Below are 144,179 nucleotides of genomic sequence, written 5' to 3'. Positions count from 1 at the left end.
GCCATTTCGTTCCTGTTGGAGATAGAGCTTAGCAGTAAAGACCAAAAAGATTCTTTGGGAAGAGACGAATCCAATGATACCCAGTTTTACCTTCTCAGGTCAGTCATTGACCTTCCAGGTCAGGTCAAACTAAAAAATGTTGCTGTTTTGGGTCACCGTTGGATATCAAGTGCGCTGCTTATCAAATACCGATGACGATGCTGTTTTCTGGTGCCAAGCCAGCTAGAACCTCTTTGTCACACTACCCGACCAGAATTTTGCTGCTGAGGTCATTTCAGGTCAAGTTAGGTCAAGGTCAATTATATGTGTTTGTATGTCTGTGTGTGTCTGTGTGCATAATGATGTGTGCACTAGAGCACTTCATGGGCCGGATAAATCCGTTATCCACGGATAAATCCGTGGACCGGATAGGATTGGATCCCAAATTTGGAAAAATAGAACGGATCTGGGCGGGCCGGATTTGGGAATTGAATGTTGAACACGGATCAGAACGGATAAAATTGTAGCATTCAATATTCATGTTAAGAATTAGGTAACTTAACTTGTTAGGCACTGCAGCAGAAGTATTAATTGATTTACATGAGATTTATAAGCATACCTTTGTGAGCCATGATAGTCTGTAAGGTATATGGCAGCACCAACCAAATTTTTAAATATAGATGGTCACAACATAAAATCTGCAGACTCAGCCATGTTCCTAACCGAGGAAGCGAGAACAACCGCCATGGCATCATATCCACCATGGCTCGCTGGTTCCTGAATAAGATACGAATCATGTAAAAAAAAATGTGTTAATAACTCACTTGTCCTGAGAACAGTCCCCATATAATATGTATAAAAACGATAATGCGTTCTCGAATTTTTCAATCTTCCAGACAGCAACAAACACTGCGCAAGGTTAGAAACACATGCGCAATAACAGATGCTTTTAACCAGCCGAATAAAACGCTGCAAAAAAAAGTTTTAAACTTGGCGCAATGCCTCGTGGATGATTTTTTTAGAAATATAAACGATCCAAGACGATATTAAATTCTGATGTTATCAACATTTTCAGTGTAAATGACGCCAAAAAATATTTTCTGATCAGAAATTCAACTTAAAGGGTAAACGAATCAATATTACGTCATCAGCTCGCCTATTTCATAAAGAGAGAGCGGATCTTAAAAAAATCAATCCTTGCTTGCTTTTTTGCGCCACTATCGTCAATTTTGTCTGTGTATTGTGTTGTGTCGTCTTGTTGATACGACAAAATGCCGGTTTAACTTATCTTCCTTTCATTTTAGGACCAGTCAGGCTCAAGGCTATTTAATACCTACCTTTTCAGCTGGGTTTTCAGTGTCAAATTCTTTGTAGAGTGTGTCAGACCACATTCCAAGGCTAGTTTCCAAACAATGTGTTTTGAGGTGTTTTGATTCTGCCTTTTCCCATATAGAATGTTGCCTATGTCATGAAACTTTATTTATTTATTGTATTATACTTATTATTACCTACCATTTGACTTACTAATTGATTGTGGTTTTGCTATATGAATAAGTACTCTTCCTTTTATAGACCACAGTAGATTCTTAACAATTCTAATGATAGCCAACCTTGTGAAATGCTGAGGTCCATGTCAATGTGTTACCCCTATCCTTAGCAATGCAGCTTTTACCACAAAATGTATTTTGCAGTGGCTAAGATTGCTGTTATTACAATTTGATAGCTTCCTAGTGTCCAACGTTTGGATCTTATGGCGATATGCTGATAGTCTCACAACCGGTTTGTAATGAAACGGATTATTATGGATATTTTTTGGATGTATGGCTGAGATACGGGCCATGGGCGGGCCGGATTTTGAAATTCAAAGAAACACGGATAATGGGCGGATCTGGATATGACTTGCCGGATATGGGCCGGGCCGGATCCTGAAAAGCCTATCCGTGAAGTGCTCTAGTGTGCACCGATTGTTTTTGGGTCCATATTACATGAAATCATGATCTGAGAAGCTTTTACCAAAAATGCAGTCAAAAAAATTCGCAAAAAGTAAATTCAGCTCGCCTAAAACGCAATTATCTTAGATGACCTAGGTTGACCTTGACCCTGACCTTGACCCCTGTACATCGTCGAACAACATGTTCCATGATAGGTGGGAGGTAAGACTGGCAAAAAAGGCCGAAATCAGGGTGTCAAAAGCTCACAAGGCCCATGGCAAACGCAAGATGTTGAGAATTGGCCATTTGGGTCATGACATGACCTGAAAAACAAGGTCATATCTCCGAAACCAAAAATCACAGAAACTTGAAATTTTCAGTGGACATCAAGAAAGGATAGAGGAGCAGCTATACGAAAAATCAGCCTTCTAGCTCTAAAAATGTTGAGTGCAGAGCAGAAAGACTACCTGGGGGGGGGGGGGTGGCAACCACCCCCCCCCCATGTGCGGGCGAGGGTTAAGTCGGGATAGACAGGGCACACCGAGTGGGCTTGCCGGAGTTCAGCCCGCTCGGGCCCAGAGTAATCTCCATTATATAAATGGATTCACTGCTCGGGCTTAAATCGGGCTAACGCCAATCGTCGCTCAACTAGGGCTAAACTACGGCTATCCGGAGCTCGCAGAGCGGGCATACCTCCGGCAGAGCATGGGCTTTAGTCGGCGTTTTTGTGTCATACGCCGACTTTAGCCCAAGCCCTAGCCGACTTTAGCCCGACTTAAAATCTCGGGCAATCCGCACTTGAGCCTGCTTGGGCCCGGAACAAAATTGCTGGCTGGGTAATGGTGGCCGTGCTGTCAATTCATTTGTTTAGTGTCCCTGACTGTTTAACCAATGCATAGAGATCTTATATATATAAGATGCACATAAGATCTCTATGAACCAATAGACACCTCGGGCTAGTAAATAGGTAATGTTCTGTATGAATATTATATCTCACCATTCACTGATCCTTGCACCATGCATTTGGCATTGTCATGTTTGCTACAGTTTCACATAAAATTGAAATTGGTTTCTTTATTGAAGTTGTCTCCAAGACTTTTCATTCCATGAACCACCCATGTGAACTACTATAACAACTTTATAGTTGTGTACAACATTACAAGTCAGCATAGATAATTGAAAGGTGTATATAGGAAATGTGAAGAGAAGGAGCAGTTTACCCCAAGGGGCATTCCACGATAGATCGTACCAGGCCCGTCACCCTCATCTCTCAGATTTGAATGAAAATTGGTACAAGGGGTAATCATAGGCTCCAAAAACACCTGCAAAAATATCAGACTTCTCAGATGAAAACTTTTGAGTTACATTGCATAATATTTTCTCAACTTCAGATTGTAAGGGTGAGTTTGATGAGCTATAACTCAAAAACGAGCTAAGCAAGCAACAAACGGTAAACAGCTTTGAACTAACGATGAATCTAAGACTACGTTTCCATGGGCATCACTGATCCGGATCAGTAAAAATGGATTAGCTAATCCAGTATAGTAAGACAATATATGAAAATGAAAATAAGGGATTAACTGATTATATAAGCCTAATCCACTAGGATTCATATCATGTTACGAAGAGTTCGAGAAATATAATACGATTTAAATTTGCTGATCCCGATCAGTGATGCCCATGGAAACGGGGTCTAAGATTAATACAGTATTTTTAAAATTGGAAAGAAAAGCTTTACATATTGAAAAAAGGCGTAGTATTTTTTTTAAATTGTCTATAATGGCCATTGGGACCAAAATTTTTGCCATTTTTATTTCTTCAAAATAAACCTAAGGTCTTTTGATTAACGATTAATGACCTTACCCTCGTAGTTTGAAAAAAGTTAGATCAAAACACTTGTTTATTAATAATTTCGAGCACAGCTCTTCATCAGAATACAACTAGCTAAAAAATGTAAAAATAGCAACTAGCTAAAACATTTTTAGCTAGTTGTATTCTGATGAAGAGCTGTGCTCGAAATTATTAATAAACAAGTGCTTTGATCTAACTTTTTTCAAACTACGAGGGTAAGGTCATTAATCGTCAATCAAAATGCTTTAATATGATCCTCGCACAAGCACTGAGAAACTTAAACCTAAGGTCCTTTAAAATCGACATGCAAAAAATTAGAAAGGTGTTCTTTCTATAAGATCCTCATTTAAAGGTAGTGTGCCACCTTTAAAAGATTTCCCATTTTATTTTTCCTAGGATAAGAAGCATCTGTTTTTACCTAATATCGCAAAGAAAATCAAAAATGGGTCTAAAATAGTGCTTTTCTCGCCTAAAAGTTTATCGGTTTTTCGATATGTATAACAACTGTAGTGGGCTGACCTGCAAACAGGCGTCGGCAGCAATCGCGAATGCGGCGCACATGTGACAATAAGCAAAGGTCATTATAGAGTTACGACGTACGGGAATGAGTTATCAGCTGTCTAATCGTAGACAACACAATGTCGAAATTAAACTGTAAGCCTGTCTTGGTATTGTTTCTTTAATTTGGCTATCGAACATTAATTTATGGTTTGAAATATTATTTTATGTAAAATAATTGATATGAAACAGCCGTCTCTAGTTATGACCCCATCTCACCACATGAAAGTGGCAGAAATGACAATGATCAGCTGACGCATTTTTCTTGGCCGAAGTCAGAGCGCGCGGCCCGACGCACCACCACCGCGCCCAAAGCCAGGGCCCCGGTAACGTGAGGTAGCCGAGTCGGGGCAGCGTGCGCTGACCCAAGCCGGGGCCGCGGCTTTGGGCGCGGTCTACCGCATCCCCGGGCAGCCCCGGGCTATCACATGACACCGGGAGGACGCGCGGCCCTGGCTTGGGTCAGCGCACGCTGCCCCGACTCGGCTACCTCACGTTACCGGGGCCCTGGCTTTGGGCGCGGTCTACCGCACCACCTAACAGGCGTGTTCGAAACCGCAGGAGATGATGATGAACGGCTTTATCGAAACTTGATTGGATGAGCCTGTCGGTAATAGCGATTTCAGTGTGTGCATTTATTGTTCACAGTGGTGTGAAATGTGGTTGGGGTACGACCGACAACCCGTCGGGGCGAATTTCGCACTGGGGTACTCAAAATTTGAAGAATTTAAGACGTTTCCATGAGTTTTGAAGGTATGGGTAAGTTCTAAAAATCCGGTTCTCCTTATCTGGGCCATTAACTCCATACGGTCCAGGAAAGCTGGCACACTACCTTTAAATGTATACAAAATGGTTTTCCGGGGGGTCGGTACGACCCCAGCTCGCCGTTTCGCCTCTAATGGAGCTAGAACCTTGCGAAAAAAACGAGCATGTGCGCCGTTACAAGATGCATCGAATAATACCTTATTTCAAGGTCTCGGGTTGATTGGTGAACCCTGAGGTCATTTCAAGTGACCCAAATTATGGGTCCGGTTTTTGATAGATAACTTCGCAACAAATGATCGTAGAGCCGCGATTTTAGCATCTTTGTGTTTGCCTAGCTCCGGCGCGTCGAATGGTATACTGTTTGTTATGGTGAGGTCAGCTTAAGTCGCTGACCTCGGGTCAGCACACTGCCGTGTATTTGGCTCCGCTCCCCGACCGGGCGGCCCAGCCGGCAGCCAGCCCCCGGGCATCACGTGACCGCCCGAGTCCGCGGCAAAGCCAACCAGGGCCTTGTTTCATAAAAGGAATTACTTACGGCGTTCCGTCAATTATGCCAGATTTGGCGTATTTGATGCCAATTCGGTTTCATAAAGCCGGAGACCGGAGTAATTCACGCCATCAAAATTACGGAGCTTCATTTACGGCAAATGCTCGAATCCGGACCAATTGATGCCATTTGGGTTTCATAAAACGACGTGATTAACGCCAAATATTTTATCAAGTTCTTGATATCAGTGGTGTAAACTACGCACAAAAATGTTGTGTGAATTTGAATTAATGTGAAGATTCGAAGCTAATTTTTAATATAATTTATAATCATGAGCCCGGTGAAGAAGAAAGAATAGCCAAAATGAGAAAAAGAAACTGCAAATCTTCTGTACCAGTCGCTTTTTGTGGCAGCTATCGGAATTTTGTTTATTCGCCGCGCCGCGCCACTTTCGTAGTAAGGCACTTCTGCTTAGCTGGCTTTCTGCTGTTTTCAATATACATATTGATTTAATAAAGGATCGTCAATATCAATTTTGTTTTTTCATAAATAATTTTAAGATTAAAATTCAACATAATTGTTTTATAATTTATCGTAAAAATAAGTGTTGACACGAAATTGTAATTTGTAGGACGCTTGATAAATTACGGCAACTACGCAAATGTGCTTAGTTACGGAGGTAAACAATGCCAGTTGTGGCTTTGTGAAACCGCTTCATTTGCGCTCCGTAGTTTGAAAGGGTGTGAATTACGGAAAGGTGTAAGTTACGGCAGAGTTTTATGAAACGAGGCCCAGCTCGGCGCTGGACAAACAGGGCCGCTACAGAGATGGTTAACAGTCGGATCAGGCCACGAAGCTGGGTGAATGAGATCATATTGCACATCATTCGATTTGCAAGGTCTTCCCGAGTCCATTGGTAGCTTTCCCGTCTCTCTAGCTCAATTTGATCGAGAGTTATTGACGAAAAACTCTTATGACCCTAGTGACGTACGAATGACGTCACGCAAGGTCAACAATGCAAAAGTGAGGCAAAAATGACTTCAATTGAACTTTCAGTAACCAGTGATGTCATCAGGCAGCTTTACCACACCATTTGTAGGCTCTCTTCCGAAATCACAATTCGAGACCATTACGGTGACGCAAAATAAGTACATTTATAGAAAGAACACCTTCCTAAATTTTTGCATACTACTTAAAAATGACCCGAAAATGTTTTTAAGTAAATAAAAATTCAAAAAAATTTGGTCCCAAAGGGATAAAAATGCAAATGAAAGGAAACTCGAGGTGTTATATATCAAAAATAGTATATATTTCAAAATTTTAAAAATGCATATTATTCTTTGTTTCAATGCAAGTTCAATGCCGTATAGCATATGGCATTTGGATTATCCGTCTAATGCGTGGTTCACACCGGATCTGTAATGACGCCGTAACCGTTACGGCCGTAATGAGCTAGAGATTTCTCAAGATTCCCCAAGCATTGTGACTTTTGTAGACGAAGTTGAAATGTGGCAACCAGTCGCCGTAAACTGGCAGCGTCCACCGTACTCGTTACGGAACGTAAAAGAAGTTAGGAAAATTGAACTTTTCGGCTCGACCGGCCGCCGTAATGACTTTTATCGACATGTAGCTCCAAAACGGTTTGACTGTTTGATGAGCGGTCTTCTTTGGGGAGGGGCTGCATCCTTTCTACCCTGAACTGTGCTATTGATATCACTCATGAGTGCCCGTTACAGCACGTGCCACGTGCGCCGAGAGAGGTTCCACAAGAGCTCGTCATACCATAACTCGGGAACGGCTGAATGGAAAAGGTTCAATATTTGTTTGTTGTTTTGGCTGGGTGCACACTACACATCCCGTGACCTTAGGACGATTTCGAATTGCCTCAGCGCGTGCGCACGTGCGCACCCCCTTTTCACATCTCGGGATTGGCTGTGCCAATCGCGCCCCTATTTGGTATGCTGAATGACATCATGTTTATATGCAAATTGCACAGGTTGACAAAAGCATTGATCAGCACGTGCGCACGTGCGTGCCCCTTTTTCATATCTGAGGATCGGCTGGGCCGATCGCGTTCATATTTGGTGTGCTGAATGACACCATGTACATGTGAAGATTGAACAGATCGGCAAAGGCATTGGTCTGCACGTGCGCGCGTGCGTACCCCTTTTTGGCATCTTGGGATCGGCTGGGCCGATAGCGCTCATATTAAGTATGCTGAATGACACCAAGTTTATTTGCAGATTGTACAGGTCAGCAAAAGCATTGATCTGCACGTGCGCACGTGCGCACCCCTTTTTCATGTCTGGGGATCGGCTGGGCCGAAAGTGCTTATATCAAATATGCTGAATGATAACATGCTTATATGTAGAATTCACAAGTCGGCAAAGGTATTGATCGGCACGTGCGCACGTGCGCACCCCTTTTTCATATCTCGGGATCGGCTGGGCCGATAGCGCTCACATTTGGACTTTGGTATGCTGAAAGGCACCACGCATATAAAGTATGCAGATTGCAAAGGTCAGCAAAAGTATTGGTCGGCACATGCGCACGTGCCCACCCCTTCCCACATGTTTCGATTGATTGGGCTGGTCTGGGTAGCGGGTAGCGGTCTGCTCGTGTGCAAGTGCGGACCTTTCTACTTGAAAAAATCGTATCAACTCGCCGACTGATTTTAGGCATTATTTCATGTAGGTATGCCTTCAGTATGTCACAACCTACTTTGTATCTCTTGAGTGACGTACATAAAATTCATGTTCCGTAATTACATTTCACTCGTTTATTTAAAGATAACATTTCCTTCGTAGGCCTAGCCTAGCCCTAATCATGTATGGTATGTTACAGGTCAAGTTCAAAGTCCACAAAATAAATTCCAATACGTAGATTCTCGTGCCACGTCTTTCATGCAGTTCTGAGTCAACTTCGCTGCCCATATTGCCCCTGCTAGACTTGATGCTTGGACGGACACTGCACCGCCTCTTCGCAAGCCAATTGAGCAAACTGCACGATGCGTACGTTGATCTTGCCCATGGATAGCAGCGATTCACGAGTGTAGAAAATGAACTTCAGCGTTGACCAGCATAGGCATGTTTTCTTGTTTATGCCAAAAAAGGATAAAAGATTCTCTGTATAGTATCATGCCCACAATTGTAGTTAATTAACAATGATATGCCTCCACACAATTATAAACCACTATGCAAAAGTGATAGGAATAAATTTAAAAAGAAGACAGCAAAACCAATTAAAATTCTGACGCACCGATATTAAGAAACAGCTCTTAGCTTTAGCCCATTTTTCGATTGTTTATAAGTAAAATAGTTTTGGCGCACTTGATTCGAAGGACGGCGCTCAACATGGCAATTCCCGGTGCACACCGAATCCGTAACGAATACGGCGTTACGTCGCCAAAAAATCGAACTACGCATGCGCGTTGCATTGTGCCCTCCACTTTCAAGATATTATTTAATCGCCGACGTATTCATTACGGCACGTAACGGTCATTACGGATCCGGTGTGAACCACGCATTAGAGTTACAGCCCGCCAAACTTGGGGCTGCAACGCAAGATCCAAAACATGTTATACACTATAACTCAAAAACCACTCATCTGATAAGCCTGAAATTGTTACAGGAGGATTCAGAGCCCCTGATTACCCCTTAGACCAATTATTGTTAAAATCCGAGAGATGAGGGTGTCAAATTGAAAAAAACTGGTACGATCTATCGTGGAATGCCCCACCTTTCTTTCACTGTTCGTAAAACTGGTGCAGCATCGTGATCTTCGCCCAAATGACTCGCTTCACGAATAGGACCCCCCAATTCCCAGTGCTCTGGAGCCGCCCCTGGTAAAGTTATGAACTTGAAATTTTCAGGGAATGTGCCCAATTTAGTTTTAGGAAAAGTCAGAAAATTTCAGCATCGTAGCTTCAGCGGTTTCGGAGATATTCCCGAAAAACCTGAGGGGTGGATAAAAACAACCCCCCCTGCCACTAATAGGGGTCGGAAATGACCCATGGCAAACTGTCGGCGAGGATGAGTACAACATAATCTATATTACTATTTGAGGTGACGTAGTTTCTGTCTATTATGAAGGTCGCGATATGGTGCTACGTAGCGCGGGTTACAGGTCACACCGTTGCACCTACCGCGCTGAAGTTTGCGCAACTCATAGAACAAGGATGGACAACGTGCCTTTGATGGGTCTCAGCTCGATCAGATCGATAGCGAACGCGTGGCGCGTGCCCAAAAAGTGCAAATTCGCGTCATAGACTTTACATGTATTAAACGGCTGGCAAAAACGGGCGAAAACAGCCAAATTTGCCCGACATGGGTCCGGTCCCCGTGCAATATCTCTGTAACCGTGGGCCCGACCGGTACGGGGAAAACAGCATCGTGTAGAGAATCGAACGGGCTATCGAATGGTGTGCGGTGCAGGGGTTGGCACGCGCCACGTGCACCGGGGAGGACACTTTCTTTTGAAAAATGGACGTTTTGGACGGATTTTGGAATTTGTATTAATTTCAGGTGATCGTCAGACGGAATGAGTTGAAACAGCGCCTATTACCAATAAAAATGTACCGTCTCTCATGGAAAAATTGTGAAAAGCTAATTGATCAAAAACAATGTGGAAAAAAATCGCTGAATTAAATGGTATTTGTTCAAAATGTGCCACTAAATAATTACACGGATTTTGCTGCTTAACCTGATACGTTTGACAATTGAAAATGCTATCATTGGAAAGAGCATTCAATTCTCTCCAAGATCCAATCATCACGTTTGCATGACAAGCAACAGTATTCTTAAAAATATAAATGTTTCAAACCTCTGCAATACGATTTTTAGTGAAAATTATCTACGCCTTTAATTTGTCATAAAACTACGCGCCTAAATTATAAAGCACATTTGACAGATTCTGAAGTGGAAAGCATGCTTATCAGACACGGGCACCTCGATGCGGTGGATATTTTTTCCACAAACCAAAACGTTTAGCCGTCAAAAAGCAATCGACCGAAATGGATAGCTAACCCAACCGACACAAGAACAAACGAACACCCACCGATCGAAAAATACCCCTTTTCGCGTTGCGGAGCACGCGGGTCACCCTAGTGATCATCTAATAAAAACGGTGGCTAAAATTTTTAAAGGACAAAACCATGCGAGACTAACAGCGTTTTGAACGACCCTCGTACGGCATCAGACTCATGCTCCGGAAAGCAGCTTAAAATGAAGTCATAACTATTGAAAACTGACAAGAAGCTCACAGACAGAGGTTACCCAGTTTCACAAATTGCAGGTCATCGTAAAATAAAGACAAAGTATCATTTTAAATTGTTTATTATATCTATAACGCTAAATTTTGGGGGAAAATAACACGAAAATCGTCAATGCCAAGGACAACTGACCCTTTAAAAGTGTCAATTAATGTAAATTTTTATCTTACGAAGTTTCAAGAGGCAGATCTGGAGCGAATAGCTTTCTTTTAGACACAAAATCCCGACAAAACCGCACGATGGACAGGTTTTGGCCGTTTACAAAGCAGAACTTCTCCTGAGGCTCCTGAGGAAAACACTCCGCAACCCAGTGAAGATCTTGTCATGGGGAATGATGAGCGTTTGGGATTTGCAAAATTTGCACAACGTGTCTAAGAAACAGATGGCCGACACATTCTTCTACGATATGCTGCGAAAAATTTGCCCCTGGCACTTTCCATTTGTTCAGGAATGGGGTTGTTTTGAAAAGGAAAATGGTGCTTGGGAGGTCGGCGCCAGTCATTCATGAAGGAGTTAGCGCCAGAGAAGACCTACAAAATACTCACGGATCGTGTCGATGCAAGCTGTCGGCTTTCAGGGAGAAGCGGATGTTGCCGGGGAGCTCGTCAAACCTAAATCCGACGCAGAAACTGCAGGGGATTTCCCTACAAGAGCTTGAAAGCTGGTAACCTTTTATCAGCCTCCGGCAGCTGACGGAGCGACGAAAATCGGTATGGACAAATATTTTTGGAGATACAGCAAATAGTTTGATTTCCAACCTTCCGAATCAGTTGTCAAAGCATGCATATTTGTCTAGTGTGCACACAGACACCAAAACCTTAGATTTTTGACCGGTTCTTATATGCTTTATGGGCATGGGAAATGTGTGAGCGAACTTTTGAGACACCCTGTATGTACGTTTGGGTGTTGGACAGGTGAGCTGGGATGAACGACAAGAGCTGAGTCAGAATACACTGCAAGAACCAAGAGAGCTTATCCAGAGGATCCCCACAGGCCACCACTATAGGTCGTAGGGGGTTACCGGCTTTATGCGTCTTAGGAAGGCCGCATAAAGCCGGTATTTGGAATTTGGACTTACGGCTTAGATAGACTCAATCATTTTTTTAACCTTATGAATAGTCACAACCCGGCCATCCAATTTACTATGGAGCACACACAATTTGATGGCAAACTGGCCTTTTTAGATACCTTGCTAAATGCTAACAGTTGACTCCTCCGGCACGTACTGTACAGAACTTTATTTCAAGCCTATATGGCCGCTCCAATCATCCTCAACTACACCTCCGCGCACCCTATGTCGACTAAAAGGGCCGTCCTCAATTCAGAAATCCAACGGGTCATGCGTATCTCTTCTGACCAGGTGACGTTAGGACGCATTCTCAACACTATCAGGACACTATTCAGACAAAATGGCTACCCAGAACAAGTTATACAGCGGACCATTAGGACTAACCGGTATAAATTCAACACTCACACTCACACTCACACTCAAACTCAGTCTCGGAAAAGAAAGCGTGACACGCCACAGCAAAACGCGCAGATATACATGCGGCTACCATACGTCAATGAGACAATTGTTCGACGCGTTAATGGCATCCTCCATGGCTCAACGGCCCCGATTAAGCCCGTCTGGATTAACAACAATTCGCTACAAAAAAGACTTATTTCTTCAGCCCTCGCCAGACCTCCTTGCCCATCAGGCAACAAACATTGTCATACCTGTTCTAACGGACTGCAAAACAAATGTCACACCAAAAAAACACCATTTATAAAATCACTTGCAAAGTATGTGAAGCAGATCATGAACGTTTGCTATGTAGGTAAATGTACCAGACCCATTCGATACAGGCTCAATGAACATCTGAGTGACGCTCGATTACGCAAGCTGGATACACCACTGGGTGAGCACATCCTACATAGTCATACACACATCTTTCCAACAGTGACATCAACAACTCATTCCGTATAGACATTCTAGACGTAGGCAAGGACTGTGCCGAGGTTAAAATCAAGGAGTCGATTCATATCAGAGACTCTAGACCGAGTTTCAACACCATGCGTAGCTCCTGGCCTCTTACACACTGATTCATTGACTCACCTTTCGGTTCTTTCGTATGCGTATGTGTGTTCATTTTCACACTTATTCGCAGATTGGTTTTTGTCTTATTCTTGTTGTACGCATGTTTAACTAAACTTCAATTAATGCGATGTGCTTTTGAAGAAAGCCTTGTCGGCCATTGTGCACGTGTATTGTGATTTACATGATTGATGTTGAATCAGTGCAAGGCCCTAAAACATAAGGTTGGACGAAGTTTCCTCCCAACAAGGTACTAGAATTTGTCGTGATATTTCGTCCTTGCAGTTGTTTCTTTACAAATATAGAGCAAACAAGCATGTTCTCTAATAGTATGAAAATTTGAAAGGAAATAATAAGTCACTTTATATTTGATTCACAAAAAGCCATTTCGAAATCAAATTCAGTGTAGTTTTGAACAAACTCTAGTCGACTTATCCAGTATCTACTTAATTTTCCAGATGCGTGGTTCAGACAAACACGTTGCTATGGGCGGTTGCCAAGGACGCTATCTCGTATTTGCAGATAGTTTTGTTGTTATGAAATAGGGTAAAACAAGCTCTTTGGATATTTTCCTGTATTTCGGGGCTCATCTAATTTATCTAGCTTTGGCATAATATTTTTACTTTATCATATCATGGTTCCAGACACAGGTGGTTAATTTCAGCGCGTAAAGAAATAAGAATAAAGACTTATTATGTTATACAGAATGCAAGTCGCCAGTCCCTGGTGGTAAAGTGAATGATACACAGAGATATCTGTTTTTATCCCGGTAGAAGCATCCTTGTGATCTAAGTGTGATCGATCATAAATTGTCTGAGAATCAGAAGTTGAGCTATAAGTCAAGAACCACGAAACAACCAGCTTATAGCTGGTGGAAGAGCCGCCACTCAGAAGCTTTCAGAAAACCGTGAACGGTTGAGACAGCCGACAGGTTGAGAAATCAAGAGACCTGAGGCGCCAGAGAACCAGAGAATGCCTGGGAACTTTAAGGAGCCGCTGGCTACCAGATCTTGACTAGAAACCAGAAGCCATGAAATGACCATTTCACGATCTAAGATGCAGATTCTGGTGCCTGAAAATCGTGTGAACACACTTGACATTCCAACAGCAGCTCATTTCGGTACCGTTATAAGTCCAGGGTTGCGCAGTCGATGGATTTTCGGTGACTCTGACTCCGACTCCGACTCCGGCTTCCAAAAACCAACTCCGACTCCGACTGCGGGCATACATTACCTATCGACTCCAGCCGACTCTATTTCCGACTTCGACTCCGCAACCCTGCCAGGTCTGCGGAGTCGATTGATTTTCGGTGACTCCGACTGACTCCGGCTCTGGTTTCCAAAATCGACTCCGACTCCGACCCCGGTCAGAAGTCAGAACTGTGGCTATAAATAACATGTCTGTGAATAAAAGCAGTTTCGGGTGCAGCCACCCCCTTTTGCTTTTCACACTCAAAAGCTCGTCCAAAACAGGAAGATGAACAGGAACTCAGCTTAAACATCGGTCTTGGAAAGGTTACCGAACGTCATATTTTTCCGCGAACAGACGAAGACCACGAATTTGAGCAATGACATGTCGATTAACCCGCGCCCGGCTGGGGGTCCTGGATTTCCACGCCCTGCTGGGGGGGGGGGGTGTTTGAACACCCCCCCCCGTAATGCATATCAGTCGATCTGCATCGTTGGGCTGAACACAGCTAATGTATTTTTGTTGCTGTTTAATCAAGAATCATATCTCTGTCAAAGGTTACGGTAAAACAAAAAACTGCTGGAGACCATTCTTGACCTGAAACGACCTTAGGGACATAAAGAGGGGTCACGGGTGCAATGCTGCGCCTCTTGGGGCACCATATGCGATGAGATCGATGCGTGGCGACTGGCGTACACCTCGCTGTTTCTGCCTTTGAACAATTTTTGTCTGCTTTATCTGCTAAAAACACATTAAACACATTATCGAGCGTAGAAGCATGACTCTTTTGTTACGTACAAGCTTTGTTCAGTTTGTCTGTAAGCACCATCAAATATTGCAAGCTTCAAGGGGTCAATGCCCTGGGGCTGTGACGTCACGCTGGGGATCGTGACGTCAGCCGTGGGGTTGCCAGTCTAGTATGAACTAGACTTCGACCCCCCCTGAATCAGTGTTCCAAAAATACTTAGAATCTGATGATGCCTTAGCGGCAAAAGCTCATTCTGTATTTCGATCTTTTCAATTGCTAAAATAATACCTACATTTGTGCCATGTTAATGATCAATTTCTTTCCCATCTCACTTACAGTAATCATGGCAAAAAACACCATCCATTACATTATTTGTTGAAGAGTTTAGAAAGAGGTTCAGATATTAAAGTGACCATCCCACCTTAACATTAGTTTTGAGTTGAGATAGCCAAATTGGTGGCGATGGCCTGAAAATACCGGTTTGGGCACTCACAACTTCGAAAAATGCTTTAACCCTCGCCGGCACAGGGGGTTGATGCAACCCCCCCCTACGGTTTTTCGCGAATAACTCGCGTAAAAAGCGGCCGATCGCGACGAAACTTTCAGTACCTTCGCATTGATCAATTTTACACCTACCCTGAAAATTTCATGACCCTGACCCAAATGACCTTTGACCTGTGACCTCTTATCCGAGACCATGTTAGGCCGGAATCGCGATTCGGCGTATGTCGGCTCGCATTAGCCGCGCGTTTGCAAGCTTTTCGTGGTTTCAAACGTTCAAACATGTTATTTGATGTTGCTCCCATACATTAGGGTGGGTGTCAAGGTCACCTGAAGGTCAGGTCAGGTCATTGACCTTTGGTGAGCTCGGGTGACCTCGGTTTACTTTTTCGAGTTTCACATGTTTCTAGGCTAGTTTTTGGAGCTGAATTCGAATTAAGCAACCATTTGAACATTTACGAAGTAGTTTTGGTGCCTTCGTAACATGTTACGTAGCTGTCACAGGCGGTTGACACGTATTACTAATACCCGTCACAGCCCCTACCGGTTGACCTGACCTGACCTGACCCGACCTGGTCTAAATGCTTAAAGACATCATCTGTGATCAAAACTAACACGATATTCGTGATTAGCACCCCGGAAAACCACATAGCAGCTACACTTTACGACTTTCTAACAGGTCCCGATTTTCCCGGCTTCCGGGTCATTGACCTGACCTGGAAGGTCACCCGATGACCCAGGACCTTAAAATTGGGTATCATCGGCTTCCTCCCGTGACGGGCAACACGCTCGTATTTCCGCGAAGCTTTAGCTCGATCAGGCAAACGCGAGGGGGGGGGGGGGGTCGTACCAACTTGTACCGTCGAAGGACGCAAAATGGCCTGTGCCGGCGAGGGTTAATTCGGAGATATGGAATTTCAAACTTGCAGTTTTCGGATTCTAAGGGGCCCCTTAGGTATACCCGCTTAGAATTTGTGACGTCAGCGGAGATCTAACGATTTTTAAATCTTTTACTAACACGTTTGGTAGCACGCGGTGGTATATGCTGCTTTGCGCGCAACAAATGCCGCACTTTCAAATATGTAAAGCCGCTAGGAACAGCGGATATCCCAAAAAGTAAACAAAAGTAAAAGTCTAATATCTTGAAAACCGGTGAATATTTTTCGATGAAATTTGGTGGATATTAGCTTTCGCTCTTTCTGAACCGAGCGACATCACTTTGTGAAGGTGGGAGGGTCCCTTTAATAGTGCACATAGTTTTAGTAATTTTGCGGGAATCTGGTCTCCAGCCTAGAAGATTTATTAACCCATTATTGCCGGAATTTTTATTTTTTGATTCTTTAGTTGTCCTTAACAATGTTAGCCACACGGGTCCCAGTAAGAAAACTGTGCAAGCTTAAAAAATGTTCCATCGGTTCTCAAGTTATAAGCATGGGTCATAAATGACCCAACCGGCATTAGCATAGTCACAAATAAGGAGTTATCACGAAAAGCGATTCAGCTAGATACCTTATTGTGTATACTGTATAGCGGTCTCAGCCAAACAATATTAAGAGGCACTGCATTGTGGAAAAATGCGCCCAAAGTTCACACTCATGCGTGATTACTCAATGGGCTCAGCAAGGCCCGAAAGTATAGCTCAATTTCATTGTCTTGTCCTGTTGGTTTTAATCTTGCGAGGTCTTAACCCTCGCCCGCACATGCCATTTTCCCATCCTAGAACGCACATGGGGGGGGGGGTTGCCACCCCCCCCCCCCCGCGCCATTTCGTTCCTGTTGGAGATAGAGCTTAGCGGTAAAGACCAAAAATATTCTTTGGGAAGAGACGAATCTAATGATACCCAGTTTTACCTTCTCAGGTCAGTCATTGACCTTCCAGGTCAGGTCAAACTAAAAAATGTTGCTGTTTTGGGTCACCGTTGGATATCAAGTGCGCTGCTTATCAAATACCGATGACGATGCTGTTTTCTGGTGCCAAGCCAGCTAGAACCTCTTTGTCACACTACCCGACCAGAATTTTGCTGCTGAGGTCATTTCAGGTCAAGTTAGGTCAAGGTCAATTATATGTGTTTGTATGTCTGTGTGTGTCTGTGTGTATACTGATGTGTGCACCGATTGCTTTTAGGTCCATATTACATGAAATCATGATCTGAGAAGCTTTTACCAAAAATGCAGTCAAAAAACTTCACAAAAAGTAAATTCGGCTTGCCTAAAACGCAATTATCTTAGATGATCTAGGTTGACCTTGACCCTGACCTTGACCCCTGTACATCGTCGAACAACATGTTCCATGATAGGTGGGAGGTAAGACTGGCAAAAAAGGCCGAAATCAGGGTGTCAAAAGCTCACAAGGCCCATGGCAAACGCAAGATGTTGAGAATTGGCCATTTGGGTCATGACATGACCTGAAAAACAAGGTCATATCTCCGAAACCAAAAATCACAGAAACTTGAAATTTTCAGTGGACATCAAGAAAGGATAGAGGAGCAGCTATACGAAAAATCAGCCTTCTAGCTCCAAAAATGTTGAGTGCAGAGCAGAAAGTCTACCTGGGGGGGGGGGGGTGGTGGCAACCCCCCCCCCATGTGCGAGCGAGGGTTAAAGTTGCATATCGTCTGAAAGGCACCTTTATTAGGAATGGAATGGCAAAAAGAAAGTATGCCACAACCTTACTAAGGTCACACAAATGCCCTGTACAAAAACCCCTTACAGACACCATATTGAAGGAATGGTATTCTAAATAAATGTAGGAAATCAACAATGTTCTCCACACTTTTCCACTCCGAAATATATCCTATCGAATTCGCCACTTTCTTCTGCACAAGACAACGCCTAGTTTGGCTGCCGAAACTTGCCTGAACACGGAATATTCACGTTAGAGTATCTTAACCATCGCCCATGTAGGGGGGGTTGGTGCAACCCCCCCCCCCCTGAGGCTTTTCGAAAATAGTGCAAAAACGGCGGCGCGCAGCGCCGCCAAATTTTGGGTACCTTATGGGGCAAACCTTGCGCATCTTTTGATAAAAAAATTTGACCGGGTCATGTCAGGTCACGGCGTTATGACGTCACAAAGGGAACAGCCTCCGGCCGGATTTTCACAAACTGAGTGCCAACGCCCGAGGTTTCCTGCCGATGGTACGGACATCGGTTGATGGATCGTGATGAAACTTCCCATGCATGTTGGGGCAAGTATTGGCTATCATATGGTATAAGAAACTTGACCGGGTCAGGTCAGGTCACGGAGCTATGACGTCACAAGAGGAACAGCGTCCGGTACTATTTTTGAAAAGCGCCCGAACCACTATTTTGCTAATTCTTGTCACCTCAATGGGAATATGCAGCAATATTAGCTTATATAGGGAGCAAATGGACCTCCCAAATCCAAAAATACAATCAGATTTCAAAAATTTAAATTGTGATTTTTCGAATTTCTGCCGCCGACTGTGACCTTGCCGACTTCCGGCGCTCCCAAAGCGCCATTTTTAGAGCTAGGGAAACGAAATACATACCAAACGATATAAAATTGATCAAGGAACACGATAGTGAAGGTTTCAAGTCGATATCTTCCACCGTTTTGCCGCAATCGCCGCCGAAAGTTGAAAAAAGTCTATTTTTCCGAAAATTTGACATTTGACCGGTCAAAAGTAGGTCAAATGTTGACCTAGGACCAAAAAATATACCACCAATCGCGAGATCTCGGCGAGAGCAATCCGTTGGTCTTTTCCGCTAAGCTCTACGACGCTCCGTTTTCAAACGCCAAGGGGGGGTCACACCAACCCCCCCCCCCCCCTGCATGGGCGAAGGTGGCAGATCGCCGTTTACGGGCGAGGGTTAAAACACCCCACTCGAGGAGCGCTAGGGCAAACAGCACGATATAGGTATGTTCCGGACATAGGCGAATAATTTTACTTCGTGATTTATATGATGCATATTTTCTGAGACACATTCATTAGGAATAGGATGACAAGCGTAAATTATACATACCGTAACCTTATTAACCATCGCACTTGTGGGGAGGGGGAGGGGGAAAGGGTCGGATAAAACCCCATGGTTTTCCGCAAATCACTCGCGCAAAAAGCGGCCGATCGCGCCGAAACTTTCGGTACCCTCGAGATCATCAATTTTACATCTAACCTAAAAATTTCATGACTCTGACCCAACTGACCTTTGACCTGTGGCATATTTCTCGAGACCATGTTTGGCCGGAATCGCGATTCGGCGTATGCCAGCTCACATTATCCGCGGTTTCCAGTCTTTTTGTGGTTTTAAACGTTCAAATATGTGAAATGATGTTGGTGCCATGCATAATGGTGGGAGTCAAGGTCACGTAAAGGTCAAGTCAAGGTCATTGACCTTTTGATGACCTTGGTTCACTTTTTCGAGTTTTACTTGTTTCTAGGGTAGTTTTTGGTGCTGATTTCGATTTTAGCAGCCATTTGAATATTTACGAAGTAGTTCTAGTGCCTTCGTTCCATGTTACGAAGCTATCAGTAGTAGGTGACACTTCTATGGATGGCCGGCAGGACGCCTACTAATTGATCTAACCTGACCTGACCCGACCTGGCCTAAATGCATAAAGACATCGTCTGTGATCAAAACTAACATGAAATTCGTGATCAGCACCCCAAAATACCCCGTAACACCCTAACTTTGCGAAGTTTCAAGAGGTCTCGATTTCCCAACTTTAGTTGGGTCATTAAACTGACTTGGAAAGTCAGCTTATGACCTTGGACTTTGAAATTGGATATATTCGTCCTAATTTCGTCATAGGCAGCACGCTTGACTTTTCCGCGAAGCTCTAGCTTGATCAGGGGCCAAACGGCTGAGCGGGGGGTCCAATTGAACCCCCTTTACTATGTTGATTATGCACATTTACAGGTAAAATTATCACCAGAGCCCTGTTCAAGTGCTCTGCGGCCGCCGCGGCTCCCGCGGCCGGGAGGCGGAGCCTAATTTCGGTTAGGTTGAACACCCTCGCGGCTGCGGCCGCTGCGGCCAGCGACGAGAATGGCACGGTTGTTTTGAAAGGAGATGCTGATCAAAATTGTGTGCGTAATTGCTTCATAATGGCTTTATTACTTCAATAAGTACCTTTTTAAAGCAATTATTCCTTAACAACATAATAAAATCAACCGAAACAAAGAACGAAATCCGCAATGTTTTGTCTCACGCGCGCAGTTTATGTCGAAGTTTCCCTGCGGTCGCTCCCGAGCGACCGCGGGAGCCGCAGGAAGAGCTACGCATTACCCAGAATGCTGCTCTCGCCTGATTGGCCGCCTGCTAAGCTCCGCCTTTTTGGCCGCGGGAGCCGCGGCGGCCGCAGACACTTGAACAGGGCCCAGGACACACCAGCCAACATCTGTGCACAATCTGGCTACAATTCTACCTATGGTTTGCCCTCTACGAATAAATACGTGCTAGATCGGAAAAATCCCCACTGTGCAGCGCGGGGGGAGGGGCTCGTCTCGGTCTCGGTGGTTGGCGTGGGCTGGCGAGTGGTGTGGGGCGTGTTGGTGGACCATGGGGGCTGGGCGTGTGTGTGTGGTCACTTGCTGCATTGCACATTTTGCGTCGCTTAACAATTGCATTCCTGTTTTTGCTAAGCACAATGCACGGAAGACCCAGCGAATATAATTTACTTGTGCATTGTGCAAAACATGATTTAGCACGGTATCGAGGCAACCATAGGTCTTGTGCCACATATATGCATGATATTTAGGCAATACGCTTATGAAAATGGTAGATTGATCGGATTGATCCTGGATGTCAATTCGTATGCTAAATGTTGACATGTATTAAACGAACGAATGAATGAAGTGACACCCAATCAATCGACAATCGACATGTAGATATAAATCCGTATAAATGGCTCGCAACCACTAAAATCAAACCAGATCCTAACTCGGAAAAGTAGCCGGTGCCCCGATGAGGCTCGAACCGGGACTCTACGTTGAAAGTTTTGCCAATGATCCATCATCATTCCACCAAGCTAGAGCGACCGGCACCCGAAACCACAAAAACATTCATTGACTTTGCTGCCGACCTCCCGGCCCCGCCGCCCGCCCGGCCAGACTTTGCCCCGGCCGTGGCCACCATCCGGTGTAGCTCAGCGTAGGAGTGCTAGACTGTCAAACTGACCGGTAGTGAGAGGCCCGGTTCGAGACGCTTCGCGTGCTGGATGTTTATTTCTGTGTCCGAGGCTATGCGATTAGTCCACTTTTCAGAAAAAAATTATTTGGTGACGGGTCTGTTTTCTTTCTTTGCTGCAATTCATGAGGAGACCGTATGGACCCTTACCTGTCCTTCCGCACCCCACTTGAGAGATGGGTGTTTGAACCCCCTGGGTTTTGTGAATATCTCTAAAGCGAATTTTTGGAGGGTGGATTACGATCGGTTCTATGCGACAAGTGACCACACACACCCAGCCCCAGGTCCGCTCACTCCCTCCCCACATCACCCCCGCCCCACACCACACTCCAGCCCGCCTCATCCACCGAGCCGAGCCAAATAGACAGACCTGACCCTTACCCCCCCCCCCCTCCCCCCAGCCGGTGTAACGCAGCGTCCGGTCAAATCGCTCTACGAGGCGACCCGAGGCGGTGTCATACAGTGTGGGTAGGCTGTGCCGCTTCACTCTCGGGTCATGCGGCACAGCCTACCGGTACCAGGCGGCTGCTGCCAATGCTGAGCCATAGGAACCCGGTGGATAAAGAGTAGGGGACCATCAACCTGTACCCGACTGTACCGGTAGACTGTGCCGCTTCACTTACTTGTCAAGCGGCACAGCCTACCCACACCGTATGACACCGGTCTGGGTCGGTGTCTGGAAGGTGATGTGGGCCGCCTGTGACGTCAGCGCAGCGGTGAGGGCCGAGCCCGGAGGCATGGCTCGGGTCGGCGCGGCGCGGCGGCTGGCGAGGGCTGGGGAGTGAGGCGGGGTGGAAGCATGGACCATCGCGCGGCTTGGCGAGCGTAGTTAACTTTCGCGTCTCCATTTGCCAATTATTCTACCTATCAATTGACCGTCAAGCTGCCAGACGTGAGATCCGACCCGACGATCCGGACAGTCGGACGCGCTGGATCGCAGCAAAGCAGCGCGCCGCCGAGGTTGAGGGACGGGTCTCCAGAGAGCAGTTCCACGAGTTTGTGGGAACGACACTGAATCGCCCAGCAAGCCTCGGAAGGGTTTCCAAGATTCTGAAAAAGTGGGAAGGAGCGACCGACGATGAGCACCGAGATGGCCAGGCGATGATGGACGACGACAAAAAGCTTCTGGTTACGGACAAGCAGAAAGCTAACGCCTTCGTTAAGACATACGCACAAGTCTCGCGTCATGTCAGAAACAAGAAGGTCGACCTCACCGCAAAGCGCAAGTTGTCTCAACCGGCGGCACGGTTATGTGAGTGCCGAGACCGGCGAACAGAGATGTGCGCGCCCTTCTCCCTGGCTGAGCTCAACGCCCAGATCGTGGAAACCAAGCTGAAGAAAACACCGGGCCCTGACGGTATCTCCAACGAGATGCTCCGCCACCTCGGCCCGATCGCCAAGAAAGAACTCCTCAGAACCTTTAACAGTTCGTGGAGCTCCGGAGAGGTCCCGAAAGAGTGGCGCGTCGCGACGGTGATACCGATTCCGAAAGCCGGCAAGGACAAGAGGCTCTTGGGCAGCTACAGGCCGATAGCACTCACCAGCAACCTGAGCAAGCTGTTGGAGCGCATGATCTTGGCCCGACTTACCTACTTCGCGGAAAGCCGAGGGTTGCTCCCTCCAGAACAGACGGGTTTCCGAGCGGGGCGGTCGGTGGAGGACAACATCGGCCGCCTCGTCCAAGAGGTGCAGGACGGATGGCAGCGACCGGCGGTCGATCGAAGAACGGCGGCGAGGAGGCCTGATGGAAGCGTGGCACAGAAATACGTCCTCGTGGCCTTTGACTTTGCCCGAGCGTATGATGTAGTGGACCACCGCCTCCTTCGGCTCAGCCTGACCGAACAGGGACTGCCGCTGTGTCTTGTCCGCTGGGTGTGGCAGTGGCTGAGAGACCGAAGGACGAGAGTGGAGGTTCGCGGGGATCTCTCCGGTGAGCGGGTCTTCCGCGCCGGACTACCCCAGGGCAGCGTGCTGTCGCCCAGCTTGTTTGTGTTATGGGCGGCGCCGCTGGTGGAGGTCATCAAGAAGATCCCCGCATGCACACCCTACATGTATGCGGATGACACGGCGGTGCTCTGCGCGGGCAACACCATTGAAGTGGCGAGGGAGAGGGCCCAGAGGGCAGCCGACGCGCTAACAAGGTGGGCGCGCGAATCCAAGATGAGAGTCTCCGGCGAGAAGACCCAACTTCTGGTTCTCTCGCAGCAAGCCAAGGACGCCAAGGACTGCCGCATCAAGGTAGCCGGTAGCACGGTCGAGGCGCGGGAGACTCTCCACCTTCTGGGCGTCACATTGGACAGACTCCTGCACTTCGGGCCGCACTGCCGTCGTCTACGAAGAAAGACAAGACCAAGAATCAACCAACTCAGACAGCTCACCGGAAGGTCGTGGGGGCTCGGCGAGAGGCTCCTCCGGACGGTAGCTAACGGATACGTCCGCGGCGCCATAGAACACGCGGCGGCGGCGTGGCTGCCTGCGGCTGCGACAACGCATCTCGGCGTCTTGGAAGTGGAGATGTTGGCGGCGGCACGCACCATCACCGGCTGTCCGATCTCCACCCCGAGACACGCTGTGAGAGCAGAGGCGGGCGTCGTGCCGATGGCGGCGAGGAGGGATGCGCTGGCAGCACGCCTGCTGGCGAAAGCGCACTCTCTACCGCCGGAGGATCCGCTGCACGCCGTAGCAGTAGCGGCCCCCGTGCCGCGTCTCAAGTCCGTGACCGGATGGAGAGACCGCGGGAGAGCGGTGTGGGACCGCGCGGGCGTGGAGTTGCCCGTCGAAGCTCGCCTAGCCACGAGACCGCCCCCGTGGACAGCGACGGAAAACGTGTCGATCCGCCTGGACGTCGGCCCGCTCCCGGTCGGAGCGACCGCGTCGATGAGGAGAAGCGCTGCGGAGGCGTGCTTGGGAGCGCTCCCCCAGTGTGCGACGTGGGCTTGGACCGACGGGTCGGCGACCGGCGGAGTGACGGATGGCGGCGCCGGGGTCCTCATCGAGCACCCAGACGGAACGACTGAAGTTCTGCGAGAGGCGGCGGGGAAAATATGCTCTAGCTACCGGGCTGAGATGGTGGCGCTGAAGACGGCAGTACAACATCTCCTGGAGCACCCACCCCTCGAGCAGGATATAATCATATGCTCCGACTCACAGGCGTCACTTGCGACGCTGAGGGGAGGACCAGCGGCCCAGACGTCCCCTCTAGGTGCCGCCATCTGGGAGCACATGGCGGCACTGGTGGCTGATGGGGACCGAAGAGTCCACCTCCAATGGGTGCCGTCCCACTGCGAGCTGGAAGGAAATGAGCGGGTGGACGCCATCGCCAAGGAAGCCGCCGCCCTCCCACAGCAGGGAGTCCCGGTCGACGTCCGCACAGTGTACCGTGCGGCGTCCCGGATCGCCAGAAAGGAGGCGACCAACAACTGGCCGGACGGCTGGTATAGGCGGCTGATGGACGGCCACCTACCCGCACCGCTACCCAGCACTACACCACGCGAGGTGGCGGTTGATGTGCACCAACTGCGCGCTGGTCACTGGTCGGGATCTGCGCAGTACCTGCATCGGATCGGCAGGAACCCCGGCCGGGACTGCGCACAGTGTAACTCGCTGGCGTGCCGGGCGGCCGGCTGCCGCTGCTGTGGCGAGGGGGAGGCGGACACGCCAGAACACATCCTGCTACGCTGCCCGGCACTGATGCGACTACGCCTACGACATCTAGGCAACATATACCCGAGTGAGGAGGAGGTCCGAGGCAGCGGCGTGGTGGCGGCCCTGGGGGCCGCCGCCAGGTACCTCCAGAGCCGAGAGGCTACGTAGCGACCGCTACGTGGGGAGTCAACAACAACAACAACACCTATCAATTGCGCTAAAGCATTTGTTAAAATGTCCTATGCCCAAGACAGCGCCTATCATTTACTTGCTATGCGACTATGCGTATTACGACGCACTTAAGCATGGCAATGGGACAGCCGATAGAACTTATGTCACACGTGCATCGAGAGCTATATTTTGTATGACATATTAGTATTAAGGCCTTAATTGAGCAGATTGGTGTCTATTGTTTCGCACGGCAATGGTCTAGAGACGTGGAAACTAGGGGTTATGGGTATAGTGCGGCAGCCAACACACCAATTTAAAGCGATTATTACGGAGCGAGCGAAGCGAGCGGAGTCTCATACTGAATTAAGGGAAAATCCTGAGTATGAGCGGCCGGCCGGCCGGCCGTGGGGACGCTCTTCAAAAGCTAATATCTTAGGAACGGGACATCCGATTGACAAGCGGTCTTCTTTACTGAATGTCACTTGGACGTAAAAGTTATGTGGTGTGATGGCCACCATGTGTTCTTGCCAACCACCGCACGTGGCGCGTGGTAAAGTTGGACATTCTTTAAGAACCCCCAAAATTGCAACCTCAATAACGGCACAACGGCTGGGCCGATTGAATTGAAACTCGGTACACAGTTAGGTCTCCATCAGATAATTCATCTGCATGTGTTAAGGTTGGGGTGCTACAGCACCCCAGATCTCGAGAACGGCTGGGCCGATTGCGCTCAAATTTGGTACACGGTTGGGGACCAGTTAGTAGGGTGCCGTGCAAAAGTCAGTTTGGACCCCGCTTGCACGTGCGCACGTGCAGTGTGCTGCTTCCAGATCTAGAGAACGGCTAGGCCAATTGCGCTGAAATTTGGCACATCGCTTAAGACCGGTTAGTAGGGTGCAGTGCACAAGTTAGTTGGAGGTACCCCCTCGCAATTTCGCACGTGCAAGGCCCATCCTCTCGCTCGCTCCGTTGGTCGCCCAAAAGGCGTTTTACTGGTTACTGTTGCTCAAATATGTGGTCGCAGCCGCCAATAGCAAACCGTTCCAACTAGGAGCCAAAAAGGCGGACGCTCAGGAGGGTTCGAACCGGGCTTCCCCACCGGTCAGCTTACGATACGAACGTCCATCCACTGAGCTACCGAGAATGGTCCCCAGCAGCACAAAACAAAATGACATTCACCCGCTGACCGCCAATGACAGTTTTGTGACATTTGATCCCGTTTGACCGCGGCGGGGTGGTCGCTGGTTTCGGTAGCTCAGTGGATGCACGGTAGAGTCGTAGGGTGACCGGTTGGAGAAGCCCGGTTTGAACCGTCCCAGGTGCGCGAATTATTTGCTCCTAGTTAGACCGGTTTGCTATTGGTGGCTGCGATCACACATTAGAGGAACAGTGAGATTCGCTTAAAGTTCGGGCGTTGGCTGCCGCGCTATCCAAAAACTGCAGTTCCCACGTCTCTGGACGATTGCTGTGCAAAATAGTAGACACCAATGAGCTCAATCAAGGCCTTAATACTTATCTGTTATAAACAATGCAGCTCCGCAACTCGATGCACGTGTGATATAAATTCTATCAGCTGTCCCAATGCTACGTTAAAGTGTGTCGCAATGCACATGGCAAGTATGATGATAGGCGCTGTCTTGAGCATAGGATATTTTAACAAATGCTTTAGCGCAATTAATAGGTAGAATAATTGGAGCCTTGAGACGCGAAAGTTAACTACACTCGCTCAGCCGCGCGATGGTCCGTGCTCCCACCCCACCTCACTCCCCAGCCCTCGCCAGCCGCCGTGCCGCGCCGACCCGAGCCATGCCTCCGGGCTCGGCCCTCACCGCTGCGCTGACGTCACAGGCGGCCCACATCGCCTTCCAGCCACCGACCCAGACCGGTGTCATACGGTGTGGGTAGGCTGTGCCGCTTGACAAGTAAGTGAAGCGGCACAGTCTACCGGTACCAGGCGGCTGCTGCCAATGCTGAGCCATAGGAACCCGGTGGATAAAGAGTTGTAGAACATCAATCTGCCCACGAGTGTACCCCTGACAGGCCCGTGCGTGGTGCCCCTCGGCCGGCCGAGTCGCCGGCCCGCCCCGCGTCACGGCCCCGCACGACCGGTTCGCTCATGATATCCCAATATCGCAACACTAGGCCTGTGGTGCCACTGTCAGGCCTGTGGTGTCCCTGATAGTTCGGTGGTGCCCCCGGGTCCCAAGGGAAGTCATGAATGACCCATATGACCCCCCCCCCTCCTTTGGATCCACCACTGTGATCTGATCACAACCCCCAGAAATAAATAATCGTATAATCATCAATCGCTTCCCTAGTATTCAGCATACGAGAAAATTGACATTATTGCCGGCTGGGTCATTTATGACCCAAGGATAATTATCGAGGGAAAAAAAGTTATCCGATGGCGACATGAAGGGCAAAAATATACATCATGCCTTTTTTCAGACAAATTTAGATGCCAGGTGGACGATCATTCAACAGATAGTAAAGTACAAACATAATATAACGTTACTTTTGGGGGCGGCGCGCCATTGCCAGTGACCGGCGGCTGTGCAGTCCCGTCGTCTTTGGCTCCAGAAACTTCAGTGGACGAGCTCACACGAGTTTTATGCGGCTCCGACGCTCGTCGCTGAAGGCTGAACCCACAAATCCAACAAAACACACGCACAAGTTCCTCAAAGTGCCACTTGCCTCCATTGAGGAAAAATGTTAAGATATTGCTTTTGGGTCATATATGACCCAAGCGGCATAAATGGGCTAACATCAATGAAGAGAGTTGAGTACGTTAAGAACCTCCCTTTCGGTCACTTGGACCCCCGCTAGGCAAGGGATATGTAAATTGGGCATGTCAATTTGTGGTATTGGTTTGTCCTGTACGTCTAAGGTCGTCTGGGTCGAGAAATGGTCGTTAAATATGTCCGCTTTTTCAAGATCGTCAGTAACTGGTGTTCCGTCCTGTCTCATTAGTGGTGGTATGTTGTTATGTATTTTTAGCCCGATAAGGTTGTTAAGAATTTTGTGATATGTCGAGGAGTCTTTTCTGTTTTCTAGGAGTTTTGTAAATTGTAGCTGAATATGCCGGTTTTTAAATTTTATGTTCATTGCTGTGACTAAATTTCTTTGTTGCCTCCATCGCTGCCAGTTATAAGGGATGTTACGCTTTTTTAGCGATATGGAAAAGTCTGTCACGCCTACGAATTTGGCTTTTTAGTTCCGTATTGATCCCAAAGGTTTGTCGTTGCTTTTATGTGATATTGTACGAGTTGGAATTGAGGCTTTGGCAGCTGTCATGAGGGCTTCAGTGAAGTTGTCCGTCGCGTTGTCCAAGTCACAGTCGAGCAGTCCATCCCAGTCGATGTCTAATAGTAGTCTTGTAAGCTTGTCCGCGTCCATTTGCTTATAGTCCCAAATTTGCGTTGTGTGTCTTGAGATGGAGGGGGCAGCGATCTTAAATGTGGCAAAAATGGGCAAGTCGTCAATTTTTTAGAAACTTGGAAGTACACCACTGTTGATTATGGTTTGATTGTTTGATACTACTAGGAGATCTCTAAGATTTGCACTTTGCAGTATTATTTACTTCTGAATAGCGTGTTGGCTCTTTAATTAATTGCTTCATATTACACATCCAAAATAAGTCTCTGAGAAGAATTTCATAGGGGGATGTCGTGCCGTGAATTCTTTCAAATTTTTGTTCGAGATAAGTGTTACCAGATCGAGTGAATGTATCATGGTCGTGCAGAAGTCACGAGAAATTGCCAAGATTCAGTTCAAGATTTTGGACAATGCGGAACGATAATAACAAATCGAATATAGCCATTTGATTGTTCGTGGTATTGGCAGTCTAATGGCGTTTACGGCATGTATGTATGTCTTCTGTGATTTTATATGATTTTTTGAACATATGTTGTTTTTGGTCGAAAACTCAGAAATCATGACGTCACTAAAACCTCGATAACTCTAAAACTTTCCGACCGATATTTTTTAACTTTGACACAATATACTTCAATCAATTCCTTACAGGTAGCCAAATTTTTGTCTCGCCTGCGGCGCGCCGTTTTTATGCTATAGCGCGGCGAAAAAGTGGGGGCGTTTAACGCCCCCCCCCCCCCCCCCAGCAACTCGCGGGTTAATAGGGCTATCGAATGCGCTTTTCCGCGGCGCTGTAGCGCTATTGGTTCCCGAGTTATGCGTTGGCTTCTTAGAAATTGTCGATATTCGACCTGGAAATCGGCGAAATTTTGCCTTCAATGACCTCTGGTGACCTGACCTTTGACCTGATAAAAAAGTGCCCGAAGTGATTTCGTCATTATTTTTGGCGCTCTTTCGAACGCCGCCTTCTGCGTATCGCTACGTGGCCCAGGAGCCGAGTTAGAAGGGGGAGGGGGTGTTTAAACATCCCCCCCCAGCAGGGCGTGGAAATCCAGGACCCCCAGCCGGGCGGCGTATTCGCTAACTGTATTACACGAATCCCGCCGCGGCGAAGTGGTTAGAGTATCGAACTGGTGGCACGGAGGTTGGTGGTTCGAATCCACAAGTCAGAGCATAAATTAAGAACAAGCAAAAAATGCTGATGATTTTCATTTGAAATTGTTTTAACGGACTTTCACTGGGTAGTGGGTAAAGGTTATTATTGGTCCCGGTACTCCGACTTGTATTGAAAAGTCTTCGATGGGGCACACATAGGTTTAAAACAGACAAAAATCAGGTAGCCATTGTTCGCAGCACATCAATCAAATTTCTAAATATCCAGCACGTGATGCACAACTTGCCTATTCTCATATGTAAAACACAGCCAATAGGTACACTTCCTCTTCCAAAGAAAAACTACTGTTTTAGAGCACTGTCCCATATGGGGCTAAGCGAGAATTTACCCACGCCCTGGTAAATTTTCAAGCCCCCTTTTTCAAAGGCTATCAGACGCCGTTTGAATTTTGACGATCGGTCCAGTAGTGAGGGGTGCTCTGGAGAGCCCCCCTCAGTCACTCGCGTTATGGAAAAGACCCCAGTCATGCGCGGGTTAATAAGTCAACCCGCGCCGTGCTGGACGGGGGGGGGGGAGGGGCGTTTTCACGCCGCCTCCTCAGGTTTTTCGCAAGAATTTAAAAAACGACGAGGCGCAGCGCCGCCGTTTTTGGTAGGGGAGACCCGGGAGGTATGGGCCCCCTGGAGGTATGGGCCATCGCAGTTTTGAAGAAGTGTTGCGTATTTTTACACATTTGACAGCGTAAACTGGTAGCAGCCATTCCGTTATACAACCCACGTGATTTTCAAAATCTTCCTCAGTCTTCTTTGGCAATGAGCGGTGATAAAGCGTTTTTGCCCTCTTCGAGTAAAATACTGTAACTACATACAGAAAATTTGTGATAAATTTGAACCAGACTCGTTTTATGATGTCAGAGGAATGCTAACATAAAGTTTAAAGCATGCAAATTAAGACTGGATAGACAATTGGAAGCCTTCTTGCAAGATTATGTGCTAAGATGCTATGCAAATTTTGGCGTCCTAACCGGGAGGTTCGGGCCACCCACCCCCGTCGATGCAAAATCAATAAAAAGATGCTTTCATTGACTGTCATCTTCAATAAGTTTTAGTTTTGTCGCGCAAGGTTGAAAATTTAACTTCAAATTTCATTCGAACAGAAAAATATTATTTATTTTATTTCATGGCGCATGATTGAGTTTACCAAAATACAAATGTGTCTAAGAAACCTCCATGAAGTAAGCTGCTGGCCGCTTATGCGGTTCCTGGGCTCTAAGAGATATCAGGGTAGGTACCAGCTACGAGTATTGTTCTCATTGTCGAGAAAAGAATAGGAAACATGGCACCGGCCCATACCTCCCGGGCCATGGCCCATGCCTCCCGGTGTATTTTGATGGATCGAAAAAGCACATTATTTATTGAAAGTTATCTCGAGACAAAAGAGTTGATCCCAGATGCTTAATATCAGGCACACTTTGCAGGCGAAAGGCAATTTCACGTGCACAGAGTGAAAAACCGGGTCTAGCCACTGCCCACTGCACAGTGATGCAAATGGGGTTCACGGGTGGACATAAATACCCAAAAGTCAAGTTTACGAAATCGAGTTAATTGCGATATGGCCGAGTAGACAAATGTTTGGGGCATCTGAAATCACATGGTTTTTATGTTTTTGTCAAAACCGGCCTCGTGTATAATCGTCAGAAGTCGTGACATTTTCTAGGTCGTAAAATGACGGTCAGACACTCGCAAGTTCAAACGCCGCTGGTTTGCGTTCATTTCGTACAAATTGAAAAAAATTATGCATGAGAATGATCCCCAAAGCCTTCTGCTTCTAATGCCGGGTCACAAAAAGCCGTATCTCATTCGCTTTGGCGGTAATCTGACTATTTATCATCATGTTGCAATCGTAGTTTTTTACTAAGAAAAAAATGCTTTCGTTTCACCTACAGCACTTAACACAGTGTGTGCCCGTTAGTCCACCATACCATAGCCTTCCCTAATCATTTCTGAGTCGCATCGTGAAAGAATTAAGGTGCTAGCACAGGGCTGACCGGCGCTACAGAGGTTTTTGTCCGGGCGGTCGGGTGCCGCAGTGGGCGCGCAGTGGGCGGGTGGGTGCCGCCGCGCGGCGTCCTCCGGGCGGCGCGGCGCGGCGGCGCGGCCGCCCGGGCCGCCCGCTGCGCCGCGGCACCCGACTGCGCCGGACGAAAACTGCTGTAGCGCCGGTCAGCCCTGTGCTAGCGCCTTAATTCTTTCACTATGCGACTCAGAAATGATTAGGGAATGCTATGATATGGTGCACTAGCGGGCACACACTGTGTGAAGTGCTGTAGGTGAATTGAAAGCAAATATTTTTGGTAAAAGACTGCGGTTGCGACATGATTACAAATAGTTAGCTCACCGCCAAACCAAAATAGATACGGCTTTTTATGACGTGGCATTAGAAGCAGCAGGTTTCGGGGATCATTTTCATGTATAATTTTTGCAGTTTGTATGACATGAACGCACGCTAGCGGCATTTGAATTTCAAGTACCTGACAGTCATTTTACGACATCGAAAATGTCTCGACTTCTGACAATCATATACACGAGGCCGGTTTTGTCAAAAACATTAAAATCATACTTTTTCAGACACCCCAAACATTTGCCTGACTCACCATATTACGATTTATTCGATTAAGTGAACTTGAATATTGAGCCTGTTTCGTATTTATGGCCACTCGTGAACCCCATTTGCATCACTGTGCACTGGAAGAAAATTGCCTTTTTACAAAACCGGCCCATACCTCCCGGGTTTCCCCTACACCTGTTTTTACATCTTTTCCGCCCATGTTGTGAAAATTTCAGACCCGGGTCGTTTAAGGTCAGGTCACCAGGTCACGTCAAAAGACCTTACCTCAGGAAAAGTTAAAAGGCTGGCTGTAGCTACACTGACAGAACGGTCGCTTTGAAACTTTCAGCGAGTGATAAGAGTAACAATAGGTAGGGTGAAGTCGTTTAAGAGTACGCACTTTGTGGATTTTTTGCTCTCATTTGTTAAATATTTGAAAGAAAGAAATCGCAAATATAGAATATCAAAGTTCATTGAATTCGCCATAAACCCATGAGGCAACGATCCTTCAGCGTAAATGGAAGTTGTCTAAAACTGACGTTTTCAGAACCGCTGCTGTTGCGTACTCTTACCACATGGGGTGTCGTAAGAGTACCTCGCACACCATGCGGTTGGAGTACGCAAGCATATAAACACACACCTATAGGCAGCTTTTAGGGGAGAGCGGGGCCAGTTGAAACACGGGGTCAGATGAAACATGGCTTTATTTTCAACAGTATGCAACATATGGCGTTGCCGACACCACTGCGCATCCGCGCTCGACCACTGCCTTTGTCAACGGCGTCTGGGCGGCAAACGGACGGTAATTTTGATTTGACACTTGTTTTTGTGTTTTTGAGGGACGTTTGGGAGGAATCGTTCTTATGAATATTTTGTGATATCTCATATACCTTTGCTTGCTGAAAGAAGAACTCCTGGCTCCGGAATAACACCTTATTTGGCCCTTCATTCAGCATGATGCCGTCCCTCCAGCTCGTTTGACATGTGCTTTACGGCGCGTGCGAGATGGCGGGAGCGGATGGGGTCAATTGAAACGCTTCTCTGAGGGTCAGTTGAAACAGGGCCACAGGCCGTTTCAATTGACCCCGGTGACCTTTGCAATGGTTATTGTTCAGGGGCTGTAAACATTAAAGGAAAAAGTCCACCTTTGAAATGAGCTTTTAAACTGAAATAGCAGTTTAATAGAGCTCATTTTTTGACCCCTTTTTCTCCAGCCTTTTGCTTGAAAGCACACTATAGCCTGAGATATTTCTCATTTTTCTCATCCGCCCATTTTACCATAGTCTATGTACTTTATGTCACCTATTATGAGGAACTTTGCACTTTTAGCTTTCCAACGACCTATTGAATGTAGCATTTGGAAAAGTAAACCGGACAAAATATCTTCTTAAGAAAGTGGCCTTAAAGAGGAAAACATCCCATTGTTAAGGATAGGTGCAATTGACCCCATGGGCTGGTTCAATTGACCCTCGCATCGGGGTCATTTGAAACGGGCGTAGAGCTGTTTTATAAGCATGCGTTTGGCAGCAAAATATGTTTGAAACATAATTTTACATATCTTAAAATAAAGCCAAAAGAGCATATTTTTTCAGGGCATTGTGCATTTTTCGATATGACAACTAGATCTCGCTGTGCATGTCAATATACAAAAAGTGGTTCAATTGGCCCCGCTCTCCCCTACTGTCCAAATGCCTAACATCAAACTCAGAAGACATTTAATTTAATTCTAGTATCAAAAAAGAAAAACATAAAATAAATTTTGCATATCTATAAATCAAGAAATAATCAAGTCATGTGACTCTAAAAATGTACAATCAAAAGGGAAAATAAATCGTATTTAGGAGAATTTCGGGTACGCATCTGCCTCACAGTGCTCCATTGATGACATACCTACAAAAAAACGTCATTGAGCGATATATCAATAATTTGATATTTCTGTATATTCGATATAATGTATAATGCTGCGTACTCTTACCCTCATGAACAGTGCGTACTCTTACCCTCCATGCAATTCGCGCACAAAACAACCCCGAAACATTGTGCAAAACTTCACAAACAGAATATTGCACTGCACAGTATTTCCCCAGAAAACCTCTCAAGTTTCCCACAGTAATCACAAAAATGTACCTTATCTCAACTGCCAAGTATCAAAATTATTGTACCATACCATAATAATATCATAACGCTCCAAAATAATATTCATCGCCTTAAACTCAACAGCGTCGCCGCACAACGCCCACGTTCCGTAGGTGACAAACACGCACTGGCGGCTTCATGTCACTTCATGAACTCGACAAACCCGCGTTGCTAGGCAACCGAAACAGCTGATGCGTACTCTTATCGCCCGCGTCCTCTTACCCAGGGGTAGCCAGTAACAGTTGGTAGCATTAGGCCAAATGGGCGCTCAAAAACTACTACCCCATAGGGTTTGCATGTTAAATCGACCTTTTTCAAGCAAGCCCCACACGTAAGCTAAAAGATAAGTTGCCAATATTATTGTGGGGAAAGGTAGCCTAAAGCTTCCTCTACAACCTTTTTATCTAGCGTTTTTCGATGCGGAGGCCATAACAGGTCCAAAAAGCATTGGGCGCTGCCCGAGGTACCAAAAGCCCCTCCATGAGGGCACTAGTTCCTGCGCATGCGCACATTGCGTCAACCCTGTACTAGCGTAAGTTAGCGATACTGCTCACGGACTCAATCAGCCAATGAGCGTCCCCGATTGTATTAAAAGATGTCGCTAGCATTACGTAAATCCTGCTTGCGAACACATTTTAAGAATGAAACAGCTGCGCCATTTCCGCCTTCTAAAGATTCCTTCCATCTTAGTATCAACTAAAGGCTTTTCAACTGACTTTATTCTAAGTTTTAAACTATGGTTAGTATGTTATATCTGGTTCATATAATTTAAAAATAACTGCTTTATGAATTTGGCTTTACTCGTCATAATGGAATAATCTATTTATTCCATATTCAAAAAATATATCACCTTTCATGTAACTCATCCAGGTAAAATGGGCGCCTTCCGCGTCGTTGGTGTACCCGTTGTTCTATATACCCTGCTCTTACCCGCCCTTACCCTATGTGTAAAATGCATATCTCGGAATTTTGATATCTGTGACCTAAGGTCAGGTCAATTTTTCGACCTCTCCATTGTACCTAAGTCAATGGCAGAAAATTCAAATGCGCCTCTTTTGGACGAATGTCGTTTTAAACACTCTCAAACATCGGTTTATAGGTAAACATGACACAATGAATCGCAAAATTGCATCCGTGACTCCCTGTATACCCCTGAGGTCAGCCCAGGTCATGAAAGGTCAACAGCAGTTTTTTTACTATAACTTTTGATAAAGACGTGCTAGAGTGGTGAAAACACGTCATAAGTGTTCAGCTTCACGATACAGATCGACTGATATGTAGCACGACCCTTTCCGGTCAGGTCATGACCTTGATTTCAAAATTACCTTTAAGGTCATTTTATAGTTTATTCAATGCGTCTCGACGAAAGGAACACGATACCGATAAAAGCAATGTCGTAGCTTTCTTGATTCAAAAGTTATTCACGAAAAAAAACATTTTTTTTTCGTAAAAACTGCGATTTTTTAGATGTTGCCGAGGCTGAACCATTGACTAGGATTTTTTAGCTGTTGCCGAGGCGGAACTATTGACTGGAGGTAAAATCTGAGAACAATACTCAGAAAGGCCTGTGAAAGAGCTATCGCATGCGCTTTCCGCGGGGCTGTAGCTCTATTGGTTCCCGAGTTATGCGTCGGGTGTTTCGAAAATTGTTGAAATAGACAAAATTTGACCTTTGATGACCTCTGGTAACCTGAGCTTTGACCTGACCTAAAAATGACCGAAGTATTCCCGTCATTGCTTATGACGCTCTTTCGAATGCCGCTTACTGCGTGTCGCTATATGGCCCAGGAGCCGAATTAGAGGGGGGGGGGGTCGTGAAAACGCCCCCGCCCAGCACGACACGGAAAAATTAGACCCCAGCACGGCGCGGGTTAACACTAATCTGAATCAAATGCATTTCAACATTTCAACGTAATTACCTCCTATGCTCTGTTGGCTTCACGGAGCTTCAAAGCTTTCAACGAGAAGTGAACGAACAAAATAACTAGCAGCAATACATTTATTGAGCTCTACATCGACATACGTGAGCCTTAACCCGACATATTCTAGTATCGTCTTGAAGGCTTAATACGTTCACTCATATACTTTTCCAACCCGTCCGCAATGAGGAAACGCCCTTATAGCGAAATAAAAAGGCAATAAACATGACAAAATCATTTTCAAGTAAAAAAAAGCTAAGCGAGTAGACCAGTTTCAAAGTTGACGCGGCACTACTACTGTACCTATGTCCAGGACAGGATAGGATAGCAGTATCAAGGAACAATAGACACTGGCGGGTATACCTCTGTACCTAAAATTTTGAGTTTATCCCATTATATAAGCGGTCCCCGGACCGCGCGATTACACTGAGCCCTGGGTAACAAACACAGCACGCGGTGGCCACGCTCGGTCAGCTGCGGCCCGCCCGGCGCTGCACCTGCCCTGTTGCGGGCCGCCCGGCCGTGACGGCGTGCCCTCCGACCGCCGGGCCGCCGGCTGCAGGGACGCCGCGGCTCCGACCGCCGGGCCGCCGGCTGCAGGGACGCCGCGGCTCCGACCGGCCGCCGGTGCCATCGTAGAACGGCTCACCACCGCCGGCAGCACTGCGCTCAGCAGCCATCGTTAGCCGGCACGGCGGCAGGGCGAGCTGCAGGCAGCGCCGGCCAGTGTCGGCGTCAGTCGGCGCCGGCCACCTCCGTCAGCGGCCCCGACAGGTAGCCGCCCAGCGCCTCGGCTTTGGCCCGCAGCATGCCCAGCGGCACGGTGCGCGCGCCGAACACGCACAGTAGCAGAGACGTCACCGGACAGACGCACATGCGGCCCTCCTGCCGGGACAGCGGACAGCGGGACAGTGTCAGCGGTACAGCGGGACTGCGGGACAGTGACAGCGGGACTGCAGAACAGTGTCGGGGGACAGTGACAGCGGGACTGCAGAACAGTGACAGCGGGACTGCGGAACAGTGGGACAGCGGGACAGTGTCAGCGGTACAGCGACAACGGGCCATTGCCAAAGACCGCGAAAGACCGAGACAGCGATTTTCTACCTGGTCGACCACAAATCCCATTAAGCACTCGTTTTGTTACCTATATACAATCTCCGAAGCGACCTAGCACAAAATCTCACAATTTTCTCAGAGCGGCATGCGACATAAAAGCGAAAACAGCAACGGAAGGGTGAATATTAGAGACATGGACCTTTCCAATACAGTAGAATCCGCTTAATAAATCCGCCTTGGTGACGACATTTTGGATTTATTGACCCGCGCCGGGCCGGTGCTTCGAGACTTCCGTGCCGGGCCGGGGGTCTGTATCTGAACCCCTCCCCCTTCTAACTCGGCTCCTGGGCCACATAGCGACACGCGGTAAGCGGCAATCGAAAGACCGTCCAAAATAAGACCAAAACACTTCGGACATTTTTTGGGTCAGGTCAAATGTCAGGTCACCAGAGGTCACCAAAGGTAAAATGTTGGCTATTTCGACATTTTGGAAACTGGGGCATTCCACGATAGATCGTAAGTACCAGACCCGTCACCCTCATCTCTCAGATTTTAATGAAAATCGGTTCTAGGGTAAGCATAGGCCCCAAACACGCCTGGCAAAATATCAGACTTCTCAGATCAAAACTTTTTTAGTTATATTGCATTACATTTTGTTAACTTCGGTTTGTAACGGTGAGTTTGATGGCCTATAACTCAAGAACGGGTTAAGCAGCCAACAAACGGTAAACAACACTTAGCTTGCGATGAATCAAAAATTAATACTACTTTTAAAAATTCCAAAGACAAATTTTCATTGTTGAACAAAAACCTTAATCTTTTTTCATTTGCCTCTAATGACTTTTGGTACCAAAATTTTCACATTTTTATTTATTCAAAATAAACTTCATGCCATTACAAATCGACATGCAAAAAATTAGAAGGGTTTTCTTTTTATAAGTTCCTCATTTTCCCCAAACAAAATGGGTTTCGGAGGGGTTGATACGACCCCAGCACGCCGTTTCGCTTCTAATAGAGCTAGAACCTAGCGGAAAAAACGAGCGTGTATGCCGTTACAAGTCGCAGCGATTGATACCCAATTTTAAGGTCTCAGGTTAACCGGTAGCGTCTGAGGTCAGGTCAAGTGACTGAAGTTAAGGGTTCGGTTTTTAGTAAATAACTTCGCAAGTAATGGCCGCAGAGCCGCGATTTTGCATCATTGTGTTCGCCTAGCTCAGGTGCGTCGAATGGTATACTTTTTGTTAGGGTGAGATCAACTTAAGTAGTTGACCTCGGGTCAAGGTCAGGTCAGAGCCCCTCAGGTCACGAAGCTGGGCAAATGGTATCATATGGCATATCACATTCGATTCGGAAGGTCTTCCCGAGCCCATTGGTGGCTTTCCCGACTCACTAGCTCAATTTGATCGGGAGTTATTGACGAAAAACTCGTACGACCCTAATAACGTCATAATTGACGTCACGCAAGGTTAACAATGCGAAAGTAAGGCATTGGACTTTGCAAGGAGTGCTTGAAATCACGATAAGATGTACGTGAGATAATTTTAGATCATTCTCGGCGCCAAAATAACAATTGTTTATATTTCCCCATTGACTTATAACAGTGATGTCACCGTGACATCAGGTCGGTGACGTGACATTGTCACGTCACCGACCTGACCTCATGTGACCTTAAAAAAAAATTCCAGATATGCAAGTTGTGAGACCTCTTGAGGACACCATGTATGCGTCCTGTAACTTTCATCTCAGACAGCTATGGTCATTGGCGTCCAAAACAATGTCAGAACCAAACAGACTTTTTCACTCTCGCGCTTACGGGAAAGAGGGTTGGATGAGCCCTCTTTTCATTTTTTTCAGATGACTCAGACTTCAATTGAAATTTCAGTAACCCGTGATGTCACTAGGCAGCTTTACCACGCCATTTGTAAGCTCCCCTCCCGAAATCACTATTCGAAACCGATATCGTGACGTAAAATAAATGCATTTATAGAAAGAACACATTCCTAATTTTTTGCATACTTCTTAACAATGACCCAAATATTTTTTTTTAAAGAAATAATAATTCAAAAAAAAAGTTGGTCACAAAGTCCAAAAAATACAAATGAAAGAAAACTCGATATGTTATATGTCAGAAATAACGTATTTTTCGAAATTTCAGAAATACATATTAATCTCTGTTTCATTGCAAGTTCAATGTTATATAACATTTGGCATTTGAATAATCCGTCTCAGAGTTACAGGCCGCCAAACTTAACGCTGCAAAGCAAGATCCAAAAAAGATATTATACATCATAACTCAAAAAATACTTATCTGATAAGCGTGAAACTGTTACAAGAGGGTGATTCAGAGCCCCTGATTACCCCTGAGACCAATTCTCGTCAAATTCCGAGAGATGAGGGTGTCAAATTGGAAAAAAGTGGTACGATCTCAAAGTCAAAGTCATTTATTAGAGACACGTCCACGATGTGGTTATTATGTGTCCAGTCAATGGAACATAATACAGCATTAAAATTGACACCCACCGCTCAGGTACACATATATGCATTTTATCATGACACGTAAGCTGCGAATAGCTGAGGATGAATGCGATGAAGGGTAAAAAGTTGAGAAGTTTAGAGTGCTGCACAGATAAAGTTAAAAGCGTGGAAATATATAAAAGTGATTCACTGACGAGGGGCACGCGACAAAGCTCTGGTAAAGGCAGCGCGGCTAGGCGCTTGTCTTGTTTGTGAATCCAATTTGTTCCATGCACTGTCTGTTCTATCTGATCTATCGTGGAATGCCCCAACTGCCAACGGCTAACTCGGGAACCGAGGGAGCTACAGCGCCGCGGAAAAGCGCATTCGATAGCTCTTTTAACGCTCTTTCGCCATCACGTCCTCAGATTTGACCTCAGGTCAACAGTTATGCCTCCAGAGGGCAAAAACTCTAAAAATAGCCGTTTTTACAAGAAGCGTTTTTTTTCGGCAATAACTGTTGACTCAAAAGAGCCACGACATTACTTTTGCCAGCATCGCGTTCCTCTCGTCGAGACGCTTCGAATGAACTGGAATTTGACCTTGATAGGTCAACTTGAAAATTTAACCTCAGGTCAAGGTCATGACCATTGACCTGACCGTAAAAGGTCATGTTGCATATATGCATATATCACCTCCTGTGAATAACCACTAGTGTGTGTGTCTGACCGCTAGGGCCCCTCTGACTCCTCAGTAGAGAGGAGGCCCTCTGTGGGTAGGAGGCCCTCTGTAGAGAGGAGGCCCCTTAGAGAGGAGACCCCCTGTAGAGAGGAAGCCCCCAGTAGAGAGGAGGCCCTCTGCAAAAAGGAGGCCCTCTGTAAAAAGGAGGCCCTCTGTAGAGAGCAGGCCCTCTGTAGAGAGCAGGCCCCCTGTAAAGAGGGAACCGTCTGAAATCAGAAGGCTTTTGAAGAGAGGAGGCCCTTTGTAGAGAAGAAATCCTCTGTACAGTAGAAAGGAGGTCCTCTGTAGGTAGGACGCCCTCTGTAGAGTGGAGGCACTCTGATGAGAGGAGGCCCTTTGCAGAGATGAGGTCCTCTGTATAGAGGAGGTCCTGTGTAGAGACGAGACTCTTTGAAGAGAGGAGGCCCTATATAGATAGGAAGCCCTCTGTAGAGAGGAGGCCCCTGTAGAGATTAGAGAGGAGGCCCTCTGTAGAAGAGGCTGCCCTCTGTAAAGGAGGCCTTCTGAAGAGAAAAGAGACCCTCAGCAGAGAGAAGACCCTCTGTAGATAAGAGACAATTTGTAGAGAGGAGGCCCTCTGTAGGTAAGAGGCCCTCTGTGGGCAGGAGGCCCCCGGTAGTCAAAGACAGCGTCGTATATTAAATAGAGTGGAGGCCCACTGTAAGCAAATTACCTTCTGGCTTCTGGTCCCTGCTACTCTCTAATGATCGAACTGAGAACTCAGGAAACTGTAAAGAATAGACTCCCAACCGCGTCGCCGACCACTGTAGGAAGGGACAGGCTGAAACAGACTGTTTCCGCGTTCAGGAAATCGCATGCGAGAGCCTATTCAAATACATTGTAATTCTCGCATCAATCGCTTGCGGGAGGTGCGTGCGATTGATGCGAGCGTGCTTCCATGTATTTGAATAGGCTCTCGCATCCGATTTCCTGACTGCGGAAAGAGTCTGTTTCAGGCTAAAGGAGGAGGTCCTCTGTAAACTGAAGGCCCTATGTAGACAAATAAGTTGTATAAATGCGCTCAGACAAATCATGCCGGGTGCCGTCAACGGTTTTGTGGTCAATGGTTTTGCCTGCAGTGGGCAAAAACTGCAAAAACAGCCGATATTTTCGGAAACCACTTTTCGGCAATAACCTTTGTCTAAAAAATTTGCACGAACTTTCTTTTACCAGTATCGTGTTCCTCTCGTCACGACGCGTCGAATAAACTATCGCTTGAACTTGAAAGGTCACCTTGAAAATTTGACCTCCTGACCGATAAGGGCTAAGTTCCATATCAGTCGATCCGTATCGTCGAGTCAAACACAACTAAGGTGTTTTCATCGCTCTAGCATGCCTATATCAAAAGTTATTCGCGAAAAACAGTCAGATACCATTGGTGACATGATATGACCTCAGGCATATACAGGGTGTCTCAAAAGTTCGTTGACACATTTCCCATGTCAATAAATCATACAAGAACCGGCCAAAAATCTAAGGTTTTGGTGTCTGTGTATACACTAGACAAATATGCCTGCTTTGACAACTGATTCGGAAGGTTGGAAACCAAACCCTTTGCTGTATCTCCAAAAATATTTATCTATTTTCGTCGCTCCGTCAGCTGCCGGAGGCTGATAAAAGGTTATCAGCTTTCAAGCTCTTGTAGGGGAATCCCCTGCAGTTTCTGCGTCGGATTTAGGTTTGACGAGCTCTCCAGCAACATCCTCTTCTCCCTGAAAGCCGACAGTTTGCATCGACACCATCCGTGAGTATTTTGTAGGTCTTCTCTGGCGCTAACTCCTTCATGAATGACCGGCGCCGACCTCCCAAGCACCATTTTCCTTTTCAAAACAACCCCATTCCTGAACAAATGGGAAGTGCCAGGGGCAACCTTTTCGCAGCATATCGTAGCAGAATGTGTCGGCCATCTATTTCTTAGACACATTTTGCAAATTTTGCAAAACCCAAACGCTCGTCATTCCCCATGCCAAGAACTTCGCTGGTTTCCGGAGTGTTCTCAGGAGAGGTTCTGCTTTGTAAAGGGCCAAGACCTGTCCATCGTGCGGTTTTGTCCGGATTTTGTGTGTAAAAGAAAGCTATTTGCTCCAGATCTGCCTCTTGAAACTTCGTAAGATAAAACTTAACATAAATTGACACTTTTGGAGGGTCACTTGTCCTCGGCATTGACGATTTTCGTGTTATTTTCCCCCAAAATTTAGCGTTATAGATATTATAAACAATTTTAAATGATATTTTGTCTTTATTTTATTATGACCTGCAATTTTTGAAACTGGATAACCTCTGTCTATGAGCTTCTAGTCAGTTTTCAATAGTTAGGACTGCATTTTCAGCTGCTTTCCGGAGCACGAGTCTGCTGCCGTACAAGGGTCGTTCAAAACGCTGTTAGTGTCGCATGGTTTCGTCCTTCAAAAAATTTAGCCACCGTCTTTATTAGATGATCATCATGTTGTACTCATCCTCGCCGACACTTTGCCATGTGTCATTTCCGACCTAACCATTCCCATTACTCCTGAAGCAGAGAGTTTCTCAGCCGACCCGATTTTGCGACCTCCATTTTCATGCCTGACCCATGGTCAGAGGTGAACCCTTTTTGTGAGCTCATGAAGGGTTGAATACGCTTAAAAACAATGAAACTGCTAAAGGAAGGTTGTTACCAATGCCCATGCAAAAGTTCGACTGTTAATTTCTTGTTGATTCAGAATTATTGACAAAAAGCATGGCTGGTACCTGTCAACGAACTTTTGAGACACCCTGTATAGTGGTCTATATATAGTGGTCTATGCCTCAGGGTTATAAAAAGGGGTCACGGGTGCCATTCGCGTGCGTGCGTGCGTGCGTGCGTGCGTGCGTGCGTGCGTGCGTGCGTGCGTGCGTGTGTGTGTGTGTGTGCTAAGAATAAGGTTTTCAGAATCAGCATTGATCAGTAGATATCTTGCATGATGGTAACATAGGAGTCAGATATATGTAGTTTGAAAACCAATTTGTATGGCCTTGTTGGATAGTTCTTGTGTTACTCATGTTATTGAGCCATACTCTAAAAATTGAATGCTCATCTTTTAAGCGTTTGCCTCTTGTTTCTCCAACTAACTTACAGCTCTTGGTAAGACTGGGCACTGGGATCTGTTCCATTCACTCTCCAGAAAAAGGTACCTAAGTGGAGGTCGGATGAGATTGGAGTTCATCCAAATTTTCCAAATGATTTTTTTCACTTTGCAGACAGACATGGAACAAGAACTGACGTGCCCCATTTGTCATCACAATGAAACGCAGATCAAAGCGTTTACCCTTCATTTGCGGCGACATGAACGTGATCCTTATTTTCAAGTAAAGTGCCCGACTTGTAAAAAACATTTACAACAGTGAGATACTGGAAAGAACATGTACTGGCGAAAGCGTGTGGGAAAAAAGGTCGGTCAGCTGCCCCAGTTTCGGATAGTATGGCTCCTACGTCTCCACTATCCCCTCAAGGTAATTGTGAAATCCTAGAAGATGAGCCGACTAAAGCTTATGATGCTCGAAGCGAACTGATGGGCCTGGTACTTCGGTTGCGAGCAAGGAACGTTACTGAGCGTAGCTGTCGTGATGTTCTCGAGTTCGTCCATGGCTTCTCAAAAGAAGTTATTCTAGAATGTCAGAAAGCACTGGAGGTTGAAGGGGCATCCAAGGATTCGGAGAAAGGGGGACTCGGATTGCCCTCTCTCAAGGAGCTGACTGATTTGCTTAACAACGACCATCTTGAGCAGACAGCTACACGTAGCTTCGGGATCACTGATCCCGCTACCGTGACTCTGGGAAAGGATGAAACTGGACGAGAACAAACTATGCAGTACTTGCCTCTGACACCCCAACTGAAGCGTCTCTGTGCAGAGACAGGTGTCCCAGCTGCCACTCAACATATGAATGGTATCTTGAATAGTGCTGAGGATGGTTATGCTCACAATAGTAATGATTTAGATGAAAGACACTTGCTTCTCGCTCTCTAGTGTCTGCTACGATAGTTTCCAGTTGGGAAACCCGCTGGGAAGTAAGACAAAAGACCAAAAAGTCGGTGTCGTCTACTGTTCTGTTCAGAACCGGAACATGCCGAAGGAAATATTTCTGGTCGCGATATTTCTGGACAAGATGCTGGAAACACATTCCTGGGAGTCGCTGTTGAGACGTGTCGTCAGCGAACTGAAAGACCTAGAATACGATGGGTTCGTGGCAGACATCAATGGCGAGACGTGCTACACTGCACACGTAGCCATGCTGGTGGGCGATAATCTCGGCGTTCATAGCCTTGCTGGATTTTCCCAGTGCTTCAGTGGAGGTGCGATGGTTTGTCGACATTGCCATGGCACGATCGAGGACTTTCGCTTCAAAACTAGCCTGGAAGACTTCTCATTTCGCACCAAGCAAGACTACGACGCAAAAATTGCGCTGCTGATTGAAGAAGGCTTCGAACCAGGGCTCAAGAAAGCCTTCGGCATCAACAGCACGTGTCCCTTCAGCTGCCTGACAAATTTTCATGTGATGCCGTCACTTTGACCAGACGTCATGCACGACGTTCTGGAGGGTGTAATACCTGCTACGATTGGATTGGTCTGTGGCGATATGATCTCTCAGGGGACAATTTCCTTGGGAGACCTGAACCACGCCATACGCGTCTTTCCCTACAGCCGGTTGCACCGAAACCATCCTGCACCCCTTCGTGGTGAAGGAAAAAGTGTGTCAGTGAAACAGAAGGCCAGTGAGGCTTGGTGCCTCCTTCGCCTGCTTCCCCTGATCTTGATGAGTGCGGGGGTGCTGTCAGCGGCGCAGTCTAGAGTGAAAGTGTACTCACTTATCGTGCAGCTGATCAAGATCGTGCTGCTGCTGGCCTCTTTTTCGGTTTCGCTCCAGCAGACAGATATGCTTCAGAGCATGGTGGAAACATTCCTGTCAGATGTTCTCATCTGCTTCCCAAACTTCCGACTAACTCCAAAATTCCCCTATCTCATACACTATCCCGATCAAATACGAAGGCATGGGCCTTTGAGGTCTCTCTGGAGTATGAGATATGAGGCGAAGCACCAGACACTGAAACAATCCATGACCTGCTCCCGAAACAGAAAGAACATCTGCAAGAGCATCAGCACCAGGTACCTATCAGCTTAGGCAAACTGCTACCCATGTCGAAAGTGACTACCGACTAAGGGGACGACTGGTCTTCCGAGGCGAAATTCCTGAGATGGCGAGGGCCTTGACCAAAGGTGCAGAGCTGTACAAAAGAGCGTCTATCCAGGGCGAAGAATATGGTTCTGGCGAAGTTGTTCTGCTTGACGATGGCGTGGTTGTCGTTATCTGTGTGTGTGATTTTCCGACAAAAGCAGATAAACACATCCTCGTCCAATACCAGGTCGCCATATATGACTCGGCTGTGGGAGCATTCTGCGTGTCTGCAACAGATCACTACGGGATTGCGGGTGTTAAGCAGCTCATCGATCCGCGTCCTCTTATTTTTTAAATAAATTTAGCTCAAATGTTTGAATGGACGGATTGACAGAGCCGGAGCCCACGCTAAGCGGAGCTTGTTACGTAGACCCCGACCCCTACCGTCTGATCGCGCAATTCCGGGTAACGGGAGAATTTAGATGCCAAAGTTTAAAGGGACCCTCCCACCTTAACATTAGTTTTGAGTTGAGATAGCCAAGTTTGCGGCCAGGCTCAGAAACCACCATTTATCCTGGTCGCAACCCCCGCAGCTTTATGGTGTTCAAGAAATTTCTTCCCTTTACTTGCAGGGTGGGACCAGCGTGGTCCCTATCTCTTAACCATTACGGGAGTCTGATGACGTCATCAGGCTTTCGAACGTCCGTTAAATGTTTGACTAAAACGTTTTGTAGCACGCGGTGGTATATGCTGCTTTGCGCGCAACAAATGCCGCACTTTCAAATAAAGTCGCTAGGAACAGCGGAGATCCCAAAAAGTAAACAAAAGTAAAAGTCTAATATCTTGAAAACCGGTGAATATTTTTCGATGAAATTTGGTAGATATTCGTTTTTGCTCTTTCTGAACCGAGCGACATCACTTTCATGCCAATTCATTAACTTTTTTGAAGGTGGGAGGGTCCCTTTAACGTGCCCTTCAAAGCCGGACACGGCCTGTCCCACTCAACTGACTTCAACTGGCTGCGGATGCTCCCACCAACCGCAGACCATCCCCGTCAGGAGTCTCAAATATCGAGCGTCGGAGCGTCTCGAACCCGGGCTCTCACTACCGGGAGTCCAATGCTCTACCAACTGAGCTGCGGGACAGGCAGTCCTCTTGGTGCTTACCTACCTGGTGGGCGATCAGCAATACGCTGTTCCTCGGATGCTCGTCCCAGGCTATGGGATGATGGGGTTGGTCTGAGGTGAGAAAACATCTGTCAAATTGACGCGTTTTTTTCAAAACCCATATCTGTTTTCCGTCAATTTTCGGGAAGCACGAAAGATCCCATAAAAAAGTGTCCAATCATTCAATCCTGATCAAATAAATATGTGTGTTAGTGAGCTTCGTCTGACATTTCTTGATCTGCAAAGACAAACTTGAGAAAAACCGGGTCACTTTTTTCAAACACGGGTCAGCATTTCTTGAAGGTTTCTTTTCAACCTGTCGGAAATTTACAGAACAGATACGGGATTTGGAAAAAAAACACGGCGAAATATTCTGATATTTTGTCGGAAACGGTGAAGGTGTATCGCCATTCCAGCTCGCCAGTTACACACATCACTCACAGAAGTGAGGACCTGCACAACAAACCATGGTTAGCTTGTGCTTCGAACTAAAACATTGAACCATGCGAAGTGTTTGGGCTCTTTTTCGATCAATGGATGCACCAGCATGTTATAAATGTATGAGGATGCACAAGAAGGGGTATTTGTTATATGTGGTTTGGAAAAATTCGTTGGATGATCCTCATTCGTGTCGCATTGCCATTCGTGTTGATAAATCAGTGACAATGACAAGCACTAAGCAGGATATAATTTTCTTTCAACTCCGTAATGTAATCCATTCGCTAGCATTCGCCCTATTTTCTCTGAACGGTGACCCAACCTCCCACCCCTAAGGCACATGGCCCAACATCCCCTTTAAATGTAGCTCTGTTGGATTATCATGACACTATCTGTATTTCCAGACAACAACGCTGCAGGATGCCTGATTATCTCATCGAGTACGAAGAAGACGGGCTGGATTCCGTGAACAAAATTGTAAAGGTATTTAGAAAGGAAGAAGTGATTCATGCAGCGAAGGCTGCATTTTCACTTGCTGGGGATAACCATGCTATCGATGTGTTCAACGAGAAGTACCGTCGCTTTGTGAGTGTTGATGATCCTAAAGACCTGCCTGACGAAGAACTCCGTCTCACTCGAATCCGTGACAAGTCGAATCCTGGTCCTGGCGAGATGGCGCGGCACCGACGCAGCATCAGCACTGCGGACACAGTACCTGTCCTGCCCGTGCAAGACCTGACGTTTTCGGGTGGCCGGCGCCAGACCCATGATGCCACTATCGTGAACCTGTCTGTGGGATCCAGTGACGCGTGAGTTAAAGTACCTGTGGAATGGTTGGACACTGGACAGGGATTCGACTATAAATCGAATTAAGTACTTTACTCTGGGCATGCTCGCTCGCTCCGTTAGTCGCCCCAAAAGGCGTTATACTGGTTTATCTATTGCTAACTAATCAGTGGTTTCACAGTTCGTTAAATAATTATCTCAAAACCTGTTCCGTCTACAATCTGAACAGTTGATGTTTGGAGCAAGCTTATTGTTCGTTAAGCTACGCCTTGTTTGATCCGACGCTGCATCCGTTCCAGGTGCTGTCGCTGGTCGTCCGGCACTACCGTTCGCAGACAAGAAACGGAGGGCGAAGCTCCGTGCTACAACCGATCTCCGGCGCGAGCGCAGCTGCGCAGAGCTCGTCTTCGCCGCAGCTTCAGCCGTTCATGAAGACGGACGACGATCTGCCTCAAAGATGATGGAAGAGGCGGGCTCACCACGGCGATGACCGGCACTGATGAAACGCCTGAATTCGATGAGGGAATCTCACGGGACCTACACCGATGGACAGGCTTTGTCAGTGATGATCGACGCCGGACTGACTAAGTCACAGTACACCATGATGCAGCAGAGAGGGAAGAAAGTCGGCTGTAGCCTGCTGCCCAGCTACAAGCGAGTATCGAAGGCCAGAGCAGCGTGTCTTCCACCACAGAATCCGATATCAGTCGAGCCCGACCAAGCACGGGTGAAGATACAGCAGCTGCTGAATCACACCGCAACTCGACTGCTTCAACTGCAGGCAGAGGTGCTCAGCAAAGTGACGACCGACTTCCTAGCGCAGCTCACACTGCACACTGCACGTTGTTTTCTAATTATGGTTTTCGCATCGCCAACGTCAGTGTGCTACTTATCGTCCCGGCCGCCAGTTGGACGTTATTGCTACCAACCGCCGCGACCTGGTCCGTAGAGCGGGCGTTACCCGCTGTCACTACGGAGGGCCGCATGATTTCACACGTGTATTACTTACGCGAGAGGCTCACCCGGTGAACGCGGCCGGCTCTATGGTATACCGACGTTCCTTGTCACGTGTGGACTTCTCGGCATTTAACCCGCGCCCTGCTGGGGGGGGGGTGTTTGAACACCCCCCCTTGTGGTTTTTCGCGAATATCTCAAAAACGGCGGCGCGGAGCGCCGCCGTTTTTGGTACACCTTATCATACATCAATTCTACACATGTTGTGAAAATTTCAGACCAAGGTCATTCAAGGTCAGGTCACCAGGTCACTTGAAGTGACCTCACCTCATAAAAACTTTCAATGTCTGTCATAGCTACACCGAGTGACCGATCGCTTTGAAACTTTCAGCGATTGCTAAGAGCAAGAGCATGTACAAAATGTATATCTCAGAATTTTGATATCGATGACCTAAGGTCAGGTCAATTTTGCGACCTCCCCATTATAAGTCAATGGGAGAAAATTGAAATGCGCCTCTTTTGGATGAAAGACATTATAAACACTCCCAAACACCGAATTACAAGTGTTTTAGACACACTGAACTTGAAAATGGTGTCCGTGACCCTTGTTTATGCCCTGAGGTCATCTTAGGTCACGAATGGTATCTAACAGTTTTTCGCAAATAACTTTTGATAGAGGCATGCTAGAGCGATGAAAACGCCTTAGATGTGTTCAGCTCGACGATACGGATCGACTGATATGCAACATGACCCTTTCCGGTCAGGTCATGACCTTGACCTGAGGTCAAATTTTCAAGTTGACCTTTCAAGGTCAAGTTATAGTTCATTCGATGCGTCTTGACGAGAGGAACACGATGCTGGTAAAAGTAAGCTCGTACAAGGCTTGGGTCAAAAGTTATTGCAGAAAAACTGTTTCCGAAAAAATCGGCTATTTTTGCAGTTTTTGCCCCCTGCAGGCAAAACCGTTGACGTTAGGTCAAATCTGAGAGAATTACTCAGAAAGGGCGTTAATAGGGCTATCGAATGCGCTTTTTCCGCGGCGCTGTAGCTCTATTGGTTCCCGAGTTATGCGCTGGCTTCTTGGAAATTGTCGACATTCGACCTGGAAATCGGCGAAATTTTGCCTTCAATGACCTCTGGTGACCTGACCTTTGACCTGACCAAAAAATTGACCGAAGTGATTTCGTCATTATTTTTGACGCTCTTTCGAACGCCGCCTTCCGCGTATCGCTACGTGGCCCAGGAGCCGAGTTACAAGGGGGGGTGTTCAAACACCCCCCCCCAGCAGGGCGTGGAAATCCAGGACCCCCAGCAGGGCGCGGGTTAATCAGCAGCTCTACGCCGCCGACTGGCTACCGGTCTTCGCAGCACCGACAACGGACACCAAGTGGGACCGGTTTCAGCGGATCCTGATATCTCAGCTAGACACCGCAGCACCACTGAGGCGGGTACGGGAGAGGCGGCCTGCCGCTGTGCCTGTCACGCCGGAGACCCAGCAGCTGCTGCGAGACCGCCGCGCCGCCCTCGGCTCCGCTGACCGGGCCGAGTACAAGCGGCTGAACCGGCTGTGCCGCGCGGCGGTACGTGCCGACTGCCGGGCGCGGTACGAGGGGGAGCTGGCGCGGAGCGGCCGAGCTGCGCTGTGGCGAGTGCTGCGGCCAGTGATCGGTCGGAAGCAGCAGCAGCAGTGCACTGTGCCGAACATCACCCCAGACGCGCTCAATGACTATTACGTAACTGTCGGTCCAAGCACTTCTGCCAGCGTACCTGCGCCCGCGACGCCTGTAACTACAGTGCTACCCAGAGTGCTAACATGCAGTTTCCGTGTCGGGCCGGTTAGCATGGATGAACTGTACTCTGCACTGATGAGCATGAAGCCGTCCAGCTCGACCGGACTCGACGGTATAAGTGTGCACATGTTGCAGAGGTGTTTCACCGGACTGAGTCACACGTTGCTTAACCCGCGCCGTGCTGGGGGGGCGTTTTTACGCCCCCCCTCAGGTTTTTCGCAAATATCTCAAAAACGGCGGCGCGCAGCGCCGCCGTTTTTGGTACACGTGTTCCTACATCATTTCCGCACATGTTGTGAAAATTTCAGACCTAGGCCGTTCAAGGTCAGGTCACCAGGTCACGTCAAGTGACCTTACCTCAGAAAAAGTTCAAAGGCTCGCTATAGCTACACCGACTGAACGATCACTTTGAAACTTTCAGCGATTGATATGAGTAACAGTATGTATAAAATGTATATCTCGGATTTTTGATATCTGTGACCTAAGGTCAGGTCAATTTTGCGACCTCTCCATTATAAGTCAATGGGAGAAAATTGAAATGCGCCTCTTTTGGACGAATATCGTTCAAAACGCTCTCAAACATCGGTTCATAGGTAAACATGACACACTGAATAGGAAAAATGCACCTGTGACCCCTCTGTGTGCCCCTGAGGTCATCTCAGGTCATGAACGGTCGCCAGCAGTTTTTTGGCTATAACTTTTGATAGAGACGTGCTAGAGCGGTGAAAACACGTCAGATGTGTTCAGCTCGACGATACGGATCGACTGATATGCAACATGACCCTTTTCGGTCAGGTCATGACCTTGACCTGAGGTCAAATTTTCAAAATGACCTTTCAAGGTCAACGAATAGTTCATTCGACGCGTCTCGACGAGAGAAACACGATGCTGGCAAAAGTAATGTCATGGCGCTTATGAGTCAAAAGTTATTGACGAAAAAACGTTTTTCGTAAAAACGGCTATTTTTGGAGTTTTTGCCCTCTGGAGGCTAAACCGTTGACCTGAGGTCAAATCTGAGGACATTACTCAGAAAGGTCTGTAAAAGGGCTATCGAATGCGCTTTTCCGCGGCGCTGTAGCTCTATCGGTTCCCGAGATAGCCGTTGGCAGTTTCCAAAATGTTGAAATAGTCAACATTTTACCTTTGGTGACCTCTGGTGACCTGACCTTTGACCTGACCCAAAAAATGACCGAAGTGTTTTCGTCCTTATTTTTGACGCTCTTTCGATTGCCGCTTACCGCGTGTCGCTACGTGGCCCAGGAGCCGAGTTAGACGGGGGGGCGTGAAAACGCCCCCCCCCCCCAGCACTCGGCGGAAAGTTCAGGCCACCAGCACGGCGCGGGTTAATGTAGTTAACTCCAGTCTTTCATCCGGCTGTGTCCCTAGTGGTTGGAAACACGCACTTGTTACTCCTATCCCAAAGGGTAAAATCTCTGCCGACCCTTCTGATACGAGGCCTATTTCGCTGCTGCCGGCCATTATGAAGATAGTAGAACGCGTAGTCCAGTGTCAGTTGTCCGGTTATTTAGAGCAGCATGCACTTCTCGCGGACGCCCAGCACGGTTATCGCAAGTGTCGGTCGACCGAGACGGCACTCCACGTCGTTACCGATCGAGTACTCTGTGCCATGGATAGAGGCGAAATATCTGTGCTAGTTTTGCTCGATCTATCGAAATGTTTCGATGTTGTGCCGCATGCCACACTGTTAGCGAAGCTCACCCTGTACGGCATTGATACGGACTGGTTCCGAAGCTATTTGTACGGCCATACCCAGCAAGTCCGCGTGAGCTCTATTGGGGGACGGCATCAGCTATCTAGGACTAGGGAGAATACCATCGGTGTGTTCCAGGGCGGTGCACTTAGCTGTATCATGTACATGCTGTTTGCGAATGATTTGAGCCTTGGACTGCCGAGTGACGTCACTACTGTACAATATGCCGACGATACGCAGCTATTAGTATCCGGCAGCAAGCGTGACATCCAGAGAATCATCAGCAGCATGGAACACGCACTAAGCTATGTGTACAACTGGTTCTGTCACAACGGGATGAAGTTGAACACCAAGAAGACACAGATGGTTGTGCTGGGAACACCCGCGATGCTCCGTACGCTGCCGCCTGTTGTTGTCCGCTTCTGTGGCAATGTAATAGCCGACTCGAGAGAGGTTAAAAACCTCAGTGTGTTCATTGATCGCCACCTCAGCTTTGAGACACATGTGACATACATCACAAGAAAGTGTACAGGCATATTGATAGGGTTATCTCATGCGCGCCATGTCATGCCAAAACAGACGCTGAAGGTGATTGTTGAGGCACTCGTCCTGTCCGTGGTTCGATACTGCCTATCTGTCTACAGCTCACGCGGAGTCACCCAGCGCGACCGTGTACAGAAGATTGTCAACTTCTGTGCCCGTGTAGTGACAGGGAAGCGCCGTTTCGACCATATTAGCGGTGAGATACAGCGGCTCCGTTGGCTCAAGGTAGAGCAGCTGATCGACTACCACACCGTGTGTGCGCTGGCTAGTGTTATCGTGACCCAGCAGCCTGAGTACCTATGTGGAACTATTGGACCGAGATCGAGCCAAAGGCACACCTACAGAACGAGACAAGCCGATCTATTCAGCCGCCCCAACATACGCACTGAATCCGGTAGGCGGAGAATGTGTTACCGTGGCGTGACACTGCTCAACGGTATAGGGGCAGATCCCTGTGAGCCCGGGTTCCGTAGAGCTGTCAAAGCGGTCGTCGGATCTGTCGATCCCCAGTGCTGATCGGAGTGAGTTGATGTATGAGTGGTATGCGTGTGGAACGTGAATGTGGCCTAAATTCGTCCTTTTTGTACTTGTAACTGACGTGAAAGAGTGAAAAGCCATGGTGAGTGGACTTCTTTTGAATAAATCTGAATCTGAATCTGAATCTGAATCTGTAAGTGGGGCATGGACGGTTCGTCAGCGCACAGCCAGTACAAGCAGACGGGTGTGACACAGGATGACCAGATGTTTATCGTGTCGCTGGTGCCGCTTCAGCTGGAGACCCGCAGTGGAGCGATTGTATGGAGAAACGCCACCCCCAGTTCGACACGCTTCTGCCGTCCTCTCTCTCAGCCTGCAGTTCGCCAAAGAGACGAAGGCGCTAACAGAAGACGAGCTGCAGCGCACGCGGGCCGAGATCGCCGAGCTTCAGCCGCTCTTCACGGACGCAGCCATTGTTACCCACATGATGACTATGACCATGGTGGACGGGAAGACCGTAAATGTAGCCACCGGAACAGCTTCCACATAGAGGTGCAGCATGTGTGGAATGACCTCCAAGAGCTTCAACGACCTTGAAGCTGTCGCAGCTCAGCCTGTTACCAATGTGGAGAATGGACTGTCTTCCCTTCACTGCTGGATACGGTCGTTTGAGTGCCTGCTCCACATCAGCTGCCGGCTGCCGCTGACGCTGGACGCCGGAGGGCACGTGCCACCAGATCAAAAGCCGCTCTTTGCAGAACGGATGAAGAAGGTGAAGAGCGCATTCCGACAGAGAATGGGACTGCGAGTCGATGAGCCGCGCGCTGGAGGAAGCGGGACGTCGAACGATGGGAATACGGCACGACGGGCCATCAGCTCAGCAGCCGACTTTGCTGCGTGCACGGGACTGGAGCAGCAGTTAATCGAGGATATTCACGTCATCCTCCAGACGGTGAGCTGCTTCTACCCGGTCAACACTGAAGCCCTGTCAGCATTCTGCAAGCAAACAGCTGAGCGGTATGTGTCGCTCTACGGATGGTACCTCATGTCGACCACTTTGCAATGGCTGCTCGCCCACGCAGCTGCAGTGATCGACACCTTCGACCTACCCAACGGAATGATGTCCGAAGAATGATGTCCGAAGAGGCGGCTGAATCGCTCAACAAGTGCATTCGTGAGGTCCGACTGAAACACACAAGAAAGGACTCCCGTCTGCACACAATGTCCGACATGTTCGGATATCTACTCGTGGCAAGCGACCCGGTGCTGAGCAGCGTCGGACAACAAGAGCGACGCCGGAAGTACGCCAGGCGGCAGGGGACTCTGCTGCCTGAGACGCTCCGCCTGTTGGCTGACCCTGCACTGCCTGCTGCCGGCATGGTGGAGGGCTGCGACTGCCCAGTCGAGGACGGAGACTCGAGCGAGAGCTCCAGCAGCAGCGAGATTGACGAGTAGTGAAGACAGAATTCGGCACAGCCGACACATCCACTCAGAGTGCGGCACAGCCGACGCGTCCACTCAGAGTGCCTATCGTTAATGTGATTTTGATGATTATTGTTTTCGTTTTGTCATGCGTTGCACATTTGTTTTAGTGCTAAAAATATATTTAACGTGACTGACTGAACAACTGAATTTCGTCTGAATGCCAGCCCGACGAATATTGATAAGGGTGATATGCAAAGGTGGATATCAACTGCTCGAAATTGTTATCGGAAATAGTTCATCCATTTTGGCTGGCATATCAGCTATTGATTTATTACCAATACGTGCTTATCTTCTATATTTTAAATTAACGGTATTACTTATACCCGTAAGATTACAGTTCATCTTGTTGAAATTTTCTGTCATAGTATCGATAACGCGGTTTTGCGACGATCTTTATGCCTGATTTATTGTGCTTACCCTTTCCATCTTTCCATTTTTTTTTTCGTGGCAGACGGTTGTTGAAATATTGATCAGTAATGAATTACTGATATGTTAGCTGCATTAAATGGTCTGGATTAACGACGGTGTAAATCAGGTAGGTATTCAGAACACTCGGAGGATGTGCTCATCTTTACAGCCGTAGAGAGAGATCACTTGTGATGTTAGCATGGAGTCTGTAATAGTACGTTTTAGGCTTGTTTAAAACTCAAAATGCGTTATATTTCATAGCACTTACTTTTATACAACATTTGAGGGCACTACAAGCCTGCACCCTTCACCCAGGAATAAAGACAGGCTAAATCGGAAAAATCCCCACAGTGGTGCGGGACGCCGGCCCTACAAGTCGACGGCTCGCACGCCCGGCCGGTGGATAGGGGGCGCGGTAACCGGACAAAAAATCGTAAAGCAGAAGATCGTATGGCAGAAGATCGTAGGCAGTTGATCGTATGCAAAATATCGTAATGGATAAAGATCGTACGACATAATGCTCGTATGGACAAAAGATCGCATTCGCTAAAGATCGTCAAGGAAAATGATCGTATGTCAAAAAGTCGTAATGGATAAAGATCGTACGACATAATGATCGTATGGACAAAAGATCGTATTCGCTAAAGATCGTCAAGGAAAATGATCGTATGCCAAAAAGTCGTAATGGATAAAGATCGTACGACATAATGCTCGTATGGACAAAAGATCGTATTCGCTAAAGATCGTCAAGGAAAATGATCGTACGCCAAATGATCGTATGAGATAAAGATCGTACAGTCAAAATATGGTATTCACATGGCAGGCACCGTTCCGTGCTTCTATGCTCAGGATACTGAAATCCTTCTCCTCCACGCCGCAACCTCCCTCCGGGTTGGACAGGCAACTTTATCTCATGCGGGCTGCTCCCTTGGAGCGGCACCGCTGCTTCCGAGGGAGCGCATCCCGTAGCCGGGTGCAGTGAGTGCCTTGGGGCTGGGTGGCCTGTCCTCTGGACGGGCTCAGCCCCGGCGACTCACTAGGGTGCCTGCCCAGACCAATGTCTCCCCCTATATCCTATCATCCTCCCGGCTCTGAAATGGTCTCATTGGACCGAAAGGGCCTAACCCAACAAAACAAAACAAACAAACAATCACATGGCACATGGTGCAGCCCAACTCCAGCGCATACAAAGCTTATCAATTTCTATGTTCGCTTAGTAAGTGGCCGTCGTAAGCTCGACCATACATTGATGTTATTTCAGAGCTTAGATGGCTCAATGACACCTAAAAGCAACGCGTTGTATATGTGCCGAATAAATGAATGTATGTGCTGCCGTTTTCATGTATCTATTTGAAGTGAATACAACTAAACCCATGTTCCTCCCCCCCCCCCCCCCCACCTGGAAGGTTAAAATGTTGCTTAAGCGGCTGAAGTAAACGGCGTTAAAAATACTTTTTTCCTTCGCACTGTTACATTTTCATGTAGAATCGTCATCGCTTTACGAGTCATCGACAGATGTTTATCGCGTTATCACTATCGAAGTCGCAATCCTCCTAGTTATAGGATCCTAGTTTCAATCCAATCCTAGTTATAGGAGTCATTGTTATCGAAGGCCGGTTAAAGATGCCAATTGTCCATTATTGGTAATAACCACAAACAACTTGTATGTGATCATTTCTTTTGACAAAATGCAAAATACAAGCCGTTCAAACGACAAACACCTGGCCAGTTTCCCCGATAGCCTGCCTGCATCCTAACCCGGCAGTTGCTGGGGTATTTCGCCACCCACCGTTTGCTGGGGGGGGGGGGGGGGCGTTAAACGCCCCCAGCCGATAACTCGAGAACCAATAGGCGCAGCGAAACGCACGAGGCGGCAAACGAAAGAACGCGACGAGACGCTTCAGATGAGTACTTTAAAGTTGAATTTTGAGGTCACAGGTCGGGTCAAGGTCAGGTCAAACACCTGAAATCGGGCTTTCAGTAGCATGGACTTCAGGACTTCGCAATGGGCGCCTCTCGTCATAAACTCTGTCAAAACGGTGCACAATCCATCATATAAGGCCTACAAGAGTGTCAGCTCCATGTAGGGGTCAGTCAAGCATAGATCAGGGTCAAGGTCAGGTCAACCGGGTAGGCAAATATCCCCGAAAATCAAAACTGATATTCGCAGCCTGTGACACATGTTTTATGGGTAATTTGGGGCGTAGAACACGATGGTGACATTCATTTTATCAGATGTGTACGTGTTTGGCTCAAAAAGTTCAATTTAAGAAATGCATGTATCATGGTCGTGAAGTAGTCACGAGAAATTGCCAAGATTCAGTTCAAGATTTTGGAAAATGCGGAACGATAATCAATAATCGAAGATAGCCATTTGATTGTTCATGGTATTGGCAGTCCAATGGCGTTTACGGCATGTCTGTATGTCTATTCTGTGATTTTATATGATTTTTTGAACATATGCCGTTTTTGGTCGAAAACTCAAAAATCATGACGTCACTAAAACCTCGATATCTCAAAAATTTTCAGACCGATTTTTTTGAAACTTTGTCAAATACACTTCAATCAATTCTCTACAGGTCCCCAAAATTTGGCGCGCCTGCGGCGCGCCGTTTTTATGCTATGGCCCGGCGAAAAAAGTGGGGGCGTTTAACGCCCCCCCCCCCCCAGCAACTCGCGGGCTAACGAAAGCTCAATGCCCGCGGCCCGCAGACCATATCATGCCACCCTGTTCGCTCTGGCAGCTTCTAGTTCTCTGCTCATACTTCCAGCCGTTACATTGAAAAGACTTCTAAAAAGACTCCTAACGAAAGCTCAATGCCCGCGGCCCGCAGACCATATCATGCCACTCTGTTCGCTCTGGCAGCTTCTAGTTCTCTGCTCATACTTCCAGCCGTTATATTGAAAAGACTTCGCTTCGCTCGCTGCGCTCGCTCGCTCGTAACAACACTATTCTATGCGATTATTTACTTTACGAACGTAACGTTACGATCTTTTGTCGAGCGATCTTTTACAACATATGATTTTTATCTTACGATCATTTTCCTACGATCTTTTTTGTACGATCCATTGCTTTACGATCTTTTGCTTACGATCCTTGGTTGTACGATCTTTTGCGACATACGATATTTATCTTACGATCATTTTCCTACGATCTTTTTCATACGATTAATTGCTTTACGATCTTTTTGTCGTACGATCTTTTACAACATACGATCTTTATCTTACGATCATTTTCGTACGATCTTTTGCATACGATCAATTGCTTTACGATCTTTTGCTTACGATCTTTTTACCGTACGATCTTTTACAACATACGATCTTTATCTTACGATCATTTTCGTACGATCTTTTTCCATACGATCTTTTGTCTTACGATCTTTTGTCACGTAATCAGGGGGCGCCGCCCGCGATACCGTTCGCCGGGCGGCGCGGGCGGTGGCTGATGGCGCTTGTGGGACGTTGTAGAATCTGGATGTGAGCGGGCTGTTTGTAAACGTCAAGTGGCTATGGTAAAGTGACCATCCCACCTTAACATTAGTTTTGAGTTGAGATGGCAAAATTGGTGGCCATGGCCTGAAAATACCGGTTTGGGGACTCACAGCATCGAAAAATGTTTTAATTCGGAGATATGGAATTTCAAACTTGCAGTTTTCGAATTCTAAGGGGCTAATGCATTGGAATGCCCCCTTAGAATTTGTGACGTCAGCGCAGATCTAACGATTTTAAATCTTTTACTACAACGTTTGGAAGCACGCGGTGGTATATGCCGCTTTCCGCGCAACAAGTGCCGCACTTTCATATAAAGTCGCTAGGAACAGCGGAGATCCCAAAAAGTAAACAAATGTAAAAGTCTAATATCTTGAAAACCGGTGAATATTTTTCGATGAAATTTGGTAGTTATTCGTTTTCGCTGTTTCTGAACCGAGCGACACCACTTTCATGGCAATTCAATACTTTTTTAACGGTGGGAGCCGGGAGGGTCCCTTTAATAAACGTTATAAAAAAAAACTGAAGAAAAAACTTTTAACCGGGAAACCAAAGTTCAATTCCCGCTAACTGCAGTGCAAAGTAGCTTCCGAATGAGTATGACGCGTACGGCGCAACCTTACAAATATTAACCTTCGCCCCAGTGGGGGGGGGGGCATATGTTACCACCCTGTCGCGTTTTTTTTTCGTATAAATAAAAAACCGCGGCGCGTAGCGCCGCGCCGCTTGGGGTAGCTTTTGGTACATCAATTTTGGACAATGTGTGAAATTTTTTACCCCAGGTCATGTCAGGTCAGGTCACTAGGTCAAGTTAACTGACCAAGCCTAAAAAAAAGTTTGCAATCATGTCCAGCCTGCAGTGTTTGTCAGAGAGGTTTCAAACTTGGTGGATTACATGATGTTATGGGTGCCTACAATTTGTATATCTCGGATTTTTTATATGCGTGACCTAAGGTCAGGTCAGTGGCGTGACCTTTCCATTATAAGTCAATGGAGAAAAACGAAAATGCCTCTAGATCCGTGTGTACGCATAGGAACAGTCCAAATATTTCAGGATAACAATGATTTGGACCACCCGTGACGACCAAGGTGTCTTTTTTGCTGATAGCCTCTTGAAAGGTCATCCGAGGTCATTTGAGGCTACAAACAGTTTTTTGCCAATAACTCTCGATTGGAAAGAGATAGAACGCTGGGGTTGGCCTCATTGTGTTTGTCTTGCCGAGACGCATCGACTGATATGCAACATGACCTTTTCCGGTCAGGTCATGACCTTGACCTGAGGTCAAATTTTGAAGTTGACCTTTCAAGGTCAAATTATAGTTCATTCGACGCGTCTCGGCGAGAGGAACACGATTCTGGCATTAGAAATGACCTAGCTTTTTTAAGTCAAAAGTTATTGTCGAAAAACACTTTTCTTAAAAACAGCTATTTTTGGAGTTTTTGCCCTCTGGAGGCTAAACCGTTGACCTGAGGTCATTTTTGATAATGACCTTATCAAAAGAAGAGTTCAAAAGCTATCGATTGCTTTTCCCAGCGTCTTTCTAGCTATCATAGTTCCTGAGATAATGGCATGTTTTCTGAAAAATATAATGACAATTCGCAAATTTTGACCTTTGATGACCTCCGGTGACCCCAATTTTGCTCTAAGATGAAAAATGACCGAAATACTTTCAAACGTACGCATCAAGAGCTATCGACTGCTTTTTACCGCGTCTTTCTAGCCCTCTTAGTTTTTGAGTTAGAGGTGGGTGGTAACATATGCCCCCCCCCCTCTAGGGCGAAGTTGGCGGAGACCGCCACTGGGGCGCGGGTTAAGGTCCTTCTAAGGACCAAAGAACACCTGACGACGGCCGGAGAAGTAACTGGCCGAAACGTTGTGAAACTAACATCTCAACTCAAAACGGGGACGAAAGTCCGACAACTAATATCAATGGCAATGGGAGGAAATTGAAATGCTTTTTTTCTGGACGGACACCACTCTGAACACTTTCAAACACCTATTAACAATTCAACATGACACACTGAACCTTGAACTTTAATTGACCTTGAATTAAAACAGTAAAATCTAAATAGCAAAAAACACGCCACCTTCGATTTGGCTGATTTTTACATATTATGTTCGTCACAATGTTCCTAACCATCTGTCAAAAAAAAAAAAATCGGAGTGGGCCATTCATAACTTTAGCGGCAAACGCCGTTTTCATGCATCAACATCACGCGACCGCGCGTGACCTTGAAAGACAGTCCGTGTTGGTGTGTGAAAAAAAATCTCTGTGTGGGGCGAAACTGTCGAGTGCCTGGCCCTTCCAATTCATTGTGAAGGCTACAAAGCATATATGACATAAATTTAAGCTTGAATTATATCATCCTTATCCCTTAAACATTGACGACAGAATGGTGCACTGAAGTCCCTGAGTAAGTACGAATTTACGGAAAAGACTTGCATCACGACGATAAGCAGAACTAGTTAATGGCTCTTGTGCTCTCTGTGAGAGTCAAGACATGCTACATAAACACTTTATGAAATGAATGTTTGCTGATTACGGAGCGAGCGAAGCGAGCGGAGTCTTACGTAGAATAACGGAAATTTCTGAAAGAAATTTCTGAATTTCTGAAATTTGAAAATTTCTGAAATTTGGCAAAAAGCACCATCTCACATATCAGAAATTTCTGAGTATGAGCGGCCGGCCGGCCGGCCGGCCGTGCGGACGCTTTTGCGAGGCTTATATCTCAGCAACCACTTGACCGATTTACATGCGGTAATTTTTGTAGGGTAGCTTCATTCTTTCTACCAAGTATTGGACTATTCCCGATGCATGTGGGTGACCCCTTATGCACGTGCCACGTGCAAAACGAAGAGGTGTCACTTTTGTAATTGTTGCAATATCTCGGTAACTACTTGGCCGATTGCGCTGAAAGTTGGCATGTAGGTAGGCACTCACTAGGCACTGCATATCCATGTGCCAGAGTTGGGGTGCCGCTGCACGTGCGCACGTGCAGGGGTCGTTTCCAGATCTCGAGAACGGCTCGACCGATTGCGCTCAAATTTGGTACACAGTTAGGGACCGGTTACTAGGGTGCCGTGCACAAGTCAGTTGGGACCCATTTTGCACGTGCGCACGTGCAGGGTGCCGCTTCCAGATCTCGAGAACGGCTGGGCCGATTGTGCTCAAATTTGGCACATCGCTAGAGACCAGTCAGTAGGGTGCCGTGCACAAGTCAGTTGGAGGTACCCCCCTCGAAATTTCGCACGTGCAAGACTCACCCCCTCGCTCGCTCCGTTAGTCGCCCCAAAAGGCGCTATACTGGTATCCCAAACTCTGCAAGAATGGAAATGAATAGTCTGCAGTCAAGTATTCACGTTCCGTAGTAAATGTGTCTCAGGCAAATGGTATTTCGCGGTGGATTTTGAGCCGTCTGGAAATGCATTATGAAGAAAATTCAACGAAAACATTATTATGTAACGATATAGCTACGACAATCTTAAAAAGGAGGCTGGCGAAACGTTAAGCAAACGGGACGCTCTATGCTAGTAACTATGTACCACCTTGTTAGTTTTGAGCTCGGCTCAAATAAGCAAAACGATCAGTGTCTTTCACGCTGATTTAAATGAAAAATATATACAAAGATCCAGATAAGATATGAACATAAAATAATAGAAATAGGGGAGAGTGGGGCAATGGCGGACGGTGGGTAATGCCGGCCACCAATCTCTAGTGAGTACTTTGTCCATCACTAATCAGCTGATGTTGTTTACATTTCAGTTGAGCGCCATTCTAGCACGTGGTGCAAGTTTGTCACAGTAGCTCCATTATTTTCATTTTTATAGCATTAAATGTGTTTTTCGTACCTGATTTTTAATTTTTGTTGCATCTATTTGCTGACTGTAAAATGTGTTAACGCATTTTCAGAAGTGGTGCTTTGCAATGACCTTCAATTAAGCCTTTCTTAGGCGACTGCTGGATGTGAGGCGTTTGCGGCGCAATGCCTTTGACTGCTGCCTGCTTTCTTAAAATAAAGCTGACCTCGGGGTAATACCGGACACGTGTCCGGAATGACTCCACGCGGTTTTGTTTGCGACTTCTGGGGCCGTATTCACGTCGACTTCGTAAGTCGATTTTCGTGCGTAAGTATGATTTGGTATTCACGTCAACACTTCTTAAGTTTTTGTCGACGGAGTTCACGTGAATAAAAAAATTCACTTAAGAAGTAGGTCAAACTTAAGAAAATTCTTACGAAAATGATCGACGTGAATACGGCCCCTGTCGTTAAAGCTCAACGTTTCGGGTTGCTGTGTTTACGGCTGTGTTAGTTTGCTTGCTGTGTTTACGGTTGTGTTAGTTTGCTGCTCTGTTGGCGCCGCGCTGTTGTGTTGCAGCGAGTGCAGTGTTGTGTTGCAGTGCAGTGTACTGTTAACTGCTGAATACAGTTGTCGTTTCTTAATTCTCACTTAAATTTCCATCGAAATGTTGTAGATAATCTGTCTAATGAAGGACTTTAATGAGGATTAGCCCGCGGATAAACACGAGCACCTGTAAAAACGAACAAACAGCTGCTGTGACAGCTAGTGAAAAACGATGATTTTGAAATAGAAAGTGAAACATGTGTGAATGATAATTTCTAACAAATTTACCGTCAGTACGAAGCAATACCGAACCCATAACAGTGGTGGCAGCGGTGTTAAATATGTCGGACCATTTGGTTCTGGAGAAGTTTGAGAACGGCAGTGCACAAGATTGGATATCATGGCTGGAGGACTACTGTTTGTTTGGTCAGATGAAGAAGTGGAATACCGACAAACTTGTGACAAACTTGCGTTTCTTTGTTTCTGGTAATGTAAAGGAATGTGTCCGACACGTGTGTGCACGGTTCGTCGGAAGGTCATCTCAGGCTCAAAAGAAACGATATATACCATTCGAAAGCTGACGGTGAGCTGAATCCAAAAATGTAATTTTTATCAAAATCGATCGATGGCCTTTTTTGAAAATTGCGATTTTGTAAAAACTTAATAATCTTTTATTCAACGGGCTGTCCCGGACATTCTTGAAAACATAAACATGTATTTTTGGGTTCCAGTGAAAGCTGAATGCCAAAAGAACAATATTTAGCTAAACAATATTTCCAAACATTAATATGCGTCTCCCACAGCCGACAATAAGGCGCAATCACACAGTTCAGTGTCACGATGGACCAAAGTCAGCCACAAAGAAGCGCAAAATGACCCTTATCGACTCACAGACCCGGCGCTCTCGGCCCGCCTGACCGGCCACGGAAAGAACGTTCGGCTCTCGTTCTACTAAACAAGTGTCATATTTGTCAGTTTAACTGTCCACATCGCTATTAAAGTTATTCAGGATACCTGTGAAGAAAATTCATTGTTCTGTCATCTTCACATCATGCATTAATTTGCATTTGTTCATGTCTGCTTTGCTCAAATGAGCTTGGTATCATGCCCATATAAGGAAAATTGGCCGCGCTGAAATGTCAGAGGTTGCACCGGCCTCAGCTCGGGTGGAGTGGGGGTAGCGCCCGGCGGGGCAGGGTAACCTTTGACCGGTCGCACGGCCGAGCAGCTGTCACCAGTACAGCCTCTGACAGCGAAACCCCGCTCACTTTCCCTGCGCGGGCACTGATCGCAGCTGGATGGAACAAAACATGTATAAGAAAAATGTAAATTAAAGCATGTTGCAAACCAAGCAGAACAATGAATTTTCTTCACAGGTATCCTGAATAACTTTAATAGCGATGTGGACAGTTAAAGTGGCAAATATGACATTTGTTTAGTAGAACGAGAGCCGAACGTTCTTTCCGTGGCCGGTCAGGCGGGCCGAGAGCGCCGGGTCTGCGAGTCGATAAGGGTCATTTCACGCTTCTTTGTGGCTGACTTTGGTCCATCGTGACACTGAGCTGTGTGATTGCGCCTTATTGTCGGCTGTGGGAGACGCATATTAATGTTTGGAAATATTGCTTCGCTAAATATTGTTCTTTTGGCGTTCAGCTTTCACTGGAACTCAAAAATACATGTTTATGTTTTCAAGAATGTCCGGGACAGCCCGTTGAATAAAAGATTATTAAGTTTTTACAAAAACGCAATTTTCAAAAAAGGCCATCGATCGGTTTTGATAAAAAATACATATTTGGATTCAGCTCACCGTCAGCTTTCGAATGGTATATACCGTTTCTTTTGAGCCTGAGATGACCTTCCGACGAACCGTGTGTGCAGCGTGCCCGGCAGCCACACTCGACTCGATCTCCGCCGAAGTGGTGAAGCTACTGGGAGGGATACCAGATCCCATGGTGGCCATCCACCGCCTAGATTCGGTGGCTTATGAAGGAAATGTGATGAAAACCCTGCTCGCTATTGAGGATCTAGTACAGTACGCCTACCCCACCGTTTCAGACAAGGCTACTAAGGATCAGCTGACTTGGATCCATCTCCAGAAAGTGCTACCCTCGGAGTATCAGCGAGATCTTACGAAGGCCAGAATCACAACGTTGGACGCCGCTGTGGAGCACGTCCGAGCATTCGAGCGGGCTGATGCGTCTGTCCAGTCTCACCCGGCTGGATTGTATCGTGCTCAGACCAGCCCAGCTGTCGAACAGGCCGACCCGCAAGGACGGAGGAGCTCATCGGTCGTCTGCTACACGTGCGGCCTATCGGGTCATATCCGCGCTCTCTGTCCTTTCCGCCACGATATCTGCGGCAACTGCGAACGCAGGGGTCACCTGAGTACGGTCTGTCGAGGGAGACCGACGCGAGCGCGGGACAATAACCAACCCCGTGGAAGAAGCTTGGGAAACGCCCGGCAGTCTGTCCCAGGGAGCCAAGGGCAGACTGGCCGCGTCACCAGGACAGTGGCTCCTCTCATGTGGACAGCCGAGAACCAGGCACCAGTGCAGTCATTACCACCGCCGCTGCCGGTTCCGAACGACTACCGCACGGGCGCGGCGGTGCTGCAAGCGTGGACCGACAGGGGACGACCTGTCCCATCACCGCGGCTGGAGGAATCTCTACCGCAACAGATGCCAAATCAGCAGCTGGTAGAGCAGCAGCAGCAGACGCAGCAGCTCCGGGAGTGACGAGCACAGCAGTGACGGCCGACGCGACGCCGGTGGTGAGGAGACACAGGCCAGGTCGGTACGTCCAGTTGTTTATAAATGGCAAGAGTGTTAATTCTCTGCGCGACACTGGGGCCGACCACACGGTGGTTCGGCGTGACATTTTGAGTGACGTCACACCCATCCGGCCGGTATCCCACCCGGTGAAATTAGCGAACAACGAACAATATTCCGGGATAATGGGATGTGCGTATGTAGATCTGCAGCTTGGACCCTTTCGACAACTTACCTGCGTCTACGTGGCCGCCACCTTGTGTGAGCCATGCTTGTTGGGGGCAGATGTGCTTACGGCCTCGAAAGCAGTGATGGACATATCCAACGGGGAAATGTGGGTATTAGGGCAGGAGCTACCACGGCATGCGACTGGCGCAGCACAGGTTGATCCGGTGCAAAAAGTGGGGCACCGCACGGGAGCCGTGCTGATCGCCCGCACAATCGCTGTGCCAGCCAACAGTGAAATTATTTTGCCCGCTACCGTGTCTCTAGCTGAATGTAGCCGAGCTAAGGAGCTGGCCCACTCACTCTGCTGTAAGGGGATGCCTGATGGTGACCTGGGACTGACAGGTCTGGTGGAAGGTGACGGGGAGTTCATTAACAAAACGGAGCTGTGTGTAGCCCGTTTGGCGGTAACTGTGCACGATAATACCGTACCAGTCAGACTCGGCAACCTTTCAGACAGCCCCATCACCCTCTACGAAGGTACCAAGATCGCCAATTTCGAATCCTTAGATGAGTTCTCGTTCAGTGAGGTGCCTGAAACTGAAACAGAATTCTGTCCCGATCAGGCTGTGGCACACCCGACACGTTCCGAGTTTATGGCCCTGCTCCATAAATACAGGCAGGTATTTGCAGGACTGGGCCGCACTGATGTCGCGGAGCACAAAATACCCACTGGAACCCACCCGCCCGTGTTTCAGGGCCCACGTCCCATACCAGCCCACCTCTCAGGGGAAGTCAAATCACAAATAGATGACATGGTGGAACAGGGAGTGCTGGAGCCCGTCCCGGACTCCGAATGGGCGTTTCCCTTGGTGCTGGTGAAACGGGCCAACGGCGGTCCGGTCCGAATATGTGGAGATTTCCGTCGTCTCAATCGCATCACCACCCCCTCCGTCCAGGTCATACCCAGGATAGACACATGCCTACAGAAGTTAAGCGGAGCCGTCTATTTCACATCGGTAGATCTCAAAAGCGCGTACCATCAGCTCCCAGTAGCAGAAGAAGATAGAGCCAAAACAACTATCGCAACGGAGTTTGGCCTATTCCGTTACACTACTGCTCCGTACGGGATACAGGGTATCCCACACTCATTCAATCGTGCTCTTCGGCTAGTCCTCGCCGACGTTCCCCCAGAGACAGTCATCAAATACTTTGATGACGTAATGGTTATTTCCAAAACTCTGGACGAGATGCGCACCAATTTGGATGCAGTTTTAGCTGCGCTGCAAAAGTCGGGCTTAACTGTCTCGTTGAAGAAGCTGCAGCTCTGCAAAAGGGAGGTAAGCTTCCTCGGCTTCACCGTCAGTGCGGCAGGCGTGCAGTGTGACCCGGAAAAGATCACAACCATCCAGAAGTGGCATGTACATTTTGTGTTCCTAGGTAATGCCTGTGGTTTGAAGTGTTCATTGCTCATGTATGAATGTACATATGTGTAAAGTGTTAAAGTGTACCGTCTTACCTGGTGCATCAATGTCCGCGGGCCATGCAGAGGTTGATCAGTTTCCGGGGCGGAAACTTTGTCTGTGGGGGATATTGTTGTAGATAATCTGTCTAATGAAGGACTTTAATGAGGATTAGCCCGCGGATAAACACGAGCACCTGTAAAAACGAACAAACAGCTGCTGTGACAGCTAGTGAAAAACGATGATTTTGAAATAGAAAGTGAAACATGTGTGAATGATAATTTCTAACAAATTTACCGTCAGTACGAAGCAATACCGAACCCATAACAGAAAGAACGGTTTAAGGATGAATACCAGTGACGATATTTCGACTTTTGTGCTATTGCACTTAGTGGCCGGCATTACCCCTCGCTTTTTTGCACCACCATTTTTCACCACATTTTCGCGTAGGCTCTGAATCTGTCATCAGTGATCTGAGATACTAAAACTGGGTGCTATCTGAAAGCCTATTCCTTTGGCTATAACCACAGTCAAAATCACCATAAAATAGCTTCAAATGGCTAAGCTATTGAGCAAAATGCTTATGGTGTCGCCATTGCCCCACTCTCCCCTACAATATACTATTAAGTACAAATAGATGGGATATATACCCAGAGAAAATTATGACCAGGTGCATGGTGAGATTGTATTTGATGCTCATTGTTTCCACGCCTATACCTACTTCGGTTGTAATCTGTCCGGGTCTCCTATATGCAGTATCTGTGAACGTGTCCGGACCTATCGGTTTCCACATGCGGGTAGTGTGTGTGTGTGGGGGGGGGGGGGGGGAGGGCACCTACGACCCCGTCATCGTTTTGCCCCTAAATAACCATCTGCGCCGTTACGAAGCGTAGCAACTTGTACCCGATGTTAAGGCGTCAGGCTAGTCGCTGAGCTCTGGGATCATGCCAAGTGCTCCAAGGTAGAGTTCGTTTTTTTGGTGAATAAATGACCAAACAAATTGTCACACAGTCACGATTTTGACACCATAGTAATCTCCCTGCTCAGAACACGTCAAATGGTTCAGTTTAGTGAGCTGACCTGACCGTTTTTGCTTGGAGAAGATCAACCTTGTGCGTTGACCTTTAGGTCAAGGGCAGGTTAAAGCCACTCAGGACACAAAACTGGTCAAAATAATTCATGCTGCATACCGCTCGATCTGGCAGGTCTTCTGAGTCCATTGGTGGCTTTTTCAACTGGATAGCTCAATTCGTTTAGGAATTATTGATGGGAAAAGTTCAATGACCTTATTTACGTCATATATGACGTCACGCGAAGTCAACAATGCAAGCATTTTGCATCGAACGTCGCAAGGTGTGTATGGAAGCTTGATTCCATGTGCTTGGGATAGTCTTGAATCATTGCTTGCCCAAAAATAGATGTTTCCATATTTCCCCATTGACTTGAAATGGTAAGGTCACGTGACTGACCTGACCTCAGGTGAAATTTATCAAAAATCCGAGACGTACAAGTTTTGATGACTTGGAAGATCACTCAATCCTGTAAGTTTCATCTTCTTGTGAAAGATCTATTGTCTTTGAGGGCGTTGTGACTGCGATATTTTAGGACCATACAGAGGTTTACTTATGGCGTCATAGTTCAGTGACCTGACCTGAGTTGAAAAATTGATGCCACGAGATCCAGCTTAAATCAAAGGTCAAGCATACCGGCTTGTATTTTTCCGTGACCAGCGCGTACCGAGTGATCGCAAAAAACCGTCGAGCGATGGGGTTTGCACTCGTGCCTCCTCTCGGCCGGAGAGGGCGAAGGATCAATAATCAAGATCAAGAAATGGGATTAGTGGGTATAGGTGTGACTCTGCACGCACTAGTGAACTCCCTGAAGTAATTGGTAAATTGCTTGCATTCAGTTCAACTGAACGGCTAATTTTCAACATATCACCGATCACCGTTACTTCAAGGTCACGCGCGGTTACTAAATATACGTTTGCATATAGCCATTTTCTTTAAAACTTCTGAATGACCCACTCTCATTTTTTCACATGTTGTTAAGAATATGGTAAACAATAAAATATATAAAAATGAGCCAAATCAAAGGTGGCGTTTTTTGCTATATCAATTTTTGTGCTTAACCCGCGAGTTGCTGGGGGGAGGGCGTTAAACGCCCCCACTTTTTTCGCCGGGCCATAGCATAAAAACGGCGCGCCGCAGGCGCGCCAAATTTTGGGGACCTGTAGGAAATTGATTGAAGTTTATTGTGACAAAGTTTCAAAAACATCGGTCGGAAAATTTTTTTTGAGATATCGAGGTTTTAGTGACGTCATGATTTCTGAGTTTTCGACCAAAAACGGCATATGTTCAAAAAATCATATAAAATCACAGAATAGACATAAAGACATGCCGTAAACGCCATTAGACTGCCAATACCATGAGCAATCAAATGGCTATCTTCGATTATTGATGGTCGTTTCGCATTTTCCAAAATCTTGAACTGAATCTGGACAATTTCTCGTGACTACTTCACGACCATGATACATGCATTTCTTAAATTGAAGTTTTTGAGCCAAATACGTACACATATGATAAAATGAATGTCACCATCGTGTTCTACGCTCCAAATTACCCATAAAACATGTGTCACAGGCTGCGAATATCAGTTTTGATTTTCGTGGATATGTGCCTACCCGGTTGACCTGACCTTGACCCTGACCTATGCTTGATTGACCCCTACATGGAGCTGACACTCTTGTAGGCCTTATATGATGGAGTGTGCACCGTTTTGACAGAGTTTATGACGAGAGGCGCCCATTGCGAAGTCCTGAAATCCATGCTACTCAAAGCCCGATTTCAGGTGTTTGACCTGACCTTGACCCGACCTGTGACCTCAAAATTCAATTTTAAAGTACTCATCTGAAGCGTCTCGTCGCGTTCTTTCGTTTGCCGCCTCGTGCGTTTCGCTGCGCCTATTGGTTCTCGAGTTATCGGCTGGGGGCGTTTAACGCCCCCCCCCCCCCCCCCTAGCAAACGGTGGGTGGCGAAATACCCCAGCAACTGCCGGGTTAAGAACAGAGTTAAGCAAATTTCAAGGTCATATTTTTAGGTACGTGCAATTTTAAACAAATGTTTAAGAAATTACCTAAACAGTGCGGTTTATTTCATTCAAATCCAACAAGTACAACCAAAGTTATGGTCGATCAAAAATATACAGATGCAACATTTGGTAAAAATTTGATGCCTTATATTTAGAAGACCTATGGTCAAAATGTGCAAAAAAAAATATCAATGTAATGTCCGGAGCGACACAGGAACTCGCTCACAAATTTAGAATGAAATCGCTAATGGTAAGGTGCAAAACAGCCGATTTTTGTTCCATTTGACGTGGAATGCGCCCCCAATTGATAAATGTTCAGGGGTATAAGGGCAGCTGGCGGGTATCAGGAAAGTTCAGGGCAGCGGCTGCGGCGGCGGTGGCTGGTTTTATTGGTAGCCAGTAGCAAAGATTCTCTTTTTGAACCTTCGCAAAATATCAGCTACGCAGAAACAACCACGAGGAAATGATTACGTTTCGTACGGTCGGAGAGAGGCACAAATTCCGAGTTATTCTTTCCGCCACCGGAAACCCATCGAAAACACTTCAGCAGACTGCAGCCACACTCTGAGGGTTACAGCAGACCACCTCTGATGGAAGGGTGTACTCGCCGTCTCACCTCACAATCGAACAGCTGCAGCGCCAGCTGATCATCAAACACGGTGAGTCCGTGCTTGGTGCCGGCAGCCCAGATATTGGAGGCGATGGCGGCCACCACATCACATTGCTGCTCCGAGCCGCCGCCGCTGTACGCCAGAGGCGCGCCCTCCAGGTTCATCAGTCTGCATGCCGAGGACACGCGCCATACGTCACACAGTCTGCACGCCGCGGACACACACCATACGTCACACAGTCTGCACGCCGCGGACACGCGCCATACGTCACACAGTCTGCACGCCGCGGACACGCGCCATACGTCACACAGTCTGCACGCCGCGGACACGCGCCATACGTCACACAGGGTCTGCACACCGAGGACACGCGCCATACGTGGGGGGGGATCCAAGGGGGAAGACCAGTGCCCCCGCCCCCTCCCCTGGGGCCCGGGGGCACCAAAGGTCTGTCAGGGGCACCACAGGCCTGTCAGGGGCATCACCGGCCTCGCAGGGGCACCTTGGGTCTGTCAGGGGCACCACGGGCCTTTCGGGGACACTTCAGGCTTGTCAGGAGCACCACAGTCCTGTCTGGGCCCAGGGGCACCACAGGCCCAGCAGGGACACCACGGGCCTGTCAGGGACCCACAGGCTTGTCAGGCAGGGGCACCACAGGCCTGTCAGGAGCACCATCGCCCTAGCAATAGCACCACAGGTCTGCCAGGGGCACCACAGACCTGTCAGGGACACCAACGGCCTCGCAGGGGCATTTCAGGCTTGTCAGGGGCGCCACAGTCCTGTCAGGAGCACCATCGGCCTAGCAAGAGCCGTACAGGTCTGCCAGGGGCACAACAGACCTGGCAGGGGCACCACCGGCCTCGCAAGGGCACTGCCGGCCTCTCATGGGCACCTTGGGCCTGTCAGGGGCACTTCAGGCTTGTCAGCGGCACCACGTCCCTTCCAGCGGCACCTGCGGCCTAGCAGGGGCACCACAGGCCCCCCCCCCCCCCAATACTGAAATTAGGGCGCCACCAAAATTAAGTGGCCGAAATCGATTGAGTTTTTAATTTTGGGTATAGGGAGGGGCACCACTTCGATTATGACCCTCCCCTTGGAGCTTCCCTGGATCCCCCCCCCCCCCTGAGTGAGTGCGAAAAGACAAGACAAGAGACGGTCTCACCGATCATCCGATCAGTATCGGGTCAAATCTGGAGTTCCGGATATTTTAAGTTGCGCCCGGGCGGTGCCACTGCACACAGCCGCTATCCGGGCTCAGAAGTGGCCAATACCCTAATTTTCGACAAATTTTAAAGCGTGCTTTTCTCACATTTTCTGGTCGTAAATTGATCAGACTGTATGAAATATCATCCAGAAAAAATATTACTCATTCTGGCACAGATTGGTGGGCTCCCAAAGTACACCGTTTTGTTTTGCTCCGTGAGACCGAACTTGTGCTGCGATTTTCATGTAAATGTTGACGAGTCTCCTGTCATATTCTTTGCTTGAAAATGCGTAAGTAAGATATCAGCTGAAAGGGGAAAATGTGCGGAATCCATTGGTAACAAAAGTGCATCTAAAAACCTTCCCACTCAGTTAGTGTAAGCTAATTGTTGCACACTTGCACGAAGCAGAAGGGCTTGAGGATTTCAATATTTACATAGGCCTACCAAAACACACAGCGTGCTTCACATCGAGACAACGTCCATAACATATACCGTACAGTTGTGATTCATTTGCTGAAAAAATTAGGTCGGCATCACACTGCCGGCAAAAGTTATTGCAGTTCTACTGACGCTAGGTCGCCGCCCGGCCGACCCCGGTCAGGTCGGCCGGGCGGGGGCCGTGCAGCTGACGTCCGTGCGGTTCGGCAGCTGACCAATCAGCTGCGAGAGAGGAGCGCGGTCCGTGTAATCGCCTCGGCAGTTGCTTGTGTGGAAGGGTGCTCGACGCTCGTGTCGATTGCATTTGTTGGTTGTCGATTGTCGATTGACTTGTGGGCAGACATGTGCATGGATCCGAGAGCTGGATCTATGATCTCAGTGGATCGCTCGACAAAATAGAGGGGTCGGATCTATGATCCGAGTGGATCTCTCGACAAAATTCAGGGGTTGGATTTATGATCCGAAAGGATCTCTCGACAAAATTTAGGGGTCGGATCTATGATCTCTGTTGATCCAGTGGGCAAAAATTTGTGGAGGACCTATGATCTGTATGGATCTCACGATGGATGTATGGATCTCTGTATGGATCGTGGAATGCCCCATATGTAAGGGGTTTTTGTAAATGTCATTTTTTGTGACCTGAGTAAGGTTGTGGCATACTTTCTGTTTGCCATTCCATTCCTAATAAAGGTGCCTCTCAGAAGATATGCAACTTTAAGACCTCGCAAGAATAAAACCAACAGGACAGGACAATGAAATTGAGCTATACTTTCGGGCCTTACTGAGCCCATTGAGTAATCACGCATGAGTGTGAACTTTGGGCGCATTTTTCCTATTCTTGCCGAGGACATACAGATAAAACAATGCCATATATGAAAAATTCAGACATTTCTTAGCCCCACTGACACAAAAAATAAACAAAAATCCAAAAAAGATTTTTGGAATTAATACGCGCTAGATCGGAAAAATCCCCACTGTGTACCTGTCCAACATATCTACATTGGTCAACTTATAGTTCATTCAACGCGTCTGGACGAGAGGAACACGATGCTGACAAAAGTAATGTCCAGGCTCTCTTAAGTCAAAAGTTATTGCCGAAAAACGGTCATTTTTTAGTTTTTGCCCTCGGAGGCTAAACCATTGACCTGAGGCCAAAATCTTTGAACAATATTCAGAAAGGCCTGTAAAAGAGCTATTGAATTCGCTTTCCGCGGCGCTCTAGCTCCTTTGGTTCCCGACTTATGCGTCGGGTGTTTAAAAAATTGTTGAAATATACACAGTTTGGGCTTTGATGACCTCTAGTGACCTGACCTTTGACCTGTCCTAAAATGACCGAAGTATTTCAGTCATTATTTTTGACGCTCTTTCGGATGCCGCTTACCGCATGTCGCTACGTGGCCAGGAGCCGAGTTCGACGAATTTGATCGCAGATCAAGATCCTAGTTTGTCGTTTGCTGTGGGATCCACTGAAATCATAGATCCTTCACTCGATCCATGCACATGTCTGCTGGAAAGGTAGCTCAAGATAGGTACCGATGTTTGTCGATACTTATAGCCCACCGCTAAAGTAATGTAGGGTTGTACCAATCTCAACGGTTGGCTTTGACTGGCGATTGTTTAATGCGGAGTGATCGAAAAGAAGATGTCAATAGCTAAAGTTGCAGCTGCAAGGGTGACGATACATATAAGCTACATTCAAAGTTTCATTGTAGTCTGGCTAATCGTTCCTAAGCTTCAGAAGCAGAACATACCCATGACTGAAACCACACATTACTTCTACTGTGGACTGTACATTAAAATAAGGAGCATTGACTTACCCTGTGCCGTGCTTCTTTACACCTTGGAGTCTTTTCATTGTAAATTGGCACATCAGTTTTGATGGAAAAATACGCGTTGACCGATAGCATTTCTTGTGTACCTATATTACGTTCAGCGAGATTTTCGAGGCACGACAATATAACTCCTTCCAAAGAGCACTATCGATATTCGTCAAATTATAACGTCTGAAGAGTGAGACCGCTTACTTGAGTTTTTACGAAACGCACCCGAAGGACAAAGGATTCCTGTATTTTTTCGTCGATCACAGGCCAGTTTAACCCGGCACCGCCTGGGCATTTCCGTACCCACGACAGCCTGGGGGGGGGGGTCGGATCCGACCCCCCCCCCTGTTATCTCGAGAACCAATGGTCGCATCGAGCCCCGCGAGGCGGCGTTCGAAAGGAAAGGTCTCGTAGAGACCTTTCCAAAGCACTCTCAAGATTTTAAAATTTAGGTCAACTTTCGGGTCAAGGTCAGGTCAAAGGTCAAATTCTGGGGTTTTGCATGATTAGGCTTACGGACAGCGGAATCGATAGCTGCTGCTCGAAACTCACCAAAAATGACCTCAAAGACCTAGTGAAGGTACCATGTGCGTATAGGGGTCATACTAAGTACGGGTCAAGGTCAGGTCAGGTCACGAAAGGTCACGGTTTTCACTTTCTACTTCATGGGCGAGCGACACATGTTTTATGGCTTATTTTTCACGCCGAATCCGATGGTGATGGTTATATGTGACCCCTATTCACTGTGCTGGTGATAAGTGTGCATTGAAAGCATACAAAATCGTTTATACCATACATAACTAAACGAGGGCTAAGAAAAAAGGTCAATTTTTCAACTTTTTATTTTTGACATAAAAATGCACTTTTCTAGACGAGCTTTGTCCCAGGAAATAGGAATCTAGTGGTGCCATTTGTTTTCACATGCGATGTTCAGAAGTGCCTCTAATTCACGAAAATGCTTATGACGTCACCATGCTCTATGCATGTTGGAGCTATTTTTTACAATTTGGGGGTCAAAAATCAAGATAGAAAGTTGAAATTTGGGACATCTAATGTTCTAATGGAGCTCTATGACATATATTCCGGTTTTTTGGAAATTCTCAAAAGTTGATTTTATGAGCTGTTTTCCAAAAAATATAGTTTTTTGAGTTTTTAGGGATAAAAAACGCATTTTATGGAAAATCCGAGATGGCCATTTTAAAGAACTCGTTGAGCTGCGTCTGTCCATGTCCTTAATTTGTAATTTGCTTTAAACTTTGATTTTTGGCGATTTTTTAACATTTACCACTTTTTGACTAAAAACGCCATGTAGTTACATCACAAAAATCGATATATCTAAAAAAGGAATTTTTTTTCTTAAAAAATGCATAGGAGACGTCAAATTGATAGGGGAGAAGGTATGCCAAGTTTCAACTCGATAGCGTAAGCGGTTCATTAGTTATTCAAGAAAAACAGAGGGGGGTCGGATCCGACCCCCCCCCAGGCGGTCGCAGGTTAGCCAACAGAAAAATAGCCTTTGCACGGCACCTTACTAACCGATCTCTAACTGTGTACCAAATTTGAGCGCAATCGTTCGAGTCGTTCTCGAGAACTGGAAACAACCCTAGCACGTGCGCACGTGCAGCAGCAACCCAACTCTGGCACATAGATATGCAGTGCCTAGTGGTGCCTACCTACATGCCAACTTTCAGCGCAATCGGCCAAGTAGTTACCGAGATATTGCTTGCAACAATTACAAAACTGACACCACTTCGTTTTGCACGTGGCACGTGCATAAGGGGTCACCCACATGCATCAGGAATAGTCCAATACTTGGTAGAAGGAATGAAGCTACCCTACAAAAATTACCGCATGCAAATCGGTCAAGTGGTTGCTGAGATATAAGCCTCGCAAAAGCGTCCGCACGGCCGGCCGCTCATACTCAGAAATTTCCGTTAATCTAAGGAAAGACTCCGCTCGCTTCGCTCGCTCCGTAATGATATGGCGTAAAGAAAGAGCCTTCATCATCAGGCAGGACGAAAAGGAACCAACAAGACTGGTGTTTGGCGCTGTTGTGTTAATTTTTTCGTTTTATTTCAATCTATTTGCTACAAGCACCCAACAGTAAGATAATAGTGTATTAACTAATGGTCAACTTACAAGTTCATTGCTCACCCGGAGGTGGAAAATAATGATGGAAGGTCATTTTCGAAGGTGCTTGATGAAATGCTGGAAGGAGAGGCAGAGAGGTTTGGCTCATCGGATTCAAGATTTTAAATAGATATGTCACTGTTTTCACATATTCAGCTACATTTGACATTGCAATGCGCCAGCTACTGATACCGACTACTTTTGGGTGGAACTTGAGTTGTGCAGCTAACTTATAACAGAGAACGTGCATTGACATTGCTAAGACCAAAATGGCAAGATTTTCACAACATTGAGAGATTGACAAGGATTTTTTTCCAGTCTCATGTTGAAATAAATAGTTCAATTAGCTTTATTATAGCTTATGTTTTCATGCCACTTCCTAGAATAAAGCAGCCAATGCTTTCTGTCATGTGAGTAATATAATGACAATATGCACAATTGCAAGCTGTGGCATGTTCTGAAGGTTTTCCTTTTCAATTGCTGAGGTCTTCCCAGCCTCCGCTGCAAAAACGGTGGCTAATGAAGACAGTGAGGACACCTCCGAGTCGGACGAAAACGCCGCCGCTGACGACTTGTATGTATGTATGGTATGTATGTATGTATGTATTACATTTGCAGGGCAGTCCACAATCAGTCGTGGCTATTATTGCCCCAAGTCATGCCCCAAGTCCTCGTCCAGCACGTCAACGTGCTGGACGAGGTGGAGCGCTCGACTGGCTGGCGCACCCGCAGCCGATTGGCGATCGGCGGTGCAGGTGACCGTGCTGCCCGAGCTGCTGGCGGCCTCAGAGTCGCCGCTGCCACCGGACCACCTCTACGTCTCGGCGCCGGCCGGCCGCGGTAAGACACTGGCGTTCGTGCTGCCGCTGGTGCAGGCGGCGCCGGGTGCGCGCGCTAGCTGTGCTACCCACACAGGCGCTGCCCGCTCAGGTGCCCGCCGTGTTCCGCCAGTACGACGCCGACACGCCGCTCTGCGTCCGGCTGCTGGGTGGAGACACAGTGGCACGAGGGGGGCACCAACTGGTGGCGGTGGGGCCGCGCGGCCCGCTCTCCCTGGCGGATCGTGGTGAGCGCTCCCGGCTGGCTGATGCATGGATCACATTACCAGCGCCGAGGGCTTCTCGCTGGCGCATCTGCGCTACCTGGTGATCGACGAAGCCGACCGGGTGATCGAGATGACCGAGACGGGCTGACTGAAAGCGGTGGAGCGGGTGGCGGCGGCCGCGGCCCGCCACCCTGCATCGCCGGCCGGCTGACGGCCGCCGCCGTCTGCGCGCCCCACCTGCCGCTGCAGAAGCTGTCGTTCTTGGCCACCCTGTCACGGGACCCGGAGAAGCTGCAGCGACTGTCGCTATTCCTGTCGCGGCTGCTGGTGGCCGGCACGGCGGCCGCCGCCGCACTGCCCGGTCAGTTCGTCGGCAGGTTCACCACGCCGGCCGAGCTGAGCGAGTCGTTCAGCGTGGTGGCAGCCGCTGAAGCTGATGAACCACCTGCTCCGACAGCCCGACTGGCGGCGCTTGCTCGTGTTGGTCAACTCGAAGGGGGCGGCGCACCGGCTAGAGCTACCGCTGTCGGTGCTGGGCGCGCGCGAGACTGAGTTCCCTGGGGCAGTGCCGGCGGGCCAGCGGCGGCGCGCGCTAGCTGAGATGGCCGCGCTGGTGTGCTCGATGCTATGGCGCGCGGTATTGACGTGGACGCCGTGGACGCGGTCGTCTCGTACGACATCCCGGCGCTGTTGAAGACACACTGCGTGCGTCGGACGGCGCGCGTCAGCCGGGCCGGCCAGGCGGTCACGCTAATGTTTGAGCGGCAGCGCAGCCATTTCCAACGGCTGATGGCGCAGGCGGGCAAGGCGGACGGCCGGGTGCGGGATACGCCGGTGCTGCTGTACGAGCTGCGCCAGTACGAGGCGACCTACGTCAGTGGATTTCCGCGCTAGCTCCTAGTTGATCGCTGTTCTTTTCACTTTTTTATGCTCATCGCTCATGATTTATTTACATTTTAGAAATATTACAATGAATAGGTGTTTACCTTGTCAACAGCCTAGGAAAGTTAACCCTCGCCGGACCTATTGGTTTTCTACATACGCGCCGGCCGAGGGGGGGGGGGGGCGGGTACGACCCCCCCCTCGCCGTTTCGCCCCTGGTGGAGCTAGCGCGTCGCGGAAAAAACGAGCGTGTGCGCCGTTACGAGACGCAGAGATTGGTACCCGATTTTAAGGTCCTAGGTCAACCGGTGACCTCTGAGGTCAGGTCAAGTGCCCCAGGGTACGGTTCAGTTTTTGGTGAATAACTTCGCAAAAAACGGCCGCAGAGCCGCGATTTTGGCAGCATCGTGTTCGCCTCGCTCAGGCGCGTCGAATGATATACTTTTTGTTCGGGTCAGATCAACTTAGGGTGTTGACCTCAGGTCAAGGTCAGGTCAGCACCCCCAGGTCACGAAGCTGGTCGAAAGAGGTCATGTCGCATATCATTCGATTCGGCAGGTCTTCCTGAGTCCATTGGTGGCTTTTTCGACTCGCTAGCTCAATTTGATCGGGAGTTATTGACGAAAAACTAATATGACCTTGATGACGTCATAAATGACGTCACGGAAGGTCAACATTGCAAAAGTGACGCATCTAACCTTGCAAGGAGTGCATCAAATCACGATTCTGTGTCCTTGAGATAGTTGGAGATCGTTCCCGGCGCCAGAATAGCAGTTTTCATTTTTCCCCATTGACTTATAATGGTGAGGTCACGAAAATGACATGACCTCATATGACCTTTAGGAAAAATCTGAGATATACAAGTTGTGAGACTCATAATGGATACTAGATCCTGCAAGTTTCATTTCCCTGTGACATCTCCTCTGGCAGTGAGGGCGTTGCGAAGTTGCGACATCTGAAGACCGTGCAGAGGTTCACTTATGACGTCATAGGTCAGTGACCTGACCTGACCCAAAAATGCGGTTGGTGTCAAAAGATGCGGCTTGGATCAACGGTCAGGTATGCCAAGTTTCAGCTCTCTATCGCCAGCGTGTTCGGAGCTATCGCGAAAAAACCCTATGGGGGGCGGCACCCGCCCCCCCCCCCCCCCTCGGCCGGCGAGGGTTAAAGTAAGTAAGGCGTTTTAGTTGCATAATGTATATTTGTTCATGAACACGGATTTAAGTGTCCTAACTCCCAAACACTTCGATATTAGACCCGAGTTTTGCAAACCAGTCGAAAGGCTTAGAACGATCATTTGGGGCGTAGCCAGACGGCTGGTCACCACGCGATCATCATGCAGAGCGGTCTCCGTCGGACGATTGTGTCCGCGCGCAACGAATGATCTCGGCACACGCGGAGGAGTTCGGCAGGACTCTCCACTGAGCGGTACTGGGCGCAGTCGAACGACGGTCGACGAAGCTAGCGCAGGTATTGTTACGAGCCGGACCAGTGTAGCGGGGCTGGAGCTTATATTGTTTGCTGTGTGGCGTTCCTATGTCTCGACCGGGCCCGGCAAACGGGGCCTGCATATCGGCTGAAACCACCTAGCCGGGCAGCATGACCTCCACCTCGCCGAAGTGGGGCGAACAACCGCCCTGAGTCCTGCAATGACCGCGGTGCAGTTCATCTGGGTAGGTAGGGGAGACCCGGGAGGTATGGGCCGGTTTTGTGAAAAGGCAATTTTCTTCCAGTGGGCAGTGGTTAGACCCGGCTTTTCACTCTGTGTACGTGAAATTGCCTTTCGCCTGCAAAGTGTGCCTGATATTAGGCATCTGGGATCAACTATTTTGTCTTGAGATAACTTTCAATAAATCATGCGCTTTTTCGATCCATCAAAATACACCGGGAGGTATGGGCCATGGCCCGGGAGGTATGGGCCGGTGCCATGTTTCATATTCTTTTCTCGACAATGAAAACAATACTCGCAGCTGGTATCTACCTTGATCTCTCTTAGAGCCCAGGAACCGCATAAGCGGCCAACAGCTTACTTCATGGAGGTCACTTGAGCACATATGTATTTGGTAAACTCAATCATGCTTCATGAAATCAGATAAATAATATTTTTTTCTGTTCGAATGAAATTTGTAGTTAAATTTTCGACCTTGCGCGACAAAAATAAAACTTAATGAAGAGGACATTCACTGAAAGCATCATTTTATTGATTTAGGATCAACGTGGGTGGGTGGCCCGAACCTCCCGGTTAGGACGCCAGAATGTGCGTAGCATCTCGGTTCATAATATTGCAAAAAAGCTTCAAATTGTCTATCCAGTCTAAATTTGCATGCTTTAATCCTATTAGTGGCAGGGGGGTTGTTTTTATCCACCCCTCAGGTTTTTCGGGAATATCTCCGAAACCGCTGAAGCTACGATGCTGAAATTTTCTGACTTTTCCTAAAACTAAATTGGGCACATTCCCTGAAAATTTCAAGTTCATAACTTTACCAGGGGCGTCTCCAGAGCACTGGGAATTGGGGGGGTCCTATTCGTGAAGCGAGTCATTTGGGCGAAGATCACGATGCTGCACCAGTTTTACGAACAGTGAATGAAAGGTATCATGTGATAACATATACAGTTATTGTGCATCCTCTTTTGACACGTTTTTGCTATAATAGGCGGATCCAGGCGTCCAAAAAGGGGGGTTATGTTTTACCTCCCAACATAGGTGCCCTGACACCGCCTATGCATGACCAATACAATTGTAGTCGTTCTCTCATAAGAAAATTGTAACATAACAAGACCATTGTCCATTACCACCCTTTTTAGAAACAGTACCAACAAAAACCTTATTTACTATACTTTTTGTGTACCCCCAATCTCAATGATCTGTATCCGCCTATGATTTTTGAAAATGCATATTTTTAGGATCCATGTGAATTCCTGGTTCATTCTCTATCGATCGGCAAAAGTTGCGTTAAGATTGGTTCAGAAACCTGGCCGTGATAAACAGTCTAAAACAGTGGTCGGCAGGTCATTCGGGGTCGTGCCCCCTTTTTAGGCGCCAGGCAGGGCCATTACCCCCACCTACCAGACCCCATTGCTGACACTACTAAGTTTACTGAAATTCCATACCGTCCTGGAACTCTTTGGGTATTTGTGCATTTCCAATGCATCAAATTTAAAACATGACACTTCCTCCACAAAACATTTAATGCCTATATCCCAGTAGCGGCGGAACACCTTCAATGAAGGGGGAGGGGGGAGCACTGCCGACTTTTGGTCCCATTCTTTCCATGCAACGCCCATAGGGCTAATGTTAAAATGCAAAAATCAAAGGGTGCACGGTGCCCCGGTGCCCTCCCCGTTCCGCCGCCTATGCTATATCCCATTTAACCCTTGTACAGTCTGTCTTAAAAGTACCGCGCAAAGTGGCGGTGGATCCATCAAGCCTGACCGAGAAAGGGCCTGTTTTAATTTAAAAGTCACCGACCAATTGACATAGGGAATGGACAAGGATGTCAGTTGCTTCGGTGACCCAAATTTAGCAGGCCCTTGCTCAGTCAGGCTCGATGGATCCACCGTCACTTTGCGCGGTACTTTTAAGACAGACTGTACGTATAGGGGCGGCGGGTGGTTTTTCGTTAAAAGCTCACGTAAAAGGCATTGGATCACGACCAAATTGTATGTACCCTCGAGCCCATCATTTTTTTTTTCACCAGCCCGGAAAATATCATGACCTGAGACCAGTTTTACCAACAGAAAAATAACCGCCTGCCGGAATTTTTGCCTCAAGACCGCTTCACATACGGAGCGTAAACGCGATGGGCTCGTAAGCGGATAGGGCTTTACCGTTTACGCTCCATATGTGAAACGATCTTTAGGCAAAAATTCCGGCAGGCGGCTATTTTTCTGTTGGTAAAACTGGCCTCTGGACCCATAATGACCGTTGGCTTATGAGCTTTTTCTGGAGATCATCTTGAGCCATAAAATCTCACTTCAAGAAGTTATAGCGGGTCCCGATTTTCTCGACACTTATCATTGCCCTCTTGAATGAGACGGAATGACCAAGGACCTTAAAAATGGGCAGCAGCGGCTTCCTATGGTCACGGGTAGCACGCTCTTCTTTTTTATGCACAGCTCCATATCAGAGTCCGAGAGGCCGCGGGGGTCCGATCGACTCCTCCCCCTTACGTTAGCGGCTGTTGAAACGCCAACAGACGGGCGACGGTTAAAAGTTGCAACTGCTTTTGAACGACTGTACGGAGGGGTGAGATGGTGAGGCGAGCAGGTACGTGAAAATTGGTATCTAATTAATGTGTGCTGTGCCTTTGGCCTGGGCTAATCTTTGAACCCTGGGATGCAACAGTCACGATGGCTCCATCACTGGAGCTACAAACTCTAAAAAGATAGGCTTTCTCAGAATCCCTCATTACCCCCACCGAAAGGGCTCCATTACCCCCAAAGGGGGCATGCCCCACTATTTGCCGACCCCTGGTCTAAAATGTATCTGCAATTTGCCCGTTTTTACCCCCCTCTACCCCCCCCCCCCCTATTGACATTTTTTAATTTTTATTTTTTAGAAATGTAGATCACGTTGAGCGAAATCGAATGCCGTTTGAATTTTGAAAATCGGCCCATTAGATCTCGAGATATCAAGGGGGGTCGTAAACAGCCCCCCCTGCCACTAATAGGGGTATAGCCAGGAGCCTGCCACTAATAGGGTTAAACTTTATGTTAGAGATGGTCTGACATCATAAAACAAGCCTGGTTCAAATTTATCAAGAAATTTCTGCATGTACCTTATTTTACTCGAAGAGGGCAAAAACACTTCAACATCGCTCATTGACAAAGAAGACTGAGGAAGATTTTGGAAATCACGTGGGTTGTATAACGGAATGGCTGCTACCAGTTTGCGCGGTCAAATGTGTAAAAATACGCAACGCATCCTCAAAACTGCGATGGCCCATACCTTCAGGGGGCCCATACCTCCCGGGTCTCCCCTATCTTCCTGAGGTAAGACACTCGCCTTGGCACAAGGCTTTATACAGGCCTTGGCGAGTTCTTAGCCCTTTTACATACCTAGTCCTACAGGGTGGGGCAGAAAGATTTACCTCTTGATTTTCTTAAATATTTCGGCCCCGAACAAAGATATCAAATTGATTTCTGGCACATATTTGCAGTAACATGTACACATCTCAGCGACGGCATAATGACTCAATATGGTCACCTTTGTCCTTCACCACTGCTTCGAAACGTCCCTCTGCGGAGGGGCACGAGCGCCGCACTGTGTCCCCGCCAAGATTCGACGGTGCCGTCTCGAGGGCCAGCTTCAGGGCGGCGATTTTGCTGTGTGGCACTGCACACACCCTCCTCTCTCAGATGGCCCAGATTGCGAAGTCCATCTTGTTCAGGTCTGGACTTGATGATGGCCGAATGCCTTTGTCCCAGAACCCAGGCATGTGGGTCTTCCACCACGGTTGAGCGATGTTGGCCGTTTGCGGCGGCGCACCGTCCTGGACGAAGACGTATCCGTCTCAGAACGACTGAGTGACCCAAGACAAAGCATGTTCCTCCAGCAGATGGACTTGAACCTCTGAATTCACTTTCACAGCCTCCTTGATGAAGACCAAGGCTCCTTTTGAGCCGTCGGATGCGACGGTAGCCCAAACCATGACACCAGCAGGCTTCAAGCAACAAAAAATGGTGCGAATAGCAGGATCAATGCTGGATGGACCATCTGCCAAAATGTTGACGCTTTGGGAGTGTCTCTGGGGCTCAGGCATGAACATGTTGTCATTGGACCAGCAGAATGCCTTGTTACCGGCGCTCCTGATCTCCTCCAATGTCTTTTGGATCCTGTGTAGCCGGTTTTCTCTGGATGCCGCCGAAAATAGGTGTCGACGTTGCATCCTGTATGACATAAAGCCTAAGCCGTCGTTTATGATTCTCTTGGCGGTTCTGGGCTAAACAGAGAGTTCCCTTGGCAGTTTGCGCATGCTTCGCCTAGGAATTGAAACACCTTCTTGTGCACGATATAAACTAGCTTTTTGAAGCGGAAATCCCTTGTTCTGCCTGGCATGTACTTCGACGACACTAACACTGTCTTTTTAAGTCATTTAATTATACTGCAAACAGTTTTTACGGCAACACCGAGCTGTTTGGCAACGCTTCGGGAGCTGTTGCCAACCTACTTCAGCGCCGCAATTTGGGCTCACTTAGTCATCTTCGCCATAGCTCACCAACAACCATTACAAAAGGTAAAAACGATCTTAAAGTTGATACATGAGTCAGTTGGGAAGCTGCATGTAAAATTTTATCAAAATCCGTTCATAACTTTTTAAGTAATGGACTGAAAACAAACAGGTAAATCTTTCTGCCCCACCCTGTAGACGTAGAAGGTACTAATGCAGTGCGCGCGAAGCCGCCTCGCAGCACCGCAGTTCACTCGCTCGGCAGCGGAACTGTCCGTCCAGCTTCAGGTGGCGCCTCTGGGAACAATGTTTGCCGCTTCTTCCCCACTCTTTTGACATCTAGGAAAGAGGTGCGACTCCCGGATCCGTCGGGAGCGGGTCCCATCTATTATAGTCCCCACCTCATGTAAGATGGGAGTGGGGGTCCATACTCCATACATTGCGTGCACGGTCGACACGATGATTTTCTACAGGGTGCAACTAAAAGCAGACAAAAAGGTAAATTGCAAGTTGAAGGTATTATAACAATGAAATGTAATAGGCTGACAGGAAAAGATCCACTTAAACACACGCTCCCTATCGTCACCTTCATAAATTACGTAGGTTTACAATTTGGTGGTCTTGTATTGGCAAGTTTATAATGCTCTATTTTGTGGTTACAACTCTTAAACATATATGTAATGTTTTCCAATAATAATGTTTCTAAATCTATGTGGTATTTGCATTAAAAAACACGCTTAAATTTAATTGAAACATGTTTTAAATAATTTATTAATCTCCTTGACCAGTATCGATATTAAAATATCAGCTGACTGCCGGCGACAAATATTTCCGGCTTTCCGGCCGAAGTCGGCTGGATTATTTTTTGTGAAACTCGTGGCTGTGTGGCGGCTATTTTTTCGGCTGGATATTTTATTTCGGCGGCCGGCTGGTATGTTTTGGTAAAACTGGCCTCAGATAATACATTTTTTGTGCAACACTACGGCAACATATTCATTAAACGAACACCAGGGACACACGCCATACGTCACAGAAGTTCTATATCATGCTGGACGAGGTCGGTGTAGGTAAATAAATTTTCAAGACCGAGTTCCTTACTGGATTTTCGAACGAAGCGGGACGCAGAGTTAACCCTCGCATGTGTAGGGGGGGGGGGTCGGATGGACCCCCCCCCCATGGTTTTTCGCGAATAACTCGCGTAAAAAGCGGCCGATCGCGACAAAACTTTCAGTACCCTCGCATTGATCAATTTTACACCTACCCTGAAAATTTCATGACCCTGACCCAAATGACCTTTGACCTGTGACCTCTTTTCCGAGACCATGTTTGGCCGGAATCGCGATTTCGCGTATGTCGGCTCGCACTAGCCGCGTGTTTGCAAGCTTTTCGTGGTTTCAAACGTTCAAACATGTGATTTGATGTTACTCCCGTGTGTGTCAAGGTCACCTGAAGGTCAGGTCAGGTCATTGACCTTTGGTGACCTCGGGTGACCTCGGGTCACTTTTTCGAGTTTTACATGTTTCTAGGCTAGTTTTTGGAGCTGAATTCGAATTTAGCAACCATTTGAACATTTACGAAGTAGTTTTGGTGACTTCGTAACATGTTACGAAGCTGTCGGAGGCGGTTGACACGTACTACGAATACCCGTCACGACGCCTACTGGTTGACCTGACCTGACCTGACCCGACCTGGTCTAAATGCTTCAAGACATCATCTGTGATCAAAACTAACACGATATTCGTGATCAGCACCACGAAAAACCCCTTAGCAGCCACACTTTATGAATTTCTAACAGGTCCCGATTTTCCCGACTTTGAGTCATTGACCTGACCTGGAAGGTCAACCAATGACCTAGGACCTTAAAATTGGGTATCATCGGCTTCCTCTCGTCACGGGCAACACGCTCGTTTTTTCCGCGAAGCTCTAGCTTGATCAGGGGCCAAACGGCAAGGGGGGGTCCAACCGACCCCCCCCCCCCTACACATTAGAAGCTGGCAAACGCCGCACACATGCGAGGGTTAAAAAATCAGAAAGGACTGAGGTCTTGAAAATTTATCACCGCCCGAGTTTGCAATGTATTTTACGGTATGCCAACGATAAATTTATGTTCTGGACCGAAGCTCTTAGCCGACTTAGGAACGAGACCATCCCTAAATGTTGGCTTAAGTGCATTCTGGTAATGCATTTTTGACCGTGGTCAATTTGCTTACACCAGTTATTACCACACCCCTCTAGCTAATGTATTTGAATAGGCCAGGCATACAGTAATATGTAATATCACACGGGGCCGGTAAAATGCTTCATTCAGGACCGAGGCATTGGTTGAGTTTTCCGCACGAGACCGAAGGTCGAGGGCGGAAAAATCCAGAATTGAGGGCATTGACCTATAATAAGTATAGGCATTGGATTGGTGTCTCGTAAATTAACATTGGGATCCGCGACATTGGGATCAGGCCTGCCATCTAGCGAGAGAATTATCGTAAGTTAGGAGCAAGCCGAGTGAACGCCATCGCTCAGCATTATGACACACGTGGGTGTGGTCTGTTAGTTGCCTTGAAGTGCAGATTCCCACGAGTTGGAGGTAATCTTATTGAACCCGAGACGACAAAAATGTCTTAAATGCTTGAAAGCCAAAAACGTCAAGCAGCCTTAGGTAATAACGAAAATGAAATGCGTAAGACGGTGTGTATTGAACCGCCCAGTCCCATCGGCTTGTACGACCTTTTATATGGTCATTTACTCACATTGGTACAGCTGACAGCAGTTCAGTAGGCGGAACTATGGTCAAGCGTACCCATTTTCGGGAACGCATTTTCGTTCCCATGTTTGGGAACGATAAACCCAAATATGGGAACGCCATGTAGGCATTATTAAAAACAAGAAAAAGAACCGTTAAATGACGTCCAAAAAATATAAAACGATTGTGAACCGCCTGATATTTGTCTCAATATTGTTGGGAAAGAGTTTGATATAAACTATTATATCGTAAATGTTCGTTCATTCCAAACCGGTTTCGTTTCATACAAGAAACATCATCAGTGGTACACTTCACAAGTGTCAGTGGTAACGGACAAACAGCACAATAATAAATACACACATATACAGTTGGTGCACACGCTAAACATACATGTGGTCCTACAGGGCGCGATCGATAAAAGGTCAATAACATGAAGAGCTACACATTGTAAGCAAGGTTACCTGACAACAGACAGGGGATATGCCGATGTTGTGCCATTAAGCCTTGGCTTCAGTTGATGGATGAAAAGTGATTCCAAGATCCTGAGAGAATGTGATGGCTCGCTGCCTAAAATGGTGAAATCGTTGAAGGAGACAGGGGTGTCACATGTGTGACTGTGATCGCGAATGGACGATTGTTTTGGAGTTGTTAGAATATTACCAGTGCGGTCAGAAATGCCCTTATGTTCACATACCCTGGTGTACAAGCGTACATAGGTGGAACCTATGTACGATTCCTCGCACGAGGAACAACGAAACTGGTACACTACACCAGAGCGGATGCACATAGGGACATTGTCTTTGAATTTAAAGAGACTTCCAATGGTAAATCTATTCCTGAGAACTATCTTGGGGCTTAGGTATGGGTAAAACTTCTTAAACATCTCAGTTAGCTCATTTTGCATATTGATCGAACCCTTACCTAGATATGGGAGGACAAAATACTTCTCCAACTTTGGAACTGTTGGTGCAGTCATACTGCGCTTATTGAACATCTTGTCGAGCACTGTCCGGATAATTGTTTCAATAAACTGCTTGGGTTAGCCGTTCTTTTGGAAGAAATCTCTGATGAAGTTCAGCTCTATATCAATCAATTTGTAATTGGAGCAAAGGCGGAAGGCACGAGTCACAGCCGAATAAACTATTGCCCTTTTGACGGTTTGTGGGATAAAACTGAAAAAGCTCAATCCCAAGCCTGTAAAAGTGGGCTTTCGGAAAACGGACATCAGAAGGCGGTTGTTTCGACGCACTACGTTCAGGTCAAGAAATGACAGACAGCCATTATTTTCGATCTCTTTTGTAAAACGGATTTTGGTGTGCTGACTGTTCAGGTAAGTAAGAACAGGTAACTTTGAACCTGCTTGCACCTACATAGCATATCAAACCATTAGACCTAGCCTTACGTGTTATGTGAAAAGTAAATTGGTTAGATAAGGTTAGGTTACATTAGGTAAGGTCGGGTTAGGTGTTGTTGTTTAGGTTTGGTGCTGAGCCAGCGCCAAACAATGCAACCCAAACATGGGATGAACTCCGGCATTTCATGAAAAGCCTAGGCTTTCCACGTAAAGCCTGGACATTTCAAGAAATGCCGGATTTCACCTGATGCCTGCGACACATATATTACTGAATGCCAACGGTAAATTCATTTCCTAGGCTCTTACGCCTCTTAGCCGATCTTTGAACTAGGCCATCCCAAAATGTTGGCTGGGTGCAAAGTGGTGCGATATTTGTGACCGTGGTCAATTTGTTGACACTAGTTTACAGCACACAGGCGGCCCACACCGGTCTCACCGGTCAGGGGCTGCTCCTCGGCGAGGGACGTGCCCAGCGCACAATACGCCATTATGCTCCTATCATGAACCCTTAACCTTCCAGGCGGTGGGGGGGGGGGCATTTCCCCCACCCCCACCCCCATCCTTTAGTTTTTTTTTTTCGATATATCTCGAGAACCGCCGCGCCGATCGTCACCAAACTTTCAGTACCCTCCCGTGAATAGCTATTGCACATTGTGACCAAAACTTTTTCCAAAGGCTATGATAGGTTGAACGCTAATGACGTCAGAGTGACGTCAACTGACGTCATTTCTGCCATTTTCGACCCAAAAAAGGTTTCGCGAGAAGAGCTGTCAGGCCTACAGCTTTAGAGATACAGAAAAATGTTTAGGACATAAAAGGTGTAGAATTTAGAGGGCTACAAAACTGCTATCTCGGATTTTTATAATTTTTGGATTTTGACCCCCCCCCCAAAAAAAAATGTTTTTTTGAATATAATAGCCGAAAAATCCAAAACGTTTTTTTTAATTTCGAAAAAAACGGAAGATATGGGATAGTCCCTACCGCCTTCTATCTACATACCAAATTTGAGATCGATACACCTGTTTTTGGCCAAGTTATAGCGAAAAAAACTGTTTAAAATTGATGACGTCAAATTTTCAATTTTTTCTCGGCGGCGGCGGAGCCGAGAATCTGTATTGTAACTGATACCCATGCTAACATGACATGTCCAACCAGCTACCCGGCCTGTCATTGGCCGACACGAGTGGCGGGGAGCTGCGCGCGCAGCTCAACCCACTATTGGCCGACCCACTACCGCACTGCGGCAGGCAGTGGGAAACCACGTGACGCTGCGTCGGCGGGGTTCACATGGCTGGGAACATATTGAACAGAAAATGCGCGCGATTTAAACACAAAAAATAAAATCGCCAGCCACGGACGCGGACACCGACCCTTATGTAAATTAAAAACAACTCCTAAATTATCCGAATACAAAACTGTGCGATACATATCACGAGACAAAATAGCCGTTAGCGCAGCCAAATATTCGGCAAGATAAATAGGAAGCGACACAGACAAATTAATAGAGACGGGTAAACAGCCCTGTTGAACGATGCCAATGCAGTCAGGTGTCGCGTCGACATAGACGGCACGCTCATGAACCTCGCGACAATTGAACAAATCGGCGGCCGTCAGCGGTGACGAATCAGTAATAAATGGCAATGACGCAATGCAACTTCGACGGTCTACGTCATGAACCGCGCGCACTAATTCCAGAGGAATCTTTATACATGGCCTGACAAAATTCAAATATCCCGCCAGACGTTGACGCCACAAAACAGGCCACTGCTCGCTACACACGGACAGCGCATCGCGCAGCTGACACAGGGTGTCGGGCGCCACGTGCGTGCAACCGGCATTGAGATCGATCTCAACACCCAAATAAACAAGTCTGGAAACAGGCGACAAAATCGACTTGGCATAGTTCAACTGAAAACCTATATTGACAAGAAAATCAGCAATACCCGACAAATGTGAGGCACAGCGAGACATGAATAAAAAGTCGTCCAAATAAACTAGACCAATAACACCGGGAAATCGCTCCTGTATGACTTTAACTGTAGCGCACGTGAACCACTGCATCTCGTTAGCGGCTGTACTCAACCCCATCGGCAGTTTTCGAAAAACATACGTTTTTGACTTGTATAGGACACCAAAATAAACGGACGCCGCCGGAGACAACGGAATATGGTAGTAGCCGTCCCTCAAATCGAGCTTTATCGCAAAACGGTAGCCCTCAGCGGCCGCCTGAAGGGCCCTCTCGACACACGGTAGCTTACATTGACGGCGCGGCATGTACGGCGTCAGCACAGAGAGGTCGTAAACGGCGCGGGCCACACCAGGCGTCTTTGGAACTGCAAAAAGTCTATAGCAAGCCCTCGGCCGTCCAGGCGCCAGAACACCAGCCTCCACAAAGTCCGCCACTGCCTGAGTCATTAATGGCGACACCTGCGTCGGCCGCCACACAGCCGGCACCGTAGCCGGCACGCGTACCTTCAGGCCCCGGCTGAGAACGCTACGCACGCGAGGGTGCGCTGAAAAAACGTCAGGGTCCACTCTCACTCGAAGCGGAGGCCGCACCCGTGAGCCGCCGCCCACCGGCAGCCGACGCGAGCCGACGAAACCGAGCGGCGAGCCGCCAACCGGCAGCAGATCCTCCGGCACCGCCCCCCACCGTCCGTCGCCGGCCACCGGCAGCGCCGCGTCGCCAGCCGGCGCCGACGCCGCCCACGGCGACACCGGCGCGCCGCCGTCCTCAGTCACCAACAGTTGAAGGAGTCGCCGACAGATGTCCTCGGGATCGCCATCAGCTACAGTACTCTGCCCCGGCAGGGCTGCCGGGGCGCCGTCCCCGGCCGAGATCGGCTCCGGAGATGTCGCAGGCGGCGAGGGGCCGGAAAGGGGCACCGGAACCGTCGCCCCGAACGCCGCCCGCAGCACCGCCCTAATTCTTGCGCCGCGGTGCGGCCGCCGACGCCGCCCCCCCCCCCCCCGGACGGGGCGCGCAGTCCGGACGGGCGAGAGGGCCGCCCCCGCCCCCCGGAGGCCGGCGGGGCGACCGGGCGCGCCAAGGGGGGCGGCAGGGCGGCGGCGGGGCTCAGACGGATGCCGAGCCTCTCCATCTCAGAGCCGCGTGAGTCACGCACTGCCGCCGCCCAGCCGTGATGCGCAACGATCAGAAAAAGCCGGACCCGCCCCCAGTACCAGGAACGGTGCTCAGGGGGCGGGCCGGCCGTGTCTCCGATAATGAGCAGGCTCCTGGCCTCCTCCCGCTCCCGCACGCCGAGATGAGGAGACGCGTTGAGCTGAGCTCTCAGCTCCTCCAGCCAGAGCCGACGCCGCGACGGAGGCGGGACGCCGACCTCCTCCTCCTCGTCGTACTCGACCTTCACGGCGACTGCGTCCGGTACCGCCTCCGTAGCCGCCCCCGACGCCGCCGCCGCGCCCGCCGCCGCCGCCGCCGGAGTCACGGCCGTCGGCACCACCAGGCCGGACTGCATGAGTCGGGCCACAACCGCTTCCACGATGGAGTCCTTCAGCTCCTCAGTCTCCGCCGACCGCACCCAGGCCGCCCGCGACCGCGTCGCAGGCGGCTGACCTTGACCGCCGTTCGATGTCATGTGACCGCCGGTAGTCGCCTACCGAGTCCGGCAGGTCACGAGCACACACGAGCACGTCTTTTCTCGGCGGCGGCGGAGCCGAGAATCCGAGAATTTTTAGCAATTCTAGACCTCGTAGCGCAAATCAAAGACCACCATTAGACTCACCGTGACGAGCTGCATCGAATCAATACCCATTTTATGCAAAAATATCAACTTTGAAATTTGACCTTTTTGACCTGACCTTGACCTGACCTCCACCAGAAAGTGACCTAAACCGTACCTGATGGTCGTATAACCAACACCATTGAGTTGGAAATGAAAAACTGGCCATGAAACATGCATCGCACAACCTTAGTAAAGTTGGGTTTATGTGGTGACCCTTGGTGACCTTTGGTGACCTGACCTGTGACCTGACCTGGTATGACCAGTGACCTCTAATAGCAACATATGTACAACTCTCTATCGCTGATTTTCGACAAAATGCGTTTTACTCGGTGTTATAGCGCTTTCCCTAGAAGCCCCGTGAACGGTGAAACATTTTATCTTTGACCTGACCTGTGACGTCATCGGTGACTTCGAGGTCAATGAAATTTGGTTTCCCTCAACAAATTTGACAGGGCTGTCGAACGCCGTTTGAATTTTACTGATCCGTCCAGTAGTTTCGGAGATACGGGGGAAGCAAAAAATGCCCCCCCCCCCCACCGCGCGGAAGGTGGCCGGGAGGTCCACCGCCTGCCGGGTTAACCCGCGCCCCAGTGGCGGTCTCAGCCAACTTCGCCCTAGTGGGGGGGGGGGGGGCATATGTTACCACCCACCTCTAACTAAAAATCTAAGAGGGCTAGAAAGACGCGGTAAAAAGCAGTTGATAGCTCTCAATGCGTACTAGAGTTGCAAAATTTCCCTACCGCACTACCGGCATGCCGGTAATTTTTCACTACCGCAGGTTTTTTCGTGGTATCTGGCATGTCTTGCCGGTAGCATGCCGGTATTTTTGATTTTGCACAAAAAAAATATCAGCATATGATTCAGACTTTGGACACTAAGAGGCTATTGAATTGTAATAACAGCAATCTTAGCCACTGCAAAATACATTTTGTGGTAGAAGTTCCATTGCCAAGGGTAGGGGTAACACATGAACCTCAGCATTTCACAGGTTTGGCTCTAATTAGAATTGTCAAGAATCTACTATGGTCTAGACAAAGAATACTCATTCATGTTGCAAAAGCACAACCAATTAGTAAGTCTAGTGGTAGGTAATAGGCATAATACAATAACTAAAATAAATTAATGTTCATGGCAACATTCCCTAGGCAAAAGGCAGAATCAAAACACAAAACACATTGTTTGGAAACTGGCCTTGAGTCCTGAGATGTGGTCTGAGATACTCTACAAAGAATTTGACACTGAAAATCCAGCTGAAAAGGCAGGTGTTAGGTAGCTCTGAGCCTAACTTTGGTCCCAAAATTAAATGAAAATGAAATAAACTGGCATTTTGTCTTATCTTTACAAGAAAACACAACATGCAGACGAAATGAATACAAAAAAGTGGCGCAATGTGGCGCAAAGGCAACCAAGGATTGACTTTTAAGATCCTCTGTCCCCTAAAGAAAGGATGTAAGCTGATGACGTAATATTTATTCATATGCCCTTTTGGTTGAATCACTCAAGAGAAATCAATTTTCTTGTAGTGAATAACACTCACAGTGTTGATTTCATTGGAATTCAATATCGTGTTGGATGATTTTTATCAATAAAATCATTCACGAGGCAGAAGTTTGCAGTCCTAAAACCTTTTTTGCAGTGTTTTAACCCTCGCCCGTATTGGTGTTTTTCCAGCCGCGAACGTATAAGGGGGGTCCGTTGGACCCCCCCCCCCTTGCCGTTTCGCCCCTGATCGAGCTAGAGCTTCGCGGAAAAAACGAGCGTGTTGCCCGTGACGAGAGGAAGCCGATGATACCCAATTTTAAGGTCCTAGGTCATTGGTTGACCTTGCAGGTCAGGTCAATGACCCCAAAGGCGGGAAAATCGGGACCTGATAGTACGTCGTAAAGTGTGGCTGCTATGGGGTTTTTCGGGGTGCTGATCACGAATATCATATTAGTTTTGATCACAGATGATGTCTTCATGTATTTAGGCCAGGTCGGGTCAGGTCAGGTCAGGTCAACCAGTAAGGGTATTCGTAGTAGGTGGCAACCGCCTCTGACAGCTTCGTAACATGTTACGAAGGCACCAAAACTACTTCGTAAATGTTCATATGGTTGCTAAATTCGAATTCAGCTCCAAAAACTGGCCTAGAAACATGTAAAACTCGAAAAAGTGAACCGAGGTCATCAAAGGTCAATGACCTGACCTGACCTTCAGGTGACCTTGACACCCACCCTAGTGCATGGGGGCAACATCATATCACATGTTTGAACGCTTGAAACCACGAAAAGACTGCAAACGCGCGGCTAATGCGAGCCGACATACGCCGAATCGCGATTCCAGCAAAACATGGTCTCGAAAAGTAGGTCACAGGTCAAAGGTCATTTGGGTCAGGGTCATGAAATTTTCAGGGTAGATGTGAAATTGATGAACGCGAGGGTACTGAAAGTTTCGTCGCGATCGGCCGCTTTTTACGCGAGTTATTCGCGAAAAACCATGGGGGGGGGTCCGTTCGACCCCCCCCCCCCCTATACGGGCGAGGGTTAATCAGCTGGTTAAAAACTGTGTTATGGCGCATCTGTTTCGAAATCGATAACCTTGTGTTTGTTCCCGCGTTTGAGATAGGGGAGGATATTATATCGTTTTTATACATATTATTTGGTGACTTCTCAGGACAAGTGAGTTATTAACACATATTTTTACATGATTCGTATCTTACTCACGAGCCAGCAAGCCATGGCTGATGGTGTCCGGACAAATTGCCGAAAGGCGATTTACCGAATGTCATTTTGCCGAATGCATTTCACCGAATGTCATTTTGCCGATGTGCTTTTTGCCGACGTGTCAAAAAGTCGAAATGCTAAAAGTCGAAATGCCATTTGCCGACATGCCTTTTTGCCGAAATGCCAATTTGCCGAAATGCTCATTAGTCGAAATGTAAATTTGCCGAGATGCGATTTGCCGAAATGTCGATTAGTCGAAATGTCAATTAGTCGAAATGTAAATTTGCCGAAATGTGAATTTGCCGAAATGTCAATTTGCCGAAATGTCAACTTGCCGAAATGTGAATTTGCTGAAATGTCAATTTGCCGAAAGGTCAATTTGCCGAAATGTCAATTTGCCAAAATGTCAATTTGCCGAAATGTCAATCTGTCGAATTGGCAGTTTGCCGAAATGTCAATTAGTTTAAATATAACTTTGCCGAAATGTCAATCTGCAAACCTAGGTTAGGTTAGGTTAGGTTAGGTGGTGTTTATTTACTTAGGACCGATCACCAATTTACTTTTGGTGCAATCCCCAAGTAAAAAGCAAATCACATGATAGGTATCCTTTGACCTCCTGATTTCATGGCACAAGCAAGTTTAAAAGCACCAATACCATGTGGAAATAAACATCAAATTATTCGTGGCGAAGCAGTGCAGTGCCGAAGGCAATGCCTTAGGAGAGATAACAGGCAAAGGTAAGTCAAATATTCTTAGGTTAACCCTCGCCGGCCGAGGGGGCGGCGCGGCACCCCCATAGGGTTTTTTTGCGATAGCTCCGAACGCTCTGGCGATAGAGAGCTGAAACTTGGCATAGCTGACCTTTGATTCAAGCCGGATCTTTTTACACCAACCGCATTTTCGAGTCAGGTCAGGTCACCGACCTATGATGTCATAAGTGAACCTCTGCACGGTCTTCAGATGTCGCAGCTTCGCAACGCCCTCACGGCCAGAGGAGCTTTCACAGGGAAACGAAACATGCAGGACCTAATATCCATTGCGAGTCTCACAGCTTGTATATCTCAGATTTTCCTAAAGTTTATTTAAGGTCAGGTCATTTTCGTGACCTCACCATTATAAGTCAAGAAGAAAAATGAAAACTGCTATTCTGGCGCCGGGAACGACCTCTAACTATCTCAAGCACACATAATCGTGATTTGACGCCTTCCTTGCAAGGTTAGATGCGTAACTTTTGCAATGTTGACCTTGCGTTACGTCATTTATGACGTCATCAAGGTCATATTAGTTTTTCGTCAATAACTCCCGAGCAAATTGAGCTAGCGAGTCGGGAAAGCCACCAATGGACTCAGGAAGACCTGCCAAATCGAATGATATGCGACATGACTTCTTTCCACCAATTTCATGACCTGGGGGTGCTGACCTGACCGTGACCTGAGGTCAACACCCTAAGTTGACCTGACCCAAACAAAAATTATATCATTTGACGCGCCTAAGCAAGGCAAACACGATGCTGCCAAAATCGCGGCCCTGTGGCCCTTTGTGGCGAAGTTATTCGCCAAAAACTGAACTGTACCTTGGGGCACTTGACCTGACCTCAGAGGTCACCGGCTGACGTAGGACCTTAAAATCGGGTATCAATCTCTGCGTCTCGTAACGGCGCACACGCTCGTTTTTTTTCCGCGACGCGCCAGCCCCACCAGGGGGGAAACGACTAATAAGCATTTCGGCAAATAGGCACTTCGGCAAAAAGGCATGTCGGCAAATGGCATTTCGACTTTTTGACACGTCGGCAAAAAGCACATCGGCAAAATGACATTCGGCGAAATGCATTCGGCAAAATGACATTCGGCAAATCGCCTTTCAGCAATTACCACCTCGGCCGGCGCGTATGTAAAAAACCAGTAGGTCCGGTGAGGGTTAAATTGTTGTGTATCTGGCTTCAGGCCTTCGGCCTGAAGCCTGATGCACAACCACTTAGCCTAAAAATAATTGACTTATCATTGTCTGCAATCTATTCAGGTGAGTATCTTCTTCCTTATCCACGGGTAGGCCAAAATCAGTAGGTCAGGTAAGGTAAGGTTTGGTTATGTTTTTCTTATACTTTGGTGACATGTAAGTGGGTTTCTTTACCTTTGAAAAGCGAGTCGGTCCTAAAGTTAATACTTACGGGTCAGGTTAGGTTAGGTTATGTTAGGTTAGGTTAATTTCGGCTAATTGGCATTTCGGCAAATTGACATTTCGATTTTCGACTAATTGACTTTTCGGTAAATTGACATTTCGACTAATTGACACTTCGGCAAATTTACATTTCGACTAATTAGCATTTCGGCAAATTAGCATTTCGGCGAATTGACATTTCGACTAATTGACTTTTCGGCAAATTGACATTTCGGCAAATTACATTTCGGCAAATTGACATTTCGATTTATTGCACGTCGGCAAATTGCATTTCGACTTTTAGCACTTCGCCCTTTTGACACGTCGGCAAAAAGACACGTCGGCAAAATGCATTCGACATATTGACATTCGGCGAATAAACATTCGGCAAAATGCAGTTCGGCAAATTGTCCTGTAACCTGGCTGATAGGATGGCCTTGGCGGATAGGAAAAAGCCAATGTTGATCTCGCTTCCTCAGTTAGGAACATGGCCGAATCTGTAGTTTTTTTATATTGTGATTTGTGACTATCTATAGTTCATTATTTGGTTGGTACATGCAACATTTTAGGAGAATGTGGAAAATAAGAACGCTTGTGGTACCTAAATGTGATTGCTGCTCACTGTGCAATCTTCAGAAACACATTTCAGTAATTCAAGTTCTTTTTGTCCTTGCTTTTTTGATGAATGTGCTTATGTTTTTTGTAGGCAATAACTTTTTGATTACAGGTGATATTTTAACAGCTGTAGACTAGAATTGAGTTTCAAAATTGTGGTATTTGTGGGGCGAACTCAGCCAAAATCAGGCTGCTGGTAGTTTTGGTTGGACAATGGGTGGCTGCTGGGTGGGGCGGTTACTGAAATTGCCAAAATGTGGCATCTCATGTAGGGGTAAGCCAGAATCAAGAATGCAGGTTTTTTTGTATGCCGGTAATTTGGCGGTTTTTTTGCTTGGGGTGTGGTAGCATGCCGGTATCCTAGAAAATTTTTGTGGGGCGGGGCGGTGCCGGTAGCAGCCCATTGGGAAAACTTTGCAACTCTAATGCGTACGTTTGAAAGTATTTAGGTCATTTTCATCTTAGAGCAATATTGAGGTCACTGGAGGTCATCAAAGGTCAAAATTTGCCAATGTCATTATATTTCTGAGAAAACATGCATTTATCTCAGGAACTATGATAGCTAGAAAAACGCATGGAAAAGCAATTGATAGCTTTTGAACTCTTCTTTTGATAAGGTCATCATCAAGATTGACCTCAGGTCAACAGTTTAGCCTCCAGAGGGCAAAGACTCCAAAAATAGATGTTTTTACGAAATGTGTTTTTCGACAATAAGTTTTGACTAAAAAAAGTCACAACATTTCTTTTGCCAGAATCGTGTTCCTCTCGACGAGACGCGTCGAATGAACTATAATTTGACCTTGCAGGTCAACTTAAGAATTTGACCTCAGGTCAAGGTCATGACCTGACCGGAAAAGGTCATGTTGCATATCATTCGATGCGTCTCAACAAGACAAACACAATGAGGCCATCCCCAGCGTCCTATCTCTTTCCAATCGAGAGTTATTGGCAAAAATCTATTTGTAGCCTCAAATGACCTAAGATGACCTTTCTAGAGGCTATCAGCAAAAAACACACCTTGGTCGTCACGGGTGGTCCAAATAATTGTGATTCTGAAATATTTGGACTGTTCCTATGCGTATACACGGATCTAGAGGCATTTCCATTTTTCTTCATTGCCTTATAGTAAGGTCACGCCACTGACCTGACCTTAGGTCACGGATATAAAAAATCCGAGATATACAAATTGTAGGCGCCCATAACATCATGCAATCCACTAAGTTTGAAACCTTTCTGACAGACACTGCAGGCTGGACATGATTGCAAACCTTTTTAGGCTTGGTCAGTTAACTTGACCTGGTGACCTGACCTGACAACCTGAAGTAAAAAATTTCACACATTGTCCAAAATTGATGTACAAAAAGCTACGCTAAGCGGCGCGCCGCGGTTTTTTATTTACACGCAAAAAACGCGACAGGGTGGTAACATATGCCCCCCCCCCCCCATCCACTGGGGCGAAGGTTAAAGGAAATGGAGAGGAACAACTCTCAAACTCCAGGTAAATCAACCGTCCAATTCTATGCTTACGCTACAACTTGGCGCGAAGGCCTGGCGACCGAGCCGACCACCTGCGCCCCAATGACGTCATCCGTAATGTTGATTTTAGTCGGTCGTGTGGAGCACGCGGAGGCTCGGGATGCCAGCCACCGGAGCAGACTGAAAGGACTCACATGGCGCCTGTCACTCCGTCGGTGACGGCCTGTCCCAGCACCTCGGAGACCACCTTGGGCTTCAGCATCTGCACTGCCGGCGGCGCCGAGTCGTTCATCGCCGCGGCGGCCTGACAGCGTTCGGCGGGGCGGCGCCGGCAATACCCCAGAGACCGCGCCGCGCCACCCCAACAGCCTGAAAAAGCAAAAATAGAATCAGTTCAGTGGCGCACCCAAGGAGGGGGGGGGGTCTCGCCCCCCCCCCGCTCGGGCATTTTTAGGAGGCTCCCTGAGCACCACTTCGGATACTCTTACTTGCCTTTCCTGCCTGACCTACTTTAATTCTGCACAAGATGCACTATCTGGGCAGAAGCCAGGAGGCCCGCTCTGGTAGGCGACCCTTGATCGGCAGGAGGCCCCTTCTGGATGTGAGGCACCTTCTCACAGGAGGCCCTATCTGGGCAGAAATCAAGAGGCCCCCTCTGGCAGGAGATCATTCATGGACAGGAGGCCCCCGAGGCTCGCTCTGCACAGGAGGCCCTTTCTGGGTAGGCGTCAGGAGGCCCACTCTGGTAGGCGACGGTTGATGGGCAGGAGGCCCCCTCTGGCAGGGGACTTTTAATGCACAGGAGGCCCCTTCTGGATGTGAGGCACCTTCTCACAGGAGGCCCTATCTGGGCAGGAATCAAGAGGCCCCCTCTGGCAGGAGATCCTTCATGAGCAGGAGGCCCCGAGGCTCGCTCTGCACAGGAGGCCCTTTCTGGGCAGGAAGCAGGAGGTCCCCTCTGTCAGGAGACCTTTTCTGCTTTGGAGGCCCCTCTGGATGGGAGGCTCCCTTATGCACAGAGGGCCCTATCTAGGTGGGAGCCAGGAGGCCTCCTTTGGCAGATCTTTTACTGGGCAGGAGGCCCCGAGGTTTCCTCGACGCAGGGGCCCTCTCTGGGCCGGAGTCAGGAGGCCCCTCTGTCCTCTTGCAGGAGGTCCTCTCTGGATGGGAGGCTCTCTCTGCACAAGAGGAAATATCTCGGCAGCAGTCAGGAGGCCCCTCTGCACAAAATGTCCTAGCTCGGCAAGAGCCAGGAGGCCCCATCATGCAGGAGCTCCTCTATTGACAGGAGACCCCGAGGCTTCCTCTGCACAGAGGCCCTCTCTGGACAGGAGTCAGGAGGCCCCTCTGGCCTCTTGCACGACACCCTTTATGGGCAGGAGGCCCTCTCTTGATGGAAGGCTCCATCTCAACAAGAGGCCCCTTCTGGCAGGACTCTCTCTGGATCCCCTCTAGAAGGAGACCTTCGCTGGGCAAGAGGCCCTCGCTGGATAGGAGGCCCCTCTTCACAAGAGGCCCTATCTGGGCAACAGCCTCGATGCCCCCCCCCCCCCCCCGGCAGGAAACACTCTCTGGACATGAGGCCCTCTCTGGGTGGGATGTTCTCTCTGCATAAGAGGAGGCCCTATCTGGGCTGGAGCCAGGAGCCCCTTCTTTCTAGTAGGGGACGCTCCCTAGGTAGGAGGCCCTCTCTGGATAAAAATTTCCCTCTGGCAGGAGGTCCTCTCTGGATATCAGGCCCCTTCTACATAAGAGGCCTTATCTAGCCAGGAGCCAGTACGCACCATCTGGCAAGTGACCCTCTCTGGATGAGAGACCCCCTCTATACAAGAGACCCTTCCTCGACAAGAGCACACTGGTTATTGATTCACATTTTTTGGATTGATTCAAACATTGATTCATTTCAATTTTTCGATTTAATCACTGTTCGATTCGTGCAGAAAAATTGGTGAATCGATTTATTTTGATTCAGAGAATAAAAAGGGAATGATTCACGTTTGATTCAGCCAAAAACTTATTGAACGATTCTTTTTTCGATTTAATCAAAAATATCCCTGATTCAGGGATAGTATTATATTCGTTGTGTTCTTTTTGTTGTCATACAATTATTATAACTTAGCAGTATTGTTGAAAATGAGCTATGATAACCTCATTTTTTTAGTTCATGAATCATTATTCAATCAACCCTGATTCCAAATGCGTTTGATTCAATCATGGCTTGTGAATCGAACAGCCCTGACGGTAAATCAAACCTTTTTGATTCAACAAATTTTGTTTGATTCAATCCAATCGATTCAATCACGTGTGAATCGAACACCAGTCTGAACTAGAGACAGGAAGCGCGCTTTCACAGGAGACCCTCTCTGGACTAGATGCACTCTCTTGGGGGGAAGCTACCTCTGCACGAGAGATTTTATGTCAGGGCCTCGGATAACAGCTTAACTGGGTGGGCAATACGGTTGGGACCTATCTGCATGCTCAGTGGCGCAGCCAGAACTCTGGCGACGGGGGTGAGAGACGTTCGCGATGGGCCCCCCAGCAAAGTGGGCCCCCCTCAATCAAATGGGGGCCCCTTACCAACAACGAAAGGTCAGATCATTGTCATCCTTACCAGCCAAATCGGGGAAAAGGACAAATAAATATCTCTTGATCTGAAGAGGCACGTAAAAAACAACAGCATATTTACACAAACACGACCATTCTGTCCATATTTGATAGACAGCGTGCAAGTGATGGCCAGCGGCCACTCAAAGGGTCGGGCTAGGTCAAAAGGCTTTTAAAAGAGCTCAACATCAGTTTTTCGACTCTTACTTTTGATATAGGAGACGAGGTAGAGTTATGACATTGTCTTGAAGGTGTTAATCATCCATAAGGATCGGTTGATGACCATCATGAACTTCTCAAGTAAGGGCATGACCTTGATCTGCGGTCACATTTTGAAGTTGAACTTTTTATGTGAAATTATAGGTAGCTCATTCGATGCGTGTTAACAAGAGAATGATGACAAAGTAAATGTCTCATAGTTTTTATCACCAAAGTCCTTGCAAAAATTCTTAGCAAAACTGTTTTGGTAAAATGCGACTATTTAGATGGTTTTGCCGGTTTTACCCTCTACTCTGTTGCCAAACCATTGACATGAGGCATTGAGGTCAAATCTTAAAAGCGAAGGCGTTTTGAAAGGCCTATCGAATGAGTTGTTCCGCAAGGCTCTAGCTCTTTGGTGCACGAGTTATACGGTTATTTGTGGAAAATATAAAAACAAGAATTTTTTCGTCGTAATCTTGTCTTTGTGTTTATCATAATTTTATCATAATTTCATCTTCAATGACATCAGCGATGACCTAATCGAAAAATGACCTCTACGATTCTGAAGCATCCTACGTATAGCTATCCGTTGCTTTTCTCGTCTTTCTAGCCGTCTTAAATTATGATCGGGTTTGGCCGATACGCCCCCCCCCCCCCCCATGGCGGATTGCACGAGTTAGAGAGCTATCGAACCCACTTTCAGCGCGCTATAGCTTTTTATGTCCTTGAGTGTCGAAATAGGCGAAACCTTTCCTTCCATGAACATGATGACGTGTGCTTTGGTCTGAACTGCAATATGACTGAATTAATTTCTCCATGATTTTCGACGCTCTTTAGAAAGCCGCCTACCGCCGCACTTGTCGCTACGTGACCCTGGAGTCAGGTTAGAAGGGAATATTCAAACACCCCTCAGGGGCGTAAAACTGGAAAGCCTGGGGCCCTGCTCTGCGGGGCGCGGTCAAGCTAGGCTAGAGCCAGTTTGGGATATTTACAAGCCCACGTAAAGCCCTCAAGAATCTGCATAGAGCACAGGCCTTCCAAGACTTCGGGGTTTAGATATCGACAATCGACATGGTCTTTTGAGGCCTGCGTGGTGGCTATCAGAGGTCGGTGGGCCCCTCAAAAGCCGATGCAGGAGCCTCAGGTGTCAGTTTGGAGCCATCATGGACCGGTGTGGGGTCCTGATAAATACCTAGGCGTCAAACCCCTAGACGTCGGGGTGGGGCCGGGCGGTGAGGCAGGCACAGGTCTGAGGAGAAGATTTTCAGATGTCGGCTTGGCAGGGCCCTGCATGGCTTTCTCAGAGGCTGACATAACGTATTGCGGGACCTTCATCATAGGCAGCGGAACGGGGAGGGCACCGGGGCACCGTGCCCTTCTTTGATTTTGGCATTTTAACATTAGCGCTATGGGCGTTGCATGGAAAGAATGGGACCAAAAGTCGGCAGTGCCCCCCCTTAATTGAAGGTGTTCCGCAGCTACTGTAGAATTGATTATGATAAGGTGTGCAAAAACCACAGCAGGGGAGGGGTGTTCAACCCCCCCCCCCCCAGCAGGGTGCGGGTTAAGTAGGTATGCTACCACTGGTGCCCCTGGCCTAAGGCATAGGTGTAGGAACAGGGGCGGGGGGGCCGGTGCCCCCCCCCCCACACACACACACACTTTTCATTGTGGGGGGGGGGCAGTAATGTTCACTGGTCCCCCCCCCACTTTTTGCCGAACTTTTTAATGTATTTGTAGTCACCCCGTAGAACAAACTTGACGGTTCTCGGGCCTGCCCTTCCATGAAGATTTCCATTTGTGCTTCATCGTTATTGAGTGCAATTTTCCTCCACCCAATGAAAGGTAACTTTGTCAGAAGCAATAAGTGGCAGCTTAGGGGCAGCGCGCGCTGCAAAGAGAGACAATACTGGCGCAGCAGAATGCGTAAACGGCGTAAACTAACAATTTATGTTAGGCTGCCTTGCATTAGTTGATCGGTTACTGGCATAGGCGTAGGAACAGGAGGGCAGGGGGCAATGGTCCCCCACTTTCGAATGGGGGCCAGCAATGTTAACTGCCCCCCCCCCCCCCCACACACACACACACATTTTGCTGACTTTTCACTTCTCACGTTCCACGCTCGCTCGTAATAAAAAATGTTTTTGGATGCTTCTGGAATTTGCATGGGTGCCATGCCAACCACTGGCGGATCCAAGGTGGGGTCACATGGGTCATGTCCCCTTGGGGCCCGGGGGCACCACAGGCCTACCAGGGGCACCACCAACCTATCAGGGGCACCACAGGCCTGACAGGGGCACCACCGGTCTGTCAGGAGCACCATCGGCCTAGCAAGAGCACCACTGGTCTGCCAGGGGCATCACAGACCTGTCAGGGGCACCACAGGTCTTCCAGGGGCACCAAAGGCCTTCCAGGGGCACCACCGACCTCGCAGGGGCACCTTGGGCCTGTCAAGGGCACCACGGACCTGTCAGGGGCACCTCAGAGGGCTGTTCACGGGCCCTGTGTGCGGTCGGACCGCACACAGCCTCGAAGCTCCGCCCACTTCGTCCCTACGTCAGCTTTCCGTCACCGCACACAGCGATCGCTGTGGCCGGTCGGGACTGGCCACAGCGGACCGTCCACCGCACGCAGCCGTGACGTCAGAACCGCCTACCCATCCCCTACCCCCACGCCTGCTGGACGCACTGCACACACCGCACGCAGCAGTGTGCGGTGCCCGTGAACACCCCTCTGGCTTGTCAGGGCCCAGGGGCAGGGGCACCACAGTCCCTTCAGGAGCGCCACAGGCTTGCCAGGGGCACCAGAAGCCTAGCAGGGGCACCACAGGTCTGCCAGGGACACCACAGACCTGCCAGGGGCACCACAGGCTTGCCAGGGGCACCCACTGGCCTCGCAGGGGCACCTTGGGACTGTCAGGGGCATCACGTGCCTGTCGGGGACACTTCAGGCTTGTCAGGAGCACCACAGTCCTGTCAGGGCCCAGGGGCACCAGCGGCCTAGCAGAGGCACCACGGCCTCGCAGGGGCACCACCGGCCTCGCAGAGGCACCATGGGCCTGTCGCTGGCACTTCAGACTCGTAAGGAGCACCACAGTCCTTTCAGGGGCACCACAAACATGCCAGGGGCACCTGCGGCCTAGCAGGGGCACCACAGGCCCACCAGGGGCACCACAGGCCTGCCAGGGCAAAAACAAATAAAAAATGAAAATAGGGCAACACCAAAATTAAGTGGCCGAAATCAGTTGAGGTTTTAATTTTGGGTATAGGTACTAGGTAGGGGCACTTATTCGATTCATGACCCTCCCCTTGGAGTTTTCCTGGATCCGCTCCTGGTGCCAACGCGGCTGCGGAGGCCAGGGGGACGCGTCCATGAGATTCAATTTCTGGACGGGAGTCTCCCCGAGATTTTGGTTGATTTTTTTGTCACGTTTTTTTTCCAATTTGAGCATGCTTGCGAAAATAAAGTGTCCGAAATCCGAGGAGAAAATGGATTTTGGGGGTAGGTGAGGTTTTGTGCCTCTGGGAGCCTGCCCCCCCCCCACTTTCGAAAACGTTCCTACACCTACGCCCTAAGGTAAGGGTGGAGCCCCTTCAGCAGGTTTGGCCTCCCCCTTTTCAAGATCCTGGATACACCACTGTTCCACTCTCATCTCCTTTTAGTTGAGGAATTTTCTATCCAAAACCCAAGCCAAAATGTTATATTGGGACACTGTAATTATGAATTAATTATGCCATTTAGAGTGTCAATAAATAAAATAAACATAAATTATGCATAGTCATGACAGTTGACACTGCATATGCAATTGATAGCTCCAGCAATAAAATAATTCCTGTGACTCTGTGAAAAAAAACTTATGAAATAAACTCACCCAGTCCCGCCACTCGATGATTATGATGATGATGATGTGGTATAGGACGTGTAGACGTGTAGCAACTGTGAACTGGCCCAAGCGTCAAAAAATCCTTGCAACAATCACACTCCTAGAGTGTGCCGGTACATGCCCCGCGTTCGATGTCTCCCGGACGACGAAGATTCTACGTCGTCCGGCCAATCGCGTCCAAGGTCAGCGGGGGCTCGGCTGCGGTTGTGGAACGTGATTGGCCGGACGGCGTAGAATCTTCGCCGTCCGAGAGACATCGAACGCGGGGATGGATTCTTCATCCATGGCCGGTAGCCGTAAAGAAGGCCCTCGTAAACCTGGGCCCTGTTTCACCGGTGATAGCAGCAAGCTGCTATCACGTTTCGCGAGCTGACGTCATGTCGTGACGCCATACTGTTGTCGTAATGGGTAGTTCCTAGCGGCTAAATACGTATTTACTGTGCTCATGTAACCCAAGGCAATAGAAAACTACATGTAACCCCGATAATAGAGTTCAGTGGGATCCATCATAGATAATAACACTGCGTTCCCCCGCAATTTTGTCACGAGCACTGGGCCAATCATCGTCGAGTACTGCCGAGCGCTGATTGGTGGATTTTCCGCTAGCGTGTAAGTACTGCTCGCGGAACAAGAGTTCGTCGACAATCCTCCACAAACGTCAAAATTCACCACTTTTCGTGGCCCTGTTTCACCGGTGATAGCAGCAAGCTGCTATCACGTTTCGCGAGCTGACGTCATGTCGTGACGCCATACTGTTGTCGTAATGGGTAGTTCCGGCGCACGATTGCCGCGACCTTGGCGGCGGCATTAAGTGACGTATGAGCCTAAAAGTAAGAGTTTACGCAGTCATGATAGTAAATATATTTTTGATATATATTTTTTCAATATGATGTATTTAAAAGAAGTTGGGTTTAGGAAAAATTTGGACATTAACTTCAAACATTTAGCTGATGACGTAAAACAATATTGCGGCAATCGTGCGCCAGAATTGCCCCTTACGTCAGCAGTATGACGTCATCACATTACGTCAGCTCGCGCAATTTGATAGCGGCGTGCTGCTATCACCGCTGAAACAGGGCCCGTAAGTCCCCCCAGTACCCCCCAAGGCCCATCCGAATCCGAATTGGAAGCCAACTTTATGAACGTCCAAGGCCCCAGGGCCCTGTTTCACCGGTGATAGCAGCAAGCTACTATCAAATTGCGCGAGCTGACGTAATGTGATGACGTCATACTGCTGACGTAAGGGGCAATTCTGGCGCACGATTGCCGCAATATTGTTTTACGTCATCAGCTAAATGTTCGAAGTTAATGTCAAAATTTTTCCTAAACCCAACTTCTTTTAAATACATCATATTGAAAAAATATATATCAAAAATATATATACTATCATGACTGCGTAAACTCTTACTTTTAGGCTCATACGTCACTTAATGCCGCCGCCAAGGTCGCGGCAATCGTGCGCCGGAACTACCCATTACGACAACAGTATGGCGTCACGACATGACGTCAGCTCGCGAAACGTGATAGCAGCTTGCTGCTATCACCGGTGAAACAGGGCCCTGTACTTGCCTTGGTACTTGCCCAGTACCCCGTGATCCAGACAGGCGTGGGACGTCCCCTTTTCTAGCAGGTGTTCCTAGTTAAGGTAAGCTTTGAGCAAATTCCATGTACCTATGCCGTTTTCTGCTCGTAATATCACGTTTTCTTTGGTCGATTGCATGCTACCGATTTCCCGTTGAGGTAGGTAGGTGATCAAGAAGTCTTACGTAATCAGCTGGAGCCGTTTAAACGGGGGGCAGGGCGGTGGCCGGTGGGGGCAGGCCAAAAGAAAGACTCTGAAAAAAGACTTGAATTACATGAGAAATTAGAAATGTAGGAAGTATCATTAGAATATATGACCTTCTCCTCGGAAAAGGACAAAATGAATCAATATAATTATTTATTGATGAATTGATGATATGTTGGTCGCAGACCTTCGTCTAAATCAAATTTGTTAAATGGTACAAGGCAAAAGTAGCGAGTCTTTTGAGATTTACTAGTCAAAGGTAGGTAGTTCTACTTTTGCCTAGCTACTTTTACAAGGCAAAAGTAGCTAGTTTTTCGAGATTTAATAATCAAAAGTAATTTGTCCTCCCAGTGGCCTAGTGGATAAGGCGTCCGTCTCCTAACTCGGTCGTAGCGAGTTCGCGGCCGGGAAGCTCCACGTCGTTTGACCTGCATTCCTATATTAAGCCAGCTGGCAACTGGCGAGAGAGGGCCACTCTAGACCCGGGAGGACCGTGCCGCCATCTACCTGCGGCACGTTAAACTTTCGATCCAAATTATCACCGGTGAACCGGACGCTGGCAAGGTGGGGTGGTGGGTCCGTGGTGTCATTCGCAACAAGCTCTGCTTAGCGGGGCACCCGGGCCCATAGCCACCCATTCATCCATTCAGACAAAATTTCTTAAACAAATAAAAAAGTACCATAAAACAGGGTGTTAAGGGACAGTTTTGAGGTTTTTTGTTATATAACTCAAGAATAGAAGCATCAAATTGTCAGCATTTTATGTGGAATTTGGTGCTTTACATGCCTGCTACATTTGATTTAAGTTGTAAAAATATAGGTAAATGTCAAGTTTAAGTCCTAAGCAGAGTTCATTGATAAATTTTTCATATTTTTCATACAAACCTACCTACCTACAGCCTAAAACCTACAACCTAACCTAACCTAAAACCTACAATTTTGCTGTTACATATTCACATCAATAGCGTCACAATTGTAGTTAGGACCTAAACTTGACATATACCTAAATATTTACCTGCATATTATTTTTTATTATTTTTCATCACTGTCCCGACCCTTAGCACCCCAATGTGGGGTGTTAAGCCTCACCCGCACAGTCTTTCTGTCTAGCCTCTAGAGTAGCCTCTAGAGTCTTGTCTAGCGTAGTCTTTCTGCTCTGGCCTCTGCACTAAACATTTTTAGAGGTAGAAGGCTGATTTTTCGTATAGCTGCTCCTCTATCCTTTCTTGATGTCCACTGAAAATTTCAAGTTTCTGTGGTTTTTGGTTTCAGAGATGTGACCTTGTTTTTCAGGTTATGTCTTGACCCAAATGGCCAATTCTCAACATCTTGCGTTGGCTATGGGCCTTGTGAGCTTTTGACACCTTGATTTCGGCCTTTTTTTGCCAGTCTTACCTCCCACCTATCATGGAACATGTTGTTCAACGATGTACACTCGGGGGCAGAATGATGTTCCACCACTCCCTACCTATCGGGCTCCCATGGCTCAGCACTGGCTGCTGCCAGTGGCAGCACTGGCAGCACTGGCACTGGCAGGCAGTGCTGACTAGTGCTGAGGACAGGCAACACTGGCAGCAGCCAGTGCTGAGCCATGGGAGCCCGATGAGTTGGGAGTGGTGGAACATCAATCTGCCCTCGAGTGTACAGATGTCAAGGTCAGGGTCAAGGTCAACCTAGGTCATCTAAGATAATTGCGTTTTAGGCAAGCGGAATTTACTTTTTGTGAAGTCTTTTGACTGCATTTTTGGTAAAAGCTTCTCAGATCATGATTTCATCTAATATGGACACAAGCAATCGATGCACACATCAGTATACACCAGGGGCGTCGCCACGGATTTTTGAGTGGGGGGGGGGGGGTCGGGTTTCCAGTCTTCGTCTTGATAGGTAGGGGCGTTTTTAGTCACACTCCCGGTTTTTTCGTGTGTTGAGGGTTGAGATAAACCTCGGACTCGGAGCGCAGCGCCAGGAAAGCAGCGGTATATGGGTACCCGTCAAAATTCGTGGAGATTTGGGTCGATATTTGTCCCACAACTGATTTCCTAGAAATCATTACCTTTTCATAAACCATGCACCCTAGGCTGTTCACAGTTGAAATTATTCAAAAATGCCATTGCGCATGCGCGTAAAGTGGTCCGTGACCCAGAAAAAATAAAAATTTTCTTATGGGTCACGCATTATCAAACCAGATACGCTCACTCACCTCATGCGCGATATAACCCCCTTATCGGCAATGACCTTCTCCACACGTAGGCGGAAAGACTTGCATGTCTTGATGATGTACCGGGTGATCATTTGGGAATGAGATAAAGTAAGTGGCACGTGCAGATGTGTATTCAATAGCACACCAGACAAAAGACACGTCATTAGACTCGTCATCGTGGGACATTTTGTACTGCACACTATTATACACCTGCAAGCCACTGTTCATCTACAGCAGGTGCTCAAAGTGGCCACCCCCTTCTGAGCGGCACAGCTCAGCCCGACGGCGTGTGTGACGCGCCATCTTTCGCAGCTGCTCTTCGTCCATGTTGCGGGCGAAGTCCTCAACCAGTTCCTTCAGCTGTTCCAGCGTTTGGGGCTCGCTGCGCACGATCTGAGCCGTCACCAATGACCAGAAACAAAAGTCCGGACAAGACAGGTCGGGACTGTACGGCGGCCATCGGTGTTCACTGTTCCGGGAGATGACGCGGATGGCCAGGATGGACTCCTGTGAATTCTGGCTAACCCATGATGAGGAGTGGTTTGAGCGTGTACTCTGGAGTGACGAAAAGTGGTTTGTTCTGCATCCGTCTCCAAACAAGAAGAACACCGTGTGCTGGTCGCCAGAGAATCCGAACAAGCTCGTGCCATGCAAGAAGGCCCAGGGGCAGAAGGTGATGGCGTGGGTGGGCGTGGTGGATGGGAAGTGCCAGCCAGTTCACTGGTTCACTGGCTCCGTCAACAGCGACGCCTACCTGGAGATGATGCAGACGGTGGTGTGGCCTGCGGTGAGGGCTCGGGCGACGCGCCACCAGTACTGGTTCCAGCAGGACGGCGCGCCGCCGCACGTCACTGCTCCCGTGATGGACTTCCTCCACTCGAAGTTCGGCGGCCGCGTCATCTCCCGGAACAGTGAACACCGATGGCCGCCATACAGTCCCGACCTGTCTTGTCTGGACTTTTGTTTCTGGTCATTGGTGACGGCTCAGATCGTGCGCAGCGAGCCCCAAACGCTGGAACAGCTGAAGGAACTGGTTGAGGACTTCGCCCGCAACATGGACGAAGAGCAGCTGCGAAAGATGGCGCGTCACACACGCCGTCGGGCTGAGCTGTGCCGCTCAGAAGGGGGTGGCCACTTTGAGCACCTGCTGTAGATGAACAGTGGCTTGCAGGTGTATAATAGTGTGCAGTACAAAATGTCCCACGATGACGAGTCTAATGACGTGTCTTTTGTCTGGTGTGCTATTGAATACACATCTGCACGTGCCACTTACTTTATCTCATTCCCAAATGATCACCCGGTAGGTGGGCAGAATTTCTCTTCTGGGTCACGATTTGTTTCCTGGGTCACGCTAAAATTCGTGACCCAGAAGAAAAAAATGCGTGACCCAGGGGAATGGTTTTTACAGTTTTCCGAATATGGCAAGTTTGTTATCGAATACTAATCTCCAAGTACATCTTATCTGGAGTACCTGAGCACGCAGCAACACGACACTGTGATTCTTTTCGACACTTACCAGCCACAAGCCACAAGGGCGTGTGACCCAGAATAAAGAAATCTTATGGCACGCAGGAGATGATTTCCCCTGGGTTCGCCCAGCCCAACTGACAGTTTTCAGTTTCCGCCCCCGCTCTCTGCGCCTTCGCGGGATAGGACCATATGCAAGTCTGCAGACCCTGCTTACCCGGTCCGTAATGCTTTGAATGAGGAGCTAAGTACCGTGACCCAGAAACAAACGTGACCCAGAAAAAAGTTTGCCAAAAACCGTGGGACAGACGTTTTTGCGTTGTGCAGTTTTGCTAAATTGTATAACCAAAAAATAAGAACCATGAAGAGAAATTTCAATGTTTTTGCTATTCGCAACGCTCCCTCGCGCTCAATTATCTCTAAAAAAACTACACAGCAGCGCTGTAATTTTTTTTTTCGCAGGTTGTGGGACAGGCTAAAATACATAGGCACACAAAAGCACGGTTTTGGAAAGATGTCCAATTTTTTTGCCACTTTGCTGTTGCCTTTTCAATGATTTTTTTCTTCAATCAAATGTCCAAATCTCGCGTACGGACCCGTGTTACGCTGAAATAAGCTCATTTATTGACGTGAGGCATTATTGAAATCGTGGGACAGCATATCTCCACGAATTTTGACGGACACCCATATCTTATTGTACATCACTTTTGCATCGTGCATAAAAATTAAGCACAGGTCACCTGAGGTCAGGTCACAATATCATGGCAAGTTCAGTTTTAATGCCTCTAAAAACTGCAATCTTGTCATTCCTATAGATAATCTCCTAGTCCTGCAAGTCTGAAATTTGGTGTGATGAATGGGATTATAAGTGCCAACAGTTCATGAATCTGGGATTTTACATCTGAGAAGTGAAGTCAGGTCAAATATGTGACCTCACCAATCATGATAAGATACGGGAAAAAGCACGAATGCCCTCTGCTTTGAACGAATACACTAAAAACAATAGATACTTTTGTAGCCATGGCACCTCTGCTCATTTTAGAGACAAGGTGCAGCTAATGATCAGTGGTGACTCGAATGGTCAGACATTAGGTCATCAAATGTCTCTAACAAATTTTCGACAACAGCTTTTGATGTAGACGCTGTAGAGCGATGACAGCACCTGGAGTGTGTTCAGCTCAGCAACACAGATCGATCCATATGCAATAGGTTCTTTTCCAGTCACGACATGACCTTTACCTGATGTCAAGTTTTCTAGTTTAGTTTTTAAGTTCAAATTGTAAGCCATGCGACGTGTTCCGACGAAACAAGCACGATGGTGATAACATGAATATCATACACGTTCACCGAATCATAGGTTGTTACTAGAGATTGCAATCCCGTAACGTTTTGCCAATCCCGGGATCCCGGAAGTTTTTATTTCGGGATCCCGGGATCCCGGGATCCCGGGATCCCGGTCTAGTCACTAAAGGTCGTAAGAATAATTTCCTACTGACATATTTCAGCGTCTTTTAGCTTACCACAAACAAAGAGGCAACCAAAAGCCATCCTTAGATCATGTCATTTGCATTAAAAACGATTGAATTTGCGAAGGAAACGTTTCGATTTGATTAGCATTTATTCCCAATTGGCCTTTATAAAACTGCGCGTCGACCAGTGCGTTTACTACCTCATCTCGTTCCAGCCGAGAACGGCCGTTCCAGCACATCCACGCCTCACTCACTCTTCGTCTACGCTACTCGTATTTAGCGCGACAGTTTTAAGTCATTGCTGGTAGGTCTGTCTATTTTAAAACCCGCGACCAGTGTACGCCAAATTTGGCAGCTCCCTATTTCACAATGTTTTCAAGACGTCGCTTGGTCACTTCACCTCCTTCCGGTTCTACTTTCATCACTAATGTCTCTCAGACTTTGCTCCAAAGTCGCTTTGAGGGCAGAGTCACTGACTGGGAGAGCTCCACTCTACCGTCTTCTACGTTTAAATCAGTGAGCTCTGCCGTCACTTGCGTGACATCTGTGACATCTTTCTGCGACACGAGCTCAAAGACTGTCTTGATGACCTCTTTTGTTCCGGCCACGCACGGACAAGTCAGAATCGCTGAACGATCCGTGATCCTGATAAAGATGTTGCAGCACTGATGCTGCATTTTTTTGGCGTTCGGGACCCTTTTTCGTACACATTTGAGCGGCTTAACCGCTGTGGGTGATACCCGGGAGCAACCAACACGGTCGATTGTGGACGGCCGATACGGGGTGCCAGCTAAATTGTTTCTCTGCTTTATGTCACGCAGCACTATGAACAGTGTAAACAAGACTCGTGCAGCGGCTACATTCTTTTTATGGTGAAAAACTGATTTTTTTCGGGATCCCGGGATTGGCGGAATTTCGGGATCGGGATCGGGATTAAAATCCCGCCGGGATCCCGGGTTCCCGATCCCGGGATTGCAATCTCTAGTTGTTACAGAACAAATGTTTCGGCAAAATCCGTCCGTTTAGCTGTTTGGCCTCTGTGGTACACAAGCCATAATACCCGAAGTCATATCCTGAGGCGAAGTTGGTGAAGGAGCTTTAAAAAAGCTATCAAATACGATTGGATTCGTCTCTTCCCAAAGAATCTTTTTGGTCTTTACCGCTAAGCTCTATCTCCAACAGGAACGAAATGGCGCGGGGGGGGTGGCAGCCCCCCCCCCTATGTGCGTTCTAGGATGGGAAAATGGCATGTGCGGGCGAGGGTTAAGGGACACCTATATTATTCCAAGAAATGGTCATCAAATGCCCACAATTGGGGTGTGAAAGGGCACACATTAAGTTATTGAAATCTTTTGCATATTCTGTCACAAAACAAGTCAGGTTCATTCTTCACTAATAAAATAAGGTAATTATAAGGTAAACAGAACCAAAAAGCACTCTTCTGTTATCAACAAAAATCCATTTTGTAGCTAGTCACTTGTCATGATGCTGCCCTCTTTATTTTGGCCTTTTTATGATGACATCACATTTAGGTACCTACATCAGGCTTCATTGACCCATCATTGTAAAAGAGAGTGTTAAAGGGACCCTCCCACCTTCAAATTTTTTTTTTATGAATTGGCATGAATGTGATGTTCGGTTCAGAAAGAGCGAAAACGAATATCTACCAAATTTCACCGAAAAATATTCACCGGTTTTCAAGATATTAGACTTTTACTTGTGTTTACTTTTTGGGATCTCCGCTGTTCCTAGCGACTTTATTTGGAAGCAATAGTTTGGCAGCTGAAAGTGCGGCACTTGTTGCGCGCAAAGCAGCATATATCACCGCGTGCTACAAAACGTTTTAGTCAAACATTTAAAAATCGTTGGATATCTGCGCTGACGTCACACATTCAGAGGGGTATTCCTATGCATTAGCCGCTCTGAATCGAAATGCTGCAATTTTGAAATTCAATATTTCCGATTTAACCCGCGAGTTGCTGGGGGGGGGGGCGTTAAACGCCCCCACTTTTTTCGCCGGGCCGTAGCATAAAAACGGCGCAAATTTTGGGTACCTGTAGGAAATTGATTGAAGTTTATTGTGACAAAGTTCCAAAAAAATCTGTCGGAAAATTTTTGAGATATCGAGGTTTTAGTGACGTCATGATTTCTGAGTTTTGGACCAAAAATGGCATATGTTCAAAAAATCATATAAAATCACAGAATAGACATACAGACATGCCGTAAACGCCATGAGCAATCAAATGGCTATCTTCGATTATTGATTACAGTTCCTGTAGTGTGAGAGTTGGGTTTTGGAGGCTGTCGCCTCGGCGCCGCGGGGAGCGTCGGCCGGCCGCCGTCTGCCCCGTCCCCTCCGGTGTGGACGGAGGGCACATCTGGCGTCGGAGCGGTCCCGGCGGCCGTTCGTCCCAGTTTCGGGGCCATGCCGGCGCGTCGGATAGGAGAGAGGGGGAGTCGTGTCCGAGCCATGGGACCGCTTGGTGGTGTGTGAGGGTGAGCGAGAAATACAAAGCAATTTGGCAAATACTACCTTTTACAAGCTATTTCGGCAACATGCCTGAAGAGAGCGATGGTGCAGTGACGCGGCAGTGATCGGCACCGCTTGCAACGACTTGCAACGGAGCTGTCGAGGCAGTGAGAAACAGGGGTCGCCCAGGAGCCGTGGCGTCTGCCCTGGACCCCGCCCGTCACCTCGTCTGTCCCGGTGGCTGCTGCTGGACTGCCCCGTTGGAGGATACAGCCGGCCGGGAGGATCGGCAGATACGGCGAGGTGGACTGCGACCGGCAGAAGAACCTAGTGCCGCTGGACTAACTGGACACTGAGCGGCTTGGCCGCTCTGTGCAATGCTCTGGCGAGTGATGCTCGCAGTGAGTGCGCTGGCGAGTGATGCTCGCAGTGAGTGCGCTGGCGAGTGATGCTCGCAGTGAGTGCGCTGGCGAGTGATGCTCGCAGTGAGTGCGCTGGCGAGTGATGCTCGCAGCGGTGAAGGTAACAGCGAGTGGGGTTGTGGAGGAGCGGCAGCCGGTGGGGCTGTGGGAGTAACAGCCGGTGGGGCTGTGGGATTGGCAGCCGGTGTGGCTGTGGGAGTGACAGCTCCGGTGGGGCTGTGGGAGTGACAGCCGGTGGGGCTGTGGAGGTGGTGGCAGCCGGTGGGCTGTGGAGGTGGTGGCAGTTGCCGGGACTGCACTGAAAATTCCACAGGAGGGCCGTGTGGTGGCAGTTGCCGGGACTGCACTGAAAATTCCACAGGAGGGCCGTGTGGTGGCAGTCGCCAGCACTGCAATGGAAATTCCACAGGAGGGCCGTGTGGTGGCAGTCGCCGGCACTGCACTGGAAATTCCACAGGAGCCGTGTGGTGGCAGTCGCCGGCACTGCACTAGAAATTCCACAGGAGGGCCGTGTGGTGGCAGTGACCGGGACTTTTTAGAATAAGTGTCTGATTGTTTGTGAGCTCGTGGTTTTTATGTGCATTTGATTTAAGGTGACCAATTGATTTTGTGTGTGCCGTTGATGGACAGGAGAGGGCAAGTGGTTGAATGAGAGAGCTGGTAGTTTCGTGGCATCTGTGGTCCGTGACAAAATTGGTGAGCCTGGCCAAGCGCATTTCTTCATGCCGGGCGCTGCAAGTAAAAAAGATTCTTAAATGATTGGGGAAGGCACGTGGACATTATGCGTGCTGATTAGGAGCGTTTAAGAGAATGGCTTAGGATTGCTTGGCTGGTTGTGTGCGTGTTTGTGTTAAAATTTCAGTGGTTGATTCTTGAGAATCAGGGGAAGGTGTAGTGTGAGAGTTGGGTTTTGGAGGCTGTCGCCTCGGCGCCGCGGGGAGCGTCGGCCGGCCGCCGTCTGCCCCGTCCCCTCCGGTGTGGACGGAGGGGCACATCTGGCGTCGGAGCGGTCCCGGCGGCCGTTCGTCCCAGTTTCGGGGCCATGCCGGCGCGTCGGATAGGAGAGAGGGGGAGTCGTGTCCGAGCCATGGGACCGCACGGTGGTGTGTGAGGGTGAGCGAGAAATACAAAGCAATTTGGCAAAGACTACCTTTTACAGTTCCGCATTTTACAAAGGGACCGTGTATATCACACCACGGTGAGATTTACACAATACCGGCCATTTGTGTAAATCACACCCACCCCGGTGTGATATACACAAAATCTACTACGTAGTGTAAATCACACCCGGGTGAGGAATACACAGAGAGGGCAGCTGTGTGTATATCTCACCACGATGTGACGTCATAGCAACGCTGAACGTCCATTGGTCAGAGCAGTGACTCTGCTCGCCCATTGGTCAGATCAGACTAAGCACTACGAATATTCCGGCGGGATTCCGGGCGTCCTCTCTCTCGGAATCAGCCGACCGCCTGGCCTAGTGGTGAAGGTGCTTGCACCATGATACGAGTGTTGCGGGTTCGAGTCCCGTCGGTGCGGGTGCTTTTTCCCGCATTTTCGCTTTTCCTTGGTAGCGGTGGGTTCGCTGCCGACCGACAAGTTTAAAAGCACCAATGCAATATGGAAAGCGACGTCTGAATGCTCGTGGCGAAGCGGTGCAGTGCCGAAGGCAATGCCTTAGGAGAGATTACAGGCAATGGTAAGTCAAATATTTTTAGGTTAAGTGGTTGTGTATCTGGCTTCAGGCCGAAGGCCTGAAGCCTGATGCACAACCACTTAACCTAAAAATATTTGACTTACCATTGCTTGCAATCTCTTCATGCGAGTACCTTCTTCCTCATCCACGGGTAGGCAAAAATCAGTAGGTCAGGTTAGGTTAGGTTAGGTTAGGTTAGGTCAGGTCAGGTCTAAGGTTTGGTTAAGTGTCTTGTTACCGTGCCTACTGTGTAAATCTCACCCAGGTGCTGCGTGGTTTGACACCCAGGTGTGATGTACCCACTACCGAGCACACAGTGTATATCACACCCTGGTGAGATTTACACATTGGCTAGGCCTACTGTGTAAATCACACCCAGGTGCTGCGTGGTTTGACACCCAGGTGTGATTTACACACTAGGAGCACATTGTGTATATCACACCCTGGTGAGATTTACACATTGGCTAGGCCTACTGTGTAAATCACACCCAGGTGCTGCGTGGTCTGACACCCGGGTGTGATTTACACACTAGGAGCACATTGTGTATATCACACCCCGGTGTGATTTACGCATTGCCGGCCCACTGTGTAAATCACACTCCGCGTGGTGTGATATACACAGGAGTAGTGTATTGTGTAAATCACACCCGGGTGAGGTTTACACTACAGTGCGATGCATTATGTAAATCTCACCGTGGTGTGATATACACGCGTCCTTTTACAAAATCTTGAACTGAATCTTGGCAATTTCTCGTGACTGCTTCACTACCATGATACATGCATTTCTTAAATTGAACTTTTTGAGCCAAACACGTACACATATGATAAAATGAATGTCACCATCGTGTTCTACGCCCCAAATTACCCATAAAACATGTGTCACAGGCTGCGAATATCAGTTTTTTTTAAATACATTTATTACATTATCACATAGAACAGATACGAACATAACGATAGTATGTACATGGCACTTGAGGGTTACGATACGATCTGGGCGCGGCGGTCTCGTGTGGGACCGGCGTCTGGTCCCATACGACCGGCGCCGCACATCCCACACGCCTGTCCCTGTAACTAGCCTCGTTACCACGCAGAAACATTAAGCAGGGGAAACAAAACTCGACCATTTCACGTCCCCGACGCGATCGTTGCGCATGATTCCTGTGAGAGGATTTTAATCATTTTTGAGGTTGCCTCCCAAAGAGTATTAAATTCCTCAACTCTGCCGTTGATTTTATAAACACATTCTTGCACTTGTAACGAATCCATGACAGATGTAAAATGACGATAATAACTCAAGTTTATTGTACAAGACAAAGCTTTCGATACATAAAGTATCTTGATCACTGTTAATGAGATGTAGAATATTTGAAAATTCACAAATAACAAAAAAACAAAACAAAAAAAAACAAAAAAACAACAAAAACAAAAACAAAAACCGACACAAGTCGTTGCATTTCTTTCTTCCTAACATGTGACATTCACCCTATGACACTTTCACTGCTAATTTTGCTGCTATGCTAGACCATGTAATAAACCCGTTTCTTGTGTTGAACGTATTTCTTGACATGATATGAGCCGCTTCGAGACATTTTCGTTTTCGTTTCTTCATATTTCGTTCCAATATTTTGGTATCGTCCCACTTCGGCAGGTGCTGGCATTCTTCTATGTGTAGTACGATCGCATTGGAAGTCCGGTGAAATTTGACATCGTTCTTATGTTCCTGTAATCGCGTTTTTAATCCTCTTCCTGTCTCGCCTACGTAAGTCTTATAACACCCCGAACAAGGCACTTCGTAAACAATGCTCTTCTCGGAGCCTTCGTTTTTCTCTTTTCTTTCTAAATTTTCAAATATTCTACATCTCATTAACAGTGATCAAGATACTTTATGTATCGAAAGCTTTGTCTTGTACAATAAACTTGAGTTATTATCGTCATTTTACATTCTTGCACGTTTTGATATTGTCGTAAATGAGTCAGGTATGAACGCATCGTAAGCTTGCTCTCGTTCCTACTTTGTTACGGAGCGAGCGAAGCGAGCGTAGTCTTTCCTTAGATTAACGGAAATTTCTGAGTATGAGCGGCCGGCCGGCCGGCCGTGGTCACGGTTTTGCGAGGCCTATATCTCAGCAACCACTTGACCGATTTGCATGCGGTAATTTTTGTAGGGTAGCTTCATTCCTTCTACCAAGTATTGGACTATTCCCGATGCATGTGGGTGACCCCTTATGCACGTGCCACGTGCAAAACGAAGAGGTGTCACTTTTGTAATAGTTGCAATATTTCGGTAACTACTGGGCCGATTGCGCTGAAAGTTGGCACGTAGGTAGGCACCCACTAGGCAATGCATATCCATGTGCCAGAGTTGGGGTGCTGCTGCACGTGCGCACGTGCAGGGGTCGATTCCAGATCTCGAGAACGGCTGGACCGATGGCGCTCAAATTTGGTACATGGCTAGGGACCGGTTAGTAGGGTGCCGTGCAAAAGTCAGTTGGGACCCATTTTGCACGTGCGCACGTGCAGGGTGCCGCTTCCAGATCTCGAGAACGGCTGGGCCGATTGTGCTCAAATTTGGCACATCACTAGAGACCGGTTAGTAGGGTGCCATGCACAAGTCAGCTGGAGGTACCCCCTCGAAATTTCGCACGTGCAAGGCTCACCCTCTCGCTCGCTCCGTTAGTCGCCCCAAAAGGCGTTATACTGGTTTCCAAATAAACCATTTGGCCAGGAGCAAGAGCAGATTAAAGTCTTGGGCTTTATCTTTACATGAGCCAAACATTATTTTTCGAGGTAATAGTTCAACATTCCGATATGATATGTTACCGCGCTTGAACACCATCCATATTTTGTTCCAGAAGACTTCAACTACTGGACACCGTACTAATAAATGTATTGCCGTTTCCTGGGGCTGGGCTTGTTTGCAAAAAACGCACTGGTCGTTGTCCGTTAATTTGAACATCTTCAACATTTTACGTGTTGGGAGTATTTTATGCACAAGTCGAAACTGAAACCATCTCAAATCGATATTTTTAGTACTTTCCGTCAAGATTTTAAACCATTTCTTCCATTGAGGTGTAATGCCTAGTTCCACATTCCATTTGTTTTCGCATTGACATGTCTCTAATAGTTTAGGTTTAACCAATTTTTTGTAAGCCCATTTTGTGACGCTTCCTACTGTCATCATTGTCTCCAGATATTTATCTGAGCTTAATCTAGGTTCCGTGTTCATTTGAACTTGCCGCCATGATGACGGCACAACGCTCACAAGAGTGTTGCACGTCATGATATCTAAATTGTTCCATTTTCTTTTCAGTTCTAAAGCAGTATGCCATCTTTTAGCAGAGAAGTTGTATAGATCCTTAACGCGAACAACGTTAAGTTCTTTCATATTCTGAATCTGCCTAACCGATAGCGACTGTTCGATGTTTAAATTCTGGTTTAAATAAAGCACCTGCATCATTATCTTGTCTGGCTCCTCTCCTCTATCCCGCATTTGTGCCCACGCTGTTAAAGCCTGATCCCAAAAACTCGGCAGGTGCCTTTCACGTATTTGCGAATTGCTAATCTCACATTGTAAAATATTCGTACCACGACATATTTCGAATTGGCCCTTTACGAGCTCCTTCCAGCTGGGCTCGTTTGGGTCTAGCCAACGTTTAATCCAAGATATCTTTATCGCATTGGCAAACGCTTTGACATCAGGCGCTCCTATACCACCATCTAAGAATTGTCTTTTTGCAATGCCTCTTTTTATTTTGTCCTTCTTTCCCCATATAAACTTGAATATCAGTGACTCTAATCTTTTAAGATAATCCTTGTTAGGACTTTCGATAGCTGCAAATAAATGTACAAATTTCGCCAAAAACAGGGACTTTACAAGAATTACTCTTCCCAACGGTGTTAAACTCCTCTGTATCCAGGGAGACATAGCTTTCTCCATTTCTTCAAGTTTATGTCGATAATTTTCAGACTTGGTCCGTTCTGGGTCAAGAAACATCTTGATGCCAAGAAGATCCAAGGCTTTGTCGTCCCGTAGCCATTTTAGGTGCAGCTCTTGGCAAATTGGTTCTAAATCGCATCCTCTGTTACCTATCCATAAGCAGGCGGTCTTCTTAACATTCAGGTGTAGTCCTGTAACTAAACTAAATTCTTTTAATAGGTTTACTGCATTCTGTAATGAAAATTCAAATCCGTCCAGGATCAGTGTAAGATCATCTGCGTATGCTGATAACTTTATTTCTCTCCCTAAAATTTGGAGTCCTCGAACTGAGTTCGTTGCACGTATTTTTCTCAGAAGCGGTTCCATGCAGATTAACCATATCAAACAGCTCAGAGGGCAACCTTGTCTTATCCCACGCTCAATTCGAAAACTCGGCGATAAGAAGTTATTCACGTTTACCCTGGTGGTACTATGTGATCCAGATGGGTAGAACACATACATCCATCTCTTAAACTGATGTCCAAACCCATACGCTTTAATAACATCGTTCAGATAGGGCCAACTAATTGAGTCATACGCCTTTTTAAAATCGCATTGCACCAGTATAACGCCTTTTGGGGCGACTAACGGAGCGAGCGAGAGGGTGGGCCTTGCACGTGCGAAATTGCGAGGGGGTACCTCCAACTGACTTGTGCACGGCACCCTACTAACCGGTCTCTAGCGATGTGCCAAATTTGGGCACAATCGGCCCAGCCGTTCTCGAGATCTGGAAGCGGCACCCTGCACGTGCGCACGTGCAAAATGGGTCCCAAATGACTTGTGCACGGCACCCTACTAACCGGTCCCTAACTGTGTACCAAATTTGAGCGCAATCGACCGAGCCGTTCTCGAGATCTGGAAACGACCCCTGCACGTGCGCACGTGCAGCAGCACCCCAACTCTGGCACATGGATATGCAGTGCCTAGTGGGTGCCTACCTACATGCCAACTTTCAGCGCAATCGGCCAAGTAGTTACCGAGATATTGCAACAATTACAAAACTGACACCTCTTCGTTTTGCACGTGGCACGTGCATAAGGGGTCACCCACATGCATCGGGAATAGTCCAATACTTGGTAGAAGGAATGAAGCTACCCTACAAAATTTACCGCATGTAAATCGGTCAAGTGGTTGCTGAGATATAAGCCTCGCAAAAGCGTGACCACGGCCGGCCGGCCGGCCGGCCGGCCGGCCGGCCGCTCATACTCAGAAATTTCCGTTAATCTAAGGAAAGACTACGCTCGCTTCGCTCGCTCCGTAATAAGCATTGCTCTCGTCTTATTTTTATTTGTTAAGTCAATCAAATCCATTATTAATCTAACATTTTCTCCAATAAAGCGCCCTTTTAGAAATCCTGTCTGATCAGGGTGGACTATGTCATTAATCACTTTCTTTAGCCTTAAAGCTATTGCTTTTGCTATGATTTTGTACGTCACTGGCAGGAGGGTAATTGGTCTTAAATTTTCCACCCTTCTCTTGTCTTTCCATTTTTTAGGAATAAGCGTTGTGACGCTTGTAGAAAATGACTCAGGTAGAAATCCTCGCTCAAATATTTCCGTTACCACCGCCAGAAACAGCGGACAGAGGATGTCCCAAAAACTCTTGAAAAATTCAACTGTCCAGCCACAGGGTCCAGGTGAGGTGTTTAGCTTCAAGGACAAGAGGGCTGCCGTTAATTCCGCAGCTGACAGTTTTGCATCACATTCTTGCCTCTGAGCATCAGATATTTCCTCAATTTCATCTAAAAACGAGACGTTTGCGTCCGACGGAGGCACACGCTTATAAAGTTTTTCGAAGAAGACTGAACATTCATTCAACATCTGATCTGTATCTTCGGAAGGTTTTCCTGTAGATGTAAAATGATAAATGCATTTCTTAAATTGAACTTTTTGAGCCAAACACGTACACATATGATAAAATGAATGTCACCATCGTGTTCTACGCCCCAAATTACCCATAAAACATGTGTCACAGGCTGCGAATATCAGTTTTGATTTTCGGGGATATGTGCCTACCCGGTTGACCTGACCTTGACCCTGACCTATGCTTGACTGACCCCTATATGGAGCTGACACTCTTGTAGGCCTTATATGCTGTATTGTGCACCGTTTTGACAGAGTTTATGACGAGAGGCGCCCATTGCGAAGTCCTGAAGTCCATGCTACTGAAAGTCCGATTTCAGGTGTTTGACCTGACCTTGACCCGACCTGTGACCTCAAAATTTAACTTTAAAGTACTCATCTGAAGCGTCTCGTCGCGTTCTTTCGTTTGCCGCCTCGTGCGTTTCGCTGCGCCTATTGGTTCTCGAGTTATCGGCTGGGGGCGTTTAACGCCCCCCCCCCCCCCAGCAAACGGTGGGTGGCGAAATACCCCAGCAACTGCCGGGTTAAGGCATTTCTCGATGTTGTGAGTGCCGAAACCGGTAATTGTGAGCCAGGGACCTCATTTTGGCTATCTCAACTCAAATCTAATGTTAAGGTAGGAGGGTCCCTTTAAGGGAGTTTTGAGGCGTTTTGTTATATAGCTTAGGATGTGTTAGATATATAAGCATGAACTAGCCGGCATTTTATGTGGAATTTTGTGTTTTTTTATACGTGCTGAAAGAAAACTATGAAATTATATTTAGATTTTTTATTTTTCTTCCCTGTCCCTTAGCACCCCACCAGTGGCGGATCCAGGGGGGGGGGGGCAAAATAGGCATTTGCTTCTCCCAAACGGCATAGTTTTAACATTTCCTACGCCTATGGAAGAGGCATGGAAAGAATCGATACATTTTTATGGTTTGCCCCCCCCCCCCGCCTAAAACTCTGAGCTGGATCCGCCACTGCTGGCTGCACCTCACATCCACCTCAAAATATGGGTGTGTCCGGAAAAGAGGAAGAGGATGATGAATGAATGGGTGGATTTGTATAAGTTTTTCAGGCAATACACCTACCGATGCATTCATTTTCCCTGTACACATAGGTAGGTACTATGTAGTTTATGTAGTACACACAGGGTTTGGGAGATGTTTCAATTTCGTGAAAATGTAGCATGCTTTTCAAAACCATTTTTGAACCAAATCACTTGCATGAAATATCATGCCATTTTGTCCTATAGTCAAGAACAAAACAGTGTCAACTACCACACTGAAGTTTTATTTAACCTTCTCAAATTAGGAACTTAATATGACTCAAAGTTTTTCCAGTTTTTGGACGAAGGTCTGCGACCGAAATATCAATTCATCAATAAATAATCATTTTCATTTTGCCATTTTCCGAGGAGACTGTCATATTCTAATGATACTTCCTACATTTATCATGCTCCTTGCAGCAGCTCTGAACAATAAAAGAAATTAGAAATGATAAGTTGGTAAGTGTCTTTGTCTTTTCAGGTTCGATTTATAGATGTGTGCAAGAGACGCAACTCATACATTCAGTGGTCGTTTGCCTCTATTTTGTACCTACATAAATGCCAAATCGCAAGCGAGCGGAGACGGAAGGGCTAGCCATTCGCTTGCGGGTAGTTAGGACTGATGAGCGCTTATAACAAGCCACTCCCCTGATTTTTTCGAGCGCAACAGTTTCCAGCGCTTAACCCTATTAGTGGCAGGGGGGAGGGTTGTTTTTATCCACCCCTCAGGTTTTTCGGGAATATCTCCGAAACCGCTGAAGCTACGATGCTGAAATTTTCTGACTTTTCCTAAAATTAAATTGGGCACATTCCCTGCAAATTTCAAGTTCATAACTTTATCAGGGGCGGCTCCAGAGCACTGGGAATTGGGGGTCCTATTCGTGAAGCGAGTCATTTGGGCGAAGATCACGATGCTGCACCAGTTTTACAGTGTTCCATTTTTCAGACTTTTTGGTGGCAAATCACACCTAATGGGGAAAATACTTTCATCCCTAAAATATGAATGACCGACTTTACTTCATCTCTGAAAAAAGAGTTCAGGTATTCCCAACAGCCAGCTTAAATGCCACTTGACAGTTGATGCACCCACATCCTTTTGTTTCACACCCTGTCAAGATTCTGACATAAAATCCTGGTTTATCCGTTGGCATACAAATTGGCATTGCACCATTTTGCAAATATACTTCGGTTATTTATTTCCTTTTTTCTCATCCTAGGATTTTTTTTTCATCATCGGCACACCCAACCAAAATCCAATTTTAGAACACTGCAGTTTTACGAACAGTGAATGAAAGGTATCATGTGATAACATATACAAAGTTATTGTGCATCCTCTTTTGACACGTTTTTGCTATAATAGGCGGATCCAGGCGTCCAAAAAGGGGGGTTATTTTTTACCTCCCAACATAGGTGCCCTGACACCGCCTATGCATGACCAATACAATTTTAGTCGTTCTCTCATAAGAAAATTGTAACATAACAAGACCATTGCCACCCTTTTTAGAAACAGTACCAACAAAAACCTTATTTACTATACTTTTTGTGTACCCCCAATCTCAATGATCTGTATCCGCCTATGATTTTTGAAAATGCATATTTTTAGGATCCATGTGAATTGCTGGTTCATTCTCTATCGATCGGCAAAAGTTGCGTTAAGATTGGTTCAGAAACCTGGCCGTGATAAACAGTCTAAAATGTATCTGCAATTTGCCCGTTTTTACCCCCCTCTACCCCCCTATTGACATTTTTTAATTTATTTTTTTTAGAAATGTAGATCTCGCTGAGCCAAATCGAATGCCGTTTGAATTTTGAAAATCGGCCGGTTAGATCTCGAGATATCAAGGGGGGGTCGTAAACAGCCCCCCCCCTGCCACTAATATGGGGTAGCCAGGAGCCTGCCACTAATAGGGTTAACACGCGACCTGGTGGGGGGGCTATTTTTTGCCCCCCCCTCCAGACTTTTCGATATATCTCCAGAACCGCTGCGCCGATCGTCACCAAACTTTCAGTACCCTCCCGGACATCAATTTTACACATTGTGACCAAAATTTTTCCAAAAGCTATGATAGGTTGGCCGGAAATGACGTCAGAGTGACGTCATGTTCTGCCGTTTTCGACCCAAAAAAGGGTTTCGCGGGAAGAGCTGTCAGGCCTATAGCTTTGCAAATACAGAAAAATGATAAGGACATAAAAGCTGTAGAATTGACAGGGATACAAAACTGCTATCTCGGATTTTTGATTTTTTTATTTTGACCCCCAAAAATCAAAAAATAGATTTTTTGGATATAATAGTCGAAAAATTCAAAAAGTTTTTTGAATTTCGCAAAAACCGGAATATGTGTGATAGTCCTTACCGCCTTCCATCCACATACCAAATTTTAGATTGATACCTCTTTTTTTGGCGAAGTTATAGCGAAAAAACTGTTCAAAATTGATGACGTCAAATTTTCAAACTCAATTTTTAGCAATTCTAGACCCCGTAGCGCAAAACAAAGACCATCATTAGACTCCCCGTGACGAGCTGCATCGAATCAATACCCATTTTATGCAAAACTATCAACTTTAAAATTTGACCTTTTTTGGCCTGACCTTGACCTGACGTTGACCTGACCTTCACCAGAAAGTAACCTAAGCCGTACCTGATAGTCTTATAACCAACACCATTGAGTTGGAAATGAAAAATTGGCCATAAAACATGCATCACACAACCTTAGTAAAGTTGGGTTCATGTGACCTGACCTGTGACCCCTGGTGACCTGACCTGTGACCTGACCTGGTATTGTCAGTGACCTCTAATAGCAACATATCTACTAGGCAACTGACGCCCTATCGCTGATTCTCGACAAAATGCGTTTTCCTCGGTGTTATAGCGCATTCCCTAGTAGACCCGTGAACGGTGAAACATTTCATCTTTGACCTGACCTGTGACGTCATCGGTGACCCCGATGTCAATGAAATTTGGTTTCCTTCGACAAATTTGACAGGCCTTTCGAACGCCGTTTGAATTTTGCGGATCTGTCCAGTAGTTTCGGAGATACGAGGGGGGGGGGGGGCAAAAAATAGCCCCCCCCCCCCACCAGGTCGCGTTATAAACAGACCTCACCAGGGCGCGGGTTATAATGGTAAACGCCGAGATCGTACACATTGACGACATTGACCAATGCACGGTATGGTATGACACCCAAAGGCCAGTCATCAGAGATCTGCTTTGGGCATTCGGAGGCTTGTGTGGGGCCAGTGTAGAAACTGGGTGTTCACAGTTCAATATCCGCTTTATTTCAGTTTTCACTATTAAAAAAGTAACAATTAATGTTGGAAACTTTTGAGGGTTAGGGCACTGATCATTAGTGGGCCCCCCTCTGTCTAAAGGCTGACTATAGAATAAAGAGCATCGCAAAATCTGAGGCATTTTGGAAAAAAATGAGTATGCCCCGCAGCGTCCGATAATCTTGAGCGGATTTTTATAGCTTTCTTTTCTAGCTGAAGGAAAAGACCCAAAGGGTAGCTGAGTTTAGTAAAAGTTGTCCTAATGCACTCTAGCTCGTTCTGTAAATATTCCTTTGAACAGATGCGGAACGCTCTGAGATAAAATCCCAAAACGACGCCAGTCTTCGTTCTTTGACTGTGCGACGAATGAAAATGGATAAATTCATTCTTGTTGGTCGGTTTCCGGTATACGGAAAACATCAGTCTTGATTCTCGGTTCCAAATCAGTGTGTCTAAGAAAGGGAGCTTGCCATCTTGTTCTTGTTCGCAGGTGAACTGTATTTTCGGGTGCACGTCGTTGAGCTTTCAAAGAACACTGTCTAAATCTTGTTTCTTGTTCACTATAACCAGAATGTCATCCACGGGACCACGTACCTTAGCCATGTGGTGCTTTGACCGACGATGTTAAGAAAATGATCCATTTCTGACGTTTTCATGAAGATACACGCGAGCACAGGACTAAGGGGGAAGCCCATCGCCAGACCGTCTATTTGTGTTTGTATTCATTGCCTTCAAATTCCAGGGCGCCAAACTAAACGCAGAGTCGGACTAGGCGAATAAAGTCTTCTTTCGGCACTGGCAGTGCGATATCCTGATTCTCGTCCAGTGCTCGTCTTACTGCTTCCATGGCATCTCGTTAGGGGACATTTGTGAAAAGCGATTTCACATCAAAACTTGCTAGTTTCTTGTCACTCATCCTTTCGTCCTTTATTCTGTTCAACAAGTCACCAGAGTTTCGAAGGTGGGTTCCGCTTGTTTTTCCCCTAAGATCCGATAGCGGCTTAGCAAGTTTTTTGGCCAGCTGGTGCAGCGCGCTTCCCACACCCGAGGTTATAGGGCGCATCGGGTTCTCTGACTATAACCTCGATCGAGGTTATATATTATCTCACTATATATCTCACTAAGAAATAAGAATATATTGAAGTAAATTAAATAGCGGTGAATTTTGAAGCCATTATTACGAGCGAGCGAGCGCAGCGAGCGAAGTGAGTCTTTTCAATATAACGGAAAAATCTCAGTATGAGCGGCCCGGCCCGGCCCGGCCCGGCCTGTAACGCTTTTGAGAGGCTTATATCTCAGCAACCGCTGGACCGATTGGCCTGCGGTCTTTTTTGTTGGGTAGCCCAATCCCTTCTACCCCGTAATTGACTACTTTTAATACATCTCAGTGGCCGTCGTGGCACGTGCCACGTGAAAAGTCAAGGGTGTTCAAGCTGTTTTGCAAAAGTAGTGATTTTTAGAGGCTCATATCTCAGCAGCCGCTTGGACGATTGACTTCCGGTAATTTTTGTAGGGAAGCAGCATCCCTTCTACCCAAAATAGGATACTCCCGAAGCATGTGGGTCACCCCCAGTGCACGTGCAAAATACAACAATAAGAGGTGCCAAATTTGTTCCCATTTCAGTAACTCGGTAATTACTGGGGCGATTTCGCTGAAACTTGGCATACAGGTAGGCACCCACCAGGCAATGCATTCCCATGTGTTGCGGTTAGGGTGCTACTGCACGTGCGCACGTGCAGGGGGCGTTTCCAGATATCGAGAACGGCTGGGCCGATTGCGCTCAAATTTGGTACACGGTTGGGGACCGGTTAGTAGGGTGCCGTGCAAAAGTCATTTTGGACCCCGTTTGCACGTGCGCACGTGCAGAATGCCGCTTCCAGATCTCAGGAACGGCTGGGCCGATTGCGCTCAAATTTGGCACACCGCTAGCGACCGGTTAGAAGGGTGCTTTAAGCCCGTTGGAAGTACCCTATCGCCCTTCCGCACGTGCAGGGCTCACTATCTCGCTCGCTCGTTCTTCGCCCAAAAGGCGTTTTACTGGTTACTTGTCATGGGAATCATAATTTGATTTAGATAATGCACCGTTTTCTTCACAAAAATGACCTTGTTGCTAACGGATCCCTTGCAAGGCAGTCGAAGGATGGTAACTGTGCAACTATGTACTGGGGCATTCCACGATAGATAGACCAAAAATAAATTAAATTTACACCCTCATATTTTATTTTTTGCTTAAAATTGGTCTAATGGGTTGTGATGGGCGGGGAACCCAGCTGTGGCAAGGATTTTTTTCTTCGAACAACGGTTTCCGAGATATAGCCTCGGGCAGTTCCTGGAGGTCACACTGCAACCCTATGTTTGGCGGCTTATAACTCAGAAACTACTGGTTTTCTATGGTAAAAACTTTATATGGTTCAACTCGCAATCAACCAACAAACGTTTTGGCTATCTCGGATTTTCGATTTTTGAAAATTTTGATCACATGACATCTGGACCTTTTTTCGAAGAGTGACCTTGATATTTTCCCAACTGAAAGTCGCAATTATGTCTGATGACGATTAAAGCCTTATCAATTGTCATTCATATGCGCAAATAAAAAATGTGGCTTTCGGCCTGCGTTGACCTCAGGTCAGGTCATTTTTATGACCTTCCTATTATTACGAGCGGGAGCGACAGCGAGATCTCGAGAACAAAGCAAGATAGCGACAAGTGGTAAACGGCACAAAGTACACATGGATAAGGTCTACAATTTTTACTCAGGTCATTTTCAGGTCAGGTCAAAGATGACGTCACAGGGGTAAAAAGAAAGTCTAAATGGCGGCACTACAGGGTGGGGCAGCATAATCGGGAATAAATATCAAACGGGATTATTTGGTCATGAATCTAAAAATATAGCTCCAAGCACTATTTTAGCAACATCCTATCAATCGGTCACCTTTTACCTATCCCTCATCCTATTTGACCGCCCTCGGCGTCGATGACCTTCTCAAGGCGGGTCCAAAAGCACGCGCATGCACGTGCAACCTCCTGCTTGTCCATGATCGCCCATCAGCTTCGTACCTTGCACTGAAGACTGTTTTTACTAATGATAAGTTGTTCATTAAACTTCTACCAAAAAACGCTCCATGTAAAGAATTTGGTCGGATTTAAATCGGCGGAGTTGAAGGACCAGAAGTTTTTGGTTCATCTCAGGTGGAGGTGCCCTACACAATAACATGTCGTCCTCACTGCAGTACCAGCACGGACAGAGTCCTCGTAAGACGTGATTTGGACCGTCAGTGATCCTCTCTTCCGACGGCTCCACGTGAGTCTGCCAGAGTGCGGTTGTATTTACCAGAGGTGCTCATTTTATCCGGGCTCGATGAAGTAGGGTGCACCACGTGCACCTCCCTTGAAGACCACCCATAGGTCCATCACCCCAACAGGATGTTTACTTTGCATGACCGCTGGAATATTCTCGATACAATCCCCTATATGGCATGCCATTCTTTTTTATCGTATTCCAGTCGGTGATAAGATTTTTTGTCGCTGAAGTTTTGAACATTGTTTCTTTTTAATATGCTCAAGTGCTTCTTCCTTATATTCAAGTGAGTCGTCTTGTATGTCCTCTGCTAAGAGTTATTTTAAGACGATTACGTTAACCTGTTGTCCTAAGTATCCCCACACAATCCTTATCGTCCGTGATAACACGTTGACCTGCCCAGCAACCTTTACGTGGAATTGCAGGGTTTTAAACAAAATGTTCTTGTTTTACTTGTTTAACATTAGTGTCTATGGGCGCGCGCAAAGCACTTGGAGCACCGTCGAACTATTTTGCTGCTCTTTTCCAGGAAGTTGCATGCTCATGGATGTAGTCATGTCAGATGATGCACAACTTTTGGGCGTTTCATTGCCATAATATAATTTATAAAAATAATGCCATGCCTACTCATGATCAGAGCCCAAAAAGCATTCCCGATTATGCTGCCCCACCCTGTACATATATATGAAGTTTTTCTCCGAATAACTTTCAAAGTATCCCAGCTATGAACAAACTAATAGCACCATCGTGATCCTCTCGTCGATCCGCATCGAAACATGTGTATGTTGACCTCGAAAGGTCAAGGTCAAAAGTTGACCTTAGGTCACGTGACCTTAAGGTCATCATATATATCATTCGATAGGCCTTGACGAGCTGAACACAATGAGCCTATCCGCGCGGCTGTATCTCAAACCTGTAAGGAGTTATTAGCAAAAAACATTTGGTGACCTTTAATGACGTCACATGACCCAAGAGCAACGTCACAGTTGACCAAGAGCAAAAAAGGTCTCAAGGTAGTCAAAGTTAGTCGTATATGAAGTCACTCATGGTATAATAGGCAATTCCGACGCGTTTTAGTGTAAAAACAAGGGAGCTGATTTTTCCCCAATTGAATTATAATGGGGTGGTCAAGAAATTGACCTGATCTTAGGTCATCGGTATTGAAATTCAAAACGAACTGGCGCTAGGCGAAAGCAAACACAATGGTGCCTGTTCCACGTCTCTTTCTTTATTAGATCAAAAGGTACAGCCAAAACTATTTTGACTTCCTTTTTACCCCTGTGACGTCATCTTTGACCTGACCTGAAAATGACCTCCGTAAAAATTGTAGACCTTATCCGTGTGAATCCTGTAGGGGAGAGTGGGGTGGGTTGTATCAGTTTTTACTCCGAGACCCCTAACCTCGTAACTATCCGTGATAAACTCATTATTTCCATACTATCTCCTTCCTTGATTCTTCTGCTTTTTTGTGCAAAGTAACTTTTCCGCTACCTCTACCAGTTTTTCTTCTACGGTCTGCCGAATAGAACAATATTTTTGATACAACTTGCCCCATGGCTTGGGTGAGTTGTATCACATGGTGGGGTAATTTGTACCTATCACTATCTCACATTTCAGGGAGTGTGCTTGCTACTGGTTTTGAGTATAACAACAACATTAAATGGGGTTAATACAATGTATATGCTCAAAGGCTTCACTTTTATTAGACCAAACTTAGGACAATCCGAACGAAACATCGAAACAAACGAAACATCAACAGACTAGACGCAAAAGTGGCCCGTTAAGAGCAAAGAAGCCAACACATTGTGCCGAAATGGAACGAGTATTGACTAGCTACCTACAAACGTGAGCCAGGGCTTAGCTTTCGCGATCAAAAGCAACATACCCATACATACATACATACATACATGTTACAACATACCCCACCCGGCTCTGATACAACATGTACCTCGCCGCCATCTTGGAAAAAAACATCCTCGTGCTCAAAAACAGCGGACAGCTGGAGAAATCCATTTTCACTCACGCAGCCTTAGAACCAACCCTCACTACCGCTACGGAGATCTTTCAAATTCGTGCACATCTAAATGCCCAAAACACACATTTTCTTGCAACTTGTTTTTTTAGAATGACATTAAAAAAACATAAAATCGGCTCTCACCTCGAGACGCGTCCACCCAGCCACACGACAGAACAGGGAAAGATGGCGCCCGGAAAAACTCGTCGGCTGGTCGTGTCACGAGCGCAATCTATTGGATAAGTTTGGCACAATTCGCCCTGATACAACTTGGACATGATACAACTCTCCCCGCTCTCCCCTACAGTTTACCGCTTGTCGCTATCTTGCTTTATTCTCGAGATCTCGCGTCGCTCCCGCTCGTAATAATGGACAGGTCATAAAAATGACCTGACCTGAGGTCAACGCAGGCCGAAAGCCACATTTTTTATTTGCGCATATGAATGACAATTGATAAGGCTTTAATCGTCATCAGACATAATTGCGACTTTCAGTTGGGAAAATATCAAGGTCACTCTTCGAAAAAAAGGTCAAGATGTCACGTGATCAAAATTGTCAAAAATCGAAAATCCGAGATAGCCAAAACGTTTGTTGGTTGATTGCGAGTTGAACCATATAAAGTTTTCACCATAGAAAACCAATAGTTTCTTAGTTATAAGCCGCCAAACATAGGGTTGCAGCGTGACCTCCAGGAATTGCCTGAGGCTATATCTCGGAAACCGTTGTTCGAAGAAAAAAATCCTTGGCACAGCTGGCTTCCCCGCCCATCACAACCCATTAGACCAATTTTAAACAAAAAATAAAATATGAGGGTGTACGGCTTTGGTCGATCTATCGTGGAATGCCCCTACTACTAGGTCACGTTCTTGTGGTCCAGGCTGAACTAATTTTTGTGTTTACTGTGACTTGTGCTCGGTTGTCAACCGTCAATTTCCTTCATGTTATCCACGGTTATTGATGAATGATTGCTATCCAATACATGTCGGTGAACATTCAAGCATAGCGTTCCGAATGAATGATTTGCGCCAAATTCGCTGACATTTTTTTCCTACCCTAGTGATGTCACCGCTCAGCCAATTTCCATGCTAATTTTGATTTTTGAGCTTACTCACCACTTTTATGCAATTCTGATTTTAATGAGAAGTATGCGCATCCGGCTGACCTTATCCTCACTTCTGTATGGAAATATGAAATTGCAAAAATAAATTACTGTATTAAAAATCGAGATATTTCGAGCACAGCTCTTCGTCGGTCGATTGTAATTATTTACACACATAACAGGCACACAATGTCGAATTCGTCTCAAGTTCTTCAGTAATGTCGCAGTAAGAAATTTAAATACACAGATCCCGTGCAAATTGATCACCCTAGTTCCTACCTTAAAAATATATCTAAACATAATTCCCCAGTTAAACTAGCAGTACATATATAGGTATCTTTCAAGAACCAATTCACACACATTTATATACATTATTTTGGAAGAAGCTGCCATGATGTAGTGTTATCGTTAATTTTGGGCCTGGCGTCTCGGATGAAGATGGATTCAGCGATTCTTCTATCCGCTTCGTCTTTGCATACACGCAGGATTTTGGCCGTCGCCGAGATGTCGCGTCGATCCATCTCAGGGTGCTTATGCAGCGCATGCTCTCCTAGGGGAGTGTCCTCTTCTCTGTTAATGCCGTTCCTCCGATGCTCGTTGTAGCGGAGTCTAACTGGCCTGCTCGTTTCTCCGATGTAGGTGTCGCCGCAGTGACTGCAGGTAAGTTCATATACCACGTTTTTGGTCGTGCACTTGGACTGTAGCCCCGCCTGGCATGAATGACAGCACCTTCGTCCCGAGGGGCAGGGGGCTGGGTTCAGTCGTGTCTTGACCAGTCGTTTCTTCAGGGTGTTGTTGGTGGTCCATGCTATCTCCACTGGTAATCCAGAGTTGATTGCAACCTTCTTCACCTGAGCAGCCACCTTGTCATTAACGAAGGGCAGTCGGATATATGTGCCTTGCTTCTTCTTGTTCTGTTGTCGCTGATCTGGCCGTTCCCGTCGTTCTCTTCCTCTGTCTCTGCTTCTCTCTTCATGTTTCTTCATTTCCCTCCAACTGTACTCCTTGATCATCTTCATCGGATATCCATTACTGACAAACAGATGACGTATCTTCTCGAGCCCTCTTTTTCTTGCCGCTGTGTCTGAGCCAAGACGGATCGCCCTAGTGATCTGTGATGTGAGCACAGCCTTCTTTGTAGACCTGGCATGTGCCGAGTCATACGGCAGAATGATCGGTGCCGCCATGGGCTTGAAATACAGCTCCGTGCTGTACGAGCCGTCCTGTCGCACGCTTATCAGTGTGTCCAGGTATGGCAGCGTCCCGTCCTGGTCTGATCGCTCAATCGTGAATTGAATGGCCGGATGTCTCGAGTTGAGGAAGGCCAGATATTCAGTTAGATATTCAGATATTCTGGCCTTCCTCAACTGAATATCTGGCCTTCCTCAACTCGAGACATCTGGCCTTCCTCAACTCGAGACATCCGGCCATTCAATTCACGATTGAGCGATCAGACCAGGACGGGACGCTGCCATACCTGGACACACTGATAAGCGTGCGACAGGACGGCTCGTACAGCACGGAGCTGTATTTCAAGCCCATGGCGGCACCGATCATTCTGCCGTATGACTCGGCACATGCCAGGTCTACAAAGAAGGCTGTGCTCACATCACAGATCACTAGGGCGATCCGTCTTGGCTCAGACACAGCGGCAAGAAAAAGAGGGCTCGAGAAGATACGTCATCTGTTTGTCAGTAATGGATATCCGATGAAGATGATCAAGGAGTACAGTTGGAGGGAAATGAAGAAACATGAAGAGAGAAGCAGAGACAGAGGAAGAGAACGACGGGAACGGCCAGATCAGCGACAACAGAACAAGAAGAAGCAAGGCACATATATCCGACTGCCCTTCGTTAATGACAAGGTGGCTGCTCAGGTGAAGAAGGTTGCAATCAACTCTGGATTACCAGTGGAGATAGCATGGACCACCAACAACACCCTGAAGAAACGACTGGTCAAGACACGACTGAACCCAGCCCCCTGCCCCTCGGGACGAAGGTGCTGTCATTCATGCCAGGCGGGGCTACAGTCCAAGTGCACGACCAAAAACGTGGTATATGAACTTACCTGCAGTCACTGCGGCGACACCTACATCGGAGAAACGAGCAGGCCAGTTAGACTCCGCTACAACGAGCATCGGAGGAACGGCATTAACAGAGAAGAGGACACTCCCCTAGGAGAGCATGCGCTGCATAAGCACCCTGAGATGGATCGACGCGACATCTCGGCGACGGCCAAAATCCTGCGTGTATGCAAAGACGAAGCGGATAGAAGAATCGCTGAATCCATCTTCATCCGAGACGCCAGGCCCAAAATTAACGATAACACTACATCATGGCAGCTTCTTCCAAAATAATGTATATAAATGTGTGTGAATTGGTTCTTGAAAGATACCTATATATGTACTGCTAGTTTAACTGGGGAATTATGTTTAGATATATTTTTAAGGTAGGAACTAGGGTGATCAATTTGCACGGGATCTGTGTATTTAAATTTCTTACTGCGACATTACTGAAGAACTTGAGACGAATTCGACATTGTGTGCCTGTTATGTGTGTAAATAATTACAATCGACCGACGAAGAGCTGTGCTCGAAATATCTCGATTTTTAATACAGTAATTTATTTTTGCAATTTCATATTTCCATACAGAAGTGAGGATAAGGTCAGCCGGATGCGCATACTTCTCATGATGATTTTCCTCAGAACGCTTAACCACTTACAATTCTGATTTTAAATCAATTAGCGAAAAATACTAACTTATTTTTTGGTGCCAAGACATTGGCATCGTTTTTTCAGGGTCCAACCCCAATGCTCGTTCATTTTAAAACGGAAAGTGATGTAACAATTAACAACACATGAACTGAGCATCCACCATCTTCACACAACTATATAGCCGCCAAGATCAAGCAAAAACGGATATCGATATGGACTCTGGTCGTGGTCATGTCATGACAGGCACAGGCCACAGTGACAGGCAATTTTTGCAAGAAGGTAGGTGGGGAAAAAAACTAAACAAAACAAGGAGACAAGTGACAACAATGGATGGGAGGAGTTCTTCTGGCTGTTTACTTAACTAACCTGTAGACACACAACGTCCAACGACAACCATCCTAGAAACCGCACGTGCAATGCAGCAAATAACGCTCAAAGATATTCCGGCGTGCAAACAGCTGCGCCGAAATTGTATCGCAGTCATGCTTCCAAATCAACATGGCACATCGCTACCAGTTCTTTTACTGGGCGACAAAGTCCTTTGAGTATGAAGCAAACTCTGGTGGATAAAATATGAACTAACAAAATCGTTTAATTGGACGGGCTAGGGTAAATCTGATTTAGGCTAACGTGCTCCAAAGTTCGTGTAAACTCGGATCTAGGCTGCTCCTATCAAACTACACTAGTTTAATTTATGCTATCCAAAAAGTAAGGGTAAAGGGTTGTATTTACATTCACACTACATAGATACAGTTAAGCCCAGGCTACACTATCAGCGTTTTTTCGGTTTCTGCGTGATTTCGGTTTCCGCGTTTTTACGGTTTCTGCGTTTTTTCATTCCGGGCGGCCGCCGCGTGGACGGTGTTGTTTATAGCGTAGTGATGGTTAAGTGATCAAATTAATTAATTATTCATGTTAAATATTATCGTGTTTTAACAATATTATGATTAAATAATTGTTTTAAAGATTTTGCAACTAACAAGAATATATTTTCGATCATAATCATTTGTCAGCTTAATTACAATTGTCATATTTGAAGTAGAATGATGAGTTTTGAAACACATGTTGTTTTCTTTAGTCATGAATTACATTATTTTCATTATTTACATTTGAAACTGTTCCATCGTCACAATATTATTAGCAACAATTACTTCTAATCATTCATCACTAAAACGAAATCCCGCAGAAACCGAAAAAAAGTTCACAGCTCTGAACTTTTTTTCGGTTCCGACTCGTCGGTTTTTGCGGGTTTTCGTTCCACGGGACGCCAGACTGGCAGTGTGGCTTGCGCAATGCATTCGCTATGAGGCGAACTTGACGCGAACCGAAATCCCGCAGAAACCGAAAAAACGTCGGAATTCATGCTAGTGTAGCTTAGGCTTTACACGCTACATACACTCTAGAATAACACGATACACCCTAGCACCGATTTATGCCGCACACGAGGTACGGTGCCAGGTCTGGATCATCCAGAGGGTCGCGGCTCCGCGGAAGGCCCTGTGCGGCAAAATCCGCCCTCATTTCCTCGTATATTTGTCTGTATCTCGCCAGGCGAGTTGAGATGGGGCTGTTGGCGGACTGTGGAGGTGACGGACACGGGTCTCCGGCAGTCTCCGCCTTCTCGCTGCACGGCTGCAGCACCTGTGTGTCGTCGCGCTGTGTGCACACTGGAGGCTTAGTCTCGTGGTTGGAGGTTGGCGGCGCGCGCGTAGAGGTTGGTGTGTCTGTCTGCTCCTGTTCCAGCTCGGCGATAGGCAGTGATAAGAGAAGACAATCTGATCTGTCTCCACCAGCCAGGTTGTCGTCACCCCTTATTGACGGGGGATGCGCTACACCGTCGGGCTGCTCCAGGCGCCGTTCCTGCTCCTCCGGTCTGAGGTTGTCGGTTGGTCCAAGGGTTGGTCTCTCTTCAGTCGACTTGTGATGAGTTGTGGTGAATCTAGGATCGGATGCCTCTTCTCCAGCAGCCTCGGAAGTCCATCCGCCCACGGTCGGCGCCGGGGGAGGTGACACGGGCACTCCCAGTTGAAGACAGGCCGCTGAGGTGCTCTTGAGAGTCTTTGCGCATTCGGCAGGGGCTGTATGCCTTTTGGTGCGGCTTGTTCCATCCATGCCGGCGTAGGGGGCAGTTGCGAGGATTGATATCGCGTTGCCGCGAGCGATGGCTATAGATAGGCGCTGCCTCAGCCACGCCGTCTCACGCCGGTCGCCAGTGCAGGTGCATATGCGCCGACCCAGGTCTTGGATGAACGCAGCGGCTGCTGGTCCGCAAACGCCACTGGTTTCCAATGCCACCGGCTGGAACAGGTAGCGACGTGTTAGTTCTGTGTTGCGCTGTCTTTTTCTTTCTTCTGCCTGGCGCGCTGCCGTGCCCGGATTCAAAGCCGACTTGACTAGGACGTTGTCCGCATAGGTGTCCACACACGTTACGTCCCATGTGAGGCACTTTCCATCCCGAAACAGAAAGATTGTCAGGCCGTCTGGACGTCTCCCGTCGCCCCTGTCTAGTCCAGCCGGCTCTAGGACGGCCGGGAAGCCTGCGCTGGTTAGACTGCGACGCACGACGTCGTTTAGGTGGCTATGCCGCGATTGCCGGCCAGCGCTCTTCGGGCACGAAAGTCCGTTGAGGCCGAGTTCGCTTACTTGTCGGTGGCATAAGCGACAGCGGTGCGGCTCACATATCGGTGCACCGAGCCTCAAAGCGATGGCAATGCGGACAGTCTCGTCGTCCAGATGGAGACCAAGCGCGGGCACTGGTATAGCCTGTATCCAGGCGGCCGTGTGGGGCTCACCGGCGGCGAGGAGGCGCGCGCGATGGACGTGGTTGGCGGAGCACAGCAGACGGTCTCTGACGACTGTCGCGGCTAGAGTGTCCCAGGCTCTCTGAGACTTAGCGATGTCTCCAGTTGGCAGTCTGTCCTCTGAAGACACGGTCAGACCAGTTTTCTGTCTGAAAGCGCTGACTGCCATCTTCAGGGCAGTCGGGAGTTCATCATCAGACGCCCGTGGACAGATCAAGTTTAACAATGGGAGCGTTGCATCATGCATGCAGTGATGCGATGTAGGCAGGCAAGGCCAACTCCTTCACTGCTCGAACGCCAAGCCCGCCAAGTTGAATTGGAAGGGGGATGCCTGTTCCCACGCCTCCGGGCTGATGATGACGTTTGAGACGGCTTCGAGGCAGCTTCTAACAGCTTCGTCCGTGTCTCAAAGCGCGCGTTCTGCCTTGAAGGCCGGTGCAGAACGTAGTAGGTATGTTAAGTCCTGGAGCTGACACATAATGTGCGAGAAAGAAGACAGCCGTGTGGCTGTCCAGTCCCCGCACCCGGTCACAGAGTCTTCGCACCAATGCTGAACCGGCCTCTCCAGCTGCCACGATTCCACCGTCTGTAAGAGGAGACCCCAGCAGAAAGAGATTGTCCAGCGGGGTCTCCTTGACGTCCGGCAGAGCGGCTCTGATGGCGCTTATAGCGGGACCACGGAGATCTGAGTCCGGTGCGCCGAGAAAGGCGACTTCGCACTTGTCAGCGTTCAGACTGAGGCCAACTGCTGACAGGGCTAAGCGAAGGGCTGCCAGGTCAGCGGCGACTGTGTCACCGGAAGGGCCGGCGATCGTACCATCATCAAGGTACCAGACATTCAGAGGTGCTCTCACAGCCCTGGCGCAGGAGTCTATGGCGAGAGCAAAGGCAACAGGCCCTAGGGGGTCGCCTTGCTGCACACCACTCGCTGAGGCGATGGTCTGACCATCCATGATGAGAGCGCTGGGTGCGCCGTAGGCCTGATACGCAAGGTGGTAGGCTTCGGGGCAGCGTTCTTTGATCCGGGCCAAGAGAGCGTCACGACGTACGCTGTTGAAGGCATTTGAAACGTCTATCTTGACCAGAACTTGGGGAGCGGCTGTCTCCTGGCTCATTTCGATGAACTGGCGTGTGGCGTGGACCGCCGCCTCACAGCCCGAGGGTGTTCCCACGCCCAGTTGAATGGGACGGAGTTCAGCTCCCAGACTAGACGCCATCAAAATAATTGAAGGGTAAATCAAAATAAATTGAAAATCGGGTTTAGGCTAACGAAAAGCTAGCCTAAACAGTAAACCCGTTTCACAAAAACGCATTAATTTGTCATAAAAAAGTTTTCACAATGTAACTTTCAATTAGTGAGAGGGTATTGTTTGGAAAAAATGCTATTTTTATTTTATTTTAACAATCGACTAATTTCAATTCAAATTTCTTTCCAATCAATAAAATAACTCAACTCAATATCAAACCCTCACATCTTGTAACCTTCTCATGTTCGCAAACACGTGTTCGATACTTTTTATGAACTGCAGATGCGACTATCAGTTTGATTTGAGCAAATCCCTGGGTTCTTAGTCGCATTGCGTTGTGCAGTGTCTTGACCAGCCCCTAGAAGGCAGACTGTGCCGCAATGCCACCGCCGGCGGCCGTGAATCCTACCAGCTCGGCACCATGCGAGCTTAGCAACTCGACTGTCCCAGCATTGAGCAGAGCGATCCTGAGAGCACCGGGAAAGCTGCTGCACTAGCCCTGGCCAAACTCCACTAGCATTGCCATTATGAAAAAATGTCTATAAAGTCGTTACGGCTATACGGAAGTGAAATTGCTCTTAGAAACGCGAAACAACCCTTAGAATGGCACCACAATGTCGGAATTCGTTGACAGCTCAAGTACTACATACTATACAATTTTTCAAATGGAAGTAATAGTTACAATTTTCTAATGAAATTCACGTTGTATTGATTTTGAAGAAAACTACGAGCAGCGAGAGTTGAAAAATTTCCACGGATTAGTTCCACCTATGACACACGAATAGAGGCTAGAATAATTTCATTCACTTCTGTCCGATATCGTACAGGTGGGGGCGGCCAAATTATACTGCCGGCCAAATTACCCCATCTTCCCCTACTGTTGATGGCCGCCGTCCTACATACTGGCGCTCTCCCATGCCCGCCTCTCTACCCACTGGCGTCTTCATGTTGATCGGTCCGCACTCCTCACAGGTGTACCCCTTTTCAATGTCGCCGTCTTGGGCAAAAACTCTTTTTATGGCCGGCCACCCATGGGCGTATCTTCCGTTACCCTTGGTGTGGCAGCGGCCTTACCAGGCGTTATTTTTGCCTCACCAACCTTGCTAAAAGAGCGAGAAGATCTGTGAGCAGTGAACTCATAACAGACGTTCCTAAGAAGCGGAGGAGACTGTTTCGAAAATTTCGCGCGCCTCCGGCGCAGCATTTAAACAGCACTTTGTCAATGGGAACTTAAGACCTATGCCAATCACTGAACTCAACGAGCAGATGACGGTGTTGGTGGCCGGAGGGTGGCAGGGCCCTAAATCGACGTCAGGTGGACCTTTGTTGGCGTCATAAGGTTCCCGTTGGCCTAAAAGGGTCCTCTGATAGTCCCAAGGGGCCCTCTATTCGCCTTAAAGGCCTTGCCATTGAGGGTCCTCTATTCGCCACAGAAAGCCCTCTGTTCGCTTAAGAGGGCACTCTGTTCGCCTCAAAGGGCCCTCTGGTGACCTTAGAGGGCCCTATTGTTGCATCAGAACCTTCTTTGAGGTCTCCGGGGGCCTTCTTTGACCTCAGAGGGCCCTCTTTGAGGTGGCTGAGATATCGTCAGATTGCGTATCACTACTTTCGATGTCGTATCACTTGTCAGCTATCGTAGCCAGGTTTGACGGGATATGGATGAACAGGAGGTGCCGAACGGAGTGGGCTCTGACCGCCGCACTGTAGGCGTTCGGGCCGGTCTAGCCTCTCAGAATCCCAAATTTTTTTCTCGCTTTTATGAAAACAAAAACCATACCAATCGACGGCAAAATGTCCACACATTACATACATGACAGTTATTTGGTCCTGCAATATCTTGGTATGGGGAGAAAGGAGCCTCAAACACAAAGTTTTTTTGGACCGCGGACAAGTCATGATTAACGCATGTTTGAAGAGTCAAAGTATATGCCATGGGGATCCTATGTGCGTTAGTTGTCCACGTCAATGTTTTTATGAGTTGTTCTGTGACATGTTACAATCAATCCTGCGGAAAGAGAAATGAGATGAGGTGCATCATTAAGCAACATGAGAGATCAACATATCATCGCGTCATCTCATATTTTTGAAACTAACATCGATCACTAAGTTAGAGCCGATCTTTTGAGTACCCCTAGGTCCCGCTCTAAATTGTGCGTCACAATACGCAGTGGGATGTTACTGAACTAGTCAGACAGTATAAAAGTGCGCAAACGTGCGCCTCGGCGGCTATGCAACATTTTGCAACACACTGCTCGCCAATATCCCGTGCCCCACTGGAGAGCTGCTATTCATAGCCCCCTTCTAACTCCAAAACTACTAGACCGATTGTCAAAATTCAAAGGGCGTCTGATAGCCCTGGAAAAATTGTCTAAAAGTACCTAATGTTATTGACCTCAAGGTCACCGATGACGTCACAGGTAAGGTCAAAGTAAGAGTTATCGAAGTTTTAGCTTGTTTTTGGACTCTGGTCGCCGGCTAGTAACTCAGATAAGCCTCATTTTTGATAATACACTCGAGAATATGTCTTATATACCCTGATGGTGCCAAACTTGTGCAATTAGTTTTTCAAGTCGACGCCAGGTCATCCTAGGTCACGGAAATTTCAAATCATGCCCCGGTCGCGTGACATATGTTTTATGGTCGATTTAGGCCATGTGTTCAGA

At 47.5% G+C, this 144,179-nt stretch overlaps 3 protein-coding genes across 4 annotated transcripts in view; 2 read left to right on the top strand and 1 right to left on the bottom strand.

Moving 5' to 3' along the window:
* Window positions 1-24,378: 24,378 nt before the first annotated feature.
* On the top strand, window positions 24,379-25,314 carry LOC122388271. The gene has a single exon (XM_043379195.1). The coding sequence runs from the start codon at window positions 24,379-24,381 to the stop codon at window positions 25,312-25,314; it is 936 nt and encodes a 311-aa protein (XP_043235130.1).
* An 11,217-nt stretch (window positions 25,315-36,531) lies between these two features.
* Window positions 36,532-106,839, bottom strand: LOC122388287 (ragulator complex protein LAMTOR2-like). The gene is made up of 4 exons (XM_043379239.1): window positions 106,686-106,839; window positions 100,204-100,378; window positions 71,541-71,703; window positions 36,532-37,350 (listed from the first exon to the last, which is right to left on the bottom strand). The coding sequence occupies exons 2-4, from the start codon at window positions 100,299-100,301 to the stop codon at window positions 37,201-37,203; spliced, it is 411 nt and encodes a 136-aa protein (XP_043235174.1). The 5' UTR covers window positions 100,302-100,378; window positions 106,686-106,839; the 3' UTR covers window positions 36,532-37,200.
* Window positions 106,840-136,158: 29,319 nt separating this feature from the next.
* Window positions 136,159-144,179, top strand: part of LOC122388284 — a 10,342-nt gene continuing 2,321 nt past the window's right edge. Inside the window, exon 1 of one of the 2 annotated variants that reach the window (XM_043379237.1) lies at window positions 136,159-137,747. In XM_043379237.1, the coding sequence (XP_043235172.1) occupies window positions 137,681-137,747 (67 nt within the window). In that variant the 5' untranslated portion in view covers window positions 136,159-137,680. The remainder of the gene's footprint in view (window positions 137,748-144,179) is intronic. The other variant, XR_006257769.1, reaches the window with a different exon arrangement.

Source organism: Amphibalanus amphitrite, unplaced genomic scaffold (genome assembly GCF_019059575.1).
Source record: "Amphibalanus amphitrite isolate SeventyFive unplaced genomic scaffold, NRLGWU_Aamphi_draft 000316F_arrow, whole genome shotgun sequence".
NCBI lineage: Eukaryota > Metazoa > Arthropoda > Thecostraca > Balanomorpha > Balanidae > Amphibalanus > Amphibalanus amphitrite.
The sequence above is the reverse complement of the archived record's forward strand: the minus strand, read 5'-3'. Positions and strand labels throughout refer to the sequence as shown.

What these genes read in the sequence shown, in the direction of transcription:
- LOC122388287 (XM_043379239.1), bottom strand. Translation starts at nt 100,301, where the DNA reads ATGAACGACTCGGCGCCGCCGGCAGTGCAGATGCTGAAGCCCAAGGTG. An exon ending in GACGGAGTGACAGGCGCCAT is followed by an intron (nt 71,704 to 100,203) that starts GTGAGTCCTTTC and finishes CTCGGCATGCAG; the next exon opens with ACTGATGAACCTGGAGGGCG. An exon ending in TGCAGCTGTTCGATTGTGAG is followed by an intron (nt 37,351 to 71,540) that starts GTGAGACGGCGA and finishes CTGTCCCGGCAG; the next exon opens with GAGGGCCGCATGTGCGTCTG.
- LOC122388271 (XM_043379195.1), top strand. Translation starts at nt 24,379, where the DNA reads ATGAGGAGAAGCGCTGCGGAGGCGTGCTTGGGAGCGCTCCCCCAGTGT.